Here is a 144,179-nt window from a genome sequence, read left to right as displayed (position 1 = left end):
TTATCATGAACAGATTGGTGAAATCTCACCGATTTGTGCAATGCTGATCTCTAATTATTTCTTCATTAGAAAACTCTCTGTGACTTGGGTGAGAAAACTTGTCACCGATGGGTAAATATTCAGAGAGTTAGACTTTCATTGTAACCGAGCATTTAAAACTTACCCATAGAATAAATTGTAAAAAAAAAAAAAAAACCCAAACCCAAACTATTCTGGAAGTGAGTTGTTCTACTTCCTTTTATAGTCACATTTCTTGAAAATGAACTTCATGCACGAAACAAAAGTGGACCAATTTGATTCTGAAGTTTTTGAGGTTTTTTTCAACATTGTTTTTCTCAACTTTTTCACCATTTTTTATTAAATAATCTTTACTGTTGTGATAAACATCAGAGGTCTGACGTGAAGCATACTATAGTCAACATCAAGTATTTGAATTTACTTCAGTGTTCTCAGAATGATAATTATGAAAGATAAGGGTTTTTTTTGGACAAACTTCGCCTCATGGAGGTGTTAAAAAAACAGGTTTAATAATCCAGAGAGTGTATCCTGCCTGAAGAGTTTAATAAAAGCAAACTTGGCAAGTGTACTTCAACTAAACAGTGGCAAGGAAGCTGTGAGACAAATTTTCACAAGTGAGATAATCTTAGTAATATCTACTTCTTGATGTTTTGTTTTTACTTGAGATGCAAGGATGAAAAAATGTGTTTGCTGAAAGGGATGGCGTATTTGTTGATGGCACATTAAGAGACATTTCACATTCTATTTGTGTCATATTACATAGGTTTTCTATGATGGTCTACTTGAAAACAAAGGTCTTGTCAGGAATTGTCGTACAGGTAGCCCTCCATTTTAAAACATTGTGAGAACTCACTGTAAAGTATAGTCCTCCTGAACTCAGTGGCTCTGAGTAAAAGTTTTGAATATAAGTACTACAGTATCCTTCACATATGAACTAAATTTTTCAGATTAAAATTATATTCAAGCTATGTTTTGATCTTGTGCTAACTGTAGTTATTTGTACTATTTTTTATGTTAGTGAACAAGACATTTTGCTAAATGGAACATATACAATCTTGATAAATATACTTAGCATTCCGTAAAAACTAAATCTGAATTGACTTTTATACAACGGAGTATTGGGATGGTGAATTGTAAGTCTTATACAGAAAGAAATGTCTATTTTTATAGCATTCCACAGTTACTTTGTTTAGCTGTTTTGTCTGAAGATTTATTTTATGTCTTCTTCCATCAGGATTATACGTACCATTTTGTGAGCGCAATCTGTGAATGGACAGTGGCCTTCGGTTTTATCTTCTTCTTCTTAACATTCATTAGAGATTTTCAGGTTGGTACCTACATATTTTAGCAGTGACTAAGAAGTGCTATGAATTGTATAATGACGAATGCCATAGAAAATTACCATTCCTTATCTCAACTAGACATGTCAAAGCTATACAGAAACAAATTTTATCAGTCACAGAACTGATTTCTGTCTACCTAATGAATATTTTCCCCCTGTTTTAAAACATGAAAATCAGATTTATAAAACAGTTTAATAGTTCAATAGGTGTCTGTTCTTGAAAATTATTCAGTAAATTAATATATTTTACTTAGTTACCAAACTTTTTGTAGAACAAGGCCACCTAAATGTGACATAATACCAAGATAAATTATACAACTGTAAGTGCATTTCTTTCTACTTGAGGGTTTTTATATAACAATCCAATGCATTTCAACCATAGATGTTTCTTTTTTTAAAAGAAATTACACATTTCGATATACATTGCCTCACAATGCAAAGAGTATCAGATACTTTTTGGAAAGTATTGACATGAAAACCTTCTGGTTTGGGTAACTGGATCTGTTGATGCATCAAACCTGACTTTAAGGAAGAGATAATATTAGATTAGTTGAAAAGAAAACACTTTAATATGATTTGTGAAAGGCATGCCTTGAACTTACTTTTCCAAGCTTTACCTCCCCAACTCGTGTTGTTTGCACAGTATTTTCTAGCTGCAGTGTTTCATGGGGTTTTGTTTGGTACAGGGATAGAAAATGCTGAAAATACCAATGTGTGAGACTTAACTTTGGCAAAAGAACTTGTAAAAAAAAATTTAAAAAAAAATCCTATTGCTCATGGCAAGTGCCGTGTGGAGATTTCAGGACAAAACCTCTTGGATAAGACTGTAGGCATTAGGGGGATCATGGCCTCCTTATCCTTCTCAGACTTCTGGATGTTTGTTTTCCCCATAAAGTAGTTGGATCTTTGCAAGACTGGAGTAGAGACCTTAAGGTAGAAAAGACTGAGAACTTCTGCTTTGTACCATGGTCACAAAGATGAACAAACCCGGTTGTAATAACTGTACATAATATACCCTGTACATATTATACCCTGTACATAGATCTTTCATACATACCGTTGCCTCATACAAGTCCCAGAAAGTCTAAAATTTGATCCAATCACTTTTATAACTGTAGAACTAATAAACGAGATTACATATGTGAAACAATTGGTGCAGTGACAATCCAGAATTCGTGGAGATGGGGAGGAAGGAAAAATAATAAGAACCCTCTAAGTCCTCTGGTGTAAAACCTAAGTTTGACATCAGATCATGTAAACTTTGTAATTAATTTACTTACTTCTTCACTTAACATGCCTGCTCAGCATGGAAATGTTTAATACTTACATGTAGTCTGTATATAGCTTTCACAAGCATATATAGAAACCAATTTTCAGCTAAAGATTCGGAGTTAACATATGTTTTGCTAACCAATAGCAAACATTTCTACACTGTTTACTTTTGGCTGATAGTAATGAATAGACCATGACTGTAGGGCTTTCCCTTATTTAAAAAAAAAAAAAAGAGAGAAAAAAAGCTAGGTTCTGCAGAACAGAACACTCTTGTTAAAAAAGTAATTGTTCAAAATTACACAGTGCATTATCTTAAAGACATATGATTGCCTTCTAAAACTGACAAAAATATTGAAGTACCATTCAGAAATGCATGGATCATTAAAAACACCAGTTTTGGGAGGAGGTATTTATTACCAGTCTATCGCTCTCTGACGTTGACATATATGATGGTATCTCTGTTTTATCAAAAGTCATACTCTTCTCTTGGAGATACATGTTTGCAGACAATGCTGTAGTCCTCAGAGCAGTTAAATGAGTTGATAAGTCTGCTTCAGATCACAGATCCCAAAGTCTTCAACGATAAAAGTTTAACTACGTATAAATATTGTGAGCATAATAAATAAGAGAAAGTGATGGAATTAAACTAAATAGAAATGCAGACATTTGAATTTTCAGGTTATAAAAGAGCATGAAATCCAATGTTAGTGTCTGATAATGACAAAGATTTTTTCAGATTCTATCCTCCTTTTGTCCTAACCAGTGCTCACAGAAAGCCAAACTGTTAATTCAGAAAAAACAACCACCAAATGCTAAGAAAAATAAGCCTTCTTTTATATATATATATTTCTCACAGTATGTATTTCACAAAAATATGTTTTTTCTTTTATCTCCTTGTACTTTATATCGCAGAACTGTAAAATTAATTTATCTTAAGCTGATCTTGTTTTATTTTTCTTTTAGAGAGTTTCTTTAAGGATATCAACAGAAATACATGAAGATTCCTGATAGCAGAGAAAATTGTATTTTAAATATAGAAATACTCTAGATTTCTTTTTACTGATGGAAAATGTTACAGAGGGACAGGGATTTTCAAAGTTATATAAAGAGCCCATGCCATTAACACCACAACATTTGTAACAGCAACCACTAAAACATTTTAAAAACTCTCAGCAATGTTTCTGCTACCTTTTTGCAATATTTTGTAATTTTTATACTGTTTTATATAACAAAAATACTATAATAGCAGCAATCTGTAAAAGTGCTTGAATGTCATTCAAAGACACCTTTTGGGCATATCTATAATTCTTCATTGCTGTAATCTGATTACTAACATTAGTTTTAAACTTGAGAAAGTATATTTTGCAAATAGGAAAGTCTGAGGACAATGGAAAACACTAAGGCTGAATTGCTACTCAGTTAAGTTGCAAGGACTATGGAGGAAGGTGTGAGCAAAAGTGGGCAGTTTCAAGACCGGAAATTTGCAGTTCGTAGATTGCAACACTATGCTACATGTTTCTGATAGCGGACACTGTATACAAATACAAATCCTTGGAGAAGTCCAAACGTGTTGCTTTCTAATCATCACTGCAATGTATGTTGTAAAAGTCTCCCCCTTCTTCCCCTTTATGCACTGCTGGCCATAGGAGGCTTAAACTGAAGTGGGAATAGAAATTAAATTTACATTTATGCACAATCTACAAAGAGAATTCTTACTGTAATTTGGTTAATACAAAGCAGAAGTTTTCCAGGCTGTGTTTTAACCTCCAATGAAGGAATGAAGAGGGCCTCCAAAAGTCATTGAGAGTGAATGGAAAACAAGAAGAGGCACCAGTAGTTCTAAAGTGTTGAGTTATATGTCTATGGGTATTATATAAGTATAAAACTGAAGAAAAAAAATCTTGGAAAGCTTCTGTGGTGAAGATATGGCATGTTTGCTGCTACAAGCTTACTTCTGTAAAGAAAGACTTGGGAAGGAACAAATTGAGAAGTCAGATGTTACAAGTATCTGGAGGCAAACAGGTCTTTTGTGGACGGATTCACTACCTCCATTTAGTGCATTAACCACTTGGCCATCAAGCAAGTTCTCTGAATATTATATTTGCCATGGTCTGCCACAGTTTATGCAGAAATATTGATGATTTTCAGATGCTAGTTTTCCATGAGATAAAACAAATGTGTGTTTTGGAGAATGATGTCTTAAGACTAATCATCTGTTGATATTTCCTTTAATGTATATTTTACACTGTATTAAATTCAGCTGTTTAACAAGTTAAAGAGTCCACATTTTCTTTATAAGTTCTTCTCAATATTAGAAATGTTTTTCACTGCCAGATTTGCTTTCCACAGTACTCAGGTCATCTTGCAGAGGTTTTTAGTTACAATCATGTTAAAAATCGAATCTAGTACTGACTAAATGCAAGACTTCACATCTTGCTGATTAGATATCCTGCAAGGGGCACACATTCCTTCAAGTGAAGGTCAGAAATACTTACAAGAAAATGTATGCCAACCACAAAAAGTGACATCTTTTTATTTTGAAGGCCATGTTAGGCAAAGACTGTATACCTTACTGCATTGTGTGCTGTTCTTTCATTGCTTTTTATTCCTAGCTTTCTTAAGCTAAACTATAAGGAACTGGAAATTGTTATTTCAATCGATACCAGATTTCAGATCATCAATTTCATAAATCTTTTACATAGCTGAAAGAAATTACATTAACTTGAAGTTCAGCCTTAACAAATATTAGTGTGTTTTTACAGTGAATCCAAATACACTCAAAGAAGTTAATAATTCTTTGTATTGTTCTGATTTAGGCAGGAAATCACCACAATTAATTTCACAAGTTTCAAGGTGAGACAACACTAAGGAGACATTAAATCATCATCCCAGCACAAGGCTCCTGAAACAATTTCACACTTGTTTAATCTCTTCATACTCTGTCCTCCTCAAAAGAATCATATCCAGGAGCCTGTCAACCTTTATTGTGCTTATAATCACCTAAAGAGAAAAATAAATAAATAAATAAATAAAAAGAATATTGTTAAATATTGTTTCAAAGTGGCTGAATCAAGACAATCTTGTTTGCTGCAATCAATGTGTTAATTCAAGTACTGAAGAAATACGGAATTAAATCCTTCCCATTTTTCTGAGCTTTATCATGATACATTTTTATATAAGTTGCATTCATGACCAAAAGAATGTGTCACTAACACTTTGCTTTTTATTTCTTTTGTTATTTCATTTTATTTAATTTGTTAGGCCAAAAACATCAACATACATCTACACACAAATGAAGATAAGGGATTATTATCTTTTCATTTGTGCAGTGAACAACTATCGAAAACACTTTGATTATTCTCTGGCTCCAGGTGGCTGTTCCGTCAAGATCCTAATTATTTTTTCAGTTGAACATGTCAGTTGATTTGTTGCAAGCAATTGAAAAATATTTTCTTCTACCAAGTTGCACCATTTTAGCTGTGGATAACTCTTGTTAAATAATGTTATTTGACTTTTGACATTGAAATGTTCTCTACAGTTTAGTACAGATGATGTCGCAGTTCTTTTGCAACAGATCCTTTTTTTTTTTTTCTGTATTTTCACATTTCTTAGCAACAAGAAATAGCTGTTTTTTCTTTGGAACTATGCTAGAAATCTTTTTACCATCTCCTCTGTTTGCGTGATGTTTTCTATTTGTCAGCCCATTGTGAGTGATTGAGAAACTTCTTTCGCATAAGATACAGTAAACCACATGACAGTTATTGCTATTTTTAGTGACTATGCTAAATCATTTCTCTATCCCTTCCAAAAGTGCAAAGGCTCATTTCTCTAGGTTGTGCAGCTTGATCTAGTGATGAAATACTACCATTGCAGCCCCTATCACAGTTCCAAAACGTATAAGGATGAAACTCAATAGACTCAAAATACCTAAAACCCGCTTTGTCTTAGGACTCTCACTCTCTCTGCTCTTCTCTCCCACTTGAGCTCAGCCAGTGATCACCATGTATTGCACCTTTGTTTTTTCTCATAAGGTATACTGAATTTTTATTTCTGATCTGCTCTGCTTGCATACTGCCTTATCTCTGACAGCAGTATGTGTTTGATAGTAGTAAAATCATCTTGATGGCAAGGGCTTTGTTGTTTGATGGCAATACTGGTTGCAAAAGTTTCAAGAAGACTAGAGGGCTAATGGTAATAATATGAAGTTTGAAAAGATATTCAAAAGCTTGGTATTTTAAACTGCTCTGTAAGTGCAGAGTCTTAGCCTCAATATTGACACCACATTTTCACAAGCCTTCAGGTTTTGGAGGCTCTGCTTGAACACTTCAGAGCGTTCAAGGCTGGTGAGCTGATCCTAGTGGTTTACAATGTCCACTATAAATATTGTCTCCTCACGAGATTTTGCTGGAAGAGCTGTTCTTCTCCAAGAAATGGTGAAAGGCAGCATGGTGCTTGGATTTTAAGAAGGGGTAATGTTCATCCACTTAGAAGATGAGCTTATGTCCCTTGGGAGAAATTTGACATAACATAAGGAATTTGTAATAGGTTTTTATTTATAGGATTTTTGTAGCTTTGACTAAAACTATTGCAGCTGGTTCTGTCTTTCACTGCATTTCTGTGTTGTATGCCCATGTGCTCCGGACATACACGCACAAACAGTATTGGCATGATGAGGCCTGACTGGTTAGAATCCTACATGTTGATGTAATACACATAAATGATAATAACTGCTGTATTTTGTGAAAAACAGAAGTGATTTTACGAGGTTTGGCTATGTTTTCTAATTGGTATTGTAATGCAGAAAGAGCATTTCTCACATTTTAGAGAAAACAGGCAACTTCTACATTTGGTATCTGTATTTTTCCCTGTACACAATAGATGGCACTAGTAGACCACACGATCAGGGTTGATTTTCCACATTCAGGCTAGCAAGTACAATAGTTTTGTAGGTAGCTTTAACTGTTTTTAATAGTCATCTGGAGACCCAGTTAAATCATTTTTTTATTGTGCCTTTGTGGAAAACAAGTCGGATCTAAGTTTCCTTGCCACCTCTTCCTGCCTTAATCTAAGTAAATATGTTTTGCTACTGCAACATGTAGTTTCATAGCAACTTCAGTATTCAAATTAATTTGTCTCAATCAAAGGAGCCTGTTGCTGTAGCTAGCACTGGCGCAAGCTGCAATTCAGCTGTCATTATTAAGCCACTGCCCTTGAGAAGTTTTTCCTACCCTACTGCAAAAAAGGTACATTTTACTCAGTAGTTTCAATAGACTTCTGTCAGTTTGCAATGAAGCATCAGAAGACAATATACACCTCATTTTCACAAGGCAACAATACAAAAAGAATGAGATTTTATATTTCAAAGTTGTAGCCATTCTGCACCCAGAAACAGCGACATGTCCGATTGTAAAAAAAAAACTCCAAGGCAGCTGCTGTATCTATTTAAAATCCACTTTTATTTACATATAAGTCGTCTGCGTTCAGTTCTTCCCCTGCCTAAGTAAACACTTGGATAGCATTTTTTGCATGTCTTCTGCGTAGCAATAATCCAGGCATCTGAACATCTATTATTTTACCTGGAATTATACAATTTCAGCATTCTTGGTCTTAAATAAACTACACTGAGCATAGACATTCCTGTAAAAAATCTCATCAAATGTTGCATGGATTTTTAAAAAATCAATATGGAAAGTGTTTTATCAAAATACAAATACTTTGTTACTGATAGACATCTTTAACACAGCAGAACCTCTTAATCCACAACATGACTCCTCTCCCAACACACACTCATAAAATTCATTTAAGTAGAAGGAAGGCACCTTTCAAAGAAAGTGTCTCTGATGAACATCTATACTTCCATCATAAGATCTGCAGGAAGCCCTGCTTTTATTACAGATATTAACAGCTAAGTGATCTCCTTGCAAAAGGTGTCTTTCCTTCTTGCGCTGCGTCAAACAGTTAAAACACAGATGATTTTCATGGACTTTTTCTTTTGCTTTGAATTATCCAAGAATATTTTGCTGTGGCAATGGGAAGAAAGAGAGTGGCAGCAGCACCAACTAACATCAACTTGGTAAGGTGGTCACAGCAAGGCGTCACTCAAGCGTGCAATGTCACATAGAGAGGCACGTCGGCATCAGAAGATCATCTCTCTGCAACAGTGGTTTTGTTTTGTGTTCTTCTGCTTAGCAAAGGCAGAAGCCATGCAAGGAGCCAACAGCTTGAAGTAAATTTTAAAGGTCTTGTGAATGATTAGGGAGATACTTACCAGGAAAAAAGGAAATAACACTGGTAATGAGATATAATATGCATCTTAGCTTTTATCTTTGTGCATAAAGGTTCTTTTTTATCTTTGTTCATTTGAGCTAAAATCTGTAACTATTTATTTTCTGTCTGTCTATGGGTGATTGGGTGATGCAATTCTTAAGCAATACTACAATTCAAAGGAATTTTTTTTGTTCAAATCAACCAGCTTCCCCTTAAACACCCTATGTGTAGATAGTTCAAAAACCTTGACTACGCCCCAGTCAAATGATCTGAAAAAAGGGCTTACGCAGCTAGGCTTTGTCATATGCCAGCATTTCTAAGATGACTCTGTTTTTTTAGTAATCTGTACCAGATTTAACTCATATAGGTGACCTGGGAAAGTCAAAACCTGTTATTCTGAGGTTTACCATAAATATTGTTTTATACAATTGCTAGTCTCTTCCCCAGGATAGTTTTTTATACTAATTTGTGGTCTTTTTTCTTTCAAAAAGTTATAAATAGAATTTTGTACAGATTTGAACTTTCACTAGGATTACACGTAAAATCTTTGTCTTTACTGCTTAGAACTGATTTTGAACCAGAGCTTAAGGCAAAAATGTAATGTTTAAAAATTCCTCCCGATGAAGTGTCACTCTGTTCTTATAGACAGCTATTTAATCTTTGAAGATCCAAATTCAATAGGAGATAAGAACCTTCACCTGAAGGAAAAGTGATCTTACCTTTAATCAACTAAAATGAGACTATAGGCCTTTTACTGGCTTTAATTGTTAGTATTTCTTGCTCTGCTCAGCAAGTGCTTATGTTGTTCTGGGTATGTTTCCTGGATAGTTTCTGGAGTCAGTAGAATAACCTCAGGGATGAATCTGGAAAATAAGTTATTTCTCTGTAAGCAGTTTGAAGGAGACATCAAGCTCAAGCCCAAAGATTGTTTGCTTGTTCTGGTTTAGCCCAACTTGTTTTCCATTGAGAGAATGGAAATGGAGCGTTCAAAGCTAAGTTTTTAGAGCTGAGGTATCAGAATTGATACCACAGATTACAAAAGGTTGTTGTTTTCATTAAGCCTCTGATAACATTTAATTCAAAATTCAGTGCAAAAGCTCATCACTTTGGCATTATCTGCAAAGTCCCCAAGTAGCTGTGTCAGTCTTAGAAGAAAGCGGGCAACCAGGAGCCAGGCTTCAGCAAGCACGCATTTTCTCAAGAGCGTGGAAGGTTTCCATTGCCATAGCTTCCTCTCAGCTTTGGGGGCATGGAGATGGCGCCGTTTCTTATTTCTCGCTTTGTCTTCTGTCCTTCTGTGTTACCTAATACTCAGTTCACACTAATTGTGTTGGCAAACACCCCTCCTAGCATGTTAGTATTAGGATGTGGTTCCTATGATTCTGTTCCAGAAATCATCTTTCTTCATGACAGTCAACAAATTAGCCTTACTTTCCTCCATCTCGTGGTCTCAATCTGATGTCTGGGGAATTTAAACGTATTCAGGTAGTAAGTCATGGGTGCTCTCTGATCTGACTGCTGACCAAAATCAACTCTCAACTGGGATCCTGCCTTCTTCATCTGGCATGGCTGGTTAGCTCAAAAGCGTTTAAACCAAATATTTGGAGTAATTATAGTATTATAGCAGATTTTAAAGAGTGATTGCCAGTGCTGTCAAAGGGTGAAGCTGACATTTTTTCAGTACCTCGCCTTGCCAAACAGCTCTAAAATTTGAGCATTATTATTGCATGAGCGTAGCTTTTTAGTCTTGAACTGAATTTGAAACATACTTACTGTTTAGGGTAGGCAATACAAAATCCTTGTTGCTACTTTCCTGGAATTTCAACCAAAAGGAATGGTACAATATTATATAATCAGATTTTTTTAAAATCAACTTGCAGTTTTACATGGCATCTTGCGTCTGCTCATGGCAGCCAGAACAGAGCGTTGCCATTGAAAACAGAGAGTCATGGCAGTATATTCACTCCAAAAATACCTTCTGGTTGCAAAAATATTTAACAATGTTAGGACTAAAGAGGAGTGAGAGGAAACGAAAGAAAGACAGGGTTGGAAACTGTTCATTGCACTGTCAGAGAAAAATGCAGTATGGAAAAATGCACAAACAGACAAATAAAAAACAATTTCTGAAGTGAAAATGCAGTCCTGCAGACTGCTGAGTCTTCTTGAGTAGGGGTTGAAACATGAAAGGTGGTTGACTTTCAAGACATCCAGGTAAATTCAGCAAGCAGAAAGCGCTGTGTACCAAGCATTCAACTCGGGACAGGGGACAGATAAGTCTCTCCCAGATTTCTAGAAAGAATAGAAACACTGTCTCTGTGCATACCTCTGGGTTTTGGAAAAACAGAAATCTTGGAAACCAAGATCCTAGCAATATCATGGATGGGTTATTGAAAGCATTCCATAAATTATGGTAGCAGTTAAATGGCATGGCAAACAGGAACTGGTGGTCTCTCAATTTTCTTCAAGTGAAGCTGGGGATGGATCATCATCTGGAATACTAAATTATGTAACTTTATGACAGAATCAGCAGTTCCCCTGCATTTTCATCAGTTACTTTGAAGACAGGCAGACTCAGAAACAGATCTAAAGTTTAGAAGCTGAGAGAACAGCTAAGAAAGAGGAGAGCCCCCATATAAGAAAAGAAGGGAAGGAAAAGGTAAGACTACAAGAGTTTGCCTCAAAGCCTGTGGAAATGATCATGCCACTTGTCACTGGCCCCAGTAGAAATAAATAAAAACATAAAGTAGTCTTCATTATCCTGTGATGAATATACAATCAACTACATCAAATGACAGTATATTATATAGAGGGAGCAGGAAGCACTTTTTCTCCAGTTTCCAGATACTAAGGAATGATACCTTGGGAGGTTACTTAGAAGCAAAGTCATATTGTAACTGCAGTCACAGGACCTGGAGAAGAGGTACCTGCTCACAAATTGCAGCGGATCAGTCAGAGCCTGGAGGATTTCTCAGTGTAGAATTTGGGATAAGAGAAGATCGTGCTTGCTTATAAAAGTGCCCATGTAACTTCTGGTGAGAAGACACCAGCTTGTTTGACATTCTCACAAGGAACACAGGTGAGTTTTTTTGCCAGCAAAATGACAAAACTAGAAGAGGAACAGAGCCTCTGAAGTGAAACACTGAGAAATGAGCTACACGGGAAAGATGTTTGTGGTGATCTGCTCCTGTCTCTGGTGCCATGTGGAAAGCTCTGAAAAGGTTGTCACCTCGGGTGCAAGAAGGGTTTGCTCGAGTGTGATGGGTCCTCCACTCCTGGCATCTAAGTGATGGCTGAGATACATCTCAATGAGTCAATGCACAAGAACCCTTCATGTCGCAAGTGGGGAAAACAGAAACCCGAGTCAGGAGCCCCACAGTCATCACTGAAAATTTTGAAAATAAAATAGTCTAAAAAAACAACAGGAAAGAAAAGTGGTGAAATTGGAAATATAAAACAGATACAGAACTAGAAACCTGTGGTGAGTCTAAGGGACCAGTACTGATCTGGAGAGGAGGAACTATGCTGATGCAACTGGAAGAGCCACAAGGTAAATGACCACCTATCAAATAATAGGCAATGAAGTCTTAAGACATCTGTTGACAATCAGAAGGAGGATAAAGACTTCAGCAGAAAAGGGTGGAGATGGCTTTTCTTATCTCTGTTTATACTGGGCTGTATTAAGATCAATCAAATGTGCTGCCATACTTCATCCAACCAAACCTATGGAATTAATTCTCATCTCCTAGATACCCTGCACAGGGACTAGTTATAGACTAGTTAGTCTACTGCTAAACCACTGTTTAGCACTAAACCACATAAAATACTGCCAATCTGCGCTCACTCCTCAACACACGTTTGTTGCTGCCCGATCATTTATTTTTCAGATATTGCGAATTGTCAGTATCGTTTTCTTTAAACAAGGGAACACATTATTCAGAAAGTGCCAAACAACATCTTTATAATTATGATGAAGTCTCCTATAGAGCGTTTCCTGTTAACTTTCCTAGTGTTTTGAAGAAAATTCTTTTGAAGGTTTTTGTAGGCTCTTGTCCAACATATCTGGGGAGTCTGTTTTTCAACATCTAGTTTTACTCTTTTACATTTATTTATGGCCACTTTAGTGCCTTTAACTTCCTAGGATTTTAAAATATTTTTTCAACCAACTTACTCATCTCAGATTTGCACAAATTTGAACAGAGACCAGCTGATTCACTAGTAATTAAGGTATAATCACAAAATCTTTTCTTAAAACAACCGCATTTACAGCTTGTGTTCTCCTTTCCAATGCTGTGCGTGAAGAGGCACACAGAACTTGCTTTGTTTTGGCTGTGTACAGCTACACCAGAACTGTGCAGGATACAAACAAGAAGCTATAGAAGTTGAAGTTTACAGCAGATGTTGTAAACAGGACATGAATTCCATTGCAAGTTCCTTTCAGGCAACCTAGCCATTTTTGTCACTTTTTTCCCCTGGTATTCTTTTACTTTGTTTTTAAACCTGCCTCTTTTTATAGGATACCAATTGCTGTCATCTTTCCCCGACCTATTTTGCTACTACACCTTATCAGAACTGCAATTTAAGATCCTAGAACAAACTGGAAAGATTTAGGCTTATGTTATTTCCTGGCTGCTTATAAAGGTCAGAGTAGCTGGCTACTTCTCACATATACATTTACAGTGATGAGAGCAAACATTTTTGTAATCCTCTTAAACTTGAAATACAAATCCAATCACATTCTGAAACACCCATTCCCTTGAGATCATGTCATGCTTGCTGCGGCTTTTCGTTCTCCATATTGTTCATGGTAATTTCTGCTGGTGCAGTGTAAACTACAGTTTTCCTCTGCCACTCAACTCCACACATAACGCTCGGCTTTGTACTCAGCTCTTTATGTCCTAACATCTACTTCTGAAGAGGGACAGTGATGCTTCAGATAAGGCAGAAACCACTAAGCCCATCACATTACTGCCCAGGTAGCCATAAAGACAGCGTGTCTTTCTGCAGATCATATTGCACCTGACATCTGGCATGCCACACAGAAAGGATTCTTTGCCTGATGGTTGAAATGTTATTAATCAGTAAATACTTAAACCTAGCTGGAAATTGGCAGAGTATGAGGGGTCTTCTGTTAAGTAGGACATCTGCCTGTAGAATATTCCAAAAGAAGGCCCTAGGAAGAAACATTACAAAGTGAGAAATTGTTTGTGTTAAGGCTAAAGTGTTTAAAAGACAAGTATTGTTATTAGATCTGAATTAGCTCCTCTGATATTACATCAAACCTTATTAGCCGCCTTTTAGCAAAAAGCTGAGGTTGTTGCTTAACTTTCTGGAGCGAGTCACGAATTCCATTGTTTTTCAGAGGTTGTGGTTTCATTCCCAGAATCAAAATGAATCTGATTCTTGAGCTGGCATATACCCTTAAAGCATTCCTAGATCAGGGCTCTGAAGAGAGAGGCTTTGGTTTCAAAACCTCTTCCACATTAATGGGTTCCTTATGGATGATAATGGTGCAATTAAAGAGATGAAGAACCAGGCTGAGCAGTGGGCTATGCAGCAATCACCCTTTTCAGACTCACTGGAGAGAAGAAGTAGAGACCAGGAGTACTTAAATTTGGCCTCAGGAGGAAAACGAGATCTCCCAACCATGCTACATGGTAGCTGCTGTGTTAAGCAGGCTGTTTATGAGGGGACTCATTCAACACCGTCAAAATCCCATGGAATCTTTTTACTTCGCTTGGATTTAAATCACATTCTGTTCCTGTCACGCCTATCTGCTCAGTGTTAACTACCTTGAAAAGGTCTTTGAGAGACATTTGCAGAAAAAAAAAGAGTCCTGCTTACTATTTTTGGTTGACAGCAACTTACAAGGCAGGTAAACAGCAGTGATTATTGATACCACCTTTTTCTACTGACTATTTAACTACTGAGTGTTTACATGCTACTGACGGGACTGGTCTGTACAATTGTTGTTTCCTGTTTGTCATCACCTATCCAGTGGTTGAATGCATTAACTAAATTTTGTTCTCAGTTGGACAAATACCTATGTATTTATAGTTGAGTCTAGTATGTCTGTATGACCAGCCATGAGTTCTATGCATTACTGTGAAACAACAAATAAAGACGAGCTTCTCCTGAAAGAATAAACTCTCTGTACTGTACAATGGCATAATGTTTAGGGTATCACAGAGATCAGGTTGAACGGCATCATGTGCCCTGGGCTATCAACCTTGACACACTGGGCCTAATGAGCTGATCACAAACAGCACGCCGTTCATCATCATTTTCAGTCTCTTACCCAGAAATCACACTTTTTGTAAAGTAAGACTGATAAAAATGTATTTATTTGCAAGAGAGCTCAGAGCTAAAGCTAACATAAGTTTTGCGCTCATTTACACCCTGCCGAAAACTACAGGATTCACAAAAGAGCTTGCTGATACTTTCATAGCAACAGTGTTGAAATGCCCAGCAGACTTGACAGGCCAAGTTTTTAACATCCATAAGGCTGCAGATGCAGAAGTCTTGGACAGCTGTCTTCATCACTCCAGTCTGCATATGTGACCTCATCTTTGATCTGGCCGTTTGTAATAGTGTCAAAAAATATATCTTACCTCGTTAGTTAGCAATCAGAGCTATCTAAATGTGACCTGGATCCTGTATCCAGATTCAACTGCTGGATGGAAAGCCTTTGCATAACATCCTTCCGAATAACTCTGATATTCCTCTATCTGATGTAATCTAATCAGTAGAAGTTTATCTTGGTTTTCATGAAGTGGTCTCCAAATAGTTGTTTTCTCTCCTTTTTTTTTTTTCAGTCCTGTATTTTAAATTATTCTGTGCTACATGGGGGCAGAAAACTAGAAAATAGATAACCAAAAATCCATCATTCATCAGATATGATGGCAAAAACAAACTCCCCAGACTTTTGCTGTGATTATATTAGGATGAGAAAAATTCTTTTATATGCCTGGACCAAAGCTGCTAGATCCTGTCTTTTGGAGCTGTTTGGGGTGGCAAGGTTTCAATACTCATGTGGATGAAGCCCTTGAAGGCTGTTAAGCACATGGTTTCAAAACACTTGCCTTTGTTTAGGAGGGCATCCCAAAGAGTACAGCTGCGTTTCTCTCTTACCCAGCACATAAGCTTTCTTGCAGTCTCAGAACAGAGTACATTTGCCGTGCAGGTTCATGAGGCACAGGTCGTCACCTGTGAAAGGAGTAACTAACACCTTCATTCAGAAAACAGATCTTCCAGTCTTACTGCACAAGGGTGAAAGTGGCAATGAAGAAATTCTCCCTGGTTATGTTACATGTAATCTAATACCATTTGGATCAACCTTTTGTTCTTGTAGCAATTCACAAAGAAGCAAGCAAAGATAGGTGACAAACTTTTCTTATGAAAATTTACACTTTTGTTCACCAGAATTCAATTAGACTAGAATAGAAAAGTACTATATTAGTATTATTATTAATTATTCAAGCCATAGAAAGTCTTCTGTGCGAATGAGGGAGTTTGGGGCGATACTACTATCCTTAACAATCCATATTCCAGGCTACACCTCATGGGATGACAGAGGAAAGCTGTCTTGACAGTAATTGCTCCAGACTTTTTGAGGAACAAATGGCAACAGTCTGGGCAGGAAAGTCCGCTCATTCTGAAAGAATACACCTAAAACCAAGAACTTTAAGAAAAGTATTTATTTTCTGGAGGCAGGCCAATCAAACGAAGAAAATAAAACTGTAAACTCCATGAACTTTGTATGATGCTGAGATTTGTTTATTTATAACAAAATGGAGAAAAAAAGAAGCACCTATCTTGTAACATGAACTTTGAAGTGTAAAACAAATACAAAGCTAAGAAGCAGTTAGGCCCAGGAATCCAAAACAAAGTTTGTTCAAAACGTGAGCAGAGGCACAGCTGTCACAATGCTGACTTAGCATTCTTCAGGTTTCAAAGGAAAGTCAAGTCCATCAGTATTTCCATATCCAAGTAAATCGATACCTAGCCTTAGCTGCAGACAACGCTCTCATTTACAGTCCTTCATCAGGGAAACAACCATAATGTCACTTGTCCTTGTACACAAAAAAAAACCCACATCCAAACAACATGTGAATAATTGTACAGTGATATCGTATTTCTGCCACTCATATAGAAGACAAATTACAGTTATAGGTTGCCATATTTTCAGTTATGGTCATGATTCCCAAGCAGAGTTTGTGGACCACTAGTCATCCACAGCCACCCTCAGAACCACCGATGCTCTGGACTCCTGGCAGGCAAGGACAAAATCTGAAGGTTGACAACAGTTCATTGCTTTAACTTTTTAAGTTATTACTGACTTGGAATAATTCTTCTCTCAATTCTTTTTCAGAAAACCAAATTTTTCTGCAGTCATTTAGGTATTACACTGAGTTTGGTCTACAGCATTTAGTTCAGAAAGCATATTTTTTTTGTCCTTATTACGTAATTGGCTATTGCAAATTGCCTGCAGGACATTTAGAAATAAGACAAGTTTGTCAAGGGTGACTAATGCTGTGCTGTACCTGAAAAAAACAGACTTTGTTTTGCACAGTCTACACAATTCCTTTTAAAAAATGGGTGAAACTTTACATAGTGTATTTCCAAAATGTTAATATGCTGACAGATCGGTAAATATAAAAGCTGAAATCAAATAAGAATTTGAGTCATTCACTCCATTTGACCGGAAAGAGAATTTACACTCTGAATACTTGCCTTCTTCAAGTTAGAGGGTGGTGGGCTTATTTTCCGAAGGTTTGCCAGCCCATGAAGGGGGACAGGTGTTTTCATGTCCGGCCAGCCTAACAGTGGCAGGAAGGATGGAACCACGCTACATTTACTTTATCTTAGCTCACCAAAACAAAGTTTCATCTGCGGTTTTAAAGAAGCAGAAAACACGAACGGCTGGCAGCGGCAGCTGATGAGAACCAGAGCGGAGGGCAGCCCGCTGTGAGACAGACAGAGGGCTACGGGGGTTTGTCTCCAACGATCTCCTATAAAACAGTGGCCGGGTGAAACACCTGCAGGCTCCCGGCTGGCAGAAAGGTTCATGACATATGCAAAAGCCGAGCGCGAGTGGAAGAACGTCCCAAATAGGGGCCATTGTGGTGCACCACGAAGAAAAAGCCAGTCGTTGCTGCTGCTGTCCTCACCCTGACTTCAGTTTGTCACTACGATAATCTTGGCATGCAAGAGAATATTTCTCCTGTGACTTCCCAGTGTTCCTGCTTGCTCAGTTCTCGGTGTCTTGCTGACAAGGCTTAGCATGGTTAAGTAGCACGACTCCGCTCTAAATCTCGGGTACGGCTCTGTTCTCAGCAAGTTAGACCAAATGGCAGCTAACACTCTGGCAACTCCCTGCAGCCTGCCTGCAGGAGGACTCTGACTTTTCCTGCCTTTGGTGGATCAAAATCAGTGGGAGGCAATTATTGTTATTTTTAGCAGAAAGCAGAGTGCAGGAACCGTAAATTGGCTGGAAAGGTCTGAAATGTGGAAAATCTGAAATTATACAAAGGCTTGTTTTCAGTCCTCTTTTATTATCACAAAGCATCAAATTCCGATTCTCTTCCTATCAGAAAAGCTTTCTTACTGACTAGTCTGCCACATTTCTGTTGGCACCTCTTGCCACACGTGTCCTGGATCCAAAGTTCGTATCTGTGATTCAAATAGCAAGAAAGGAAAGTAAATATTTTAAATATTGAATCAGTTTGGACTGAATGTGATTTTTGAGCACTTTTGGACTGTTCGCCTTTAAAAGAACCAAGAAAGAAGCTAAAAAAGAAGAAACACCCATCTTTTTAAATATAACTTTCTGCACCAAGGTGATTAACTCTCTTCCATCGCACTTTCCCCAGTCACCCTGTGTTTTTACTCTAGTATTTGTATTACCACTTTGAGAATAAGTTCCTTATTATTTTGCTTTGTGGAAAACTATACGCCAGCTTTAAAGCTCCTACAGTAAGTTTTTATTTATGAGTCATTTGTACCAAAACCAGACACTTTTGGAACAGAATGCTGCCAAGTCAGGACATCTAAGGAAAACAAAACTGAAAATTTAACATTAAAACTTTTTAAAGTTCCTTGCAATGATCTCTTGCGATATTCAGAATTTCATATTTTGTCATATATTCGGCTAACTGTATTGAAGCAGTCAGACATGATAATTTCTATTTGGGTAGCATGTCTGCACTTTTGCAACAGTTTAAGCATTATTTTACTTGCTATTTTAAAACAGATGGTGCCAAGCAAATTTTTGGATCAGACACCCTTTGGCCACAGGTACATATGTGCTGATGTGGGACAAAGGTTTTCTCAATGGGAGCTCATACTTTCTGCTCTATCCATACCTATTGAGGACCTTAAAGAACATTTATCATGCTGGTTTGAGTTTCTTTCTCTCTTTCTGTCTTGCCATGAAGAGTATACGATTACAGCAAGCGATGTCAAACCCCCAAACATTCATACCTGCAACACACAGTTACGTAGTCCTGCTTTTTCCTTGCGTCTTTCTCTCCCATATCTACAAATCGTCTTCTATGTAGACACGAAAAGGAACGAACATAATGATTGGTAGATCTTTATCAATCAGAACTGACTTCCAGCCCCCAATTCAACCCATCCTTTTGCAAGTACAAGTCTTTTTACTGCAAGGATGCTAGGAAAGTTAATAAGTTACAGACCTCATACTGATGATGTTAATAAAGACTAGGAAGTCTAACAGCTTTTCAGATAGGCAAAATCACGTAATATGATATTTCCTATTTGGATGTTTTAAATTTAAGACAAAGTGTGAACTCTCTTGACCATTCAGTTCCTCTTTGGTAGTAAAGTGCTTCTGGATTAAGTATGAACTCATCTAAAAAGCTACATATGTAGAGCAAATAGGAATCTCTCCACTCCTACTTTTTCATTTAAGACAGGATTGGAATGAAAAAGTAAGCCAAAACATCTCACAGTATAACATAAAAAGAGCAAACCACATCATTTCTTTATTAAGGCAATCTTAGCAGCTTTATGCAAGTATTTCTGACCAACCGTAAAGATTTGTAATATTCTAACGGGAATGCGACAAAAATCACTGTTTTAAAATACATATAAATTATCCCTCCTTCCAAGTAGTTTGAAGTCTTTCAAAATCAGAAAACTGGTTAAAAAACTTTCTTTCCAGATTGTTCCATTCAAACATTTCCTTTGTCAGATAAATTGAACTCACTTGCTGAATACAAAATATCTACACAAACACAGGAGAACAGTTTTGCTTTTATGGAATTTAATCTACTGACTCTCTTGAGCTCAAATGAATGACACAGAGTCACACTGGCAGTTGTTTTACTAGATTGCTTGTTTGTTTGTTTGTGTGTCTGTTTTTTAGGGAAAACTCAACTTTTAGTATCTCTGTAGTTCCACCTAATTAATTAGAGAAAAACCTGCTACTGTATGAGATGTATGTCACCACTTCTGTGTTTTCTTATTTGCTGCTAACTTTTTTTCTCATTAGAAATCCAAGTCACTAGCCATGTTAGATGGAAAAATACAAGTTTACTGAAGGCTGCAACTGAGTTTTGACTCTGAGGAAATGCAGTTCTAACTCATTTCCTCAAGTGCTTGCCTATATATTTGGGGATGGCCAAGATACACAGTTTATAACATTCAGGCATTCTCCAGACATTCAAAGTGGGATGCAATTTTCTTTAATCCTAGATTCGTCCATTTTTCCACTTCACCAGCCAAAAAAATGTGTTTAGAGGATGCGTTATAGGTGCCTGTGGCAACTGGGTATGTTTATCAGGGTATCTGCTGTTGCACCTTTTTACTGCTCTGTCAGAAAACTATTTCCTTTTATTCCAATTGGAGTTTTCAGTTTTCTTTCAAGAAACCCCTCGAATATTCAGAGAGCCATTCGGTGTGTGCTATTAGTGCCAAGAAATAAAGTTTTACCAGACCTCTTCCCAACATCTAATTTATATGCATCACTGCCTATTTTTTATGAGGTGTTATTTGGTATCTTTTCCACACTATCCCTCCCCACACAAGAAGAATGAGTCAACCCTTTTCTCGTAGTCTCTGCTGCTTATACATTTTAAAATTTCAAGCCAAAACTGGGCTTTTGCAACCATCATGCGTTTTTTCCCATAAACATACAAGCTGTAAATTGGCAGTTTTAAAGCTACCTGTGTGACAGTACAATCTGATCCTCCTCTGCAAGTGTACTGCCACTTGTCTTTTAATTTTGCAGTTATGCTCCGTATTTCCATAGGGAGCCTCCCGGTTCATTATCTTTCCTGGACAGTGGTGCAGGGCAGCCATAACTTTCATGGTTTTCGCATATGGTGCTCTGATGCTTTTAAGATGAGGGGAACTCAACAGAAAATGTTGTAGTAGATAATAGCCAGGGAAATCCCTGCTGGGGGCTGCCGCGCAGGTCCTGCGTCCTTCCCGCTCTGGCGTGTTGCGATACCGGGCTGGGTGCTACAACGGGCACCATCCCCACTTGGCACAAGGGGGAAATGGGTCTTTCAAAGATTTTACTGAAGATTGTAAAGTTCTGGTGGGGCTGGGCCTCACTGGGAGGAGAGAGATGATCAAGGAGGCCAATCACCAGTCTTGGAGCTCTTTGAGAAAACCCTCAGATCAGATTTTCTAGCTTGACTTCAGCCATTCCTCCACACTACGAACATGCTTGGTGATCACTGGGCTGTGTAACGACCAGGGTGTTTGTCTCCGGACCTGATCCTGAATTGCAAACTCAAGTTGACCTCAAACCTGTCTCATCACTACGGACTTTCCTGGTGATCTGGACTCTCAGTCAAACTTGGCTCCCGTCATCGGACCCTCTCAGCTCACCTTGCCCAAGGGCTGTGGGATTGCATCTGTGCGGGCCAGCTCTGTGCCCTACTCCTGCCGTGCCACCAGCCTCAGCTCCCAGCTCGCCCTCCCTCGAGGGAAGGGAACCTGCCCTTGCTGCTCCCTGACAAAGGCTTCCTCTCTGATCTAAACGCAAGGATACTGAGGCTTCACAAAAATACTCTTTTTTAAAAAAGTACAGAAAAAAAACCCTGACTTTTTCCCTCTAATTTTCTCAAGAACACATTTTCAATGAAACTTTCCAGAAACAAATCATCCCAAGAAGGAGGACACTTGGTCTGTAACATTTCACCTCAACGGTTGAAACATGGCAGTTCTAAAAATCTGCTCTAAGTGGCTCCGAAATTTTTAAAAATACTTCTATGGCATTTCACAAGAAACAGATGCAGGAAATGAGAAGAAGCATGGAAAGAGGGGACTGGGCAAGTCAGCGAGGCATCGTGAAGGAGCTAGAGGAAGCAAAAGGAGCAGAAGGTCAGTCTTTCCTCTCTGGGAGCCCAAATCATTCCAATGAAAGAAACATGAGCTGAAAATTTACTCGAGCTGCTGCAACCGGCGCAGATTTGGCATCACGGTGTAAGAGAGCAGGCAGGAATTTGAAGTGGCATCTCGGCCAGTCGCACTCAGAGATTACATACTTTTGGGAAATATGGATGAGTGTTATCTATATCTATATGATATAGATATTATTCCTGCTATTGCCATGGGATTGTTTTTGCAAATTAATGTCATGCAGAAAGGGTTTAGAAGGAATGAAGAATATGACAGCCTGTAAGACAAGACACTAAACTGGGTAGCAGAAGTGAAAGGGACTCTTAAGTGAGACTCTTTAACTTTAGCCTTTGTTTAAGCTCAGTGACTGATTTAACTATGGGGGAAAGAAAGCTTTTGTTAATTATTTAATCCTTTGCCTTTCACTGAAAAAGCTAGTGCATGTAACACACAAAAATCATAGAGTCACACTGAGAAATACTAGCACTGATGTTTCTTATATTGCAATTCACATTTAAGTATGCCATCCTGGCAGTAAAATGAAGCTGATAGTGCTTAGAGCAGCTGTAACTTTCCCCTCACCACATAGCAGAGGATCAAAAACTGGAGACCTCCCTCCTGGAAAATCAAACATTTTCAAAAATACTTACTTTTCTGTGTTCTGTTCAGGAAATTTAGTTTTTTGGGTTTCATTCCCCTTCCTTCCTTCCTTCTTTCACATGCAGCACAGACCATTTACAAAGAGAATTACAGGTGGCTTCCTGAGAGTAATGATCCAGAAAAAGAGGAAAGGGACAGCAACCTTAGGATGTTTTCTATTTACAAATCCTAACCAAGAGGTTTCTGTTCTCTCTCATGCAGCTTTACTAAACTGTCTTGAAAACAACAACCAAGCCACAAAATTGTTCAGCTACTACTTTTCCAACATTACTATGAAATAATTCAGATATTGCATGCCCTAGTGTTTTGAGTTTTGTTTTGTTTTGGTTCATTTGTGTTTTGTTAAAGAATGATTTTTGTAACTCTGAGCTAATGTACTTGTGATTTCCCTCTGGGACTCTTGAATGGAAGTGCTAGGGAGGAGAAAAACTTTTATGTGGCTTTCCCTTCCCCATTTCTTCTTTGCTAATCTGGAACTATCTGATCTTGGCTTGTGCCTAAAGGCAAATAGACCAGAGCTGTAACTGTCATGTAATGGTTTCAGTGATTTTACGGAAGGCGGTTTCATCACAGTGTTCTCCCTTCTTCCCAAATCTGGAGTAACAAGAAACCATAAACCAAAGGAAAAAATACTTCAGAGCAAGGTGAGGAGAAGCCAGGAGATGGTTTGTGACAGCAGGAGTCAGGGGAACTTAGTTGAAATTAGGCATGGTAATGTGAATTGCTATCACTCCATGACTTAATGAACTTCAACAACGTGCCTGAATATTTTTAAAGGCTCTTGGGACAGCAGAAGAGAGAATTTCTGATCTCTGAAAACACCAAAGAAGTTTTACGGGTTTTTTTCCATCAAATTATCAGCTGCTATGGTTAAAAACAAATCCTGCCATCATCTATTTTGTTACTTTGGTTTTTCAGAAGAAGGGTGTAACATGTAGACCAAAACCTTATGTAGGTCACTGAGGTTGCATAAAATACTGTGCAAATGGTGTCATAAAACCAAACAAAGCAAAATTATTCTGCTGTAAATAACATGTGGTTACCATTTGTTTACAACTTAGTCCAGCTATGAAAACAAGATAAACATTTTGATAAATGGTTCACAGTCATTTTGTAAAGAACACAGATGAGGGGAGGCATATCCAACAGCTGCTCTTCCAGTGTCAGCAGTACTGCTGAACCTCAGCTCCCTCTGCCTGGGCAATATCGAAGCTACTAGAGCGCCCTGGGGTTGGTCAAGCTATATAGGCTAATCGTGTATGCTGCTCACTGCACTTTCCACTGATGAGCTGATTCCACTGAAGCCATTCTAAAATTTTAAAAGAAAAGAAAAAAAAATGCGGTGAATTCCCTCTTCATTTCCTTTAATTCTTTATGAAAGAAAGGGTTTATAAAGAAGTATGGGATTTGGGGTTGACAACACATCATTTTCTTAGTACACAAATGACTTAAGATCAGAAATTATAATTTGTCTGGAGGATAAACACGGAAATATTTTGCACTAAAGAGCTGTTGGAAGTGATATGCAGAGGGGGAATGTCTGGTTGCCTGTGGAGGCTGAAGGGAGGCTTGCTTCAAAGCCAAGTTTCAAACATCATCTGTTTTCACTATAACACTATGTAACAAAACAAGCCTCAGTAAAATTTTCATTTACGTGGGAGAGAATTTAATTGTTTTGCTTTTTTCACTGTCATCCCTCCTCTAATTCAGAAAGATGTTTGAAGGAATTTTGTTTGCTGGAGTCTTGGATGTAAATAAAGAATGCGCAATGCCCACGAACAAATGAAATGTTGCAAATCAGAACTAAAAATGTAAACATGTTGGGAAGGTAAGAGTGTGTATGTGAGAATGTGTACGTGTGGATGCACATTTGTGAAGTGAAAGAGTTGATATAACAAAAACTTTCAAAATCTAAGGATAAAGACTCTGTCCGCCATCAAGCTAACCACCAATGAATGCTTTTTTTTTCTCCCCAGTTCACTGTGTTTTCATACATAGGTCAAAGAAAATAGATGAAGCAAAACTATTGAGTAAAGACTGGTACTAAAGTGAAACTGCTACACAAACCCAAAATCAGAAATGCTGTCAGTCTGCTAGCTAAGTATGAAGTGGACAAGTTATTGGAGAAAGGACATAAAATGCATCGGTGGGCAACCACTTGTAACTGACAGATACGAAACCTGGAAGGGGTGAGGAAAATGACTGCTGATCCTAAGTTTCCCTCTTATGTCAGGGTGACACTCTAGGCAGGTGACTCCTGTGTGATAAGGAGTCTCACACAATAAGGATGCATACTGAAAAACAGCCAAAGTATGGCATTCAGAGTTGCATGGCTAATACTTGAACAGATCATATGACATTAATAGTTGCTGCAGCTTGGTTGTGTGCTCAGTGTGTGAGTAAAATGGTAGTTAAGACATCCAACAGAGACATATTAAAAGATAGCAGCCAAAAAAAATATCATAAGTTCTTTCAAAAAAGCAAAAAGGAAGCCCTCTCAGGGGAAGATGGGGCTCCTGGTGTCAGGTTATCGGGTCAGCAGAGCCCCATTGTATAGAGTCTGGCAAACCCCACTACTGACAGCGCGTCCGCCGCTCATCACACTGCCCTAGCGAAGGCATCCGATGACAGAATCCAGCGTCAAATACTTGGGCAAGATTGAGCAATTGAGTCCCCGGGAGAGGTGAGCTTAGCAACGCACCGCGCAGCAGCCAGCTGGGGCCTGACGATGGGTAGCTGCACTTCGTGCTGCTGGTGGCTGAGGCTCATTGTAACGCCTGGAAACCCTGCGGAGGGCAACAGCATGTAACGCAGCAAAGGGACGGACGCCCAGGAGAAGCACGTCCTGGAAAAAGCAGCTAGTGCAGTGTGTGCTGATATGTATGACGATACAGACACAACATTTGAAATGGAAAAAAATCATCCAGAACAGGAGAAAGACCTGCTCTGTTTATATGGCAAAAGGAAAGTTTGTACTCCCACCTGGTTTTCTGAGGACTGCCTTGCACAACGCTAGCACAGTGCGGTCCACTTCTGAGCACAATACAAATAATCCCCAAAGAGAACTGTCCTATTGTTCCTGTCCTCCCTGCCAACGCTTCAGTCACCACAAAAGCATGGCATCTCTCTTCATCCAAACCGGTCACATTTTGAAATGTTTTCTCGTAACTGTATATTTACACCAAGAAGTTCAGGGAAATGAACAGAATTTGATTTCCAAGGGAGCTCGAGCATGTGCCTGACTGGCTTTGATTTCTAAGATGCAAGCTCTGCGTGTGCATTTCCTATAGTAGGGCTACAGACCATGGCCTTACACTCAGAAAAATCTCTTGGAGACAAGGGAAACCCTGCTTAGTGAACCTCAGACTCCAGCTGCTGGGCAGACCAGTTGCCACCGGTTATAATCTCACTGGCAGTGTATCAGTGTTGTGCTGTTCTGCTGATTGACCCACAGCCTGAGTAAAGAAAATCCAGGAGACAACCCTAGTATTGAGTTGGGGCAGTAACTAGAGAGGTCCAAAGGCTTCTGGCTGATGAGAGGGCCCTTTTCGGGGAAAAGCATAAACAGGTACTTTATAACACCCCTTTCTGACATTGATCACTTGGGGCCCAAGAAGGCTTCAGCCAGGGATGCAGCCTTTCTTCAGTTCAAATGCCATTACATTATCTCTCCCTTTTACCCGGTTACTTATTTTCAACAAACCCACAGGGACTCTGATCTTTGAGATGTCTTCCTCTCTCCCCTACCAAAACACAAATGAAATGAGTCAATAGGTTCTGAAAGTTGAGGAAAACTAAGGACAGACCATGTAGAAAGTGATGGTGTTTTCATAGCAAATCAGGCTGAAACACTTTCCATCATTAAAATATTACGCAGGAGCTATCATAGAGTCACCCTATAAAATGGAAGAGCTCAAAAGAGAGACTTGTGTGGTTTTGTACTATGGTAATAGGTCAACTCAACAATGTTCGAAGACCAAGGATGCCAGGAGGCTGGCAGGTCAATAACAAAGCCTAACGTTTACAATAGAAGAGGAGGCAGACACGAAAGCCAAGCCAGAGGCAAAGAGAAGTTACAGGAAGAAAAATACTAGTAAACACCCCCCCGCCCATGATATTTTAACTGTAGTCAGCTGCTTTGAAATCATTTTCTTGATATATGCTTCTGTGCAGGTGGGCAAGCTTTTGACACCAGTTCCCTAAACCACATCAAACACATGATAAAGCATTATGAGCCATTTTTTACCTAATCCATTATTACAAAAATAGCGGCTGCCGCCTATTTCACCCTTTGCTTTTGATGATGCCAGGCACCATGCTGGGCAAGCAAGACACTGTTGTTCAAGGTTTCTTGGAAAAAAATCTCCATTGTTATTATTTGGCAGTTCTCTAAAAACACTGCACTGAGGACAAAGCAAATGATGAAACAACTGAGAAAAAGACACTGCTCATTTCCTCTGTTCATCTCCCTCCCAACTTGCACTCTAAAAGTAGGTGAACTGGATCCAGAAGATCAAAGGACCATCTTCATATGCAGAAGTATTCCTTTTCAAAGGGCTGTTGGGAAGTGGTATAGAGAAATCAATGGTCTAAGACGTTCATTGTGAACAGTTTAGCTCTCACTGGGGAAGGATTCCCCATGCCCCTGAAAAACAGTGTAAACTGTGCTACAAGAAATCACACAAGGATTACGGCATCTGTTGGGAGCATGGACTCAGCTGAATGCTAGAAATAATTCGTTTCGAAGCAAAAAGAGTAATCACAATTCTTAGGGGACTTATTTAAAATGGCCCTTACAAGTTTTTTCCACTGTCCAATTCTTTACAGAAGGGGAATTCAAGTGCTCTTGAGTTCTCACTACTACAAGGGACATAAAGGGTAAGGTTTATTAAACAGTTTATGTTAGTCACCTATAAAAACTGCTCATATAAATATAACAGATTGGTCCCAAGACTAGCATCCACTTTACTACAACTTCTGATTTCAAAGATCAGGACGGAAGGTGATAGTGAAGCACAAAATGGGATTTCTAGTGTACGGGGAACAGCATGTCCTCAGATGGAGTAGACAGCTTTCACGTACCAGCTCATATACTAGAACATACAAGACTTTTATAAGCAAAATGTATATTTTGTGAATCAGAGAATACCACTATTTACCATTTCATTCCTTCAGGCAGAGGGTACAAGTTCTGAAGTCTGATGCAAAAAAAAAAAAAAATCAACTGTCTGCAAAGTGAATGTTTGTTCAGAATTTTCCTTTCCACCCACTTACCTGAAAATGGAAAATACACTGAATGAGAAAATAATCAACTTGTTTGAGGTCAAGAAACTGACTTAAACAACTTTTTTAAAACAAAAACCAAAACAACAACTGAGTGTTTTATGCTACATCTGTCTGCACCCAACAACATGCATTTTCATTGATAGCCATTTAAACTTGTTTCCTCAAAGTGAGTAGAAGTATGTGGAGACACATCTTATGCTAAGCTTGTTTCTGTCACTCATTTTCTGTATGGCACGGGGTATGTTATTTTCATTTCCTGCTTAGTTTCCCTCATAATGAACTAGCGCATGAAACTCCCTTAAAGCAGTATAGTATTAGCAAAGTTAGACAGCCAAACACAAGGCAGGACTATCCAGAGCTTCCCTGATTAATTCAAAAGTTGTTGGAAGCACCAGCAAACTCGTAATTCAGCACTGAGCATCAATCTCTGCTCACAGCTGGAGTAAAATCTTGGTGGCAGGAGAAGGGACTGCCGGAGCACTGCGGTACTCCTCGCGCCTTCCGTTAAAGCCTGGATTTTTACCAAAGACAGAACTGCAAGACTAAGTGAGCCACAGGCCTGGGCTAACGTGGGCAGCTCCGGCCTTGCCTGTAAAAAGTGGTCTGAATGGAGACACCATCACATGAAGTGTCAGGATAATAAAGCGCTGGGCACCAGTGCAGGCATTTGACCTGCAGTCGTCTCAGACAAGTTGCCAAATTTTCTGACGAGTAAGAAAATGTTTCGTTTTGCAGACAAATCCCTTGTAACGCCATAATCTTGTATCAGCTTTTCAGAGATAAAACCAGATTCCCAGAAAGCTTAAGACCGGGATGAATTTCAGTTTCTTGCTACTTAACATCATGGAAAGCCAAATTGACCCGATCGTACGCAACTCCAAGTGCTGGTCTTAGTGATATTCTCTTTTTCCAAATACAGGCTATAGCTTCTTAGGACTTTTTTTTTCATGGAATGTCAAACTATACACTTAATCACTGGTGTAAATAACACATGCTGGAGAGAGAAAGAAGAGTGAGGAAAAGACCCAGCTTGGAAAAAGAACCATCCATTTTCTTTTCAAGTGTAGCTGAACAGGAGAGTTGAGAGGGAACAGATTAATGATCAAGAGTGCTAAACTAGGACTTCAGTATAAAGTTATTATCATGTCCAGATGTTGTTTTCGCCTTTGACAGCTGCCTGAGGTTTCACTTACATAAATACAGATACGCGTCTAGTCTTAAGGCACCTACATGCATTTAAAATGCCTGCAATATCTTTAAGAAACTGCCCTTTATACATTTTGAATTCCACCTGCAGAATGAGGAAGATGGTGATGGGGGGGGGGGCGGGAGGGGGGGGAAGTTTGTTTAAACACTGAGTACATAATTTACTAGTAGTACATAATTAGTATTAACAGATGCATTCAACAGTTATTCCAGCAACAAGCTGAAGTAGTTCTCATACCTGTAACATTGCCCCAGAAAATGATTTTAAATTCATGTAAAATTTGGGTATATTAGATGTGTATGACTGACACCTTTTTATGTATGCTGCATCTTTTAAAAGTTCATTGCTGTTGGAAGGCTTTTAAAAGTCACTTAAAAATGGACTTCTTCACTTGAAAGTACTATGCATATCTGAGTACTATGCAGCCAAGTTGAAATACTCCCTCCATCTTCTATTCCAAAACAGATGGCAAATAATGAGCAAATTGGAATATTCTCTGCTTATAGTATTTAGCTTGCGGTTAAGGGCTGTCCAACTCTCTGGGTTAGCACCATCTCACTAGAAAACTGCTGTAGATCAAGGAGGACTAGCACAGCTGACATAATTCAGTCTCAAACCAACCCTCCCCTACTTAATAGCTTCTTGTGTCAGCATGTGTCCTAAACTGAAACATCTCGGACTGAACTTGGCTACAACCTACGAGTACAGGGATGTGTTTAGCAGATGAGACTGGCAGGAACAGAGGAGCTTAATGCGGTCAGAGGTTCCGAAGGCAGTGGAAGCACTATGGCTGCTGATGCACTGAAGGTAAACAGGGAACGTTTTATCTTTTTTTTTCCCTGGTTCCTCAGAGTTCAGATACCTGGATTTTTACTGTGCAGTGTGCCACCACTTAAGTGGGAGAGAAGACAAAGCGGCAAGATTTTTCTTAACGTTTCTGCAAACCTACCAAGATTGCACTATTCCAAAGTAAACAGCTACCCTGAAAAAAACACAAGTCTTAAGTGATTAAATTCAGCATGCTTACTAATGAAATTGTTGCTCTGTGACATATGTATATGTAATTATCATTTAATTATCCCTCATTATAATGAGTGACAGTAGGTTATAGGCTTCTTTCTCATTTCACATAAAAATACGTGGTGTAAAAAACCATTGATTTTAGTTTCTTCACCTAAAATCACTTTACAGAAAAGCTTCTTCAAAATGATAAACAATGGAAGTCACATCTCCTTAAATGTGTTTGGGTAACCTTGTTTATTTCTTCAAAAAAATTATTATCTACTATGTCTCAAGTCAACTCTTTAGGTCATGCTACTTCCTTACATAGGTTAATATCAGTTCAAGAGTATCAAACATACAGTTCTCATTAATTTCAGTTGTCCTTAAATTTTCTTGTTAGAATAACACCTATGGGTCTATTCTAGTCAGAATGCTAACACGGCTTAGGTTAAACTCCAGTCCCCTATTTTCAAAACTCTTCTCTTCAGCTAGCAGATTGATGCAACTTCACCACGACCAGTTTTGGTGAAACATGTACTACAGAGACTCCAGAAGAATTTTCATCATGTTTAAAACAACATATGGGAATAAAATAGAACCACAACTTTACTTTACAAAACATAGCTTTAATTATACAGATTGCTTCAATGAGTTTGCAAATATAGATTTCAAAAAGTCACCAGTGTTTTAACATATGCTTTCGGAAATAATTTTATAACATTTACTTTTGAAATACTTTTGGCTAATATGTTAATATTAGTCAAGTTTTATCAAGTGTTAACTTTTGAATATTTTTGCTTAAGTGTTCAACAAGCGTTAACTCATCATTGAAAAGCCATCTCTAGACATTTGCTAGTGCATATACACTCTGACAGGGATTCAGGTGTTACTCTGATTTACAGGTTATGAAAGAGCTTAAATATGTCTGCTAGACTCAAATGGGAGCCATGCTTAAGTTACAGAAAAAAAGGCAGCTAACCTACTGAAGTGGCATAAATAACTAAGAGAGAAGATAACAACTCGGCCATACACGCTTCAGTTTTAGTCTTTTCTTGGTCTCGGGAAGAATGTGAAATACTAGAAAGTGAATGATTGCCTGGCCCACAGCATTCTCGTATAATCACAATAATCTGGAGAATTCAAACAGATTGTGAAGAATTTCATGTGGAACAAATTATATTAAAGAAGACTCCTTAATGAAATGTCATTTTTGACTCATGACGTAGATTAAGTACTTTGGAGGGAAGTCTTCAGGGCCAGCCAGGCTCAAGTTGATTTGTTCGTATTGTTCCCCAAAGCACACCTCAAGAGGCAGCAAGGTAGTTTTATCAATATACAAACTGAGTTTTGGCTTCTTGCTGAAATTTTCAGAAAGGGGACAAATTTGGAAGTGTTTTCTTATCCTATGCAAGCTGCTCAGCCACAGCTCCTTTGGAATAAGCCCAACAGAAAGAGAAACCGTCAGAAAGTGGTTTCTCCTGACCCATGTGACAGTGAACAATAAGTGAGAATCTGGTATTCAATTAATAATCTCCCAGTCACTTGCTTTCTTCACAGCATCATTTTCAAACCAATCTTACAACATTTGTAGCTTTCTACACCACTGTAACCTGAATTTGATAAATCAACTCTTCTATAGAGCAAGAACTTCATTAACAACTTTGTACAGACTCTAATGTGAAACTGAATAGCAGTATATAATTTGAAAACAGATTGACATTAGGTTTTGATGTATTTTTCATTTGTATTTTAGTATCTCTCAAAAGAGAGTATCACTAATTTGCAATCACCATAAGACAGCAGACTTGAGGGTAATTCTTGTTGTGTCACTTGAACACATAGTAAATTAGAAAAAAATGCAGACCATCAGATTACATTTTGAAAAGTTACTTTACCTGTATGCTATGGGACAGAAAGAAGGCAACTTAGGTTAAAAGCGTTACAAAGAATATCCAATAACGACCAGAAAGCAGTCTTAGACACCTGGAGGTTTGGGGGTGTGGAATTTTTAGAGTTTTACAAAGTAGTTTCAAAAGAATCCGAAAGAAATCTGAAATGATGCAGCATAAAAATTGCGAGAATCTCACGACTGATTTTCATGGTGGAAAGGTTCAGGTTGAAATATGCTGCTTGTTCAAACTTTCTGGGAGAGAACACGGAGGATCTTACTTCTTAAAAATGCTGTCAGACAAATCGCGTCACCCATGTGACTCACACAAAACCATTGTCTGCTAAAGCTCCAAACACATTGGCACTTAACAGAGGTTTCCAAAGGCTGAAACCAAGTCTCTTCAGTCACTAAATGAGGATTCACTATCAGAACTGTCTTCTGCTTTCCCGTCATCTCCCCAGGCAGGCACAGGGGCATCTGGGGTCCTGCAGGCAACAAAAATGTTCTGTGTTGTAAATCCTGGAAGGCAGCTGAGAACATAAGCAGCTTAGCATGTAACGCTCATGTCCCTTCACTACAACTACACCCCCTATGTATCCACAACATTTTATCCACAACATCCAAACTGTTTGTGGTTTACAAACTCACACCTTATTGGTATTGCTTCACTTACAACTGAAAGATCAACACTAGAAACTGTAACTCACTGGACATCAAAATATACATCAATTTGAACGTACACCTTTGAGGTTATTGGAAGTAATGACAGATCACTAAGACGTGGTAAACACTTGTAGAAAGAGTTGAAAGCAGGCGATACTGATTAATTCAATATTTTTTTCGATCTTCAGAGGTACTAGGGCTGAAAGGAACATGCTGTACACCATTAAGCAGTGTAAATAGCACATGAAAAAAATAAGACAGGAAATGAACAATACTGTATCCAACTCAAACTGCAGGGATAATTTAGAGAAGCAAAAAAGAATTACTCAGAGTGGAATTTGGCTAGAACACTGGGTTAAATTTGACATGCAAGAGCAGCCATGGGATTTTTATTGACTGTAAATGATCAGATCTCTTGTATTTAGTTTTTAAGAGAATATTTAAGATGGATCTTAACATCGTGTCAAAACATTTGCTCAGGGAATCTACTGGGAAAGAAGAGGAGAGAAGCAAGTAATCTAAAGACAAACTAACACTACAAACTGACGATGCTGGCTCTCCCTGGAGTTTCCCTCTTAAGTATGTAATGAGTTTAGCAATACAAGCAAGACTAAGCCTGGTAAATTCTGAAACCAAGGTAGAAAACACACATGCAATTATACTCGGAGAAGGGGACGAATGATCTTCCTATATGATAGTTAACTGCTCTCTTTCATAAAAGATTACATTGTAAACTAAGCTGACAATTGTATTACTCGTCCTGTTGTTATTTATCTTGGGGCTATACATGTGTGTCATGCCAAAGAATTTCTTTTCCAAATTTACTTCTGTTTATTATAATTTCTCTGTTGGAAATCCCCACCTTTAAAGTGTTTCTAAACATTTTGGGTGCAAAAATGAGAAGTGCATTAAAGAACTGTAAGAGAGCCTTCTCCCTCCCCGCTGCACACCTCCAAAATAAATTAAGAAAGCATTTGCTTTCTCATGCAAATACCACTTCACAATATTATTCCTTGTTGCCGTGGTAATGACAAAACAGAAAAGCCGTGCAAAGACATGTGATCTGGAGAGACCAGTGCAAAAACTCTCCTCTAGTAAGGAGAGGAAGATGGCAATGAATTCCTTTAGTTCACGAGGGCAGAACAAACTCTCCTGGAGCTGCAGACAGGCAAGAGAGGAAGGACAAAAACCAAAAGTTAAAACCAGATAAATTGGGAGCTTGATAGAATAGGCAGTTTTCAAACTCAGTAAACAAGTTGAGAAAAGAGTGATAACAGAAGTAGAATAGCTGAAGGAAGAGAGTATAAACAACTTCATATTATTAGAACTAGCATCTCTGCAGCCATAGAAAAACCATGCTCAGTCACTGGCAAGTAGCTGGGAGAGTCTGCAGCAAGCGACTGCGCATACAGCAATATGTACGTTTCCCTAATTTTCACTGGGACTGAATGAACAGCCCTAAGGAACCTGAAGGCCCAAGACATGCAGTGTGAATGGCAAGATACATATTAAAAAAAAAAGGTCCATGATATTGAGACGAGAAAGCAAAACAAATTAAGAGAAAGGTCAGCCCTGCCTCCTTAAAATATTATGCATCGCGCACCTTGCCACATAATTAGCTTTCTTTAACCAGGTGGATTTGCTACACAGTTTTGAAATCAATAACATTGTAAAGAAAATCTGCCTAAGCATTACTGTTGCACAGAATCTTTGAAGATGGACTTTGAGACCAAACCCCAGACATATTCTGTGAGCCCAAATCCACAGTAATAACGTTGAGGCTTTGGGCAACCTGGCGTAGTGGAGGATTTCTCTGCCCATGGCAGGGGGATTGGAACTAAATGATCTTTAAGGTCCCTTCCAACCCTAACCATTCTATAATTCTATGATTCTATGATTCTGTCTTAACTCAAAATAGACAATCCAAAAGCAGGTACTTTTTTTTAATAAGCTTTTGAAATTTTAACCTATTACCTCATTTTTATCTACTACAAAAATCCATCCAAATATGGAGAAATAGCAACCAGGAATGCAGAGTAAGAAATACAACACATTTAACATATATATACATATATAGTAAAACCACGTTTAATAACCCTGTCTCAGACTTGCACAGGTTCTTACTTGTGTTCTGTTTCTTATTTCTCATTTGATCACTAAAAACACCAAATGAGGAATAACTACTTTAGGCTTATTTAGACACCAGGAAGTAGCTGGGAGATAAAGTGACTCAACATATGACGGTATTTCAGTTTTCCTGTATTTTTATTTATTTTACTAAACAAGTTGCTAGCTTCACAATAAGGCTGTCCAAAATGTAAAAAGACTTCAGTGGAAAGGAGGAGTGGACTTTCTAACACACTGACAGTTTCTGAAGAGGATGCAAAAGTGTTTTAAGCAGTTTAGTGGCTATAATGGAAGAAAGTAACTTAGTGTTTTCATCAGTTTAACAAATTCTGTGAAATAGTACAGTAAAATTAAATTATGCATCAAATATAGAATAAGCTTAAAATTCATGCTTATGGCCAGACAAGTAGCTTTGAAAATGAGTATCTATTCTTAGTAGTCTTCACATCAGGTTCGCTCACATCAACAGTAACAATTTCAAATTTCTGACTTCAATTTACACTGTCAATGTTCAAGTCAAGTTGTACACTTTATCTACTGAGGGAATCTGGAAACATCTGTGTTGTCTCTCACACATCCGGCAAAATAAAATAAAGTTCGTTCCTATTACTCTACCATGATGGCATTTTGTTATTGAAGAGTTGGAAGAAAATATCTGGGAAAAAAACTCATACTCTAAACCAGTACGAGTTTCACTAAACAGTGAAAATGGCTACTGACATATTACTTGATTCCTCATCCCTAAAAGCACATTGTCAAATGTTACCTTGACATGGCTATATCCTTTTCCTTGAACTGAACCACCTTTGCTTGGCTTGGAAGAAGTCCTTCCATTTCCTCTCAAGTCTGAATGGTAAAGTCCTGAAACTTGCTGTTTGGGAGAGTGCAGTACCTACTCATTTATATTCCAGTCTCTGTATTTCCTGGGCCTTGCCTTGGACTAGACAATACTAGACAGCTCATACTTGAGATTGCATCCTTCCTCTTTTGGTACTTATGGTCCTCTTCAGACTTATAGAATGCTAAAAACACCTTTCATGGAAGACTTCAAAACTTGTTTTAATGCTGATAATTTAGATTCACAATACCATAAAGAAGCTTTCCTTAGCACACTTTTTTCCAAGTATTTTAAACACATGGTTGAATTCCAGCCTTACTAAAAGATACAGCTTACTTACTCAAGAAGATCTGGATTTAGCCCTTCAGAAATCATTTTGTTTCGTATTGCCATTACAGGAACACCCTGTGTAGGAGAAGGAAGAATAATATGAAACTACTGGACACAAACAGGTGAACTAAATTCCACAGGTTCTTTTAGGCTACACTTTCCTACAAGTTTATGCATGTCACTTGTTGAACAAGAGCATGGAATGATCATCTCAGTTGCCATCAGTATGAATATAAAAGAAAGAAATGACTGAGATCAAAGGCCTTTTTAATCCTTCTTATATTTATGGCAAAACATCTAGAGAAAGCTGCAGGGAGAGAATCAGAAACGGACAGATATATTTTCAGTTCACGTAGACAAAACTAGGAACCTGAAGTTATGCGTACGGATGAGAACGTGAAGAAAGCAAAGTAGCAAAAAGTAGAGAACAGTTGTGCTAGAAAGATGAAGACGACTCAGACGTGCTAAAGGCATGGCCAAAGAGGGAGGAAAAATCAGGAAAGTGCGCCTGCTACAGCTCTGGAAGGATACCTTAAGGCAGCGCTAAAAACTGAAAAAGTCTTTAAAAAGCATGCAGAGAAAGGCAAACAGGACATGAGAACAGAAGCGCAATTTAAAAGTGACTCCTCTGAATTTAAGTGCTTGTACAGTCAGGCTTGAATCTTCTACGACTTGCAGACAGATTTTAGTCAACTATGTATGTGTTAAAAAAAATTCCTTCCTTTCACTGCAAGTCCTTCCACAGCTTCTGCACTTTATTTTATACGGTAACACCTAAACATCCCCTCATCTTGGATCGCATACCCAAGAACACTTTGACCCACGTCGTCTTACGAGATATGTTCCAACAAACTGCTCCTATGTTTCCACTAGAGTTGCTCAAAGACAACTTGTTGCTTTGCCATTCCCTGTTGCAAAACATCAGAAACACCACCTGGACCGGTGCGTGCCAAGATGGGGGGGGAGAGGAAAGGGTGGAAAAGAGGATGCAATTTCTGATTTCCAAGGAACAAAGCTACTGGTCGTCTAGGAAAGTCAGGAGAGGTCTCACAACTTAAATGAAAAGTAGCGTAGGATTCTTTTGGCACAGGACAAATACCTGTTGTTCAAAGTAAGTACAATAGTGATAAAATAAAGGGCAGCTGTGACTAGTGCTCCAGAGAGGCAAGTGGTACTAGTGACAGTTGCAGTAACTAAGCTGGCAAAGTGAGAACTAGGTTAGCTATCTCACTGTGTTTTCCTTCTGCAGTTTCACAGTAAGAACCACAATCAAGACTTTTGCCTGAAGATTCTGGAATAGCACACAGGCAGGTACACAGTTTTAGCAATCTATTAGGCATATTGCCAAAAATGTGACTCAAATAGTTGTGAGGTATTAGCCTGAAATAAAGAATTTCTCGGTAATTCACAACCAATATAAATTACAAAGGAGAAAGCATTTGAGCATTTCATGACAGTTTAAAATATTCACTTATTCTACTATAGATTTGTCTACTACTACGTCTCTTACTACCTAATGTTCTTTCTATTGCTTGACTGCTTTTAGGGTTCCTTTCCCCAGCTCAGAAGTCATTGATGAAATGTTTGTGCATCAATTCAAACCACGTGAAAATCAGATTGAGTCAGATTAGGCAAGGCAGAATTCGTATTTGCTCTCGATGAAAGGCAGCTTGGTATAGGAACTTCTAAGAACGGACTGGAAACTGTTACGGTTTTATGCTCACTCTTGCAGAAGTGTTTTATTCCAAAACTGTATGCATCAAAATATGTACAAAAAAGCAACTCTCAGTACGCTTAGATATCATAAATTTACAAAACTAATCTTAAATTTAATCAAAATGTCCCTTAACAGTACACTTTCTTCCTGAAGGAGAATAAATAAGATTGTACCTATATCTGTTTATAATACAATTAGAGCATTACAATTACTTTTTTTTAGTGCTTTCGTGAGTTTTAATCTGGAAAAATCAGAGCCTAACACTCCTATGGCCCTAAATCTTACTAAAATAAAACAGACAACTATTTTCAATCTAAACAGTAACTACACCGAGCACACAGGTCCACTGAAAAAGCACAGGTGTACTCTTCTGACATAGAAACCAATACTAAATTTCCATCGCATTTGCCTCTGCCCAGTTAAGATTTGAAATAATCCAAATCACGACACATTCAATGTCGTGTACCCCAGCCTGACTCCTAGCCTGGTCCTGCAGCTCAGGAACTGTGCAGATCCTGGGGAAGCCACAGTGCAAGTGGAAATCTTGTTGCAAAATAGGTTCTGGTTCTCCACAGTGCAGAAAGAGGTCACATACCACCACTGCTGGCAATTCCTGAAGATCAGAGCACTCTCCATGTCTGGTTTTTATTTCAGTCCTTTAAAGCAAGGATCAATCCATACGAGGCCAGCCAGCATCTTGGCATCTATGTAGTCATGTTTGGTGTTTGGAATCAAGTAAGAGTATCTGTACTTTAAACATGAAGTTTATCTGAAATTGTAGACTGCTCCTCTCACACTGTCAATAGCAGTGTTCTGGACATTTATTGTAGCAAATATGATATTGCTTTTGAAAGGTTTCTTTAAATATTATTGTTGTATATTAAAAAAATATTAATTTAGTATGCTCAACTGCACTCCATTGAAATGAGTTTGTTACTATTTCACAGAATAGCTATCTTTAGTGAAAAAGAAATATTTCTTCACAGTGCTAACTTTTAAATACTACAAATATTGTGAGCAATAAATAAATGATTAGTTCAAACAAATCTTCAGCTCGAAACTTAATCTGGGCAAATAAATGACACTAACTGAAATACTTGACTGGATGAGAAGACAAGTTTGGCAAATACAAAAACACACGTTAATTTGTAGTATGTTAGTTTGACTTTCCTACCACACTGTTTATAACTGGCAGAGGAGTCATCAGGAACTGCCAGTACAAAGGATAAATGTGGAAAGTGAGATCTCACTCCTCTAGCAGTCACCAAAAAAAAGGCAAAGTAATTAGACCATCCAGCACTTTCACATCCACTTTGAAGTCTGGCATTATATCAATACACTAACATAGTGTTCTACTCTCTGGTACTACCCCACTGCTAGGTATTCCAAATGATTTGTAATAAGCTACCCATGAAGTGCCAATTTTTGATTCAAATGAAAAATAAGGTCTGGAACATCATCCAAGCACACCAATTGTAATAACTGCTCTGAAGAGGGAGCGAAACCATGAAGTCAGTTTTAACAGAAGCAACATTCTACTAATACTATGACATAGTCATTTTTTCCAGATTTGTAACATATATTTCAGAGGAAAATTTCCACTGACAGCTTGAAAAAAAAGACAAATTTATTTTTCTTTGTTTCCAATCTCATTTTGAATTTTGTGGATGTGGAAAAAAGAGCTCTCAAAAAATGTCATCAAGAGTCTCTCATTCACCTTTTCACCCCTTCATTAGTTTTCACTCATGTAAATATTGAGATTACATTCATTTATTTCCTATTTATCTGTGGAACAGCCCACAGATAAAGAGGTAAACAAAACCTGCATCATGAATAACAGGAAATTGAAGTGGAAACAAGTAGTGAAGCAATCTGTGTATCTCTATTTTGAACTCTACAGAAACATCAAATACTCCTGCTCTGGACTATACTAGAAAAGTTGCATTTTGTACCCTACAGCAAAGCCAAACTGTAATCACGTCTGTGTGTAGGGAATGACACCAATTCTGTCAAAATAACTACACTTTCAGTGGCATCTTCTGTGGCTCCAGTTAATATCACTCTGCATTTACACATCTTCACACCTTCAGTTCACAAGTATATTGGCAGAATTTTGTAGAAAGATCTTGCCTGAAGCTGTCTTAGGGAATTTATTACATCAACTCATTTATTAGAGAAGACATGCTAGAAATATTGTGATGTTATCCTAGCTTAAAGATTAAGCAATATATGCCTTCAGACATTTGATGTTCACTTAGAGCTGTGTGTGACATTTCACCTAAAAATAATGGAGAACCTAAAGTACGATAAGAGAACTGACTTACCACTTGTACCATTTTGAGATATCTGGCGTATCTTGGATCCTTGGCCACAGTTCTGACGTTTTCTGTTACTACCTCCGTTTTCTGTAACCCTTCCTCATGTATATCGTTCTGCTGTACACAAAGAAGATAATACTTTAATGGTTAGCCATGCAGCCCAGAAGCATGGGGAGATTTCAGTCCATAAAATTTGTAATTTAAGGGTAAAGTGTGACTCTTCTTACATCAAGATTATTCTGATCTACATTCATAGATTTCCAAGACATATGAATACACAAAACCCAGCTCTTTCGTTACTGACTGTTACAAGTGTGATCTTCTACTTTTAGTCACGATTTTAAATTATTGCACAATACAAGGTAAAAAAAAGCCTATAATAGCCCTGCTAAGTTTGCTGCATTTAATGAATAAATCAGAACTAAATTTAAATGCTCACTTTATAAAAAATAATTTTTTAAGGATTATATCTATGTATCTCCCTTAGTGGCCCAACGCCTTTTTTCCTCAGAATATTTACTTGATTCCCTGAGAAATGTTTCATACAGATCATATAGCTTTTAAACTATACTCTTTCGTATACACCATTAACCTAAAGGATAACACAATGAAATCAAACAACTCTTGAGAGTAATTCATTTAAAAAAATGAAAAAATACAAGAAGCTATAGTACGATTTAAAGCACAACAGAAAACTGTGCATTTGCTATTAAAACAACCACTTGAACGTAGCACTGGAAACATCTGTCCCTACTATAATATCGGAGAGGAGGAATATTTTAAAGAAAACAAAATAACGGGAGTCATTGCCTAACACTACTGAAACACACCATGCTAACTGTTCATTCTGTCTCCAATGTTGCTGGCTGCAAATTAGTTACAACCCTTAATAGGCAGGTAAAGGCAGCAGAGTACTCCAGCAATTGCTGCTCCAGAGCAACTTCCATCAAGTAAGAGAAGGAGCAGAGACCGAAATTGGAGATTCCAAGAAAAGAAAGTATAATAGGAAACTGAGGAAAGAACTCCATCTACAAGTGAGCCAAAAAGCCTAAAAGTGGCAATCACAGAATTTTGAGTCTGTAAAAAAACAACCAAACACACACACACACAAAAAACAACAAAAAATTAATTGCAGAGATAGAATCTTAATGTTGATCACTTATAACAGGCTGGCATTTTCTGTACATAGATGATAACATATAGAACACAGTCAATATAATACCCTCTTTAAAATAAAGTATGCTAGAAACTCCAATTTGAGCTGAAAGCTCACATTCTAAAGGAAGGAGAAAACAATTGGAATTATGTGACTTGAACAGTTATTTTCATTCATGGCCTTCGCAGTTCCCCGATGTAGTTCACGTTCATATTTTATTGTGACTGAGGAAGAGGAAGGAGGCATTTACCATTAGATTTGAGTTAGTTCTAATTAAAGCCACATATCAAGAAAGGGTATACTCGCCTTTTGCGTAGGTCATTCAATAAAACAGTTTCATTAGTGAAAATCCTAGATTTAGATCTTTACAGTTGAATACTGTCTTCCAATAGTCATGCTTCTTCCATTTGTTTCAAATGACACTAGAAACTTGACATAGAGAGGTTTACTACTTCAATGTATTAGTTACGCTCCATTACTTACTCCAGATTGAGGTGATACAGCTGTCTGTTGATCTGTAGTAGCTTGTGCCACAGGACCATTTGTAACATTATTCATATTTGCACTGGACACTTCAAATTTGACATCTTCTAGGCCAGGAATAGAGGATAACTGAGTGTAAAAAATATCATCGAATAAGCAATGAGCATATGATAAGTACACACGTACAATAAAATCTGCAGTATGCTGCTTACCACATATTCCCCAGAGAGTTTTCACATTAGTAACATCGTAACTTTTTATCACTAGTTTTGGTCTTTTGATTGGAAGAAAAAAAAAAGTCTTTTCATATCAGGTGGCTTCTACAACAAAACCCTGAAAACAATCCATTGGAGCTTTCACTGTTAACACAGGGTTGCAGTGCAAGAAAAGCTTCAACACCTTCCCAGCTTTTGGCTACTGCGCTTATCAACCGCACAAGAGCCATGCTGAAAGAAATCATGACATGAACAGCTGTATTACCTAACAGATGGGCAGCTGGTTAAAGATTTTGCAATTTTCTACGTCTTTCACTCTTTTAAGGAAATGCTGAGAGTTGATACTAAATACGCTGCACAGGAAATTCTACTTAATATGATTATGAAGAACTCTGCAAAAATTATCTATACTGATAATTTCTAAATATTTTGAAATAAATAGGAGTTAGTAAGCACAGTTTGTACTACTACAGCAGTTTTTTTCACACAGATCTTAAGGAACAGTTTCAAAATGTCCTACTCCTGCTTCCCAAAAAGCCAACCAAAATTGCTTTCACCATTACTGAAAAAAGGATTGGTTAAAACTGTACAGTGGGTGGTTTTTCGGTTTTAGGGTTTGTTTTGTTTTTTTTTTTTTCTTTTAGCAAATCAAATGATAATACCTGCCTATAAATTATATCCTTTTGTCATTTTAGCTAAAGAAGATAAGTCAGACACATTTGTGTTAGCTTAGATCCAATTCAGGTCACACTTTGATATCAAAAGGTTTACAAGACATCTATGTAGTTAATTATACCAGCTCAAATCCTTACAGCCTGGCAACACTCATTAAGATAGTTTTTCTTTACAAAGGGGGCAAAAATTTCTTATTAAGAGTTTCCCTGGCAAATGCAATTTTGCACTGCAACCCTGAAACAGAAGTTGCATATTTTAATATTGGAAAACTTCCCTCCATTTTCTTAAAACCAAACATTGCAACAAAATCAAGACAAGTAAGCTGCCATGTAGTTCAGTTGCCCAAAATCCAAGTGCTCCTTTCCTGTTCAACAGGCTTAACAGAGACAAAACCAACATTTCCACTACGTGCACTTCGTTCCTTTCTTCCGTATCAACTACATGTTCAAATGTTACATCATGTAAGGGGCAAGGCATGGAAAGTGAGAACTTGTCATGCGAGCATTTCGCGTGACCTCCTTCAAATCACTATGAACACCTATTTGCTCAATTCAGACTATGAAAAGGAAGCTAGTTCATGTAATCTAAGAAGCTGTCACTGTTAGAAGACAAAGTCTGTACACATACAAACCTTTGCATCCAAAATATTGAGTGTTGTTTCAATTTGTTGGATACGGAGAGAGAGCGCTGACAATTTCTGGAACAGAAAACAATTAGGACATGAAAACACTCTCCAAGGCCACTTGTACCTATACGCTAGTTCACATCAAGCTAAAGAAAATCACTTTGGTCTTCTACCTGCTGAAAGTAGAGTAGAGCGTAAATGAGATGATAACATTAGGAAATAAATGAAGCAATGACATCTCTTCAGTACAGTAGCTACAGGGTTCAAATTCTAAATAATTTTACTAGGTGGTTAGTTTTCCCAAACAATGACTCACAGAAATGAAGACAGACTATGTACAAAAGAAAGCCAAAGTAAATAGGGTAGAACTTTGGGCAACTGGAGAATCAAGGTAGACATACTGTACTCTTGCAGTTACCAAAACACCTTTTTTCAAAGCTTTTCCCAAACGTGGAAGATGAAAAGATGCGATGTGTGCGTATGTAGCAGAGCAAACAAACTAGAAAAATCTGATAAAGAATACAGCAGGTGATTGAAAGTCCTGTACAGTCAAAATGCACAGTGAACCAGAACTAACCAGAAGCTTTCTATGCTCCAGGTGCACCTCGATCAAATTTTGGCACCTTTTTTTTTAAAAAAAAAACCCAACAACTTAAGTTTTTCTAAATTACTCTACAAGAACTGTCACTCTTTAACTAATCACTACCATACTCCAGAAGAACTGTCCAAGTGAAGTTGGCTAGCACACTGGCTGGCAGATATGTACCACTCTGACAGCCTTCTGGCACGTTGGCAAGATTTTGCCTGGCTCTCAAGCAGAACTTCAAAACCCTGAAAAATGGCAGTTCTGCCAATATGCTAGAAAAAGTAAAAAGAGACTGACAGGAGCTAGTCTTTTTGGATAGTGCACTGACTTGTTTACAGATGGTTCTTTGTTCATGAAGAGGAGTTAGTTCCTATTGAAAGGAACTATATTCCCTACGTGTAGCTGGGGAAAGGGAGGAAAGACACACAAAAGGCAGTTACATAACTTTACAGGTCAGTTTGACTAGACAGGAGCTGAGAAATTTAGAGTTAAGGATGGTGTCAGCCCTAATTTTGAATTTCTTGGCTTCTGTTGATTTACACTGAGACCTTTCCCATTAAAAATACTTCTGTACTTTGTAAATACAAAAAACTTTTCAAAGAGTTTACAAAGCAACTATTTAGTCTCTTGGGTAACAACATGTTTAGGTTAATTAATAACTGTTTTATTAACTAGACTTCATAACGTTGCTGCGTGCTCAAGATGGCTTTAAATATATGTGTTCTGATTTCCACAGTGCCTATGTAAGAGGTAATATTGAGATCATGTGACAACTGTGTTTTGGACAACTGACAACAGCATCACCAGGCAGTTATACTTCCCCATGTATCAAGTTACAATAAACATAAAAATCTAGAAAAAAAATTACTTTTTTTCCTCTGAAGCTCCATATGTTGATGTGGTAGTCAAATTTTATATTTGTCACGGGTCTGGCTCTAAACTTTACTAACAAATAACAGAATTTCTCAGATTACATGGCTTAGTCTAATTGGATTTGACTGCTGCCCCAGCCCTGCTGGCTAGGGCTGTATAGCAGTCTTTGTTGAATAAACCAGAGAACAGTTACAAAAAAACCCACTAATGACAAAAAGGTCAAGCTCAGAGCCACATTAGAAAACACCCTTTCTACAAGGGAGGAAGTGCTCTTGTCCTGCTTAGTGGACAATTCTAGTCTTGTCAGTCTGGTATGTTTCCATTGACACTAAAGTTGCCATAAAAACTTATGAACACTAAATATTTTTTCTTTTCTCTTTTTTACAGGATACTAAAATTAACTGCTTTACGTGCCATACTAATCACTTGCTAAAAAATGTCTTATTTTCCATATCAAAATTATTTACATTCAGAGATTAGGATATCACCCTTTTAATTTAAAGGTGCTAAAATCTGAAAGCACGTTTTGATGTAGCATCCTAGGACTCAGATGAGAGGGATACTGACTGTCAAAATGGATTCAGCACCATAGGAATACGGCATCCTTCTTCCAAAACAAGATGACATCCACAGATGGAGCTGCTCAGAACAAATTCCATGTATCGAAAAGTTCAAAGACTGTGCTAAATGCAAAAGTTTAAGGAAACAGCATTAAGTGTGGTATAATCAGCAGTTCATGTGAATATCTTGGGGAAAACATCTGTCTTAAGCACTTACTCAGGAGAAAACTTGAACAGAAACCAGTTTAAGCTACCAGTATTATTGCACAAAAAATACTGAAGTGAATGGTTCTCATTTCTAGGATGTTTTTCATTGTACAAATTGACAGCTGGGAAAATAATAAACATACCTCTTCACAAACAGTAGAAAAGTGGTTGAGAAACTGCACTGTGTGAACCACAAACTGGTTTAGAAACGCTACAGTTCTTTTCTGTTGAATAGCAGGAACCTGCATTAAATAATGTAAGAAAATTAGGTTATACATAGATGTCAATTCTCACATTTGGATTGAAAGACCTGTTAAAAAATGCAAATGTTTTAGAAGAAATTATTTCAGAAATCTGCCTTAAGTGTGCATATATATACAAAAAAAAATTTAAAGATATACGTATACATATATATAAATCCTTTTTCACTAAAAATCTACTAACGTGACAGCTGAAAAGTTGCAGGATACACAGAAAAGGCAACAAGATCCACATAAATGAAGGACTGTTATCTTAAATAAGACGGCACTTTAAGATGAAATTGTGAACATTCCTGAAAATTGGTGTTAAAATTTTCAAAAAGCAGAGAGGAAATTCGAATCTTTCTTCTGAAGCTTAAGAAGGAAGAGAAAACTTGGTCATCCACACAAATACTCAGTTACAGCCAATATCACAATCAAAAAATGGACAGTAGTGAAATTGCTGTCTCTGTCTTTAGTGGCTACCTATACTTACTCTTATTTGCAAGCTCAGACTATCCTAAAATTACAATTCAGTGTCACTCCTCCAAGTCAGACCTGATGCACACACACTTTTCAGTCTAAAAGGTAGAATGTTAAGTTTGCCAAAAAAAAAATCTGTGCTCATGACGTAACAGACAGTTGGCATTTTTATTTACACTGTATACAAGACTGGAATCAGAAACAGTCACACGAATGTTTTATGTATAAAATTATAGTGCCTCATGGCTGATTACCTTGGACAACTGTTTAAGTCTTAAACTTCACACAGGAAATCACTCTATGGAATCTTAACTCGTTAAAGCGAAGGATTTACAAGGAAAAATATTTGTAGCCAAGCTTCCGCTGCACTCAACAACAGGTTGTGAATATGGCGACTCTCCGGTTTTCACCTCCAATTTGGCCTCCGTGTGCCGATGCAGCTACTCACTACACTTTGCTAACGTTAAAATCGCCTGATTTTTTGTGACGCTTTTGTTACTACTATCTCAAGCTTTCAGGCTGTGCACCTGCACGGCAGGGTTTGCTAAAATTAAATTCTGTAGTTCCAAAAGTGTCAAACTGTGCTCAGAACCTTACCAAAAATTTATGGAGTAGCACAGAAGATGGAAAGATGATTGGCCAATCAGCACTGCCCTATCTTTAAGCTCTCTATGTGAGAAACAGATCTAAACAAATGTTGTTGCATCATTAAAAGACATGAATAAGGAGCTTCGCACGGGATTTGCCTCACAGTTCTAAGACTGAAATGCTTTAGACCTTAAACACGCTATCACGGAACTTCTAATACCGCACTCCTGGAAACACAGCTTCAGACAAGACGAGCCGCGCTGTCCGCCTGCGCACCGGCCGCGCGGACTCGGCCGCCGGAACGAAGGCGGCAGGCGCGGGCGGCACCGCCCCGGCGGCCCCCGGCACGTCGCCCCAGAAGCCGATCTCCTCGCCGGCGGCGGCGGAGGGCCCCGGCTGGCCGAGGGCGCCCGGGGTCGCGCCCGGGGTCTCTGGGCCGGGCCGCGGAGGCGGGGGGAGGGAGACGGGGCTCGCCCAGCACCAGGGCCAGCGCAGCCGCCGCCGGGGAGGGAGGCGGGGCAGCTCCGGACCCCCGGGCCACCGCAGCCCGTACCTTGGTGAGGTCAATGCCGGAACCCACAATGGGCAGCCCGTCCTCGTCCATCCCCGCGGCGGCGGGACGGCGGGAAGGCCCGCTCCCGCCGCACCCCGGAAGCGCCCCGCGCTCCGCCGCTTCACCCCGGCCCGGAAACAAACCCGCCGCTGCGCGGGGCGCGATGTCGCGCCCGCCGGCCTGCGCGTGCGCAGTCTCCTCTCCCGACGCCGTGCGTCGTGTGACGTCAAGTCGAGGGAGGGAAGGAGGGAGGGAAGGAGGGAGGGCGGTGGGCACCCTGCGGAGCCCTCCCGTGCTCGCTGGGCCAGATGCTCGTGCAGTATAAACGCACGGCTTTTCCCGACACTTGCGTGGTTTCGTTACCGGAAACCGCAGCAGCGACCCCCCCTAGACGGAGTGCTGCTTCAGAAAGGCGGCGCTGGTTTATTGCCGCGCGGGGGGGGGAAGTTCTCCTCCTGAGGTGCCCGCGGCGCCCCGGGATAGAAACTTAGTTACACGTGGTAAATACAGATATGCGTAACGGTGCCCCGAAATCGTACATGTTCAGTGTTACTCTCTTAATTGGTTAATTTTGTCTCGCCTGGCATGTAAATTAGCCGGCGTGCTCAGCCCATTCCCGCCGCCGGGGGCATTGTTAGGGGAGGTGGTCTGTGAGTCGGTGGTCGCCGTCACCCCCTGCCGGAATCACCTCTCCCCCCGTTACTGCTGCACGCCCAGGCGATCCAAAACACGGTAGCAAGGTTCATACGTTGTATCTGGGATGTTCCCCCTTCAAGGACAGGCCGCTCTTGGTAGGGAGTTTCTCAGCTAATATCCCACTTGATAGCTTCAAGGATGGTCATCCTGTTCCCAGACCTTGTGTGCACATCTGTCTTCTTTAGATATATGCAAACAGCCTGCTAAACCTTTCGTGCCATTCGTTCACAAAATTTAACTCCTTCGTTGTTGGGTAACAGTTTCTTCTGTAAACTGCCCCTGACGTGACGCAGAGGGACACGGCGAGACGGGCCCCAGCACGGGGAGGGGAAGCCCCAAGCGTGGTCCTGCTTCAGACCCCATTGATTCACACCGGTGTGGACATCACTCCACAGCCTCAGGGCAAGGCTCTGGTTAATGCAGGTTGTGAAGATAAAGCGTCATCCCCAGTGGTCAGACACCAAAGTAATAATGAGAAAAGCCAGTGATTAAACTCACTCTGTGCTCTTATGCATCATTTGGGTGGTGAAACGCCGCACTTTGAATATGGAGAATAAAAATAACGGGAACTGAATGACCTTGGGACCTTCTGAAAAAGATAAAAGCACGGCTGTAATGACGTTAGGAAAGATTCCTGTACTTGAGCGCTTACACAAAAGGTAGAAAAGGGGTACGGTAAACCTAGCAGTGGCACGTTTAATGTTTTGGGGTTTTTGTGTTCAGCAATACCTATCACTGCTTTCACTCGATTCTCAAGCTTAGGGTATAAGTAGGTCTATTCCCTTTCAGCCAAGGAGCCTCAGAGGTACCAGGCTCCAAGAAAAGAGGCAATAATCTGTAGGTTTGCAAATGTTCCTCTGGAAGAAGTCCTTAACTGGAAAATAAAACACCTGTGTTTTTTATCTCTGAGTGGTTGCTTGAATTATTTTTCTCTATGACAGATTCAAAGGACTAATCAGACCATTTACAAGTAGGGTCACAATATGAAGATAGGTTGAACCACTCTAATGGGTTGCATCATCAGAAAGGGTTTCCCATCTTTCTCTCGCTCCCCACTGATGGCTACATGTGCTCATTTTACCATTTGTCAGTCATAGCACACAGTGATCCCTTCCTTAAGGCAGTCAAAATTGCCATCTTGGTGGAGAATCAGCATTAGAGGAGGGTCTGTTTTCTGCTTGATCCGTGCATTGAATCCAATCAGCCACAGTGTGTATTAAACACCAGGGTGAGGCAAGCAGTGTAAGACCTTGCTGGTTTTGGTAGCAAAAGTACAGATAACTCTGCTACCTCATGCAATTTCACCCATGGCATTTCAGGAGAACAGCAGCAGAAATACTTCATTGTTGGGCACACATCTAATCTTTTATGTTGTGTTTGATTGAGCTCTACTGGCTGAAACCAATAGGCACAGTGAAAGCTGAGGAGAGAGACCTGATCTCCTGGTACTGGTGATTTGTTTACCATCTGTGCTAATAAAATTTTGAATGTGATATTGATAGTTATACACAGGTAAGTACAAGAGATTGCGAGCTGAACAGAAAGTATGTTTGACCCCATCTTGTATAATATTAAATAATTTGGTTTCTGCATTTTCAACAGGTCTTCTATGAACTACGATGGCCAGACAACTGATTGGGATCAAAGCCATTCAAGAACAAGTCATTAAACATTTCAGGACTTGTTGCTGCTATGGAGAGTCAGGAATGGCAACTGCATGTAGATCATGCACTAACCCCCAGGCTGATTCACTGTGAATGAAAGATGAGAAATGACATTTAAATCTCCAAAGACATAGCTCCAGACAGAGCATTACGCACACTTGCATTTTTTAGGAAACCCCACCTTGAACAGTATATGGAAATTGCATCTATTGGGTTATTCCATGAAAACTATCATTGGCTCTCAGAATTTATTCTCATGTTAGCCAGGAATAATCAATTCAGAAAAGAATCTATCCTTTGGAAAAGGGATAGGATGTCAAAGTGAACACTGAATTCCCAGTCCTGATGTCTGGGCTTAGTTTTGGAGAATCTAGGCTAAGCAACAAAAATCCTAGAATGATGATGTGTGCTGTGTTTGTTATAACATTGGAACAAAAGATTATCAACAGTTCAATCTGTTAAGTAAAACTTTACTTCATTTAAATTCTAAGGTTGTGTAATACTGGAAGGCAAGACAAATCAGGGTGATTTGGGGCCCTTGTTTACAGCAGTGAATTCAAATAGAGTGTAATGGAGAAAGTATTTGGTGAAAATTCTTCATGGCTACATCTAAATATTTCTACGCTTCATAAAAAAAACATCTTAAATTTAGAGTGGTGAAGAATCTATCATAGTCTGAGGCTATCAGTAGGAAGCTTCTCATGTCATGAGATGAATAAAACTACATTAATTGCTTTAATACTTTGAAGATTACAACCCAAATGTGCTATGCCAATTTTGTTTTAAAATTTAACAAAATTCTCAATTTACTCCAAATTATTTCAGTTTGCTAAGCATTTTACAAATCCATATCAGAATCCATGGTAGCTGTACACAGAGCACTTAGTCTTGTTACTCAAGTGTACATAAAATTCTTATTTATGTACTGAAGCAGTTTTTTTAAAATTGTATATTTATTGCTAACCTGCTGTCATACGACATCATTATTATTCTCTTAGTAAAATACTATAGCAAAGTCTTTTTGCCCATACTGTTTGAATTATTGAAGAATCTGTATTTCATACTATGTTTTGGAGCCATGACGTGTAGTTGGCAATTTCTCACATCTCCCATAGGAAGGACAGGGGGTTAACCTACAAAGTTCAATAGGTTTTATCTAGCTTATAGGAATTGTGCAAATTTTTGTTGGGCAAAGGAGCTGTTTGTTTACATTATCTAACTGAATTATCTTGCCACCTTAATTACCTCAAAAAACTTCCTGAAGTTATATTCAAAAAGAATTAATCTCATTTACCATAAAATGACCATAAGATAAGTTTTCCAGGCAATGCCACAAAAATTTAATAATGTAAACGATTAGTCAAATCTTGTCTGAATCTCTTGGTCTGTAAAGCTGGACAAGAAATCTCACAAGAATATGCTTTTCTGTGAACTTTCTGGTACTTCCTGCTTTTAATTTGGCCAAAAATACTGCACAGAAAAGTGCAACACAGCACTTTTTCTCCCAGCTGGAATTAGGAAATGCAGAATACAAACAGTGAAAAACAGAGTAGAGGAAAATGATCTAAATTTCTCCAAAATCTCTTAAAATTGTTTTAATTGAACTGGTTTGTTAAACTGGAACTATGAATGACAGAACCCCCCAATGGGAGGATTTATATAAAATAATTGAGTGATAATATCTAGGTTTACAGTGCGTACGATTTGAAAATGTATTTGGTAGCAGCACGCTTACTGGATGATAAACGCCAAATTAAGGAATAAAGACTGTACAGTATGTAACTGCTGGCAGTTTATACCCTATGTATGTGTACATATATATATACAGGCCTTTAGAGACACAGTCATGTGGCTCCACCTTCCAGTGAAGGAAAGATTAAAGGCTGTTAACAGTTACTGAAACGCAGTTCAGTTGGGCATTAGTATTTTGAAGATGGTAACCGTAGAGATGCTGAGGCTAACTTGGAGTGCAAAAGCTGTGTGTACAGAAACCCGACCAAAGCTTTGTCCTCATCATTAGTATGAAATATCTTGTCTTGTGATTAGCACACACTAAAAAGTAAAGGCAACAGCATGGGCTTCAAAGCGCTGAAACCGATCAGCTACATGTATTTTTATATTGCACAAAATCAGAGCCTCTTGTCAATTGCAAAACAAAACTGCACAAGCTGAAAAAACTGGCAAGTGCTACTGTAACCTACAACGTTCCTATGCATTTTATATACGTGTATACTATTACAGGTCCCAAGACACAATAATCTGTCAGAATCAGCACAGAACTCAAATAGCTATAGAATTGAGAGGCAAGTTAACTAGAAACAAAAAGCTGATCCAAAAAAATTTCCAGACGTGGTGTCACCTGATCCTCCACAGGGGCAGTAGTTGTTTTTACTAAGGTGGTCCAATGAACAGCTGAAAAGGTCAGAGTGTGGATTAACGTGTTGGTTTTTTTTTTTAATTTCCCAGGGAGTCTTCTAAATCCATGCTTGCAAAGGGTATTCTGGCAAAGCTTTCTATATGAAACTGATATTGCCTCAATGATTTTTTCCTCAATTGAATTAAAAAAAGTCTATCTCAATAATTTAGGTATGTGAGAACATATACATGTTTAGCAAACAGAAGGTTCAGAGAATTGTCAACCCTTGACAGTTAAATAGTCTGAGAAATACAAATGTCAGGTGTTCTGTAGGTTCATTTAAAAAAAATAATATGGAAATTAAATGATAAATAGTTTGCAGTTCTCTGAAAATGGCTCTTCTTGAGTTTCAATTTTCCAAGTACTGCACTAAGGCAACATCAGAGGATTAACTAATTATTTTGTTCTGTATGGAAGAACATGGGGAACATGCTAAAAACATTAGCTGCTCATTTTTTATTTTTTCTAAATACCCATTTTATAGTGGAAAGAAGTAACACAAAGAGCCTTGAACTTGGCAAGATCATTCCAATCCTTGGTAAATAGTTTTAAGTATTTTAAGTAGTCTTAAAAGCAGAGTATTAAAATCAACCATCCTGGCTTCTAAATTAACTACAGAACAAAAGATTTTCTTCCCTCTGTCCCCTCGGGTTTTAAACAGTTCTAAGTAAAAAAAGTCTTAGAATGCACCTGCACATACCTAATGCAAATTGCCTCTGTCAACAAGGGTACTGAGTATAGCGTATGATATTCTGCATAGCTAGGTGCTGTGTAAAGCTTTGCTCTGAGGGGACAGAAAAAAAGAAATGTTTCAGTTTCATTACACAGCAGTGTCCCAGTGCGATCCTTTCTCTCAGACCCACAAAGGTTTTTAGCTGTGTCTATGAGTTGAGCCAATTAAACCTCCCATTAAGCCTGTATTCTCCGGTCAAACTATGGATATGGGATGAACAAAGTGCTGTATCTTGGAACATCCTCCAGTCTGCTTATTTTGCAGCTTAAGCACACACCAGTTGAGACTAGAGTGTTTTCCAAACTCCTCTTAAAGTTAACAAGTTGCATAAGTTCTTGCCCAGCGTTTTCTAGTTTTCTACACACTGTGATTTCCTTTTGGTTGCATATATTGACCCAGTTGCTTTTAACTCTACTGCCCAAGCCAAAAAAGGGGAAGCTTATTTTATGGCTCTTAAGTCAGCCAAATCCACATGGCAAACACTTAGTGTGTATCTGGCAAACAGAACATACAAGAGTTCTACATTATATGGACTGCAAGGACCCGAGTCTTACACTAACACCAGTTACTTGCACCTCCCTGGAAAAGATCATCTGGATGATGGCAGGGAGGGGATGAGTAGGGCTGCTGCTCAGCGCAGGAAAGGTATTAGATATAGTAAGTCCACTTGCTGCATTACAAGGGAAGAGTGGTGAAGGTCCCTACACCATGGCTGCTTATCCACACTGTGAAAATTTCACCTGTATGCTAGTACATCGTTTATGTGGGTTCTGCATCAAATAGCCAGCCTTCTAGAGGGAGATAATAATTTAAAGCACAAATAACACATTTCACCTGGATATAATCTATCTGTATTCATTACACTCACCTGTAATGAACATGGAGATTTCCACAGAACACAGGGCAAGTTCAAACAGCAAGGAGCAGTTGGAGGCCTCCAATGAAAGGTATCTTCTGTCGCACAAGCTACTGCACAGCAGGTAGAGGAAGGTGGGACCTGGTTAATTCGTATCTATTAACTGAAAGCTGAATGTAGTGGAAATTCCATCAGTACCACAGGAAGAAGCAGTCTGCAATTTTCATCAGATATCAGACCAAGGCATCTGTCTTAAAGTAATTTAAAAATACTGAAATAAGAGTTTTACTGGGATTACCACCACTTCCACTTTATAATGTAGTATTTTGAGATGGTTTTAAGATCAATCTTTGCATCAGTTTTGGCCAGGAAAGTGATCAGAAACTTCTGACAGGAGACCCATAACCAAAGACTGAATTAAAACATTTTTAAAGTACTCAGATGCAGCGTTGTCATGAAAATCAAAGGAGGCCTATTTTTATGTCTTATTCCATGATAAAAAAAAACAAACATGTTGTTTCTTTTACTTCAGAAGTCCTTCCAGTTCTGAGGGAGGAAGACATGTCCCCAGGAGTCTCAGGCAAAAGGCATGCACAGGTAAGGGGAAAGCTCATATGAACTGCAGTGTGGTATTTTGGCTCAAAATTAATGAATAACTGGACAGAGATAGAAGAATATGTTGGAACGTGATCAAAGGTGAACCAAGAAGATGATACCAAAGGCGTGATGATGCTATTTGGCAAGATGCAGCTCCTAGCTCTTGCTCCAGGACCACTGCTTGTAAGTACAGCCCCCCACAAACTATCACGGCATGAAGCCAATAAGCACTGGACAATTCCAACATGAAGACAAGCAATGAGATTCTCAGCGAAGTGGCAGAGACAAAAGCAAACCATTCAGTCCGATCCCGTACGACCAAAGACTGTCCACAGGAAACACTACAGCAAAGACAGCGAGAACACTGCTATACGATTCTTGGTTGCATGCTAAATAGTTACTAACTTTTGAGATTCATTTACACTTTTACCAACTTTTCTGTGCTACTTTGCTTGTTCTGCACTTTCAATGTTTTCTTATAGCCAGCTGTGATACCCAAAAGGGTTTTATTAGGTTATCTTCTTTTTATTATTAAATCTGTTTTGGTTACACTGCATGTGGGTGGGTGAATGATCTAGGAAAAATAGAAGGGGGTCAAAAGGTTGCATGCAGTCAATTTGACTGGACACTACTGTAATACCAAAATATTTATCCTCATTTAAGCCTGTTGGATACCCTTACACCAACTCTACTTACCCTGTCTTTGCGGCATTCAGCTGTTGGATTTAATAATTTCCTTGCTTTCTGTACAAGGATCTCAAATATCACTTTAATAATTACCTCTTTCATTGAAAGCCTAGAAAACTGAGAGGCAGAGAACTCACATTTCAGTGTTTTGGACTCCTCCAATTTCTATCTATAGAAATTGTTTTAATTTGGGATTTGGAATTACTTTCCTCCAAAATTAGCAGAAATAAATTCTGTGATAATTTCAAGTTTTGTTTCCTTCATAAGGAGAACTGGAGAGCAAGCTGCAGTGGACGGTAACCCCGCTGGAGAAAGTAAAAAAGGCCTTCCAATTAGCCCAGAATTGTCCAATTATATCACAGTTTATGGAGACAGGCATATTAGCAGGTACACAAATGAAAACTCATGATCTATGCTAATTATTGCTTTTTTGTTTGCTTGTTTGTTTTGTGGCAATATTACAGAAGAATAGTGAGAATGTTAACATGGAAGAAAATGGTGATAACAGACAAAAAGTCTTTCTTTTTTTTTAAAAGAAGGCAAACAAATGCAATTTAAAGCACATATGACAATCCTAAGAGGTTAAGAAGACCTTCCAGGGTTATAACAGTATCAATTTAATTACTATAGAATTTTTCTAAAAGCATTTTACATTGATAAATACAATCCAATGATTATAGTATCTTGGAACAGGCGGTAAACAGCTTTTAGTTTGTTGCTAACTCGTGTAAAGCTACTGATGCACACAAGTAAGAGTTCATCTTCATTTGTTTACCTGCAGGTATTAAATTTTTTTTTTGCTTTAGAATGACTTTTTTTGTTTCTTTGTTTGTTTTTAATTAGTCCACAACCCAGAGTTGCTTAAAAACCTCAACAGGTAGCACAAATAGAGGAATATGCTTTAGAAGGAGAATAGTACTTAACAGAAAAAAGGAATGTAACTTTTCCAGAAAAAGAAGCCTTGAAGGACTGCTTTATACAAGTAGGCAGTCAGTAGAACACCTTTGTAAATAAAATAAATAGAACTTTAAAACTTTTAGGAAACGAAGTCCTTTCTCCTACCAAGAATGAGATTTAATAGGCAATACTGAAAATAGATTAATCTATGAGGAACTTTATATTCATCTTTTAGGTAAATTTTGGTGGCAGTTGGAAAGGAAAATTTCTTTATGATAAGAAATGGTGACACATAAAAAAGTGACTGTAATATCACTTTTTGCTGTCCTAATTCTGAATGGGTTGTATGTGTCCAGCATAAATAGGGACAAACAAAAGAATATTTTAAAATCTAACTATTGCTAATAAGGATGGCTATGACCCTGCGAGGAGCTGTTACACTAGCTGAACATCTTGATATCATTTCACTTGCAAAAGCTGCAAAAAGGATACTGAAGACATCTCTGTCTTCTTTTACTTCATTTCTGCGTCTTGCATAGGAGGGGCAAGAAACACATGCTTCTAGAAAGCAGAATGTTTTTGATTTTCCTGTAAAAGGCTGGAAGTAAAAGGCTGTAAACACAAAAAAACCACATGCTGTTTGGCATACTTGAAGTAAATCCCTCTGTCATCCTAAGAGAAATAATACTTCTTAAAATTATCGTTCTGATTATACCATTAGCTTCTCCACTGTCAACTAGTTTATTCAGCAAATACATTCACAGACAACATTTTGTGACAGCACATTATTGCATTTCTTTCTTATAAGATAGTGACAGTGGGAAAGGTAATAGAGAGATAGGTGTTCTGTACCAGTAGGTACGCTGGACAATTTCAAAGTACTTGAGCTGTGTTACACTGAGCAAGATTGCCAGACTGAGATTGCTGGATAAAAAAATCTCTTTAAAAAAACACTTTGAAAAATCAATTTCACACCAAATACAATGTTAAAAAAAGTGTACATTTTATTTCAAGAGAAGTAACCAAGTATCGGATGTACGGTAACTGATTTTACAAAAGCTCTTATATTTGTAAGCTAAAAAGCAAACACAAATGTTTAGTATTTTATTTGTTCCTTTATTATGTTCTCCAAGTGAATAAATACCAGTACAAAGAGTAAAGTCATTTGTTTTACTAGAAAAGAGACATTATGCTGTAAAGTTTCATATTGAAGGCAAATTTTATTTTACATTTCAGTTACCCAGAAGAAAATTTTATGATCTCCTCCAACTGCACATAATGGAAGAGTTCTGTGCCATGTCAAACCAGATCCTACAGCTGCAGTGCCAGTAAGAATGGGCTTAAAAAAAAAAAAAAAAAAAAAAGAGAAATATCAATACAACTTACCATATGATTTCTACACCACATATACCAAGTTGCATAGATAAACATCATAGTTTTAGTACTCCTTAACAAATACAGTTAAAATACAACAGAAATCCAACTAAAAAATCTGATTATCTGCTACTTAGTTCCAGTAACTACTTTTACTACGTTTAAGTAAGATACAGCAAAATATTCCATGATAACATTGTTTCGACTATTTTCATTATTATTAACGTTATTATTATTTTAAAGACATATGTTCAAACTTAGAAACCTTTTTTAATGAAATTACTTCCTGTTCTTTAAGTGTACTCAAAACTAGTATGTTTGGAGGTAATATTTTTACTGTAAGTATTACAAATGTATACTAACTCCAGCAAAACAAAAATATTTCCTATGCTTTGCATTCATTGTCTCTGGATATATTTTCATTAATGATTTAAAATACAATTAGTTCAAACCTGCAAGATACACAACCAGCTGGTTTTAGCCTCTTTAGAGTTAGAAATATTGAAAAATTTATCAAATCACAGGTTAAATGTGGTTTCCTTCCCCTTAGCAGTGATAAGGCAAAGTAAAATAAAAGATATAGATCAATTGGCTTTTAAAACAGCAGGTTCAGTGTGGTGTGATTTTTTTTTTTTTCCTTAGCATGGATGATACAAACAAAATAGGTAGATCTGGATAGTTTGGGCTAGTTTTTAATTGTAGCTGTTAACTATTTATGAGCCTGATTTGAAGAGAATACATGCAATTCCAGTCAAAAGCTGAACTCAAAAATTTACCTGAGGATGTCCTAAATGATGAACAAGCAGCTGAGTGGTTGTCTTTCCTGGATATCCAGTAGTTGCAAACAGATTTTCATTCACTCGGGACCACCTATGAAAATATTTTCAAATATTTTCAAACACCTATTTTCAAATATCCCTATCAGACTATCAGAAGTGCACACACAGTGGAGTTCTCTCTCTTGTGTTAACTGTGTGAGGCTGTCAGATACTCCACTAACACCAGAAAAATAAAGTTAGAGAAATGGCTTGTAAACGATTCACGACCTGCACAAACAAAAAAATCAACAAAAAAATCATGGGAATGTTACATATATATACTAAATGTAGGATATTCATAAATTTCTCAGATTTTATAGACCAGGTCCCCCTAAAAATTATTTGTGAGACACAACCCTGTCCCTAAACTCGCAACTGGTTGCATATACATAGATCTATATAGACAAAACCCCCAGAATAGAGACAACACTTCTACCTGAATAATCTGGCTCGATCAACATGGACGGGTCTCTTATCCTGTGGATAACTAAAACAGACATTCAGGTTAAAAAACTGTTCTGCAAACAACTACAGCTCACACTTGTACGGAAAGTATGTATCATTTAAACAGTGAAGGGGACACATTGTCTACTCTCTGTGAAGAACCTGCAGGAAAATCAAAGTGTTCCTGCAGCTCACATCTCAATTTGGAGTCAGAAAACTGAAGTAGTTATCCAGCTTATTGTGGTTCAATAATTATGTATTTATGACATAGAATGCAATTTTAATAAGCAAATAGAACTTCCAGTGAGAGGCAGACAGTAGTGAGGTGCTGTCTCAAATGGGACAAAAAGACAATGTTATTTTTAACAGATAAATGTTAATAGACAAAGATGAAACAAAGAATGCCAGGGAATGATCTCTATTGATTGTGTAATTCCTGATGAATTTTCATTTATTTACTGAATAGGTGATATAATACATAGTGCATTTAAGTGCTATAGTAGCAAAGTAGCCACATCTCTTCATGTACTGCTTAAGAATAGAATAAAGAAACCTATTTCATATACAAAAATACCTGGAGGATGTGATATCCCAGATTAGCCAATCACTTCCAGCAACTGCTCCAATTTTAAGAGTATTTTTTAAACACCAGTCTGCTGACATCAGTGGCGTTTGTTCACACTCTAGAGAGAGAATGGCCTGCTGTGTAATTAGATCGTAGAACCGTATTGTTCCATTCTTCTCTGCCACCATCAGCTGTTAAGAGAAATTAATAGAACGTTGTAAACTTAGCATGTAATGAATCTTGATACTTTTATCTGTACTGTTTAGTATCTTCAGACAGTGGGACTGAGTGCACCCTCAGCAAATTCACAGATGACACCAAGATCAGTGGTGCAGTTGACATGCCTGAGCAACAGAATGCCATCTGGGGGGACCTGGAGAAGCTTGAGAAGTGGGCCCATGTGAACCTCAGGAGGTTCAACACAGCCAAGTACAAGGTCCCATACCTGGGTCGGGGCAACCCCCAGTATCAATACAGGCTGGTGGATGAAAAGATTGAGAGCAGCTCTGTGGAGAAGGACTTAGGGGTACTGGTGGATGAAAAGCTGGATGTAGGCTGGCAACATGTGCTCACAGCCCAGAAAACCAACCATGTCCTGGGCTGCATCAAAAGAAGTGTGGCCAGCAGGTTAAGCGAGGTGATTCTGCCCATCTACTCTGCTCTGGTGAGACTCCCCCTGCAGTACTGCGTTCAGCTCTGGAGTGCTCGGCACAGGAAAGACATGGACCTGCTGGAGCGGGTCCAGAGGAGGGCCACAAAAAATGATCAAAAGGATGAAACATCTCTCCTATGAGGAAAGACTGAAGAGAGTTGGGGTTGTTCAGCCTGGAGAAGAGAAGGCTCTGGAGAGACTTTATTGCAGCCTTTCAGTACTTAAAGTGGGCTCATTGCAGGGGGGTTGGACTAGATGACCTTTAAAGGTCCCTTCCAACCCAAACCATTCTATGATTCTAGATTCTACTCTATAGCAAACCTAGCATACTTTCAAGAAAATATTAATAATATTAAAATAGGTACAATTTTTTACTTTGTACCAGAAAACATTCTTGTGAACACTCTTCCACCAACAGATACAAAGAACTTAATCTATATTACTGTCACATTGTTATACATGATGATTACATTATTTTATTTCTATATATCTTTAGATATCTATGTATATAATTTTGGCACCAGTTTTTAACCACAGATGCACTGTGCTTTTAGAATTGTAAACCAAAAAGTTATTCTTTTAAAATTAAAAAGTTCTGACTACAAAGGACTGACTGACAGGCATAGTGCTGTACGAGGAAACAACAGTATCGATCACTGTAACTGTAGAATCTGGGTTCACACTTCATCCTACAACAGTTTGCAATAGATTTTTATCTAAACTTTTTATATTAAAGTAATATATTCAAGCAGTTTTTTATTAAGTATTGTAGAAAGATCTTTCTGATTAAATGATCAAAGGGCTTTTCTCTGTGAGGAGATGATAGTTCTCAGATAGTCACGAACAATAATTAAGGAAGGCAAAGAAGCATTAGAAACAATGCTCTAATAACATCTATGTTTGGAAAAAGACAACTGTCACCAAAAGATGCTCTTCTGCAAACTAAAGGACATGGTGCAGTAAGCATTTTGACCTACAATAAGCTTTTTAACAACCACCAGCTTTTTGAAGCATTTTTTCTTTAAAACAAAAATATCATGTGCATACTCTTTAATAAGGGTCAAAGAAAAGACTAGCTAATATGTAAGACTGGTGTAATATTGCAATATTTTTGGGCTAGTCTAGTAATTTTGTTGTGCTAAAAAAGTTACGCAGTAGCAAAGAGTAGCAAACACATTCAATTGTGATACCACCTGAACCAACAGTTTCCCTAGTTTTCTTAGTAAGGACTGGCTATTGGTATTGGTGGAAAGTGTGGTGAGAATAGAGATCCTTCTTCCGTATTGCTATGTAAATGTTTTGATACCTTATTTGACTGCTTTTCTCTGTTCTAAGTGTGTGTTTTTGTGGTAATCTGAACAACTGCTTAAGGCAGTTACTGATTGGCACAATAGGGATAATAAATCCAAGATTGCAAGGACTAGACCATTAATGAAGCTGAATATTTTGGTATTTATCAGCTGATTAATCTTCCCCAGTACAATAAACAGATAAGTATAAAATCACAGTTTATTGATTTGTTTTGATTTTTCAGCACATATTTAATATATTCCAAGTAAGAACAACAACAAAAAAAATCCCTTGCTAACTTCAAACAGATCCTTTTCAAAACTTGGCATGCTTTATAGGTGTCTATGTTATTGGTGAACCATGTTACCACAACTGAGAAAAATTTGAACTTTCCTCTGGTAACTCTAAGTTAATATACAATCAGCAGAATAGTTATCAACAACAATTGATGTATGTAATCAAGAAGGAATAGTTCTGATGGTAGGAGTGAAAGACTGAGGGTCAAAAAATGAGAATGAGAATTCATTTACAGTGACTTCATGTTAGCAGATCTAACGGATATCCAGTTACAATGTACACTAGCTCCCCAAACTTCAATCTTACTACAGCATCAAAGATTCATAGTTTAGATAAGCTATTTTAAAGGTGATGAGCTGGAAAACACAACCTTAAAAGCCTCCTCAGGATGCCAGCAAACACTCATTCCAGGAGACCGTAAAACAAAATGGGCCTTCTCATTTCCTTCCAAATCCCAGACTCTAAAAGTAAAAAAAAAAAAAAAAAAATCAGCAAAGCAAAGTATTAAACTATTTATTGCCATTTGACTTCAAATACATTAAATTCAGTGCCTCAATACATTCACAAAGGAAGTGACAAAAGAAAAAGTGTTTTTGCTTTATCACTTCGAGAAGTCAGTAAAAGTGGTCAGTGCTGAAGATAGTGTATTTTAACATGGATGAACTAGGCTGAGCCTCTGTTTAAAAGGGCAATATTCAAATAATTTGACAAGTTTAGTTGTCTAGACATGAAATCTAGATTATACATTCCCACTTTATTCGTAAGTCAACACCACAGCGTTTGTACTATACCATATATAACTGCAAGACAACCCAAAGCAGGAAGGTCAGTGTTGGTCTAGCTGATACAAGCAACCTAGAGTGAAGTACCAAGCAACTTAAATCATCCACATTACCATGTAAAGGATAAGACCATCCACTAAAGTATTTTGCTTGTCTAATATGTGATTTTCCATTTTTTCCTGGTAAGACAAGACTGAGTAATGGAAATACAAGAAACTAAAAATGAAGCTAAGGCAAACAAAAGGATCTATGGCAGAGTCAACACTTGCCCACAAAGGGTCTTGGCAAGCTTTCAACAAATAAATCATGTGTGCCAGTTTAATCTTCTCCTTTAGGAACCCCCACAGTACATATCAAGCTGTTAATTTTTTTTTTTTTAAATCAACAATATTTGGTCAATATGGATTGACAGGGACGCGTATGCTGAAACACCAAAACTAGGTTAGGTGATAAGTGACTTTTCTTTGGATGCATTCCATATGAGTGTTAATGAGCCATTAAGGTACTTCTTTTATAAAATGTAACAAAACCAAAACTATTTTACCTCACAGCCACTGCTCAGCTGCCTGTTTTCCTACAAAACCAGTAGCTCAGTTGTAGGACAAAGACATCATAGTTGTGAACATCAGTCTGCACCACAAGGCTGCATACTATTTATACGCATTTTCACACCAAAACATACACATGTATCCTTCCTCCCTGACACACAAAACCTTAGAAATAGCCAATTTTTAAAGTAGAGTTCTGCCCAGTCTTTTGAGTTAGATGAGTGGCCATGTACTATTATTGTTTATTCTAGAGGATTTTTGCTGACTTCCTCCAGACTTTTCCAGTTTATAACTCACCAGGGTGCCCAGAGCCTTACATTTAAGAGATTTCAAAAAACTCTTAAATAATACATCATAAGTCTAGACAAAATATATGGGAATAAAGTAAATATATTTAATGAACAATGTTGTTTTCTTATGCCAAACCACAACAGATCAAATATTTGTTTTCCCTGTAGAAAACACGGAGTCTCTAATCTTGAAGGATCAGTGTCCTTATTAAAAAAAGTCAAAACAAAAACCTGACAACCGTTTAAAAAATGAAATATCTACTTGATTAGGTAATTTAGAAACATACAATACTTTCTTCTACTGCCAAAAATTTTGCCTTGTAGATTTGTCCAAGTCAAATCAACACTTTCCATGTGTATTTACTGTGCAGGGAGAAAATTATGATATAACAGAAGACAGTGAATCATTTTGGCCAAAGGAGCATGCCATCGTGTTTCCTTCCCTGAAGTGAGCGAGGTTATTAGGTGTTGAGACAGAAATTTATGTTTTCTACCTCCCTAACTTTGTTATTTATAAAATGCCAAACTTGTATCTCTTTCTTCATAAAAATGGTAGGATTGTTAGTAACAAACAGTATAGGAGGAGGAAAAAAAGGATAAATGCTCCTCTGATGTTTTCTTCTTTCTTTATTGATAACAAAGATTGTATCACTTAGTTTAAAAAAAAAACAAAAACAAAAACAACAAACCAGGCAATATATATCAAAATAGATCCTTGACTGAGTGCATCAAGTCCATGCTGGTATGGCCGTTTACAATTAACACATGTGTTCAATTAACTCTTTTCAATATTTCTTTGTGACTAATCCAAGTCAAAAATGTGCAAAGACCAAAAATTTAGCCAAACTGAATTTCAGTTACTCAATTACTCAGTAATCATAACCAAATCAGCTACAGATGCTAAAAAACCCTCAAGTTTTGTCCACATTCCTATCATGTAAATCAATCCAAAATGACTGAGCATTTTGTCTCCCATTCAAAGCCCGAAACTTTACTAATATCACCATGATCTTATATTAAAGCAAACTAATGTCTACTTTTCTCCAAGTATCCTTATTTTTGTAACCCTGCAATGTGTCATCCTCTTAGTTCTCCTCCTCTACCCACCAACCATTGTTGCATAGACTTATTATTGGGCTTGTGTATTGTATTTTTTTTATATTTAAAAAAGCTTCCACAATAAATTTAAAGGTGAGAAGTTTGAATAACCACTGCTGAAATAAGGGCCAAAGTTTGAATAATGGAAAACCTCAAAAATAATATGTAATCTGCTCAGTAAATTAATTATTTTTTTAAGTAACTAAGGAAATTATACGCTGCAGCGCTCACAAAATTTAAACTAACACAAAATAGAGTTGCAAATGCCATTAAAGAAAATTCTTGAGATATTAGTACAATTCTCTTGTCACTCACATCCTATGATTAAACAAACAAATGCCAACTGCAGTTATCTCAGAGCGCACAGATATTCAAACTACATTGAAACAACTATATTGTATGTCGTATGCATGAATATGGTTGATATGCTGCGTATATGCAGTAATTTTATCACACAATGGACTTCAATAATAGTTGGCAAAGTTTTCATTAGACCATCTGAAAACCTGTCTTGTGGCAATGAAGATGATCCTTATTTTATATTTTAACTTTCTGAATAATTCTAACTAGAGAGCAAAACCAAATCCTAACTGAATAAAACCTATCATTTGCAATAGTAAAAGAACAAAACCATATTGGAAACTTCAGGCATTTCTCAAATCCCCAGAAGATGGAAGTAAAAAAGGAAATTCTTTCAACATAAGATTTCTAACTATTTTAGCGAGTGGGGTGGGGGCTAGAACAAACCTTGACATCTGATACCATTTCCAACCTCAAAGTATGATCAACTATACTTGAACCATTGCTCACAGATTACTGCCTGACCTACTCCTAACAATGACCGACATGTGTGGGGTTTTTTTAATAATATCTAACTTAAATATCCTTTGCTGATGTTTCTTTATATCTTCATCATGCATACTCCACATGTGAGGAAAATCCTATTACCCCTGAAAAGCCTAGAGGACTATGAAGAAGGAAGAGATTCCTGTTACAGAGATCACACAACAAGGGTAAAGTTGTTCCTCACTGAGCACAAGGAGTGAGGAGAGGAAGACCACAGAAAAGGAAAATGAAAGTGCAGAGATTAGTTAAAGCTGTGGAGAATACAACCAGCAATGGTCTTGTCTCAGGTCTTCTGCCAACTCCATATGGAGGCGGTTATCAAAGATCCAAACAAGATACTAGGTAGGACATGAAAGAACAGAAGGCTGAAGTGGAACTGTAGAAATTCCCTCCAGCTGTTTGGAAGAGAAAGGAGTAATATTAAAGATAATTTCTAGTCATTTACTTTACTGACAAAATAAAGAATTTAAGTTTTTATAAATCCGGTAATGGTCTGCCCAACTAACAGTTCACCGCTGCAGAATCTGTCGTGGAATTAGGTAGCAGAACTCCCTATTCAGCACACTGTGCAAAACAAGCCACAAAAATGGTTGCATGGGGAGAAAGGGGAAATTAATCTGTGCTGCCTAGTGCTAGTCCACCAGGCACATCCATCTTCAACCATCCCTGACTCAGCAAACAGGTTCCTAAATTGCTGCCTGCAGAGCATTTCCTTCACTTATTTTTGATCCATGAAATAAAAGCCTTCTCATAGAGTCAATGTGTAAATACTCTTTTAGAAAGTTGACTCATGCTCACCATTTTCTTTTGGTGGTCGAAGGAAATGTCAACATTATAAAAGAATTAGTAATTAGAATCTTTCAGATTTTGGCATTAAAATCCACGTTACCTCTAGTTGCTTGTAATATCTACTTGGATATGCAAGCATTGATCTATTTTTCACTGGCAACTGTGGGATGTAATTCTGATGATCTCCTGCAATGTTGGTAGGAGAGGCAGGGGAGCTGCACATGTGCAATCTCAGGTGTCTCAACTGACTGTTCTTTGCTAATACACGTTTCGGAATATGCACGCTCAGAAATAAGTCTGAGAAATACACACTACTACTACTACTACTGAAATAACTTCACGTTAGTTAACTTTAAGGGTATCTTACGTATCTAACGTAAATACCCTTTATCTAATGTAAAGGCAGAGACTAAGCAGTATTTCTGCAAAAATCTGAAGCTTCAGTTGTATCCTTTCAACCACAGAAAAATTAGCTGTTAGAGTTACCAGCTTATTGTTTCCAGCGTAGGCATAAAAGTAAATGCTTCTGTGGGATGACTGTTACTGAGAAACTCAACTACAATTCTGCCAGTGACTTTCTAAAATACAAGGTAACTGCTACACAAATCTAACACAATGATTTCTATTTAGAACAATTTATAGGCTAGGCTATGTTCTAGGACTGTGTGACCCTTAACGTAAGTCATAATGCATCACACAGGAAATAACTACTGTTTCGTCTGTGTATTTTGAAGACTTCCTAACTAAAGACTTATTCATCCACAATTAAGACCAGATTGAAATAATGTTCCAAACATTTGATTCGGAAAGTGATTTTTTAATTATTTTTTTTTTAAACTGACTGCATACTGCAACAGGAGACCAGTTAATACTCGTATTGTGATTGTGAAGTACAGCAGAAGTTGTTGGTTAATACTTGCATTGTGGCTGTAAAGTATAACACAAATTGTGTAAGACTACATTTGGGTGGCATACAGGAATCCATACAAAAAGTGTGCAAAATGAATGAATAGACTCTTAAAAATAATCCAAGACTTCCCTTTATTTTCATCAATTATAATGCATAACTAGCTTGATAATTGTAATCAGCATACCTCAGGAAGGATAAATATTTTGGTATGACATTTCTGATATGAAGAGACACCAGGGAATTCTATCACAACAAACAGATGAAGACAGAATAACAAGAAATAAGATACCTTTTTTTTTTTTTTTTTAATTTTGGTAAAAATCCATAATTGAGTGCACTAAGAATGGGAAGATACAAACAAAATATAATTTTGGAAGCAGGAATAAGTGAGAATGGCAACTTTTCAATATAGCCGAAGACTGAAATATTTACTGAATTAACAAAGTAAGACTGAAGCACAACAAGCACTGGCAACACATTAAAGAACACAAGACAAAAAAACAAAGAAACAAGAGTTTTTCATTGGCTTTCCTTCATACTGTCTAGAGAAAGACCTACACAAAATAACTAAGACATTAGAGTACCATGTAAAAATACACTTCAGATTAAAAATCTCTGAAACCAGAAGAAACACTACACTAAATTTTGAGACTCTAGTTACTTTAGTTTCCAGTGATAGCAAACCTTTCCCCCAAAACTCTGTGCAGGGAGCAAAACTAACCTTCTGATGGACTAGCATTTGTGGTATGTGCAACAGAGGAGGCTGAACTTGACAGTGATTGATAAATAAATTCACCAAGTCCTTCTCTATGAAGCAACATGAGCCACGGTATAAGCAACTGAACCAACCTTAGAAAGTGCATTCACAGATAAAGTGGAAGATAAGTCAACTCTATGTTCTTTTCCATTACACACACAAAAAGAGAGGAGGATGATGTAGTTTAAGGAATAACAAAAAAAGAGAGGTAGGGAGAGAGAGGGACAGATGAGTCCTTTTTGGCTTTTTAAAATACAACCCAATCCAGCACTTGACCATAAGAAATTGCCATGCTGCCATTATTAGGGGCCTGACAACGTCAGCAATCTTGCAGTTCAATATGAGGACAGAGTATGAGGTGGTTATCAATCAGATTGAATTAACTTTTAATAGTCACATTAATAGTCACACAGTGCTCATTAGGAAAGTGGGATGCACGTGTTCCTACACATAATGCAAACGTTCAAAGAAGTGTATAATGCTTTATGATTTTAAGGAATTAAATGAAATATTCCTTAAAGCTATCATAAAAGATTTTTTTCTTATTCATTAAAAAATGCTCTTACAATACCAAGAAATGGATGAGCAAATTACTTTATTTACACATAAATATTATATAGAATTTTGAAACTGGCATATTAAAAGTAGATTATGAAGAAAAAACAACTAGATTTGAAAGAAAACAATTAGATGAAATCCAAGACGTAATTTACTTTTCTTTTCTGCCATTAACAAGTTTGGCTTTCAGCAGAAATTTATAAATAAACTTTTTTTTTAATAAATTTTATTTTTTTAATATATACACAAGATATTTACTTTTATTTTTACTTCAATTGTGCTAAATATTTTAACACTTATGACCTATAAAGAAAACTGATTCAAATTTTTGTTTAATATAACAGTAGTTATTTTAGCTATTTCCTGCACCACTCTTTTACCATTTTCTTTAACTTTTGCAATCAAACTTTAATTTTATTTTCTATTTTTTAGAAAGAGTAAAGCAATATTGAAATGTGTAAAAATTTGACATGCAGGTAACGATCCTGTGAGTTTCTCAATGTTAGTGTGCTATACATTATAGTCTAAAATACGCAGAAATTGAAAATTACAATATTCTGCCAAAGATACAAATTAACTATACGCTTGTAAACAGCTTTATCCATCTTGTAACATAGCTGTACTTGGCAAAAAATGAAGGAAGTAATATACAATATTTAGGACCCAGGATTTGAATTTTTCAATCAACTTTGCAGTGGTAATTTTAGCTATAGGAATTTTGATCTTTAATATAAATACAGTTGTAACTGCAACATGGTGGGGTTTAAGAGTCTTCCAAAGGTGTCTTCTTTCAGAGAAGCAATATATTTAAGGTTATATTACTTTTGATATTCTCAATACGGAGAAACACGAGATTATTAAAGCATATAGCATATTTACATACTTGTCTTGCGAAGATACGTCTTCACTTGTCTATGAATACAGACAACACTTATTCACAACTACATTAACATAGGTGGCTACTGCAATTACTTTTACGCAGGAGTATTTTTAATTCAGTTCTACTTCACAGCTGGGAAAAAGTCTTCTGTTGCGAGACCAACAAGGCCAACAAAGACTATGTGCAAAAACCACAAGAATTCCTGAGTGACACAGCAGCAATTTAAAGGTAAAAACATTGAATGTATCACCACAGCCTCTTCAACCAGTGTGCGACTTATACTGTCTGTCTTCCAACCGAAATGACTGAACCCAGCTCTGAGATATCACTGTTGCAGCAGCTTGTGGCAAGATTGTTTAGTCCATGAAAACTGAAAATTTGGGTTCCCTTAGAGACCTCTGCTAAATTTACCACTAAGTGAAAACCAGGGAAGATCTAAACACAGTTGTATATATTCTGTACATACTGAGACACTGTATTAAGACATCATTAACATTTAAAAGTGGAACTCTAACAGAATAATACCCAAATACTCAAAACTTCATGTTTTTAACTTTATTCCAAAGGTATTAACAGATGATGTATCCTGAGAACAATTTCAGGATAGAAACTCAGTACAGACAGAAGAATTATTCCTCTTCTTACATTACTGCTGAAGCGAATTACACAGTAACTAAGGAATGATTTTGGTAAGTCCCAGGGAATGTATTTTCCATTAGTTTTGAAAGTGTAACCTTTAAATTCAATAAAAAAAGTCTTCATGCTCCACATGCATGAATGGAAAAAATAAGAACTCAAGTAGCCAAAAAAAATCCTACTTATTTCCCATGGCTTTTAACCAAAGACTTTATGGTTTACTGCATAAAATGTCTTTCAGAATTACTAAGTTGAAATCTTGATAGTATACATTAATTATATCATTTTTGTTTATTTTTAATTTAATATCAATTAGACTACTGGTTTTAAAATAGTTCTTTTTCATCCTAGGAACACTGAGCATTTCATAAAATAAACAAAAAAAGGTCACACATTCAAACAGCATCTTTGCTGAATAAGCTCAATATTAGTCTAGATTTAATGAAGAAATCAAGGTTAGGAAATAAATCAGAATAAGCTATGAATAAGTCATACATTTCTACTATTCATTCCTAATAATTTTTTTGGGAGCATGGACAGGACGTCTATGGAAAATCTGCCTACTGGTCAAAGTAGCATTTCTGAGTTCCCTAGGGATGTTAAAATCACAGGCCCTTTAGATTCTCAATTTATGTAGGATAGAATACCTCAACTAAAGCTGCTAAACTGTGATTTATACCAGTCGATGATCTATGCTTTACAAAATCAGAGAGTAATCATTCTAAGAGCTATTCCCTTCTCTCTTAGCTGGGAGAAGACAGCTTAAGTCAAAATGACTTTTTTTCTCCTGAGTACTACCAGGTTATTTATATAGGAATTGATATGGTGGTAACTTCAAAGAGCAAATATATAATTCATATAATCAGAGAAAAAACTAAAACAGTTCCTTAACGGAGACAAATTTTGAATTATCACAGCTATTACAAAGAAAAGTCAAAGATGATGCTTTTTCAAGTCTCTTGCTACTACTGCAATGACTTCAAAGCCTGCATAGCTGCCCTCCTGATCTCTCCAACTGTAAGCTGCACTGGAGGAATAAAAATAGCAGCTTTATAGATTCATGTGTAGTACTAGCAGAGGGGCATGGGGGACCTTTGGACAAGGAAAAACTCCTGTACTACAAAACCTTAAACCAATGTTTTTCTAAGTATTCAACCATGTTTCCCTTTTACTTCCAGTTACAAATAACCAAATACATGGGTTTGAAGCAGCTATAATCATGGTATTACGAGCTGCCAGTACCACTGTATTAGTATGATACTGTCCTTAGGCTATGTTATCCCACCTCCTAGTAAGGCTAATAAATTTGGGTAAGCATACACATACATAAACTGGTTTTAAACTTGACTCATCTGATGACAGAATGGATAGAGAGAGTCTATACAGTTCAGTGCTGAGCTATGCATGTCTTCTGTCTCCTATTCTCATTCCTTTATTCCTGTCCTAGCAGGGGAAATCATAGTGTATGTAATTCCAAGACAGAATAGTTTTCTACGCATTGTTTCTAGTTCAAACTGTTGCTTTGAAAAAAAAACACCCCCGAGTCACAACAAAAGCCAGCCCACAACCTAGTTAACAACACTAGTCCACTTGTTGTCTTGTTAGTGGACTAGTCTTGTTAGTGGGCTATGAAGGCCCACTAAAAATAAATAGAAAAATGTTTATTTATTTAAGCAAGCATATAAAGTGTACAGGCACAGAAAAGGCCAAACACTACTATTTCAATAATGTTTTGAACAAAATGCATACCTGCAGGTGTGATCATCACTTACACTTGCAACTTCTTGACCTTCTTTGGGAGCAAACACCAGGTCATTAATGTAATCTGAGTGGCCATCAAATGTCTGTCAATCAGAAAAAAGAAATACCTTTACCTTAGAGCTGACTGTTCCATCAGACCACAATGTATTGAATAGACCCACTAAAGGAAAGTTGTATGAGTGTTAAGACAAAGCTATCATTTTACATGGGAGGTAAAAAAAGAGTATTTATCAGTAACTGGAGTTCTTTAAAATAACTAATTCATGTGTAGATTCATACTGTAGGAGAAAAGACCTCCCACTATTCCTTGTAGTTACTACAGAGGTCAGCTTGATGCTCATGCTTGGCAGAGATCACTGAATTGCACTAGAACTTTTTATCCTCCTTACAACCACTGAATTTTGAAGGTAGAAGATAATAAATCTTAGAAAGAAAGAGGAGAATGAGCAGGAAGTGAATGTATGCAGGATCTACATATCTTAAAGAACTCAGATTACTGGTAAGTAACTCTTTATCTCTGAATAGTAGTTTTTACTAGAGGTTTCTGCAAGCAGCAAGAGTTTCTTCCTGAAGGAGCAATAAATCAGTCACTTATATGCCCTTTTCCAAGCAGTCAGCACACAAATTGCCTGAGAGAATGTGTCCACTAAAGGTGGCAGATCAAAAGGCTACCTTTAGAAAAAATAGTGAAAAAACTCTCAGTGAAAGAAGATGAAACACAAGACAATGCATGCTGAAAACTTTAAGAAAATTAAAAATGAGGAACAACAGTACAAGGAAAATCAAGCAAGCCATACAACACCTTAGCAGTTAAGCACAATTTCTATTAAGCTTTTGAGAAGAACAAACACAGTGCTTTGTGCTCTCTGCTTTATATGCTGTTGTGCTGAAGAGGAAAGAAAATGGAGTATAGTGCATGTTCTTCTTTTACTGTTAATTAATAGATCACCCATTCTCAAATAACAGGATAAGAGCAATCATGGTGCGAACGTACATGTGAACCGTCACTCAAAAGCAAACATTTACAGCTGTATCAGAAAGCATGAAGTAATTTCAAAGGGAATCTTGTTATTGTGTAATTGTTCTCACCTGAAGCTTCTTAATCATGACTTTTTTTTTCCAAAGTACTGAGAATAATTTATTTATAACAAAAACCAACTTAGCAGCATAGCTTTTCTGAATAAAGCAAAATCCTAGTTTTAGTAAAAATTAAAAGTTAGATAATACAGTCGAAGGCTTTTCAGCTATCTTGGCCATAATACCAAGACACTTTTCTTTTCCTCAATTCTATTAAGTGTTTTGTACTACAGACATCAGTAATCTTTTGAGGATTACAGTATCCTCAAAAACCTAAATTAGAGAACTTATATGCATTTAGCATTATGCAAGCATGCAAAACTCATCTCATTTAGGGTCCAGTCAAAGTTTAAAGTACATTCAAATTCATTTGCATGGGGCCTAGGTATGAATAAATATCTCTAGTCTCATAAGAAAACCTGTAGCTAATTATCAGTTTGCTCCATCTGAGAATTTAAACATATTTTCTCTCATTAACTAAGTCTATGGTCTTTCTGACAGAAATCTCACTTAAAATTTTAAGTCAGGCAAATGTCCATGTGTAGATGTTGTATCTGTTACTGTTTCATTCTCTTCTGTCTCACCGATTAAATTTTGAGGCATAGCTGCTCTTGTTTTGCCCAGCAAGGTATCATAAAAGGAGACAAAAACATCCTCTGGATAACAGCATGACATGGAGAGATTGCAGAGGAAAACAAGGTCGAATGAAAACAACCAGTTCCACAGTCTTCTGAAAGGAAAACACACTATCTGTTCTCCAAATGTAGCTATTCTGAGGAACAAATGCAGAACTGATAAAAAAAAAAATCAACTCTCAAGCATGCACAATAACTAAATCCCCCTCTCTAAAAATTTTATGAATGCCTCATCAATTCAATATAAAACATTTTCAGCAGCCAGCTTATTTTTTTCCAATAGCTCATAATTTTATTAAAACCTAGTGAATTATACTAGAATTAATACATCCTAAGATGATGCTAAACTATTGGGACAGAAATGCCAAGTCTTTTGAAAATTTTCGGCATTCTGAATTCAAATATCCTGCCTCATTTTACTTCCACAGTTCTGATGAAATATGCTTTTTATTAAACAAAATTTGAAGCAGGAGAAAGAAGCCACAATTCATTTCCAAATGAAAACCTCAAAAAAGAAAAAGATTTCACGAAGATCCATCAGTCGTATTTTACCTTTAGTTTGTTGTTCTGGGCTCGATCCAACCCATAAATTTTGGATTAGTTGTGTCGACAAAGTAATGGAAAACTCAGTATGCTTCAAGTTCCTTGTTGATAATTACATCAAGACAGTTTTTCCACTGGGGAAACAGAGTAAGATTACTCCGTCTATCCCTCCAGAAGCAAGACATACTAATTGTTTACTATAGAAGACAAAATGTTCAGAGATTACATTTTGACTGTAATCACACACTTCCATCAGCTTTGTTTGCACATTTTGTACCTCTCCTGAAAAATCCCATGTGTAAAGTGTGCACCGCACAATGGATCGAAGTCTTCCATGTGTTCTTTGTGAGTTCAACCTCAGGTTTATGAAACAGGTTTTCTAAGGTGTCAATTGACTGTTACTAAGAAACCACTGTATCAAACTTTATTGGCAGCCAGCTCAGCAGAGCTCACTGAGTATTTGTGAACATCCGAGATTTTGCAAGTACTTTAAATCAGAGTTAAGTGTTACATTTTCTTGACAAGAAGTATATAGTACCATGATCATTCAGGTATAAGAAATTAAGATGATTACCCAGAGAAAGTACGTTCCATACTTTTTGTCAAAAAAACCCAGAAGACAGTCTCAAAGTCAACATTTTTAGCAATATAAACTCACTCGTCCACATTCTTCCTTTTCACTAATGAGTTCCTCACTATTAGGTACAAATATGTATTTTTAGCTGTTTTCTGATTATTTTTAATGTTAAACCAAGTTCTGACCCAGTAACAATATGGATTTTTACTTCCTGCTCAGTCTCAGTACATCCTTGATGAAGTTCTTAGACTGTTAATTCCAGTGACAGAGCTGGCATAAACAAAGCTAATAGCTTTACTGTTAAATTCAAGGCAACACTTCTCATTTGTACTGCACAAGCATCAAACGATCTTTAGTCTTCTGTAGTGTCAAAAATGAAGAAGTGTCCATGATATCTTCAGCTGACAAAAATCAAATTCTATGATCCTTCTGTCTACATTAGACACTGGAGAAGCTTATTCATATAAACTGGAATTGAGTAATTAAGATACTGTAATTGCTTTTTCCATCTGGGGCAAAATAACTTCTGTTCTTTTAGTACTTACTGTTGTGGCTAATCAGCCTAAATACTGCACTCTGATGTCCCACACCTGTTGCTCTGCGGTCTCTATACTCACTATCTACCATAAAATTATTCTGATGAGTTATGCAATGAACATATTTTTGCAGTAGAAGTTTATAACTGCAAGTCAGAGCATTTTATGTAGAAAGAAGTCCTAAGGGACTTCTAAGAATCAGTTCTCCAATGAGCTTTTTTGTATGAAAAATAATTGCTATCTTAATGGAAATGTAAATGTGGCATTTCAGATTTATTTCTAGGCATCCAGTCAAAGCTACTGTGTACTAAATTCCCCTAAATTAGAAGTGCATGTTTTAAAGCGTCATTTGCGTTGGTCAGATACCAGAAAAAAAATCTTGTCGGAACTGGGAAAACAATAACCCATCCCAGGAATTCTATTCTGAAAAAACAGCACAGAGCACGCTGTGCTGCTAAGTTGCCCACTTTGCTTCTCTGGTTGTCATATAAATCATGCATTGATAATAAGCTAGAAAAGAATCACCTCAATGGGTTTATTCAAAATTATTGTCATTTTAAAAGTGTGTGGTTTGTAATCTCTTTCTAATTCAGTAATAAACAGCTTACTAGAATTCTTCATTAGAATAAACTTGCTTATTTGAACGTGCACGTTAAAAGTTTAAACTCATGAATTATCAAAAGCCGTGTTTGTGTGAAGTTATAATACTGATTATTTCACAGAATCATAGAATGGCATAGGCTGGAAGGGACCTTAGAGATCATCTAATCCAACCTCCCTGTCATGGGCAGGGACGCCTCTCAACTAGATCAGGCTACTCAAGGCTCTGTCCAACTTGGCCTTGAACACCTCCAGGGAGGGGGCATCCACAACTTATCTGGGCAATTTATTCCAAAGTCTTACCACCCTTGTACTGAAGAATTTCTTCCTAAAATCTAATCTAAATCTGTTCTCCTTCAACTTAAACCCATTTCCCCTTGTCCTGTCAGTGGACACTCTCGTAAAAAGTCCCTCCCCAGCCTTCCTGTAGGTTCCCTTCAGGTATTGGAAGGCAGCTATTAGGTCCCCCCAAAGTCTTCTCTTTTCAAGGCTGAACAATCCCAGCTCCCACAACCTGTCCTCATAGCAGAGGTGCTCCAGCCCCTGGATCATCTTTGTGGCCCTCCTCTGAACACGCTCCAACAGATCTATGTCCCTCTTATGGTGGGGACACCAGAACTGGACACAGTATTCGAGGTGGGGTCTCACAAGAGCAGAGTAAAGGGGGAGAATCACCTCTCTTGACCTGCTGACCATGCTTCTCTTGATACATCTCAGGATGTGGTTGGCCTTCTGGGCCGCATGAGCGCACTGCCGGCTCATGTTGAGCTTCTCATCTATAAACATCCCCAAATCCTTCTCTTCAGGGCTACTCTCAACCCACTTTGTGCCCAGTTTGTATTTGTGCCTAGGATTGGCCCGACCCAGGTGAAGAACCTTGCATTTTGACTCGTTGAAGCTCCTGCAGTTTGCACTGGCCCATTTCTCAAGCCTATCAAGGTTCCTCTGAATGGCATCTCTTCCCTCAAGTGAGTCCACGGCACCACACAACTTGGTGTCATTGGCAAACTTACTGAGGCAAACTTACTTATTTCTCTGGAAGCAATTAGTTCCTGATGAGCAAAATGGCTGATCCCATTGGTAATTCCTAGTGCTAAGTCTGGGCTGTATCCCATATCAATGTGGAAAGTCTGAAGACTGGTGCAGACATGAAGACTGCACTGGAAGGTATAGAAGAGTACCTTTAGCTAAGGACTAGATGATGTAGGAACAGGAGCAGGTATGAAAGTTATGAATTGTCACAGCTGTCACATTCAATTTTTGGCAATAACACATAAAATTGTTGATCACTAATTAACCCCAAACCAAATCATTAACAACTTTCATATTTATTAAACACGTGGGAAAAAACACTCATCCATGGCTTGAATCAGTGTTGTCCACTGAAGACAAGAGACCTCTCATTGATTTTAGCAGACAGATCATCAGGTCCCTTGTTAATCCAAAATAAATAAAAAAATTAGACTTTAGATGCTGCATTTAGCTGAACAGAGCCTGTAGCACCAAGTTCGTCCATGTGTTAGATTATTTCTACTTATTAACCATCTATCATCTACACTGTTATTAACGATTTCATCCATGCTCTTTCTTCTGCATGCTTACAAACAGTCCTATAAATTTATCAAATTGCAATACATACATAATTAATAACTTTACATTCTGCAAAAAAAGTTTGAAGATTTAATTCACAACTTAATGATAAAGCCTGTTGTCCGCGACATCATAAAATTGGCAGATATTATATAAATAAGTAATTTTAATAAGGAATTACAGACATCAACTCACAAGCAAACAGCATTAAGAACTTCTAGAAATATTTTGTCAGAAGTGCCACCCAAGTTGACTGTAACTATATCAGTTATCCCAATGCCTGGGTAACAAAGCCATATCAGATGACGAAACATGAAAGAAGGAAATTCATGGTATAAGCATGTATAAAGTAACATAAAAAGTATTTTCTTTAAAGAAAAGACGTTCTGTTTTTCTTTAGTAACATCCATCTTTACCTCTTATGCCATGCATTTATTCATTTCATTATCAGTATGGCCACATAAGTGACATCAGCAATTCACTTAGTTTCTGTATGACAAACATCATTGTCTTACTAGTACAAATTTCCAAACCACAAATGAAAGTCTATTATTTTCTCCTTTATATTCAATACACAACTCCTACCAAAAGAGGTATTATCATATTCCAAAGCACTATAAAAAAGGAAATCTCTCCCCGATTTTTTAGTATAATTAGCCTTGCTTATTCTTGGCTGAGACCTCAACAAAACAAATTCAAACTGGTTAGCACAAACATCTAATTAATACTAGTACTTGGAATGGGACATTGTTTCAAAGGCAGGATTTTGAAGAATATGCACACATTCAAGTGACGTAGGAGTTGAAATGTTTTGCAAACAAAAGGAATCTCCAGAAAACCAATCTTCAGCTTATAAAGTGAAAACAGTACTTAGACCTGGCTTCTTTTATATCACTGGTTTAAGAACACTACCATCTACACTGAAAGAAGGGGAAGTGAAATTCTATTTGAAGAAGACATTTCCTTTGTTTCTATCTCAGAAATAAACAAGTGACAGCCTATGGGCATATTTAGCGTACCTGTCTGCAGTTATGCACTAAATTCAGTATTCTTTCTTTAAATTTTATGCTGTGTGAAAGAGTTGAATTGCAACTTCCAGTTCCCCATGGAAGAGAAATTACTAAATTTGCTTTTCTTATAGAGGAGCCCAATAACCAATGCCACATAAAATTTTACAGGTCTTTATATAAAGGAACCATATCCAACATGGTACTTCAAATTCACCTATAGAACTTTGTTTATATTTTAGATGATCCATAAGCCTCCACTTGCTTTTCTTCAATTTGGTTAAATTATTACATAAATACTATTAAAGTATTTATCAAAAGATCATGTAGCTGATAATGATAGTTATTCCCATTTCAAGGACAGAAGGGTATATAAAATACAATGATTTTCCCTAGAGATGGATATGGGATCTGTCATAGTTCAGTGTTCTACCTCATACAGTACATTAAGCAAAACGTGGCAGAAGGGCAGTTAAAGATTATATTTCACTAAAGACTAAATAATTTTTGAAAAATCAGCTTAGCTGCCCTTACCTTAAATTCATTCTTGTCCTGCAGGTCTGAAGTAAAGAGCCTTAACTTCCTATCAGAAGCCGCAGTACAAAACCTACGCTCAACAGACACAGAAAAGCCCATCAGTCAATTAACACTGCAATAGCTGATTTTAGTATCAGTCTCCCTTCAGTTTAAACCTGCGGAGTGACATGCAAAGGAAAATTCAGATTTTGAAAAAAACCCAAAAGCTTCTATCATAACTTTTCTGCTTTGGCAACAAGCAGAGTTATAATTGGAACTTATCTATAAAACGGTGTGTATCAAGTGCCAAGAATTCTTTTTGATGGAAAGAAATGCAAAACATTTAACAAAGCTAAATCTGAATCAACTATCAATTACCTGAAATATCTCTCACAATTGCCATTGAAACTTTCCTTGGAAGAAGTGACAGAGTACAAAAAAGAACTCTCATTACCCATGTTTTAAAATATCAAAAAACAAATTCATAAACCAATTTCTAACATATTTTAAACAAAAGACTGTACAAAAATGCAACAGTAGGCAACCATCGGAATTTTTGAAGAGGTTTGCAATCTATCGAGAACATTTTACTTCTTTAGTGCATATTTAAGAGTTAACTGTCTTTCTAGATTTACATCTAAATGGGTCTTACAAATAGCATCTGACCTACTCCTAAACACAGCCCATACTGTGCAGATCATTACAAATAGCTTTACAAAGCAGGCCACTACAATAGTCTCATCCTTAGTAGAAGTTCTTAAAAGAATTTCTTCTTTACAGCCATACAAAGAAAGAAGTAACTACATTTTAAGTCCATTAAAATAACGAATAAGGAAAACAAATAATTATTTACTGGTAGTTCACTGGGAGGATGGACAAGAGGTACAACAAGTAGAACAAAAAACAAACAAACAAACAAAAAGAATGACTCCAAGAACGAAAACGTTGTTCTACTGAAGTGTTCTGAGACTTTGTCAGTGATTTCTAAAGAGTCAGATTTCACCCATAAGCTTTAAACTTAGTCCAATATTAAGAAATTAGGGAAAACAGATAAGAGACAAAGATTCATAGTACTCATTTATTATAAATACCTTATCTGGGGAGGTAAAGCGTCAAGTCTGGTTTCTGGACTCCATGCTATGGCATCAACTCGGATTCCATGATGAAACGTTCTTAGTGTCTTATATTGCATGCCTTCCACTTCCGCATCCTCCTCCTACAGAAATATTGTAGTTAGCTAATTCAGAACACCTCAATGACTTCTAACAATTCAGATTGATATGAAAGTGAAAGGCTTTCGAAATTACATGTATCTGGGATCTTTCTAGATTGTAAGACCCTCAAAGTGAAAACCTGGAACATAAAGAAAGTATTAACTTGAAATATGTAAGTACTGAAAACTAAATTAAATGATTGCAGTCTCAAGCCAGAGGCCAATGCAGAGCACAGAAATCAGAACTGAGCTACAAAGATGCTGAGCTCATTCTTTGTACAAGTAGTATCTTCACAGATCTAGCTAAAGCCACTTAAAACAGCATAGTACGTAGGTACAGGCTGCAACGAGAAGAAACAATGGGAACAAAAGCAAGCTTGTCATTCTAAGGAAAAATGCTAGCACTTCCAGAACAAAATTCTTCAAACAGCAGGGGCTGAAAAGGTACCCTTTGTCATCTGACATGACCAAAATTACTAACTTAGCTAATCTTCCCACTCCATGGTAGGAAAGATGAAACAAGAGTTGAGGCTGTGGACTCAATCAGCTGACCTGTAAAAAACTTTTAAAGTTTTCAAAATATCTAATGGAGCACCTCAAAGGATATTTCTACAAAATTTTCCCTGTCATGATTCTGCTTTAAGGTAAAGAACCTCTCTGTATGCCCACTGCATAATGTAGAGGCAACAAAGAACCCAGTTAAGGAAGCACAAAATCATCCAGAGTTTTTCAATGCTGCTTAGAAGCAAGGAGCAAGAATAGCATTTTCTTCCCCTACTTTGAAATACTCAATGACTCCACATGTGGAAGGGAAGAAAGGATATGAAAATTACAGAAAAACTAGTGGTTGTCAAAATTTTAATTAGTTCCTCTTCAAGGTCTATTCCAGAAACAAGATAGATGGCAATATAGATGACAATAGGTTTTTGTGGTTAGCACCAGATGCTCTTCAGAAAATTCCTAACAGTAAGATTTTGGGGAATTATAATAATAAAAAGACTAGTTATGCTGTTATTCATATTAGATGAAGTACAAAAACAATACCGTATAATAGAGAAGTTGAAAAAAAACCCACTTAAAAATAGATTCCAAAGACAACAGTTGTCTCCTACTGATTTTCAAGTATCTAGGCAAAAAAAACCCTAATTAAAAAAATCTTATATAGTATGAAAGTATACAGCACACAGTATTTTATATTTTAAAATCTTTCCTAATATGATGACTTTAAATAATTTCAAGGTAAGAAAACATATTTTACTGTTTCTAACAGTCTGTGAAAGCGATCCAATAAAAACAATTGAGAAAGAAAAAAAAATAAATTAGGTAATTATTTCTACAGTCCCTCCTTAAAAGAAATATCTATAAAATTAATACAGACACTTTAGTTGTAAAGCTGAAAGTAGATGTAAATTTTGTTGTTTTGCAGGCTAGCTGAAAGCTTTAGAAGGTAATTTAATGTAAACAGCAAATGTATATAGAACAAAATATAACTGCAAAAAAGGAGCCAAGTGCCCTGTGATGATAAAGAACAATGTATAGAAAATATTAAGTCACGTATTTCCAAAGTTGTGTGCTAAAGTTCTCAGATACCAGTTACCAACATTAGCAAGAGATACTAAAATGGGACTACTCTTCCAGTAGAGCACTCCTGTTTTCTTTGCAGTCTATTCAGGGAGTGTAGTGATAGGATGACAGGTAACAGTTCTAAAACTGAAAGAGGGTAGGTTTAGATTAGAGATAAGGGAAAAATTCTTCACTGTGAGGGTGGTGAGGCACTGGAACAGGTTGCCCAGAGAAATTGTGGATGCCCCATCCCTGGAGGTGTTCAAGGCCAGGATGGATGGGGCTTTGAGGAACCCCATCAAGTGGAAGGTGTCCCTGCCCTTAGCAAGAGGGGTTGGACTAGATGATCTTTAAGATCCCTTCCAACCCAAACCATTCTACGATTCTATTCAAAAGGAACTTCATACCAGTAGGATGGTAATTTATACCAATGTGTACTATATATATATATTCTCTGGAAGAACAAATATCCCAGACTTGTTAATGTAATAAACAAGTAAAACCCTCCCCTGATTCCATAGGGAGGGGAGGAAACAGGATAGCGACCAGGGTCTTGGTATAGGAGAGGTGCTGGCAAAATAAGTTTCAGGAAGCAACCAATAAAACCAACCATAAAACGAACTAACCTGAAATCTGCACGTCCCAACAACTACGTAATTATTGCCACCATACGCAATGAGGCAACATGCATCTCCACTATCAAATGGATTGAATTTTACCACGTGCACATAATCTTCGCAATCCACAGTGTAAGCAGCATTTCTAGTAGAATCTTGCTTCATTTTCAGTGGACTAAGTCAAGGTGTCAAGGCAGCGATGTCTTCTCCAGGCAGAAAATCTACTTTCCTACACAGAAAGTTTTAAAAAGCATGCATTACTTGTTTGCATGAAGAAAAAAATGTGAAAAGTATTTGTGACACAACGCATCAAAATTTCCTGCAACTTCATATTTAAGAACACGAAAGCTGCACTTAAGCTCATTATTTTTAGACGTAGCATCAAAAGATTACCTAACCTAACATACATTCAAAACCATCTCTACAGACTTCAGCAATAACTGCAGATTTTGTGCTACTGTTGGCAACCCAACATCAAGATAAGAAATTAAGTAACTGTACACACCAGAAAAGTCACATACGGAATTTTAAAATTTTCAACCAAATGACAAGAAATGATACATTACCACCTTCAAATTCTCTTTACTGGTATACCTCTTTAAAGACTGTATGTGTCTAACGAAAAGCAGAGTTAATCAAGGCTGTGAAACCATAAAGGAGATTACTGTCATGCATAATACTTAAACATGGTTTAATGTTTCCCCAACTGCAGACGGAGCACCTATACCTCTGTGTACCAAAGAACTTGCACTTTTACTATTCAGCCAATTTTCAGGAAAACCAGGTTCTTGTGCCAGAACGCAAGAGACCACGCCACACAGCTGTTTTCAGAATCACTCCTTTTAGTCCCCGTACGGATTTGACAGTAGTTTAAGCCTTTTTGGGAAATAACACCTTTAATTACACACCAGGTGGAAAAACAGCACCCAAGACTGGATATTTTGCTTGGGAGACACCCAGGTTTGACACGGGCATCACCCAGACACAAAGAGGCTCTCCATAGTCACAATGTTTATTTACTAATTAACACGACAAACCACCGCGCTGACACAAATCCTCTAGCCATATAACTTGTATAGCTATGCTTCTAAGGCCAAACACAAATTTTTAACCCTATCCATAGTTTTCTTCCTTGTGTTCCTACGAACACAGGCCACCAGACCAGCTTTAAGTGAAAACACCAAGAACGTTATTAACTTCATCGCTTTAGGAAACACAATTCGGGCAGCCGAGCCGTCTGGGTGCCCGTTCCTTTTCCCCTTCAGGGCCCAGGTGCCGCTCCCGAAGGAGACTGGCAGAGACTGTGCCAGTCCCACAGCGCGACGGACACTCAGGCGAGAGCCCGGGCCCGGGATCGCCCGCACAGCGGCTAGGCCAGCCCGGCTCCCGCGTGTAACCGGGCGAAGCTCCGAGTTCCCCCTCTCCGGGACGCGACGGGACTCCCTCACCCCCGCCCGCCCCACACGCACCTCCGCGGCCCGAACCGCCCCGCGGCACCGCGTCTCGCGGCACCGCGTCTCCCGCCACCGCTTCTCCCGCCACCGCTTCTCCCGCCACCAGCTCCCGGCACCGCCCACCCCGGCAGCAGCCGCCCTGTGCTTCCGGGTCAGAGGCTCCCGCCCTCCGATTGGGCAGCGGCGGAGGATTTAAATTTAAACCGCCGAGCAGGGCAGTTATGCGTTGGAACCGCCCCTGTCCTCCCGGTGGCTCAGGTAGCTCGGCTGGAAAAGCGGGAGCGCTTCAGCCGGTCTGCGGTGTAAGGGCTGCGCTCCTCCTGCTCGGGGAGAGGCGGGGGTGCCGCGGATTCGCCTGGTACCGGGCCGGGGGGGGGGGCGGGCCTGAGGTGGGCACCGCCGGGAATTCTCGTGGGGAGCGGGACGGGGGCGGCGGTGGTGATAACGGCGATGTCGGCTCCTAGGGGCTGGTTTCGCCGGCTTTTTGACGTGTTCGGGCTGTTTGGCTGAGCGTTCGCTTTGAGTGACAAGTCTTTTCCCTTGGAAAGCTTTTAAAGTGGGAGAGGGAAGAGAGAAATGCCTCCAGAGAGATTTTTGTCTGCCCCACACTGCCTTGAACCTGTCCCCCTTTCTTCATCCTCTATGGCCCGTGCGTGTCGTTCACGTCCATGTAAAATAAATCAGGATGTCTCCTGCAAGCACTTCCAAGAGTAATTGTAGTTGCTGTTACAGTCTTGCTTGTTACCTGATGTTTCCTGTTTTCCCTGCCCCTCTCCCATGCCTCACCGTTTTTCCTGATCTTACCATTCCCCAAAGAAATCTGCAGTGGGCTGTGCCCTAGCTGGGTGAAATAAGGGGAAAGGGGCTCGTGTTCTCAAAGTAAACGGTATGGGTATTGCTCCTATACTGTGTGCTGTGTTAGGGAAAGTGTTTCAGGAAAAACAGATGTAAAGAAGGCAAATTTTTTAGTCTCATGTACTTATGTCTTGACAAAAGCAAGCAGATGAAAAAGACCAAAGCATGAAGTAGTCAAATTCAAAACTGATACTGAAGCTCATTGCCAAAGGAAATAGCGGAGATAATGACTTACGGAATGACAAAAAAAAAAATCCAAAACAAACAAACAAAAAAACCCAACCAACCACAAACAAAAACACAAAACCCAACTATATAGGTAACAAAAGCATTTAGAAGTGTCATTGTTAGTAAATCTTGGAAATATTAAACCTCATGTTTCCAGGCTTAAAACATTTGGATACACACCGATTTGAACACGTAGTGAGTGTGGACAGTACCAAAGACATTCTCTGAGAGGTTCAGACTGCTTTCGGAGACAAGACTGTCATATTTGTGATAATGCTTGTTCTTCTGTGTTGGCATATGTACAAGGAAAGTAAGGGATCTTCATGAAGGCATGTCATACATGAGCACTTTTAACCCCTTCTCTTTGTAGTTGCTCTGTCATAGTGAGGTGAGTTACTTTTGGTTTATTGGCAAGAGTTTATTGTAGGAACTTGATCTGCAAGAAGATACAACAGAATTTGCACAGCTTATTGGAAGGTGAAGATGCACATAGGCCTCTTGCTTAGTTACGTTATTTTTTAATTTTCTTGGGTTTTTTTTTTTTCTGTGTTCTACTTTAGACAATGATTGCTTTCCAGCAAAAAGTTTTAAACTTGATCAAGTGTTTCAGAAGACAATGGCCTTTATTTTCAAGCTCTGACAGGACTACTGTATGTGGAGCAGACTGCATGCTGATGGCATTACAACTGTCAATGGCTGAAGTCAATAAACAGGTTAGCATCCTTTCAGTACCTTTTTAATACTTAATACATCTCAGACTTGGCTTGCTTACTGGGCTTTTTGCCTAGGCACCTACCTGAAATGGCTGGTTTGGTTGCTTCATTGTTGCTTTAACTGAGTGCCAGAGGCAGCAAAGCACTAAAATTGATACGATTAAGCACACTGTTGAATCAGGGCTTAGAAAAAGAACTGTAAGACAGATGGGAGAATAGAAGTGTTTTAAGTGTGTATCTGAGTTCTAAACTTGAATATTAAATACTAGTTTATTTTTTCTGATTGTGTAATTTCTGTCAATTTCCATGAAATATTTCTTCTGTGCTGTAGATCAGGGTGGGACAACTATGGTGTTTGAGATGCATCTTTAGTGAGTGCTCCGAAAATGCTTTGGAATGATGTGAGAAGAATATGAGTACAAAATTGATTTGGTATAGGCTGCATGAGTTGTTCTTGCATTAGTCTGTTCTTGGCTGCTGTTTTTCCTGAGGCTGCTCAGATGAAGACCTGTATATGTAAGTTGTGAGTGTGCACTCAGTACCACTAGGAAATGTATGGCTTCTTTGCATGTGTACAAGATGTCTGTCAACTGATGAATAGAAGATGTAACCCTTGAAAGCCTCTTTAAGAAGTGCTGTGGCTTGTCATAGCTGGAATGCTGGGCTTTAGCAATCACCTGAAACATACCAAAAGCCGTTGCAACATACAGACAGGCCTTTGCATCTGTCTCCTCTAACGAGAACAATTGCAATAGTCACTTTGATAACCTAAAGATTTCTTTTTAGGTCAATATGCTTAATTATTAATGAAAACAAATTGCCATTTTTGGAAGTCTTGCCTGAATGTTGCATAGTAAATTAAACATGTAGTACAAATCTTTAGTTAAAAAAAAAAAATCCAAACAAATCGAAAACCTGCTTCAGTTTGTGCACTCCAAGTTGCAACGTATTATTTAAAAAAAAAAATCACTTACATTGGAAGACATTTGTATCTTGGAAGATATATTTCCAGAATCACTCTTTAATCTAACTGAATTCATCACCAGAAAAAGCTTTGTAGTGCAGAATGGGGTTATCTGTTGTCTAAACATTAAATATAAAACTAGTCAATTCATCCTCACTATAATAAGTATTGCAACAGAAATACTAGAATCCTGAGATTCTACATTGGTACTTCGTGGAATGTATTAGATTCCAGCCAGGATCCCAAGGTCCTCACAACACCTGTGTAGTTAAGGTTAACAAATGATTGTGCATCAAAATGAACTCTTGGAGAATTGATAAAGGACATTAATGCAAAACTACCTGTGGAGGCAATCACTGCTTGTCTTGTTTGTTGCAATTCTCAAGGGAGATCTACAAGTTTTCTGAAGCTGACCCTGGGAAGTAAAATGTGTTATTCCAATTACAATTGGATGCCAAAAATTACAGACATGATAAAGATGATATTTTTAGGGTTCATTTCTAGTTCTTTCCTAACAGCTTACAATAAGCTCTTTCCTTCCCATAGAGGTAACTGGTTGTTGTGGTTTAACCCAGCCTGCAAAGAAACATCACAGCCACTTGCTCACTCTCCCCCACCCCCTTGGGAATGAGGAAGAGAATGAAAGGGGAAGGAGACTCATGGGTGGAGATAAGAACAATTTAATAATAATAATATTTTATCATTATTACTTTTAATTTTATATTATATAACTGTATATATAATTATATATACAAACAAGTGGTGCACAGTGTAATTGCTAACCACCTGGGGACAAATGCCTGTATTGTCCTGGCAAACAATCCCAAAATAGATAAGATCTGAAACCACAATCTTGGATGAGTGAGAGGCCTGAGAAGAGAGCGAGAGAGTCCCCCCAGAAGATTGATTTCAACTTCCCTGCCAACCCTCATCTATATACTGGGCATGATGTTGCATGATGTGCAATATTTCATTGGCCAATGTGGCCCTCAATCCTAAATCTAAGTTCAAATCACAAGTTAGAAATTGTGGATTCTTTGTCCCAGCTATGCTCCCCTTCTCAGCCTGTTGTGCTCCTGCACACTGGCAAAACATGGGAAGCTGAAAAGTCCTTGAGGTCTTAGCACCAACTACAAACATCAGTGTGCTATCAATATTCTTCTTGTATAAATCTTATATTAGATCCAAAACACAGAGCTAGACTAGCTACTAAAAAGAAAAACTAACTCTGTCCCGGCTGAAACCAGGACACTAGTTTGTTCCACTTCATTTTTTTTCTCCTCCAGCAAAGATTCCTCTCCTCTAGAAGTATCTTTTTCTTTCAGAGATGATCTAACAAAAATTGAAGCAGTTGTTTTCAACTTAATTAATTTTGAAATATACTACTTATACTTCCAATCTGAAGAAAGACCTAGAGCTCAAAACTTACTTTATTTTTTTTGTGATTACACTAGTTGGTCTAATAAGACAAATCACCAGTGTGTATAAATCTTATCTTGCGTGTATGGATTAAAAGTATTTTAGCATTTGCATGTGCTGCCTCTGAAGCTCAATTTCTTCAGTTGGATGCCCGTTTTGATATTTGTAGTGTTAGAGTAAAATATGGCTGCTTTATTCTGTTCAGCACTGAAACTTCCAACTAAGATGCAGAGTATTACAGTTTTAGTCATGTCCCTTGTTAGGGCTTTGATTTGAGTACAATAACTTTATATTGTTAATATGACATCTGTAGAATAGAAGTCTATTGTGATAAAGCCAATTACTGCCTGAACTAACAGGCTATTGACTGGCTGGATTGAAAAAAACAAACAACAAGCCTACCACAAAAAACAAAAACCTAGTTTCTTTCTCTAGGATCCTGGATAATTTTAATAGATCTGGTGTTTTAGCTGTTATCTCTATATGCAGTAGAAATGAAAAATAACAAACCTTTTTGCAGAATTCCAGAAAAGTTTTCAAGTCTCATAATGTATTAATGTTAAATTTCACTAAGAGCAAGGATAGCAAACAGTGTGATAAACATTGATCAAATAGCAGGGATGAAAGGGGGGGGAAAAAAACCATCTGTGCTTTGAATTCCTCTGAAAATACTTTGTGTTGTAGCATAGTTTAAGTCATATGGCATAAAGACAAGTGGCATATGGTCTGTGGTGAAAATTAATACTTTTACCTAGACTGATTAGTATAGATCTCAGAAGTTTCCCTAGATTTTAGAAGAACCACCTTTCTTAAGGTTTGAAATAGAAATAACAATTTTCAAGTTGAAATTCAGTTGAGGGTAACTGCTTTAGGCTGACTGTTTGCACCTGTGAATCAGGAGGAATAGAAGATAGGTTATTAGGCCAAGTAATCCCTTGTCATTTTCAGGTGGTGACTCTCTTAGCTACTAGTGGGGGAAGCTGAGACATCATATAAAACAAATATTTTTCCTGAGTCTGTGAATTTAAATTCTCAGACTTGTCTTAAATGTTCTGTAAATCTGTCTTCTAGCATTAGGACTATTGAGACTGGAGGAAAAATTGCTTCCTTATTGGTTTTAGAAATGTTTTCCCTTTAGGAATTTGTGTTTGTTTCTCTCTGATTCTGGATGAAATCAGTTTTGGTGTGTGGTTTAGTTCTACCATGTGCTTGACTGTGTGCATTTTGTACACTGTCTGAAGAATATTGTGTTCTGTTCAGCATCCTGTATTCTTGAAATGTTTTCTTAAATTGTCTTATTTCCTTGTTGGTGAATAAAGAAAAATGCAAGGTTATTTTACAGGGTTACTCCCTTAAACTTATTACCTTTTGGTAATAAGAGGCTCCAACCAACTTTGTAGCAATTTTATATGATATGCTGCTTGTAAAATATTGTAATAATGCCACCAAGAGACACTGTCTTGGCTGTTCTTCAGTATGATTAATTTTCCACAGAATCATAGAATGGTTGAGGTTGGAATGTACCTCTGAAGGTCATCTTGTACAACTTCCCTCCTCAAGCAGGACCACCTAGTGCCAGTTGCTCAGGACCATTCTGGATGGCTTTTAAATATCTCCAAGGATGGAGACTCCACAACCTCCCTGAGCAACCTGTGCCAGTGCTCAATCACCCTCACAGTAAAAAATGCGTTTTCTGATGTTCAGAGGGAACCTTCTGTGTTTCTTTCAGTTTGTGTCTATTGCCTCTGATCCTGCCACTGAGAGCCTTAAAAAAAGAGCCTGGCTCCATCCTTTTTACAGCCTCCCTTCAGATATTTATATACATTGCTAAGATCTCCCTGAACGTTCTCTTCTCCAGCCTAAAGAGCCCCAGCTCTCTCAGCCTTTCCTCATGTGCGAGATGCTCCTGTCCCTTAATCATCTTTGTGGAGGATTCACTGGACTTTGGACTGGCTGCTGTATGTCCAGGAAAGCTTGCAATACCTAAAAAATATTAAAAAAATGTTGTCCTTAGGCATGAAATGTTGATACTGGATTTCAGGCATTCTAAAATAAGAGTCCAAGGAAACTTAACATATGGCACTATCAAGAAGTGAAGATGCTTTATAATACTTTATTGTTTCTATGTCTATGAAACACAATACCTGCAATGTCTATCATGGAATAAAAGTATGGAACTTTTTTAACTTCCTTACACTACTAGCCAGTTGGCATATGCTTACTGCAAAACACCACATTATTTTTTTTAATTAATTTTAAAACTAGAGACTTGATAAATAGACTGTATAAGTAATAGAATACACTGTGACAGTGAGCACCCGATCATGAAGGCTAATATCTGGAGTGCAATTTTATTTAGATTTAAAATATTTTTGCAGTAGTAATATAAACTTTGCTAGTCTCTGCAGGTCCTTGGTCTGGTGAGGGAAGGTTTTGTTTTGATTTGTTAGTTACCATATTGAAGTTGTACTTCAACTTGGTACTCCTAGAGGTTTTTTTTCAAGACAAAGTGAGAAAACAACATTTTTTTCCTTCAACCTAATGTTTTTTTTGTCTGTTTAAATTGGGTTTTAATATGATTGTACATTTAATTTTTTGAGGGGCTGAAATGGAAAACAAGTGCTTTTCAGAAAACATATATGCCATTTTAATATTCTGGTAATCTGTGGAAATAGCATGCAAATTCATAATGTTGAGTTATTGGAACTCATGCACAAATTAGAAGGCAAAAAAGTGCTCTGAAAGTTATATGCATGAGTACTCTTCCATTTTCCTCCTAGTTCTTTGTCTAGGCAATATTAAAATAGTTGACTTTCAGAACTTTGGAATCATATATTTAACCAGCTCTATTGGGAAAGTCATGCTAAGTATGTCAGAACCCTAAGGAGAGATCTTTTGAGCTGGAACAACTTAAATTATTAGGATTGCTCCTGGCCTGTGTTTGCATTTAGTGTGTTCAGTTGCTAATGGTGTTTGTAGGTAATTAGTTCATTCAGATTAAAGTTGCTTAATGTGAAAATGTCATGAAGTAAAATAAAACCTTTGCACTAGACAGGAATTATCTGCCATTATTGACATAGCAAAGCAAGCCTTGTCACTCAGTCCCAGGGCATTTATATCATGTTGCATAATGAATTACTTGACCATACAATATTGCTTTTTTTAGGAAAAAAAAAAAATCCTTGTATACTGGGGAATAGTCTAGATAACAACAGTATGAACTCTAGAAACTGGAAAATTTGCTACAGTTGCAAAATTACTTGTTGCATATATTCTGAGGTCTAACTCAGAAGGACCTCAGCTGAAAAAGTTTAACAGCATGAAGTGGGGACTGGTATGTAGAGCAGGGTGTGGATAAAAATGAGAAGTCTAGTTGTGAAAGAAAAGGGGGATGAGAGCAAGTAGTAAGGAAGTCACAGATTTCAGGAGCAAGAGGAAGTGGTGGTGGGGAAGTATGTAGAATATAGTAGTAGTATAGAAAGGTCTGCTATAAACATGGCTATGAGAAAATAGACATTGGATAAGACACCAAGATTTGGGAGCAAGGTGAAAACAGGCACGGAATATGAGAAGGTATGGATGTGTAGGGAGATTAGCAACTCCTAGCTAGAATTTTTGAAAGGCAGAGAACAGTGCGGGAGTGGAAGTCCAGCGTCAGTGGTCAAGAGATGAAAAACAAGTTAATTCATGAATAAAGGACCACTTTCTGAATTACAGAGGCCAGAACTACGTATGCAGTCCTACATCCCAAACCCTTTGTTTTGTCTCTGTTACCTTTAGCTCAGTGTAATTAGTAGCAGAATTCTCTGCTACTATGTATTTTCACTTTTATAAATAGCATCTTAGTGCAATTCTTTCTTCCCGTGCATAACTTGGTTTACAGGGATTGAAACTAATTTTCTGACTTCCTCGATGTTGCGGTCTTTAACCACTGACAACACAAGAGACAGGCTCAGATTTTTCTGCAGTTCCTTGTACCTCCATGCTGAACTAATGTCTGATGCGCAGTGAGCTAATTCCCTCCCCTCTGCCCCAAGTGAATCACTTGGTTGAAAAAACAGGACTTTACAAAAAGTGGAAAAGACAATAACAGGAATGAAACAATATAAATAATCAAGTACAGTATGTAATCATTTCTCAGAGTGCAGCAATAACTGTTCCCTCCTCTAGTTTCCTAGTGGTACAACTGTATGGTAGCTGGCGTGCATCCTACTTCCTTCAGTAATACGTCACTCAGTTTGTGACTCATTTACTCAACTTGTTTTTAAGTTTCTGTGAATTCCAGCTCCATTATCTGTTCCTATCTGCTGTGACACTTTCAACTTTTTGTTTGCCATTGGTGCCGTGCTGCCATACTTGTAACTTCCAACTGAGCCAGGTTTGCCAACAACTTCAGTTCTTTAGTTACTTCTGCCTCATAAATGAGATTACCTGTGATGTTATAGACTACATACAGCCTCTCTTATTTTTAGTGTCTTCTGTTCTCCCATGTAGACATAACTTTTTAAGAAAAGGTTATTCTCATTTTTCCTTTTAGTTTAGAACTGCACAACAAAACTGCAAGCTTATTGCTTTACAATTAAGTGTTCACTCACCTAAGAAATGCTTAAGGATGATTACTTAATACACCCCTACATATAAATGTAGTAATAGCAGATGTCCCCACTTTGATGTAAATCCTTTAAAAAAAATACAATAAACTAATATGTAAATTAAACATGGTTTTAGTCATTCCTGTTGATACATTTTCTGCTTCTGTCCACCAAAGGTCAACAGAGCGCTCTGCTCAAGAGTTGGAAAGAAGAAAGGGACTGCTTGCTGTGATTAAAACCTCTTAAGTCACTTAGTGAAAAATTTGAATTTTCCTTTTTACCTAGAATAGGAAGAAGTTCTTCAGTTGCTAATAAAATGCTGTTAGTTATTTTGCTACCCATGTATTTGTTGTCATTCACCCACTTTATCTGCTCTTTTAAATTAACTCTCTGTTGATGCGTATTAATTCTGCTAATTTTCTGGCAAACTGTAATTCTTTTTTTTTTTGGAGGTTGAGGAGAAGGCAGAGGGGCATGTGGAATGTAATTTAATAATTTGACAAGGAGAGTGTGCCATAAGCTGGATATAAGATTGTGGAGTATACTGTATAGTTAATGTTAATTGTGGTACTAGTAATGGACAGGTGTGCATTGCTTTAATGTACTTGTTAGATCTCTGCAGCAGCACTATCAATGTTATGCTAAAGTGTAACTGTACTCACACAGGGGCCTTCAAGAAAGCTGGAGAGGGACTTTTTCCAAGGGTATATAGTGATAAGACAAGGGACAATGGCTTTAAACCGAAAGAGGACAAATTTCGATTAGATATAAGGAAGAAATCTTTTACTTTGAGGGTGGTGAGGCACTGAAACAGGTTTCCCCATCCCTGGAAGCGTTCAAGGCCAGGTTAGATGAGGCTTTGAGCAACCTGATCTAGTGAAGGGTGTCCCTGCCTATGGCAGGGAGGGGTTGGAACTAGATGATCTTTGAGGTCTCTTTCAACCCAAACTATCCTATGATTCTATGATTTTCCCAGATTACTTGCTTGAAGCAAGGTAATAGAACTAGATTTTCTGCCTTTGGGATGTAAACGCCTGCCATGCTGAAAACTGTTTGTGCAAATAAGTAACTTTATGTAAGCAGTGGTCCTGTGAAAGTCAGTATGTCCTTTCTTATGAGTAAAGTTCAATATACATACCTGGTGTTTTAAAGATCAGGACAAATACTGTATATAACAAAACTCAACTGTAAAGGCAAAGCACTGGAAGAACTTCAACTATAAGTAAGACTGTCATTATTATAAACTTAAATGTTTAGTTTATAGTAGTTTTTAAAATATATATACATGCAGCTTGTTTTAAAGTTATTTTTAAAGATTTGCTGAATACAAACCATAATATTTTTGCTTTTTTCTGTTTTATTAGCACCATGGAGATTTCACAGTGTCACTTAGTGATGTGTTGGAAACTTGGAAATATTTGTTACATGACAAACTGGGATTATCATATGAAAACATGAAAGAACCTGAAAATTATGCTGATCTAAAAAAAGTCTATGATGCCTTCTTAGCAAGAAGCAATATGTTAGATCTAATAGACATATATCAGAAGTGCTATGGTCTTGGACTTGTACCTGAAGATGAAGGCATAGCCCCTGTAAGTATTTTGTTTGTTTGATCTCTGATATTGGCTTTTCATATTTTTTTATTCCAGTTATGGATTTATGACACTTCTAAATATACACCAGGGTTCTGAATAATTCACAAGTTACTTTACTGTTCTATTGGGGAAGAAGATGAGTTTAAGTTACAAAATGTTTTAAAGAGATCTTAAATTAACTCCAAAATTATTTCTTTTTGTTCTGCTGCATGGGTGGGTGCCACAGCTCTTCTATAAGTATATAACTTTTTGCCAGAAAAGGAACTCAAAAATGAACTGGAGAGATTTGATAAGACTAGAACAAAGCTTAGTGATAAACATGTGTCATGGAGTTTTGGTTGTATGTTGATACACAGTCAAAACATTAATGGTTATCATGTCACGCTTTTAAAAGCAAAAAACTTCTCTATACTGCATGTAGTTCTATGTTAGTTTATTGCAGCTCTGATGTTCTTACGACACTGCATGTGAGACTATGCTCTAGGCTAGAGAAGTTTTAGTGTGTGTTCTGCTCTTAGTATATGAAAAACTAATTTGATTAATCTCTGTGTTGTTGGATAAAAATATATGTAAGTAGCATTTAAAATAAGTTTGAAACACAAGCATTCCACATGATTTTATTTGATACTGTGCTCTATAGAGCTTGGAAAGGTCAAAAGACAGAGGAAATAGGTAATGAAAAAATTTAAGAATGTTGGATTTAGATGCACATAGTTCTAGCTCGTAATGAAAATTAGAGAGGAGTTGTCTGCTTTTGCTGCTTACTGTCTCAGCATTGTAGACTTAAAGTTACTGTTTTTATCATCTTCTGAATGTGATGTATGTTTAATTAGATGGCCGTTTTAATATATGGGAAGCTATATCAGTAACTGAACACTAATTGAGCTGAGGTTTATTATGAACATACCACGAATTACTGGTTAAAGCACAATTAAACCTCTTTACCTTGCAGCCTTAGTAAGAATGAAAAGCTTACTCCATGAAAAAGTGGTTAAATATTGGAACAGGTTTCCCAGAGAGGATCCAGAATCTCATCTTTGGAGTTATTAAAAACTTGGCTTAGCGTGTCACTGAGCAACCTGGTCAAACTGGTCCTGCTTCAAGCATGGGTTTGTACTAGATGATCTCTATAGGTCCCTTTTAACCTAAATTATTGTATGACTCTGACAAGCATGCTTGTAACCAGGTTGCCTACTTCCTTAAGAGTTTAGAGAACCTACACTCACTCATGTGATTATATGCACAAAAGAGATTATAAGAAGAACTGAAGTTCAGGAAGGGCATGGAGACTGTGGTAATGTGTTTTTTTTCTGGTAACATTTTTTTTTCACATTTTAATGGGGAAGATAGAGAACTTGAGTGGGTTAATGAACTCTTCCTAAACATAGTATAGCATATTAAGTGTTCTCCAAAACATAAGCAGCTGCTTTTAGTGCAAGTGTGTTACGTAACTGTTTGAGGTAACTTTTCTAAATTAATTTGGATCTTACATCTCATTTCTCTACTAAAACTGTTGTGATTTTAAAGACTAAAACCAAAAGTAGGATGTAAGGGCTGCTCTAACATCAAAATGCTAGCAAACTGGTGGAGACATAGTTTCACCAGGTTTTAATACTAATTTTGCTTTTTAATTATCTTCATATTTAAGTTTATTCTAATCTTTTATTAAAGGTTCAACTGTTGGAATTTATTTCTGGCATAATGAATGTACAAGAAAATAATGGTTCTATTCTTTCTAATTCTACACCAGCCAATGGACAGGGCCAAGAGAATGCAAAGGTAAAAATTATTTTTGTATCTCTTTTAATATTCTGGATATATTGAAAACTTAAGAAGAAATATAATGTAGTTTTGTTTTCCAATTATTGGCATTAAAATGTTGCTGGTTTAAAAAACAGAACACTTGTATTCAAACTCTGTATCACTTGAGTATGTTGTAGGTGTGTGTATGGGGCTAAGTGCAGAAACTTGTATTCTGGAAGACAGTTCTTCTATGGCACACACTTGATGTAGACTTCATCTGCCTTGAAACACCAGGGAATGCATTTTTCTACAAGTACACCATCACTTAAACATTGTCTTCATTAAGAGTTAAATGATTTGCCCAATGCTGCGAAGTGAAGTAGCCTTTTATGAGGACATCACCCAGTGAGTGGATGATGGTAGAGCAGTGGATGTGGTCTATCTTGACTTCAGTAAAGCAGTTGACACAGTCTCCCACAGCATCCTCACAGCTAAACTGAGGAAGTGTGGTCTGGATGATCGGGTAGCGAGGTGGATTGTGAACTGGCTGATGGATAGAAGTCAGAGAGTAGTGGTCAATGGGACAGAGTCCAGTTGGAGGCCTGTATCCAGTGGAGTCCCTCAAGGGTCGTTACTGGGACCAGTATTGTTCAACGTGTCATCGATGACTTGGATGAGGGAATAGAGTGCACGGTCAGCAAGTTTGCTGATGACACTAAACTGGGAGGAGTGGCTGACACATCTGAAGGCTGTGCTGTCATTCAGAGAGACCTGGAGAGTTGGGCAGGGAGAAATCTAATGAAATACAACAAGGGCAAGTGTAGAGTCTTGCATCTCGGTAAGAACAACCCCATGTACCAGTACAAGTTGGGGACTGAACTGTTGGGGAACAGCACAGGGGAAAGGGACTTGGGGGTCCTGGTGGACAACAGGATGACCATAAGCCAGCAATGTGCCCTTGTGGCCAAGAAGGCCAATGGTATCTTGGGGTGTATTAGAAAGGGTGTGGTTAGTAGGTCGAGAGAGGTTCTCCTCCCCCTCTACTCTACCCTGGTGAGGCTGCATCTGGAATATTGTGTCCAGTTCTGGCCCCCTCAGTTCAAGAAGGACAGGGAACTGCTTGAGAGAGTCCAGCGCAGGGCCACAAAGATGATTAAGGGAGTGGAGCATCTCCCTTATGAGGAAAGGCTGAGGGAGCTGGATCTCTTTAGCTTGGAGAAGAGGAGACTGAGGGGGGACCTTATTAATGTTTATAAATATGTAAAGGGTGACTGCCATGAGGATGGAGCCAGGCTCTTCTCACTGGCATCCAATGATAGGACAAGGGGAAATGGATATAAGCTGGAACATAGGAGGTTCCGCTTAAACATGAGGAAGAACTTCTTCCCAGTAAGGGTAACAGAACACTAGAACAGGCTGCCCAGAGAGGTTGTGGAGTCTTCCTCTCTGGAGATGTTCAAAACCTGCCTGGACGCGTTCTTGTGTGATCTGATCTAGGTGGTCCTGCTCCAGCAGGACTGGATGATCCTTTGAGGTCCCTTCTAATCCCTAACATTCTGTGATTCTGTGTAAACTTGTTTGTTTTCATTTTGTTAGCTCATACTCTGTTACATATAGAAGAAATCTAAATAGCCACCATAGTGGTAGCTGTAGCAAAGCAAACAAAGTTTGTCTGTCACAGTAGAGGACTTGCGGACTTTCTGGGAATACTGGATTTTTTTCTTTGTACTCTTTTAACCCCCAACACAAGGATCTCGGAATACTATATAACAATGCGTGAAATGCTGGAGCTTTAGTTGTTTCTAGACTTACTTTTCTCATAATAAGTGGCAATTTCAATTCAATATTTGGGTACAAGTCAAAATATTTCCAAACAAGAGAATATTTTCTGACCTAACGTTCTCCCCTAGATAGCACTTCTACCACTAAATGACTTTCTTGCTGCTCTGACTTGTATTAAAAAATCTTCCTTCTTTTTTCCTTCTCTTAAGTCTGTGTTTCGGACTGTCATACATATGTGTGTGATTATTTTTTTTTACTGCCTACACTTTTGTTGTATACTTCCCATTGAAAAAGAAGAAATTGTATTTTCTCCTTATCTTTCCTTTTGTTAATGACCTTTTTTTTGTGTTTGTTTTCTTTGCTTTTGACAAAACTAAATTCTTCAGTTCAGGGACTGTTGCTTTTACAGAGTCCAGATCAGTGCTGCAATATAAGCACTTACAATGTTATGTTTTGGTTATGTGTGTGGAGCTGGGTCCCAGCTTATGTCCAAACTCAATCAGTGGAGTTCTGTGATTGAGATCCTCTGGGAGCCAAGGTATTACTGAATCTGACACAGAGCTGGCAAGTTGTTTAAAATCTTAACATATTTGAAGTTAATGACAAATCCTTATGTGGTTTAATAGTGCTAGTATTTTGCCTTGGGGTAGAAAAAGAATATCTCTAAAGAGGTTTCTAAATAGAAATTGATAACGAATTTTAATAGCTGTACATCCAACCCTCAGATGTTTTGTAAATTTGAAGTGCATTATATGTAATTTTAACACATTAATCATGCTCGCTTTTGTCAATACTTCCAGAATTACCATACATAAAGTAGCATTTTGAAATTATGCAAGGTGAAATTCTTAATTTTCTAAAACTCGTATCAGTACATATCTAATTAGCTTTTTTAAAAAAATAACATAATTTAACAGTAGGATGACCAGTTTGTGTGATGCTTTCTTATACAGGTGACAATCCTGGCCAAGAAGTATGTTTGTTCATATTTAAGCCTGTTGGTGAATTCTAAGGATGATCTCGCATTGGCTTATATTCTAAATGTCCCTGACAGAGGACTTGGTAGAGAAGCCTTCACTAACCTAAAACATGCCTCACAGAATAGAAAAATGTCCATTTTCCTGGTATGTATGTCAAATGAAACTTGCTGTAGATCAGAGGCAATGAAATGGATCTATAAACATGAAATGTTGCTTTGATCTCATATGCAAGACTGACATTTTTGCAAGCTAAGTCAAAAACCACTATAAACATGGTTTCTAGGTTAAAAAGATGCAACAGATGTTTTATGTGAAGAAATGGATGCTTGCTTGGTTATGAGAAGTAAAGATGCACAGAAAAATAATTGTGTGCATGTGTACCTCTAGAGTTCTAAAATGTGGTATTGTAAACACAGGCATTTAGATTTAAACACAATTTAGATTGTTCATCCAAAATGTGACTGAAATCTTGAAAAAGTTTACTATCTTAAACATGATTACAAGATATGCCTCTTGTTATTGCTTTTAAGATTTTGAAGTCTGTAAATCCTGTGAAGTGTGATCATGAGTATCCATATCAAAGAAAAAAGACAAAGGAATAAAAAATGGCATTAGAGTACATGTTGCTGCTTACCAAATACCTCTAAAAGTAATGAGATTGGGTTAAATAAATATCACAAAGCAGCAGTAACATTCACAAAACCAGGCCACTAACAATGCATTACAATGCTTTTCAGTTTTGAAGTGCTGTGAGTATTTTGGTTAAATAGTAAAACAGCATTTTTCTGTGTGTTTGTTAAACTTGAGACATCTGAAACCCAAAGTATTTCTGTGTACAAATTGCTTTTCTTCAAGCAATCTGGTGACAAAACCCTACCTTTGACATGTATGCTAGAACAGAGGCCAAAATTCGAAAGGGCAACATTGCAGTTGTTTCAGCTTTGACTCAGAATTTGGGGAGGGTAATGCTTTCCAGCCCTTTGCAGCGTGATCAGTCTTGAAATACTCTTCAAGATATGATTGGTATGGAACACTCCTGTTCATTTTATTCTCAAAGGCACAGAGCTGGGAAAAAACCCTCGGAACAGCGGTATACTCTTTCCTCAATGACTTTGTATAGAAATATAAAAAGCTACAGCATCAATGTTCTGTGCTCACAGGGGCTTAGTTGCTAAAGAATCTAGTTTGATATGTGAGGTGTGTTTATACTTACAGTAGGTGTAGTCAGCACAGAGTCATCTCAAAAACAGTTGGAATAAGATGAGTAAGAATTCTTTCTCCAAAGAACCACTGTAGGCCCTCATATTAGGAATAATCAAATTCTGCATGCAGTGGCCTCAGCACAGACAACAGCAGAACAAGGGAAAACAGTATGAGTATGTAACAGTCACTGAAGCAGCTGCATTCTGATTTTTGTGCTTGAATAAATAGGGAAAATTTATGGAATCTCAGCTCCAGGATTAATTATTGTAGCTCCTAATGCTCTGTTAACATTGTATGAAAAAGTATGTGTGTTTGGACTGGATTATAAATCCTCTTCCTCACAGTTGCCAGAGGGGAAACTTCTCTACCGTGTAAAGAAGTTGTCTTTTCTGGCATCTGTGACTTGTAGAAATACTGCAAAGCCAGAATATTTTCCATTGGGAAGGAAAGATCCTGTGAACTGTACTTGATCCACAGGAAATCTTTAGCACAAAGGCAGGAATACTGGCAGATTTGTTTTCTTTGCTAGAGTAATTCCAATTGTACTCTTTCCAGTTCTAAGAGCTTTATAATTTATAGTCTGTATAGTCAGAAATTAAAATTTATATGTAGAATTAATGTTACTGCCTCTGTCAAGGATACTGGATTGTTATCTTTACTTTCCCTTTCTGGAGAACTGCTAATCTTTTTATTCTGACTGTTGCCTTAAAATTTGAGGAGTTGTCCTCTAAGGCATACTGCTTTTGGGACATCTCTTGTTTTCAGTGTCTTTGCAGTTTATAAAAATATATGGAAACATTCAGATTTGGGTACCTGTGATGACAGAAACCTTAACTGTCATGTTTTTCAGAAGCTTTGAGTGTGCGTTATTTTTGTTTGCACCTCTGAAAATGAATATATTACAAGGCCAGGTTGGATGAGGCTTTGAGCAACCTCATCTAGTGGAAAGTGTCCCTGTCTGTGGCAGAGGGGTTGAAACTAGGTGATCTTTAAGGTGTCTTCCAACCCAAACCATTCTATGAAGTCAACTTTTACATGCTTATGCTAAAATTGTTCTTGGGTCACAGGCAGCCCTCTGAATATAAGAGTGGTTCTTGTGAGGTCTGCATGAGCACTTAAACAGCAGCAGCAACAAAAAAAAAATTCTATGCCCTGTATTAATAAAGTTCTTTCTAAGCTGTCAAAAAGCCAAAGTAAATATCAAAATAGCTGGGTCACTGTTGATTTGGCTTGTGATTTTTTTTGTTTGTTTGTTTTTTAATACTGCTGCACTATTTAAGTACTGATCTTGTAAACATTTATGGTGAGATGTACAAAGCTTGCCATTAAGAAGTATTCTATTGATTTCAGTTAGATTATTTCTGCTATCAACTGCTGTTATACACTGCAAATCTGTAGGAGATGCTCACTTCAACATGCGAATGTTTTGCATATGTCTACAGTTTTGTATTTCTGAATATTTCCTAATAGATGGCAACATCTTTTATCCGAACCGTGGAACTCGGAGGAAGAGGCTGTGCATCTTCATTATTTGATCCTTTAAGAGCTCACGTAAAGGGGCTTTCAAACTTTGTTAATTTTATTGACAAGCTGCAAGAAATTGTTGGCGAAATCTTAAATCCAAGGTAATAGAATTTCTGTTATATGTTTGTCTTCAAGCACCTTTTCATTTTTTCTTGTGCATGTGTCTCAAGGAGAGGAAACGAAAGGAAGTCTAATTGTTTACTTATTTAATATTTCAGAGTGAATATTTACAATTTAAACCTTATTAGAAAATGTAAATGTTTGGAAAAACAATTGAGATGAGCTTGCAGATTTTTGAGGTTATTCTTTGTATTAAATTTTTACCTGATCAATGTATATATGGCTACTTGGTTAGTTCCCTACTTGTAAATAAACTTCCAAAAATTTTAATCTTGTGAGTCTGGTAAGTACATAAACTGATATGTGCTTTACTACTTGCTTTTTAAGGACTTCCTTTTTGTCATTTCGTTGTGTATACCCTTATATAAAGGAGTCTTTTTATTGCTGCTGCTGAATGATGACATTGATTATTTAGCCTTTCTTTTCTCCTCTTTATAACTACATAAGAGAAGCCTAAGAACTATTTCTTGGTAAGGCTCTGGTGAAGTCACTGACTTTGGATGTTTCTGAAGACCTGAAGTTAGCCTTTTGGGCAGACTTATAAAAGTGAGATTAATTAGAGAGAAGTGTAAGTGTAACACAGGAATTTGAATTGGTGAGTGCTGCCATTAGTACAAAGAATAGTGATTTTTTAAGTGTTACAGAAGTTAGTAATTTTTTCATTTATAATCAGTAATATTTGTATACAAAAATTCAGCAAACCACCTGTAATAGTTCTGTCATTGATACTAAAGAGTCTTTTTTTGTTCAAATTGAGTCTAATCCACACCCTTGAAAACAAATGTTATAAGCAAACCATAAACATTATTTAAATTACTGTTCAGATTGCACTGAAGCTGGAGATGGGAAGTATTTCTGAATTTATTTTGCAGTTTTTGTTCTACTTTAATTCTGCTTCTTTTTTCTTTCATTTCAACATCCTGGATGCCAGAGATGTGCTATCTGTGCTTGTGATGAAGTAAACTTTTGACTCAACATCTAATGTATTCTTTTTTCTTTATTTATTGTATCTTATCTGGCACTTGATAAAAATAAGAAATGGAAAATCATTTATGTGCATGAACTTTTTAGGGTGGAAAGACCACTTTTTCAGGTATGTACAGTTCAGCAAAATGTAGCATAAAATGCTGCATCTTGTTTATTACCTCTGTTTAAGATGTGAGGAAAAATCAAAGTGGGATAGTTGCTGGGAATTATAATTTTCTAATCGGGAGAATTCTCTAGAGCTTAGAAATTCTTTTTAGCATTCAGCTATTTATTCTGTTGCTTTCTCTTTTATCCTTGTTAATGTACCTGCTGTCCTTTTCCTCAGCATTCCATTCCTATTGTTGTCATTCTGTATAGATAGTATGACAATCTATTTCATTTTGCTGTGTAACTCTTGTCAACATCAGATTCTGGCACAATCATTAGGTTGCATGTATACATGTAGGTGATGTTGGTTGTATCACTGACGAAGAACAGAAGCTAGCAGTACTGTGGTGTTTCTAGTATTTCTTGTACTCTATATGGACTTTATAATCTCACGATGTAAAAAACTGCTTTTGTTTTTGTATATGTATCTATATAGTGCTCAGTGCTTACAGAAGTAAGCAGAGGGATCCGGACAGGCTGGATCAATGGGCCGAGGCCAATTGTATGAGACTTGACAAGGCCAAGTGCTGTGTCCTGCACTTGGGTCACAACAACCCATGCAATGCCTACAGGCTTGGGGAAGAGTGGTTGCAATGCTGCCCAGTGGAAAAGGACCTGGGGATGTTGGTCAACAGCCGGCTGAATATGAGCCAGCAGTGTGCCCAGGTGTCTCATCCATTCCCAGGTGCAGCTCCATGCACTCCAGCTGATCTTTGACATAGAGGGCAACACCTCCTCCTCTTCTCCCCTGCCTATCCTTCCCAAAGAGCCTGTATCCTTCCATTCCAACACTCCAGTCGTAGGATTCATCCCACCACGTCTCTGTGATGCCAATAAGATCATAATCCTGCAGGTGCGCACACACTTCTAACTCCTCTTGCTTGTTCCTCATGCTGCGTGCATTTGTGTAGAGGCATTTAAGTTGGACCCCAGATGAATCTGACTTCCTGGCTGGAGTGACTGGAATTCCTTTCTGCTGCTCTTCAGGTGCTTCCAGTGTATCTTTATCAAGCTTGATATTACCCCCCTCCCCCTTTGAATCTAGTTTAAAACCCTGTCAATAAGCCCTGCCAGCTGTTGTGCTAGGACCCTTTTTCCCCTCTGAGAAAGGCAAGTCCTATCCGGTGCCAGTAAGCCTGGTGCCATGTGGCCCATCCCATTGTCAAAAAAAGACGAAATTGTGGTGATGACACCAGCCATGGAGCCACGTGTTAATGGATTGGATGCATCTGCTTCTTCCAGTGTCACTGCTCGCAACTGGAAGGAGAGAAGAAAAGGTAACCTGTGCCCCAGATCCCCTTACCAGCTTTCCCAGGGCCCTGAAATGTCTCTTGATTGACCTTGGACTTCATGTTTCGGCTTCATCACCACCCACATAGAAGAGCAATAATAGGTGGTAGTCCGTGGATTGTACCAGGCTAGGAAGTTTCCTAGTGATGTCTTTAACCTGGGCTCCAGGGAGGCAGAAACTGATGCACTCCATTGCAAAAATGTTTAGAGAGCTAGTAGAAAATATTCTATTTCCTTAATTTGCTTGAAAAGCCTAACTTTAGTAAAGATATGAATTAATTTCAAAACAAAAGCTTTGTTGTCATAAATTTGTGCTCTGTAATGTGCTTGAAAATGAATGCATTGTTGAGGATGTTATTTCATTGACCGTACCTGCCTACTTTGTAGAAAGTGAAAAATTCTGAATGTGTTTAGCTGTATGAGACATTAGCATGTTTCTATTTAACAAAACATTATTTGGTAAAACCATCAATATGGTTTCAAAAGACGTTTTTGACATTTCATGGCAATCCCCCCAAATTAATGATGTGAAATATCTCCTGGTGTTTGAATATCAAGAATATGTTGTTAACGCTGTCCGACTTTTTGATATTGTTACTTTTTTCTCAGTATAGTGTGGAATTTGTAATGCTTGTGAAATGCCCCAAGAGTGCAACTGGATAAACATTATCTTGTGACTAAATGAAAGTTTTATAGAAACATTGAACTTCCCAAGGTAAATTAAGAATTATCTTCTAAATCAGCCTGGTGATCTGGCTGATAGTATTGCAGAATGCCTAATGAAAACAATGTTTTCCTAACTACTCTGGTAAACTAGAGACTCAAGAGTTACCAGTCTGTGTCTTGAGGCTAAAATGAAAAACTTGCTGTAAAATATGAAAAAAAACCAAAGTGACTTAAAATTCTAACTCCAAGTCACGTTGGTTCTAATTGTTTATAAATGTAGCTAAATACGTCATGGAGTTGTTCACCTGAGGAATATAGAACCTTTTGCCTTTATCCAGTTCTCTATAGCTTGTAGATATTTCCTGTAGAAATAGTTACCATCAGTATTGGGGTGGTGCTGCTTTGTGGCAGCTAATATCGGCATTCATCTACCTATTTCCCAATCCCTTTGCTTGAAAAGGAGAAAGAAATGTGCTTGCTGTTGACCCTGGGGTCTTAGAGTCTGGGTCCAGATGTGTTCAAGTCTGGTTTTCATCTAGGGTGGTGTTGGTGCAGTTGTTCCCAAGATCAGGGATGAATTGTGGAGTTGGTGATTTGATAGCAAGAGGGTTCTAGATCAATCTGGGGTTCTAGATCAGGTTCTAGATCACTTTTTGGTTCTAGATTGGAGTTCAGATTGTTATGTAACTAGTTCAGGATTCACTTTGCTTACTGGTCCCTGATTGTTATGTACTCAATTTCATGTTCAGGAAGATGGTCTTGAACTTGTAGAACACTTGTTGGGTCCAAACAGTTGTTTTGTTTTGAATCACAGCCTAGCTTACTAGTTGGTCCTAGAGCATGTTCTAGATCACCTTATGGTTCTAGAGCAAGTACTAGATTGGGTCCTAGATCACTCTATGGTTCTAGACCAGGTTCTGGATCAGGTTCTAGATCACTGTATGGTTCTAGAGCAAGTACTAGATAGGGTTTCCCATTGCTTCTTGGTTCTAGATTGGGGTTCCAGGACAGCAGTTCATTCTAGAGGAGAGGGTGGGTTTTTCTTTTGAGAGGAAGGCTCATAGAATGGTGATACTGTCATCCTCCCATAACTCTTCTAAGTTTGTGGCCATTCTTTTCTCTTTGTAGAGCCAGCCATGTCTGACAACTGGTGCATTAGGATTGCTCTTTATTGAGTTTGATCTCAACATATCTAATCAATTTCTTTTCCTAAGGAAGAAGGTTTTCTACAAATGGCATTTATGAGATATATAGCCTCTCAGCCTCCTCTCAAAGACCTTCAATACACTCTGGTTTAGAGCATCTCCTATGATCAGTACATTTTTCATCATTTTTACTAAATCCATCTTGCTATAGTATAGGCCATATTTTAAATGCTGTCTGTCAAGGAAGTGAAGTGTAGATCACTTCCTTTCTCCTTGTACCAGTTTTATCTATATTCTAAAAACCTTATAGTCATTCTCAAGCTTCCTTCTCTAGATAGAAGAGGTTTCTCACAGCTCATATTGTCTGGCTTGCTCATCGTTTTCATTGCTCTCCATTAGACTTTTTCTTAGTCTCTTCATTTTTCTCTTCAAACTTGTTGCCCAAAACTGGACACACTGCTGCCACTGAGGCTTTATCAGGTTACTCTGTGTCTTGAAAGTTACATTCCTGTTTGTACATTCCAATATGGAATTTGCTTTCTTGCAATAGTGACACATTGCTGACTAACGCTCGGCTTGTCTGCTGAAATAACATCTGTAGCCTTTTCTATAAGGCTGCTCCTGCTCCACATCCTTTACTTGTGCGCTTTATTATTCTTCCATTTGAGCCGAAGTGTACTGCTGTCGACTGGTTCCTAACAATTTTCACCTTTTTTGGTCAGTATTTGCTCCCATTTTACAAGATAATTTGATCTTGACTTATAGCCTGCCCTACCCACAGCAACCTACTCTCACACTATGATTTCCCAATCAGTTTTGTAGATCTACACAACAGTGTCCTCCTGTGAATCACACTTCTTGAGCTTATCTATGTCACGAGAGACAACGTCATGTGAAACTATGGCTAAGATCAGGAGAAGGTTGCATTTTTCTCCTGTCAAAAGCAAACCACTGGATCTTTTTCTGAAGAGGTGTATTTGTCAGTGAAGTCGGTGATTGTTGTACCGTGACGATCTGGAAGCCCTTTTCTATTTGTATAAATGAGAAAGTGCAGTACGGATCCATCCTTCTGGAAATCCTTCTCTTTTAGGCCAGACAAAAATGCTTCTTGCATCTGGAAATCACTAACTTATTGTATTTCTGGAATGACTCTTTTCAAGTTCATAAAAGGTGTGCGTGACTTAAAACTGAATGATGGAAAAGCATTTGTCTTATTGGTTACTGCATTTGTTCGTTCATATAGATATGTGTGTGCATGTTTAAATATATATATATACACACACACGCAAAGTCCCCCCTGACTTTGTAGAGTAGCAAAGTGGTAGGTGGACAGTAAATTTTTTTCTTAAATTGGGCCCGGACTTGGCTGCAAGCGCTGACCACTAGGTGACACTATTGTACAGCTCACGGTCGTAGCTGTTTAAAGTTGGCCGTATTGCTTCCTTCAACGCGTATCAGCGTTTGTGATGCTTCAGAGTGGGTCTTCATTTCAGATCTGTGAGCCGTCTTCTACAATCAATTGTAGAAGCTGTACAGCTTGACTTGATCACGCATGTGGATTAGTGCATTGAGCTTTCAAAATGCTACTTCTTATGTGTAGATTTTGTTAAGCTGTGATTGCATCTGGAGATGTAGTAGTATTTTAGGAGAGAAAGCGTACGAGGGGTTATCTGGTCTTGTGCTGAATGTTTGAGATAATTGGATAGTGTTCACGCAGCCCTGGAGTTTTGTGTTCTAAAGTTGCTTTGCTAGAAAGTTGTGCAAGCATGTGCAAAACATTGCCTGTAGAACTCCTTAATCTTAGGATCTTAATATAATTAAGGTTGGAGTGAACATCAGGAAGTTTTGGCTCAATACCCTACTCAAAGCAGGGTCAATTATGGAGTCGGCCTAGGTTATTCAGGCCTTTATCTAGTCAGGCTTTGAAAACCTCCAAGGATGGAGACTGCACAATCACCTTCTTGGCAATGTGTTCCACTGCTTGAGTGTCCTCGTGGTGAAAAGTTTTTTTTTCTATGTTGAGTTGGGACCTCTCTTGTTTCAATTTACGCCTGTTGTCTCTTTTCCTTTCACTAACTGCCAATGTGAGAAGCCTGGCTTCATTTTCTTGGTTACCTTCTTGTACGTATTGGAAAGCTGTTAGTAAATCGCCCTGAAGCCTTCTTTTCTCCAGACTGAACAAGCTGTTCCCTTATCTGCTTCTCACAGGGCATGTCTCCCTGACCACCTTGGCAGCCCTCTGCTGAACTTGCTCCAGTTTATCAGTGTCTTTCCTGGACTGGGGGGCCCAAAACTGGATGCAGTATTCTAAGTCTGGTCCAATGAGTGCTGATTAGAAAGGGATAATCACATTCCTCAGACTACTGGCTACACTACTGTTGATGCAGCCAAGGATATTGTTGGCCTTCTTTGCTGCCAAGGCACACTCCTGGCTCGCGTTTAGCTTGCTGAACGTACACCAAGACTCCCAGGTTCTTTTGCACAGAGCTGCTCCTCAGCCTGTACCATTGCAAGGGGTTATCCTTTTCCAAGACTTTGCATGTCCTGTTGAGTTTCTTATGGTTCCTGTCAGCCCATTCCTCCCATCAGTTTAGGTGTCTTTGCATGGCAGCTCTGCCCTGAAGCATATTGACCGTTCCATCCAATTTGATGTCATCCACAAACTTGATGAGCATGTATTTTTATCACCGAATCACTGCCAAAGACATTGAAAAGGGGAAAAAAAAAAAAAACCCAAACAGAACCAAACAGGTTCCAGGATAGGCCCCTATAGCAATCCATTTGTTACTGTCCTCCAGATATAGTACATGTTTATTACCTTCTGAACCTGATCATCCAACCAGTTTTCAACTCTAGTTGTGCATCCATCCAGACTCTAACACCCAAACTTGTATGTTCAGAATGTTTTATGACAGTGTTGAAAGCCTTGCTACAGTCAAGCTAAATGGCATCCACCATTGTCCCCTGGTCTGCAAAGCTAGTTGTTTTGTTATAGGAGGCAAACAGATTGATCAGGCATAATTTACACTTGATAAATCCACACTTACAGTTGCCAGCCACCACCTAATCCTTCACATGCCCAGAAATGTTTTCCCAGAGGACTTTTTACATTATTTTCTCGGGGAACAAAGTGAGGCTGATGATCCTGTGGTTCCTCAAACTGTCCTGTTGGTCTCTTTTGCAAACATTTGCTTTTCTCCATTTATCAGGGACCTCCTCTGATCACCATGACCTTTCAAAAATGGTATAGAATGGCCTTACAAGGACATCAGCCAGTTCTAGTAGAGCTCTTGGATGCAGCCCATTTGTTCTAAGGATTTATATGGGCTTAGTTCTGTCAAGTAAACCCTGACGTTATCCTTGATAGTGCTGGTAGTTCTCCTCTGAAAACTTTCTCTAATCAGAGACCTGGGAGACCATGCTGGTGAAGACTGAGGCAAAAAAGGTGTTGGGTACCTCAGTTTCACCTGTGTCCACTGTTGCAAAATCTCCTGCCTTTCAGCAACAGTGCCTTGTTTGCTTTGTTCAGCCTTTTAATACAAAAGCGTCAGGTGAAGCTGCTTTAACATTCCTTGCAAGTCTCAACTGCAGCTGAGCTTTGGCTTTCCTGACAACATCCGTAAATGCCTGGGCAATGTTTCTAGATTATTTCTTTGTAACCTGTTGTCGTGGTTTTAGGCTGATCCAGCAACTAAAACTGACACAGTCTCTCCTTCTCCAGTAAAGTAGAGAGGAGAGAAAAAAAAACAAAGGGACTGAGGGTTGAGACAAGAACAGAGGGAGCACCCACCAACCATGGTCCTGGGCAAAACAGGCAGAGCTTTTCTCAAAGCAAAACAGTTTATTAATGATTACTTAGAAGGACAAAGGGAAACAAAAACTGATTACTTGAGAGGACAGAAAGAAACAAAACCAGATCTTAAAACTGACACCTTCCCCCCCCCCTTTCCTTTTCCTCCCGGCTCTACCTCCTCCCCCCAGCAGCACAGGGGGCAGGGACTGGGGGAGTGCAGGTCAGTTCATTCTGTGCTGTTACTGCTGCCTCTTTCTTAAAGGAGAAGGAGTCCTTACACCCTTTTCCCCTGCTCCAATGGATCCCCTATCCACGAGGAAAAATCCACAAACTTCTCCAACGTGAGTCCAGCCCACTGGAAACAATCCTTCCCCACAGATTGCTCCGGTGTGGGCTTTACCACAGTCTCGGGTACTTAGGGAGCTGTAGCCACTCGCTCCGGCGTGGGTCGTCACTCAGACTCCAGATGCCTCTCTGCCTTGCCGTGCACCCCAACACGACCATCCTCGGGCTCAGGCATCTTCTCCCCACGGGCTGCGAGTGGGTTGCTGCTCCACCGAGGCCGTCCTGGTTGCAGGGGGGCCGCCTGCTATCTCACCATCAGCCGCAGGGGAAACTCGGCTCCGGCACACCTCCTCCTGCTCCATCCTCACTGACCTGCTGTCGATGCAGCTGTTTCTCTCAGATCTCAGTCCTCTCCAGGTGAACTCAGCCCAGTGGGCACCCCGGGAGTGGGGTGCCCCCGAGTTCCCCAGCTGGCTCCGCCGCCGCCATCCTCCGTGGGCAGTGCCAGCCCGACGCAGGCAGCTGCCCTGCCGGGAGCCAGGGAGCGCGGGCAGTGCCCTCCTCCCTTCTCTGCTCGATCCTGGGCGAAGCACCTTTTCCGGTTCCCTTGTCCTGACTTAAATAGGGCAATTCGCAGAGGCGCCCTATTGGCTCAACCCCGAGGGGGATGGCAGTCTGATCTGGTGGCCAGAACTAAGCCTAACCTGGTTCCAAAACCGGGGAGGTCGCAGGGAGCAAAACCCCTCTCCTGCCACCAGAACCACCCCCCCTCCACATCAAACCATGACACCTGTCCCTTCTTTCCCATCCTGTGTAAAACCTTTTTGCATTGAAGCTGTCATTAGTTCACTGTTTAGCCAAGCTAGTCTACTGTTTCTACGCATTTCCTGAGTATTGTGATGGACTGTTCTTGTGCTTGTAATATGCTGTTATTAATAACATGTCAGCTTTCCCGAGCTCCTTTTCCTTTCAGAACTTTCTCACATGGAACTCCATATACCAGTCCACTGAATAAGCTGAAATCTTCTCTCCTGAAGTCACAGTCTATGTTCTTCTACTTCCTTTCCTCACTCCTCTAGCATCTTGAACTCTAGTAGTTCATGATTGGTACAACTGAGGCTGTCTTTGATTTTTATTTTTTTTCCTCCATATCCCCAACCAATACTTCCTTGTTAGTGAATGGCAGAACTAGCTGTCTGTAACCCTGTGTCACTCATCCAGCATGCCTGACACCTTCTGGAAATCTTGGCTCGTATTGTGATGCTCTTCCAGTAGATGTTGGAGGGCTGGGCGAGAACCCAGGGTCTGTGATACAGATAACACTCAGTAAGTTGCAGGAAAGTGATTATGTCTAGAAGGAGCTATTAACTTGGATATGTTATGATGGAATGATGGAACTGTAGCATGGAACACTCATCATGGCTATTCATCAAGATTCTTATTCTGAGAAGAATACTTTAGTTTTATAGTAGCTTCGTCACAGTGCTTGAGGAGCATTGCTTGGTATGGAGAATATCCAAAATTAACCTTAGTGAGAGCAGACACTGACAGAACACCAACTTTGGTTTTTTTTCAGTAAGTTCTTGGGAAGGTACCAGATTTTTTTTTGATGGTGGTACTTCCTGAGGAAGAGTCACTCTTAGCTTGGTGGAAGAAGCCAAAGATAGAAATTTTTGGCAATACAGCAAAAGCAGCAGCAGCAACATGGAAAAGTACTTAGCAACAGGATTCTTTTTTGCTGCGCTTTCATTGTGGATCTAATAAACCACAAAACTCTGAAGAGTCTAAGGTAGGGTCTTCACCTAATACTTAGTTCCATATGGTTTAAAAAATTAGAGTAATAGTGGATGCATCTGTTGTTAGAGGAGAAATTTTTGAATACTATGAATGTTTTGACATATTTACTTTTTTCTTTTGCAGATATGTTTAAAATCTGGATAAGTTGACTGACACAATTTTATTGTTGAAATTTTGAAATTAAATTAACATGAACTACTAATTTTTTTAAACTTACGCCTATAACATAATTATAAAAAACATTGAATTTGATTTTAAAAGCACAGTTAATGCTCTATTAAGAGCATTTATATTTTGTATCATTACTTAGATAAGTTTTGTCTTGCTGTTCTATCCAGGTAGATGAAGCTCTAGTTGACATCGTGCTTCTTTGTGTTTGAGAAGACATTTGGATTTCTACTCCCTTCATATAGTTCTAAATTTAAAAATTAGATAACTTTTCAATTGTTACCAAGTTCTAAGACAGCTTCCTAAATCCATAACAAAGAAAAAGGCTGTGATCCTCTCCCACTCCATGACCACTAGATGTGTTTAATCTGTTTTAAGACATTTGCTCCTACTACATAAGTTAGATGGCTATCTGTTTGTCATCTATTTTTTCCTCTTGGAGAAGTTGAAATGAATGAAGAAAAATGTTGACCTTAGTATAATAGAATTTTGATATATTCTTTTCTGTTCTTGGAATAGGCTTCAGGAGTCTGTTCTGCTTTTTATCAGGTTTTGAATATTGCACATAGCCTTAACTTTTTTTTCTTCTTCTGTATACTACTTTGTTTTTTTTTGACAAAAGATGTATTTCCAGAAAATAAATAAAAGTACTTCTGCTTCATATTAACGTTGTACACTAAGACCTCAGTTCTGTAAGAGCTCTTGCTGATGTCATTTAGATTTTAGGTAAGCAGAGGAGCTTGTTTATGTGATAATCTCAGTAGAAACAAAATAGACAAGACATGCAATTAGTTTCTTACAAATTAGTTACCTCAACGTAAGAAAAAATGGTTTGATAAGAAAAATGAGATAGAAATAGATAAAACTAGGACACAGATAAGATAAAGCAAAAAGGTTAAAGCGGGCACAAAATCTGAGAATATTTTCAGTAGAAGCCGTCAATGACAGAAGATATGATTAATATGGTGCTTAGTTAACAAGCAGAGTTTTACATTGTACTTTTTTTAAAGCTCCCTGTAGAAGCACTGATGCAAATAAGGCACTTTTAGCATGTGATTCATTTCGTCTTCATGTAAACATCTGGTTTTCTCTGGCTACAAGACAGGTGAGATAAATCCCACCTGAACTGTCTACACCTCTTTTAGAGCTGGTTCGTGCTGAAGATAAGTAATTCCTTCTGTCAGTTGATCTAAAATGTTTGGGAACTAGTTATTTTGAAAAAAGTTAACTGAACATTGTAAAATGAAACACTTAAAGGCTCTCAGTGAAGTCTTAATTCAGTCTCCTGAGATGCATGCAGTAACAGTCTTTAATTGTGCAATCACATTATTCCCTCACTCGCCCACCCAGCAGTCCTGGTGTTTGTGGATGAGGAATTAAGGGAGTAAATTGAAACTGTATAATGCAAGATGGTAGTGTGTGTTGGACCCTTTCCAGCTGCTGAAGTAAATGAATAATAGTGCAGGCCATCGAAGAAGGGAAAGGGTGCTTGGTTCTAGGTCTCTTCTGCTATGCACTTAGCATGGAATACTGAACAGACGTGCTGACGGTTACATTTGTAATTTGCTGAGTCCACTCAGTGGAAGATCACAACTGTACTGTTGGATCCCAGGCTTTTGGGTCTGAATGTTCCCTGCCAGACTGTGGAAGTTGATTATTTCTAAAGAGTTGGGTTTTTTAGTGTTTATAATTACTCTGGTGTATTTTCTTTGGTTATTTTTATCATAGATAAAAATAGCAGTGGGTTTTCTAGTTGAGGTTTCTTTCAGTTCATACCCTTTGAATAAAGAAATACTGTTGTACATGACTCTGAATAGAAGATCATACTATTAGCATTTTTAAAAACATTGCTATTTTACAACATCTGTCGTAGTGGTAACTGACATATGTTTAATACTGACTGGATGTGATAGGAGTCCTCCTTTAATGTGATTAAAAGACCATGGATGCTAAACCAAAGCACTTGATCCTACAATATTTCATGTTAGCAGCTTATGTTCTGAATGAAACATCAGAGCAAACTTGTTAGCAGGCACCTTGACCGGAAAGGAACAAGGTCTCTCCAGTTCTCTGTTGCCTTAGATCATAGAATCATAGAATGGTTTAGGTTGGAAGGGACCTCAAAGATCATCTAGTTCCAACCCCCCCTGCCATGGGCAGGGACACCTTCTGCTACCAGGTTCCTCAAAGCCTTGAACACAGGTTTATTCTTGAATTCAATTAAGTTTTTCTGCTCTTTCAGAATTAAGAAAGATAAAAATTCTTAACTTTCACTGCTGTAAAATATGTTTTTAACTCATTTTCCTTCTGTGTACATGTTTTTTTTGAATCTTTTTAAACCTCACTAACAATGAAGTCCTACTAATGAATTGAAGTTGCTCAGTTAACGTAGTTCTATTTAAAGCAATCAAATATTACTTTTCTTGTTGAATTAATGTGTAGTTTCATGTTCAAGATTACTATTTCTTAAGTTGGTTTTTGTTATTCTTTTTACCACAGAAAGGGCTCTATAAACATGGACAGAGCCCCAGCTATTTCCATTTGTGCTCTACGTGTCATATATAAAGAGATTAAAAGAATGCCTCTCCTACTGTGATTGGCTTGACCATAATTTCTGAAACTGCTAGACATGGTTTCTTAGGGCTTTCTGTAGTAAGCTTTGAAGTACTCATGAAATAGCACAAACGAGGTGGATTCAACATTTTATAAATATATTCAAAACCAATAAAATAAACCTCACAACATAACTTATTTTGTTATATCATATCATGATGTAAAATGGGATAAGTTATGGCACTGTTTCAGTACTAATTCACAAACAGTAGATCAGCATTTTATGTCTTGGCCTGTTAATGTAAATTCTAGTTGAAGTATGAATAAACTTTTCCTTTTCTTTGCTCCAGTTAGTACTGTGTATATCTGATGGTGGACTGGAACTCTTTCCTGGAAAAGGAGGAATATGGGGAGAAAAAGAGATTAAATGAACTTTACTTCTAATAGCAAATATCCTTAGTTGGCCTTAGGTAGTAGAGGCAAAAAAATAAACATAGAAAATGTTTTATATCACAGCTTTTTTTTCTCAGTGAAAAGCTACAAAGTAATACAGTCACAGAGCATAGTGTTTAAATTTAAGGGCATGATTATCTTAATAAACTAATAACCAGTGCTATATGTATGATAATACTTTTTCTTCCAGCATATATACATGCATATGCATGTACAATGTGTGGAAATTATAATGATGTACATAAGCTCAAGATACCTGTAGGCAGAAAGGACTGAACTTAGCTTTCAAAGATAACTTCAGTCAATCCTTTCACCTGCTTCTCTGTCTTGGAGTTTTCGGTTCAGCGCAATATTTATGGAACAGATATAACCCATTTAATACAATGCTTTTCTTTTTGGAAGGTATTATTTTGGAAGGTATCAGTTTAGGGCTGAGGGGGGAAAAAAAGCAGTTTGGCAAGAAGCATCAGGAGACTTGGCTACAGTTCCTATATGCATCTCAGACAGAATTTTTCTTCAGCAGTGCTCTCTTCTTATCTCTTGACAACTACAACTTGCACTGGATAATTTTTTTTCCCCTTGAACTTTTCATTCTCTTGTGGTTAGATCAAATTGTGGTTTTTAGAGCAGAGGTACATCCGCATCTTTTTTTTTTTCTTTCTTTTCTTTTTTTTTTTCTTTTTAATGACTATCCTTTCTAAGATCTGGATGGTTCTTGACCTATGTGCAGAGAAACTTTAAATGGTGAGTTTTCTTTTGGCTAAGTGCATACATTGTGCTTAAATTTCTGCAAAGCACGAGTTTTTTTGTTTTAACCAAGCCTGCAAATCTAATGTGAATTGAATAATCTTTAATCTGTAAAAGAATTGTGTGGAAATATTTGGTTTTGACCTGGAAAAGAGCCAAAAAAAAAGTTTTAAGTTAACTTGAGATTTTCTAAGTTATTTACAGGAGTCTTGTTCAGCCAGAATAAGCCAAAACAGCAAGATCTCTGGCGCGGTTCCCTCCATGTCTTTTAACAGGAAACAATATAAATGAACTACTTTTCCTCTGATTCAATTCCTATTCTTACCTAGCCTGGCTTACTTATTTTATATTTTATGTGAGTTTAGACACGCAGTTTCATTTCATGAAGATTCTCCCAACTAGAATTCTAAAATTCATCTTCAGAAATTAATGTGTACAAAATAATGTGTGTTTCTTTTAATTTGCAAGGTATCCTTTTAGGTAAAGTAGGTGAAAACATGGAGGAAATTGAAAAATTAGTCTTCTCACTCTTGGTTATGTCACCTGGAGTAATAAAGCCTTTGCCATTGCTTTGTTTTGTTGGTGTTTTTTTGGTTGGTTTTTTTTTTTCAGAGCTGTGATTTGTAGCATCATAGATATATCTAAAAATTCTACTGTAGGTGCCAATAGCAGCTCAAAAGTTCAGGATGTGTGAATAATGTGGAGTTGTTTTGTACAGTTCCTAATATAGTTAAATCAAAACTATTGGTGTCTGAGCTAGATAGACTGATGCTAGGTTACACTCAACGTGCTGTGTTTCTGCTTTGATTTGGACTATAAACTTAAGTCTTGGGGGGGGGGGAAAGTAAAATTTCAGTAATTCTGCTGTTAAATGCAAGGCTACCCTTTAGGGTTGGCCATTCTATCCAATTAGGTTTTGCAGGAAAATGGCTAGTGTTTCTCCAAGTCTGGAAAAAGAAACTGTAGGTTAATTGGAGAGGGAAGATGGATTATTGCACTAGATTGTGAAGCAGACTGACTAAAGGAAAAATTCTTAGATCAGGAGTTCAAAATGAACAGAATTGCTTTTGCTGCTTTTATTATACTTAGGCTTTATGAAACATTTTTGGAAAAAAAAATCTGACAGGATATCAGTCTCGTAACTGAACTTATAATTGCAAGCATATCTAGCTTCATTGGAATTTTTTTTTGTCAAAAATGTGGTGATTGAAAGTTTTTTTTGCTTGTAAGAAGAGAAAAAATGTTTATCATACTTCTTCTGAGTGCTGTCCCAGTCTCTAATTTCAGTTCATGATATTTTCTGAACATAGAGTTCTACGTATTTTTCCTGGGAAGCTTTTTCTTTTTATTTTAAAGAATGGGTCCTTTGTGCCTCTTGTTATGGTTTTATTTCTTCCTTTATTCTTACATGTGTTATCAGTTGGTATTCAAAGGTGAAAATAACTGTACATGAAAACATAAAAGGGAAAGAAATCAATTAAACCCTATAAATTAGAGCTAAAAATGAAATGTAGACTACCACACCGAGAAGGTTGAGGAAAATAAGCAGAAAGAGAATGAAATTGAAGACAAACGTCACAGGGAAATAAACGAAGTCCTTATATATATGTGATGCTAAACAGAAGATAAATGATTGCTTGGTGAGGTGAGTGGAATCTTGATTATAATCAACTTTGTTGGTCCAGATGTTGGGTTCATGTTTTGAGAAGAGTGGAGAATTGATAAAGTTTCTGAACAGCATGTAACTTCAAAGTGTTTTTGGGAAGAGATGCATTATGATATAGGAGAGCTGAGTTGTTCTTGTAACGCTTTTTTTTAATTTGCCCAAGCTCAAGCAGTGGTAAAACATAGTCTTTCACTTAACGTTTTGTGTAGGTACTGGACAAAATTATTTATCTCTGTGTCTTTTATCTCTGAGATAAGGTCTGTGATCTCTCAGTTAATTTACTTAACCTGGTTCATAGTCGTAGTTCATAGTAGTGCCTTATGACTAGCAATTCCTACCTTTGTACCTTCGTGTGGCTTTTGCACCTACTCACCACACATTACATTTGCAAAATGAGCAATTTGCTCCTAGCACTTGGTTTTTCCATTCTTGTGATGGGACTATGCTCCCTCTCGTTATAAGATTTAAGTTATTTTATTTTATTACTTTTGAGCAGCATTTTTCAGGGCAGCACTTTCAACCTCTGAGTGGAAAGATGCACTTATAAATGGCCAGTGGAATTCTTGAAATTGTAACTGCTACTTCTCATTCACCAGGTCTGGGGTAAATCAAGGTGCACCGTCACAAGAGTGTCAGTCCCTGTAACCATTTTTTGAACACAAGAAAACATAAAGATCTTGTGATTCTTCAAGAATTGTGGTTTTTTTTTTTTTCCATGCCCAGGATAAATGCAGTCTACCTGGCAGCCGTTTATATTTCCATTTTTATAGAATAAGTGGATCTTGCCAGTCTGAGGGGAAAAAGACAGGGTGTAGTTCTCTCAATACTGGCAATTATTGGAGCATCATCTGTACAACTAACTGCTAATCACTCCAGAGTTTTATTGGGGAGAGACCTGGTAGTTCTAATCCAGAAGTGATCCCAAAAGTAGTCTATCATACATACAGCGTTGGATGGTTCAAGGTACAGGACCATGAAATGAAACTAACAGTCTGAACATAGTTTAAGTGCACTCACAAATGCCTTCTTATCTTTCTATGAGAAGAGTTGAAATAAAGCCTCTATATCAATCATATTCAATTATTTGTATTTTTTATGTCAAACTACATGGACATTTCATAATTAAACTACTAAGTTCTTTTCTGTAGGCATTTTTTCTAATTGATGAAAAAAGATTAATAGTGTGTGTTTTTATGGCAGTGGTATTCATCTAGTCTAATTACTGTCTATTTAAATAAAATAGAAAGCAGATTGATATTTTGAAGCACTTTCATGAAGCACAAAAGACTCAAAGTCTAATAGGCTGTTAAATTGAAATGCGTGTTCCAGTGAAACATTTTGTTTACACCTAACAGCTTATGAGCAAAACAGTAACTGTGGGTTTAAAGAAAGTACTTTTCTTTGAACTTATATGGAGAAGTTAGTTTTGTATTGCAGCTCAGAGTATTACTGAATGTGAATTCATTACCTTTCCTTCTAATCTTTTTTTTTATTTTAGCAAACTATTGTGTTAGACAATACTTCCACACCGCTGTCTGATTTAAAAGATCAAAGCTGTTCTCTGAAGAGTTTTGATTAACTGTGAAGACTGGTTATGTTCAACATTAATAGGTATACTAAAGTGCTGCCAAGATTAATGTGGAGATGACCCTGTGCCTATTTTCAGAATCGCAGGGGGGCGAATTCTGTCAACAGTGAAGATGCATTTGATAAAAGGCCGAAGCAATGGGGATCCTTTCTGTCAGGCAGTAGAGGAAGTTGTACGAGATTTGGATTTGAAGATTAAAAATATTATCGATTCACAACATGAAGTCTTGACTGCCAGCACTACTGGAGTCAGTCCAGCACGGGTAATGAGGCTTCTTTTGTTCTTGTTACTATTTAGCTTTACAAGAAAGCTTTTGCCTGTTAGTTTTTTAAAATTATTTTATTATTATTTTTTAAAGGATTTATATACCGTATTATCTTTTCCTAGCAGTACAGAGCAGTGTAATTTCCTCTACACTGTGATTTTAAACCTGTTGAAAGACTTACACATGAGGAAGATGCAGATGCTTATAACTGTCAGGTTTGCTGTGGATTTCAAGGCAGTAGTGCTATAAAAAATTAAAAAAAGAAACAAAAACCCATGAAAGTGGAATTAAGATTTGAGAACATATATCGGTAATTTTGATTAAAATACATAGGTTTTAATTAGCTTGACATCAAGTATTTCTAAGGGTCAGACATTCAAAATAAGGTTAAACATGAAAGATGTCCAAAACATGGTGAAATGGACAGTGAGAGGGGAATAAAAATAAAACCCCAAACAATCCAAGTGTAAGGTTTTTCTTTTAGTGTTTCAAGATACTAATGAAACTATTAATGATGTTAGTTTAATGGAAGGAATCAGGATATTTAAAGTTCTTGAAGTCAGATGTGGACAGCAGAATACAGGTTTTCTATTTGTGGTTTCTCTACTTTGAATCTACTCAGGTTTATATTGTGATCCTTTCTGTGATGAAGACATTAACCAACTTCAATTATTTTGTTTTACATTGTTGATAAATAAAATGTCTAATGTAATGTCTAGGAAACTTTTTAAACTTACAGACAACTTGAATGTGTGTACATTATTAGAATGCTTTGTTTTGTGAAATCACTGAAATTTCTCCATAGTAACATAAGATTTTTAACAAATTTTAATCAGACTTTTAATGTGCTTTTCCTTTTCTATGGCAGCTAAAACCAGCCAGACCCTAGTGGTAGTTAAACTGGTTTAAATGTGTCTTCCCACTGAGCAGTTGGAGTATATATTTCATCCTCATTTTTCCTGTTTCCCCTGAATCTTTCATCACTCTATTTCCCTGTTTCCCTTTCATATCCTTCTATTTCTTTCTTTTCCACATCTGAAAAATTCATCACCGTTAGCAGTTCTGTCTTTATTTAGCTACTTGTATTACTGATAAAAGTTTTAAAAATTTAGATCCCTGTAAGCCAGGTGTCGTGGTTTTAGGCTGATCTAGCAACTAAAACTCACACAGTCTCTCCTTCTCCAGTAAAGTAGAGAGGAGAGGGAAAAAAAAACCAAAGGGACTGAGGGTTGAGACAGGAACAGAGGGAGCACCCACCAACCATGGTCCCGGGCAAACCAGACAGGGCTTTCTCAAAGCAAATGGGTTTATTAATGATTACTTAGAAGGACAAAGGGAAACAGAAAAACCGATTACTTGAGAGGACAGAAAGAAACAAAACCAGATCTTAAAACCGACACCTTCCCCTCCCTTTCCTTTTCCTCCCGGCTCTACCTCCTCCCCCCAGCAGCACAGGGGGCAGGGACTGGGGGAGTGCAGGTCAGTTCATTCCGTGCTGTTACTGCTGCTTCTTTCTTAAAGGAGAAGGAGTCCTTACACCCTTTTCCCCTGCTCCAATGGATCCCCTACCCACGAGGAAAAATCCACAAACTTCTCCAGCGTGAGTCCAGCCCACTGGAAACAATCCTTCCCCACAGATTGCTCCGGTGTGGGCTTTACCACAGTCTCGGGTACTTAGGGAGCTGTAGCCACTCGCTCTGGCGTGGGTCGTCACGCAGACTCCAGATGCCTTTCTGCCTTGTCGTGCACCCCAACACGACCATCGTCAGGCTCAGGCATCTTCTCCCCACGGGCTGCGAGTGTGTCTCTGCTCCACCGAGGCCGTCCTGGTTGCAGGGGGGCCGCCTGCTATCTCACCATCAGCCGCAGGGGAAACTCGGCTCCGGCACACCTCCTCCTGCTCCATCCTCACTGACCTGCTGTCGATGCAGCTGTTTCTCTCAGATCTCAGTCCTCTCCAGGTGAACTCAGCCCAGTGGGCACCCCGGGAGTGAGGTGCCCCGGAGTTCCCCAGCTGGCTCCGCTGCCGCCATTCTCCGTGGGTGGCGCCGGCCCGACGCAGGCAGCTGCCCTGCCGGCAGCCAGGGAGCGGGGGCAGTGCCCTCCTCCCTTCTCTCCTCAATCCTGGGCGAAGCACCTTTTCCGGTTCCCTTGTCCTGACTTAAATAGGGCGATTCGCAGAGGCGCCCTATTGGCTCAATCCCGAGAGGGATGGCAGTCTGATCTGGTGGCCAGAACTAAGCCTAACCCGGTTCCAAAACCGGGGAGGTCACAGGGAGCAAAATCCCTCTCCTGCCACCAGAACCACCCCCCCCTCCACATCAAACCATGACACCAGACAAAACTGTTTAAACTGTTTTAATATAACTTCATTCTTAGAGAAATTCACCAAAAAAAAAAGAGAAAATGCTTTTCCAAAATAGTTCATGTTTCTTATTTTTCTCCATAGGTCAAGTTCATAGTCTAATTACTCTGTAGAAATGTTTACCAGTATCCTTGTTGAGGAAGAAAATAGCAAAGATGGTTGTATCCTGATGTTGTTGGAAACGTTAGGAACTGACTACAACCATCACTCCTCATCCACCTGTGCTGCTTGGGGGGAAGGAGGTGGAAGAGTTGGGAGTCAAGTTGAGTCTGGGAAGAAGGGAGGGGTCCTATTCTGATTAATTGGCAATGAATTACATTAATTTCCTTAGATCAAGTCTGTTTTGCCCATGATGGTAAGTGGTAAGTGAACTCGCTGTCTTCATCTCAACCCCATGAGCTTTTCATCATGTTTTCTCTCCTTGTCCTGTTGAGGAGGAGGAGTGATAGAGCAGCTTGGTAGACACTTGGCAGGTAGCCAAGGTCAACTCACCACAGTCTTTTCCGGTGCCCAATGTGGGCCCTGAGGAATTAGAGATAAAGACAGTAATTAGCAGAAGTAATGGGCAAAATATGGACTGAACATTGCTCAGAATGGAGTAAGTGTGGGGAATTTTTGGTTTTGTAATTGTAGTGAAGAGATGAGGAGTGGAGTGTGTGCAAATCGTCTACCTTTGTCGGTGTTGTGATAATGCTATTTTGATTTTGATGTGGGGAGTTCTTTTTGTTTATGTAAATGAAGTTTGTGAAGATTGTGTGATTAACGTGTATTTTAATGATAATTCTTAAATATGTGATTCACAGTCGGGTGGAAAAGGGACCTTAGAAAATGTTAAAAGACTGATATCAAATTGCATAGTTTAGTGGAGCTTGGTGTGGAAGAACAGGGAAGAACCCTTGTGTTCTTCCTGTAGAAAAACAGGGAAGAACCCTCCCATTACTAATTAAAAACCAAAACAAACAAGAAAAACTCCCATAAGTTTTCCAAATGAATGAGCTGTATAAAAAAAAATTGGAGCATCTGTATTGTTTCATTAAGATCTAAGGACAGCGAAGATTAATGCTCTGTGCTGAGTTTCACATATAGCTTGTGGTTTTTAAATTGCGTTTTCTTTTTTACCTTATAAAGAAACCCCCAAACTCTGATGCTGTAGTTTTTCAGAAAATTTGAATTCAGAATAAGTTCTGGTTTTGATAGAATGTTATGTTTTTTCATATGTAAGATGTCAAATAATTTCTTTGAGCGCAAATGTAAAATATGATCTTAACTATAGTGCTGAATATGATGCCTCCACTAGCTCTGCGAAAGGCTGCTTCCTTACAAAATGTACCTGAAAAGAGTTACTTTGTTAGAAAAACATTTGCTTTTCTCCTGGCAGTGGCAGTTTTCTTCCATCATTGCTCAGTTTTCCTGCAAATACCTGTTTTATAAGAATCTAGAGCTCCAGGAAAAGTTATTAGTTTATGCAGCAGGAGCACTACTATGTGTTGAAGCCTGTATGAGTGACTAATAGGAATTATGATTAATTTCTTCCTGAGAAAATTACTACTGTAGATGGAATCTGGCTAGTGTTTCTGGAACTAACCAGAATAGTCTGGAGTAGCTAATGGTCACTGCTCTTGAAAGACTGATCAACAATTTTTTTTAAAAAAATAATGTAAGTCATTATTTTAAGCTTAATAATAAATAAGATTTTTATGTCAGAGATTGTCATCTTGCCTTAAGTTCTTGTTGTGCCTTGCTTTGGACTATAAGATTTTAGTCCATGATTAGTAGACCAAGTCACAGTTGTTGTAGTACATGAGATTTCTGAAGGTCATCTTTTGGCAATTAGGAGGTTATGTTATATTCCAAAGATTTTTTTTTTCCTTTGTGTATTCAGTCAAGATGATGCCAAATTTGTACTTTTCTCATTAAGACAAATTTATTGTGACACACATGACATTTTATAAAAATCTATGATGGGGTGATGTAATGACTGAAGAGGTTCAGAATAAATTTTGAGGAAATTAAATGGTACTGAAATAGGCCAATTCTGTAAAGCCAAGTAACAACCATTTCTGTAATTGCTATTTCTAGCTATTGATTATAACTTATAGTAACTGACTGACATGTGTTGCTATGGTTTCTTGAAAGCTACATACACTAATTGATATAATCAAATAGAGAGAGAAATAGAATTTGATCTTTTCAAGACTCTGTTTAAAAGCAGTTAACTGGTTAGATAAATGCAGTTCATTGCTTGTCCTGTCCTTCTGAACAAAGTCAGGCTATGTAATGTTTCTGTGTATTGGTAAATAAGAAAGCCTATAGTTTTTAAAATCTACTACTGTGTATTAAGCACTAAATTTCTCTATGGAACTCCTAGCACTTTTAAAGAAAAACATAGCAAACTTGCAATTCTTGCAGTCCCATAGTGGCTATGGAGTTCTGCATCTGTACTGCTGACTGTAGCATTGAGCACTTCCAGATGTGGATTATTTTCTTTAAGGAATTCTTTATTCTTGTGGAAAATTGTAAGGAATTCATCCTGTTGCAAACAACAGAAGGTAGTGCCAAGTACCCCTGTTGTCAAATCTTGACAGAAATCTCACTTTTGACCAACTGCTGTAGCAGATTCAGGTAGTCAGAAGAGTTGGACTTGACCAGAATGTGTTTGTGTACGCAATGGCACTCAAGTTGGTTGTGAGAAAATAATATGTTAATCTCTGCTATGTGGTTTCATCACAGCTTTGTATATGTATCTGTACCTGTGTGACTTCCTCATCAGTGTACACCTCCAGCTGGCAGTGATCTAATCTCTACTAATTGCTTGGGATGAGAAAGAAACTTTCCTATGGGTAGGTTCCCCATAAATGCTTACTGGGAAATGGAAGGAAGGGACTCTCACACCTGGTGCTGATATGGGTTGCTTGTGGAGGTGAGCTATAGGTCTGGTTTGCTGACATTTCCTGTTGTGTGTTCCTTTTAATTTTGTTGACTTTCAGCCAAAATTGCATTCCATAAATCATGGCACTGTGTATTGTGGCAGAGATACTATAAAGATCTTACTAGTTCTTCTGGATGAAGAAGCTGTCAATCCTCCTACCCAGAACAAAGCAGAACTATTATATGATGATGAAAGCTTAAATTTGTTTGGAACCACCTCTGTTTTAACACTTTTCAGGTGAGTACTAGAAGATTTTTTTGTGTTTGTGTTGAGTTTATTAGGTTGTATTTTTTTAAGGACCTTATACCAAGGCATTGATATTACTGACACAAAGCAAATGACCAAAGTGCAGTCTGTTGTGAGGTTAGGTGAACAGGGAAAACTTTCTTAGAACAGTCTCAAGTTTTCAAAAGTATTCTACCTCCTCATTCGCGTCTTCTGCAACTTCGAGATACTTCTGTAATATGGACTTTTTGAGCTAGTATGTTTCTGGGCTGCACAAAACCATGAAGGAATATCCTTTGCAATAAACCTGACAAATACTGACCTCTTAAGTTGAGCTTGAACTCCCAAGTTCAAATACTGTCTGTTCAGTCGCTAATTAGATTACTATCCAATTGGAAGATGCCTCCTTTGTCTAACTGTGACACAAGAGATTTTTTTATAATATCCTGTTTTCTTCCTACATAGCAATTATTTTGTGGTGATAGTTTTAAATAGCTTTTCATATTGTGAACCACCAGTCAGGATAGTATTGCACAAAAGATGTTGAAACAAATTCACGTGCATGAAGGTTTATTAGTAAGGTCTGCAGCTGATGGCATACATTGACTCTAATGGTGAAAGTTGCTTTTGGGGAAGAATAAAATCAAAGGGAAGGGAGAGGAGAAGAAAGAGAGAACCCTCCCTGTTGGCCAGGTGGAAAGTAAAGCAACCAGAGTTCCCAGACAAGCATCCTCTTTAGTGTAGTGGCTGGTTCCTCAATAATCCTTTTCCCAGGTTAGCCTTATTGTCTTCTTAAGGACCTGCTCAAACCCCTTATTAGTTGTCCCTGCTTTTGGTGCTTTTAGCAGTGATTGGAGCATCTGTTCATCAGGGCAGGGGCTGTATGGCCTGATGTTTATTAAGCTCTGTGCATGCACATTTTTGGGTTCCCTAACATAAAAGCTAAAATGAAAAGTGTAGGAAAAGTAGGGAAGAAGGGAGTGTTTCTTATGCTGGAAGCAGTTGTTTCCCATAAGAGCCCACCATAACAACACTGTCAGAGTGTGCAGGTGCAAGGCTTTGAAAATAACAGCAAGGAAAGAGAAAACCAGTGATAGGTCTTAAATTAGAAGATGGAGAATCTTAAACGTGGAAGAAGTTAAGAGTTCCTTTAGAGTTATCTTTTGATCTCTTTTGTGAAACCAAACAAACAAGCATATTCTAACAAAACTTAAAAAAAATATTTTCACTAATTAGAATTCTAAATAAACTTGTAATAATTTTTAATACAAAAAGCAGTTTTTAACAACTTACTGTGGAATATTTCTTTCATCTCAAGTATCTGTGGATAGCTGTAGCTATCCATTTCTATTCCATCATGTAACAAGCTTAAAATAACTCTGATTTCAGTCTCTTATTTTTCCATTACTTCAGATTCAGGAAAATTGATCCATATTACTTTTTAAATCGTTTCATAATTTAATAAACGTCACTGTGGTTGTATTTCTATCAGAATGAAAGGAAGTTTAATCAGTTTTAGGTTAATGCTCTATGTGAATGGATTCCAGGCCCACCTGAATTCTCCTTCTGAATTAAACACTGCTATTATTCAGAGCTAGAGATCTTGATTTTGTTTTTTTTTTTAAACTAACTCTTTAATTTAAAATGTGTTTTAAACCACTATTTCTGAATAAGAGTGCCCACTGAGTGCTTTGGTTTCACTTACCTCATTTGATTTTTCAGCTGAATTAATTTTCTTGAATTTTCCCCAAAAGGATAAAACATTTGTTTGACTTAAAATCTTTGACTTAAATTTTGCGTGACTATGGATTAAATATTTTCCCAACTTTTTGCAATACAGTATCTCTTTTTCTGGTTTTACCGGTTCAACAGGTATTCAGGGTTTGGGGCAACTTTTTGTTTGCTGCTGTTTTTTATATCATTCCTATCATCTTCTCATCCTATTAATGTTAAAGCCAGTCATTACAGCTTGCTCATTTCTTTTCTCGCTTTTTAAAATTTCCTTCTATTTGAGGAAATTAAATCCATCACCCATGGTGATCTGGCGTACAAAATAAAGAATCCTTGAAAACCCATATCTATGGGCACTGAAAAGTAAACTAACCTATCCATGCACTGAAGAAGCAGTGATGATTTAATCAGTTGCTTATCTTGAGCAATCATCAGTTGTTAGAAGAGTGGGATGCTGAGAATTTTGTCATTGCAGTTTACAAAGACGACTCACGCATGAACCAGAACAGCATAGATGGAAGCATGTTGAAGCTACATATTTTGGCAATTTAAATAGTAAAAAACATTTCAAGGTCCTGTAGAAATTTTGCATCACAGACAAACAGAAATTAAAAAAATAAAGAATGAGCTAAATAAAATAAATTTTATTTATGGAATAATTTAATGGAATTAATTAAATAAAATAAAGAATGAGTTATTTTTGAAACGATTGTCCATGTATGCACACTGGCCTGCCACGAGCATAAAGAAGAAGTAATTATTTACAGATGCACAGATTAGTTCTTTTTATTTCAAGACCAAAAAATCCCTTCTTATATGCATCAATAATTTTTTGTGTTGTAAGCATCAAAATTTTTTATTCATGTACATAACTTTTCACATTGCGTAATGTAGGAGGGCGGAGGCATTTTTCAATAGAGTACTTCTATTGAAAAGTCTGTAAATATGATGAAAATTATTCTGGATGTCAACCAGATACTATTCAAGGGGCTGTAAGTAGAATGGTGACTTGGTAACTCATCACCACCATTACAAATAATAATACTGTGGCTGCAGAACTAATATTGCAAAATGATTTCAGAAATTGGACATGTAGGTTTGGTTTCATTATATGGTCTTCAGTTGTCGCAGTACATGTGGTTACTTAGGAAGGGAGAAACAAAATAAGGCTTGGAGAGTGAAGACATTTGCCTTCCTGTTTCTGAGGAACTTGGTATGGTAATTATTTTCTTAACTGATTACTTTTATATGTTCTAAATACTTATCTCTTTTTAATGTAGATCTCCAGCACAATCCAGTGAATCTTCTCCAAAACCTCTTAGACAACGTATTCAGAAATCTATGGATGAAAAAAAAAAGGTACTGTGTAAAAATTACAATGCAACTAGAGATGCACTGAAATAATGATGCTAAAATGAAACTAATAGTAATAAAATCTTAAATGTTTGGCTGAAATATATCCCATAGATAAAAAAACGTAATTGTGATTGACTGTTGGCAATTGACCCAACTCAAACAGTGTTGTGATATGAATGGAAATATGTAAAACTCCAGAAGAGAAAGGCTTTAAACTTAAAAGTACTTCCTAATTAAGATATCTTAATGGAGATATACTGAGTTAATCCACATCTTTTCATTTAATCTGTGTATTTCAGGACTATAGAAATAAAACTGAAGATATGTGAAAACAGCGAGAAAAATTAACAGAGGCATCAGATTTCAGTTTTGACAATATAGGCATTCTAAAAGTGTAATAATGACTTTTTCATTGCATTTTTTTGGGGTTGCTTTTTATTTGTACCATTCTGAGGACACTTCCATGACATGCTTTGTGAACAATAAAATAAAGATGCTAATATTTGCTGTTTCATAGATGAAGTGGAACATTACAAGAATATGTTGGTATTGTGAGTGGTGTCATTCAGAAGGACTTCAATGTCTCTGAAATTTAAAGTCTTCCAGTGTACTGCATTTTACGTAGTCTTTTTTCCTCAAAATTGTCAAACTCGGGACTATGGAAAGGGACAGAAGTTGTATCTTCCATAGCGTTTCAACAGAGAGCTGAATAAAAATAGACTTTGTATTTTTTACAAACTTAGTCCTGACAATAGTCAAAAACACAAATGTAATTAGTATATAAGGAAGAAAACAGGTGTTTTAAGCCATCAGGTTTAGTTCTAAAACAGCACAATGGAAAGCATCTTTGGATATGAAGGGAATTTTAATGTATTACGGTTTTCAGCAGTAGAGGGACATTAAAAGGAAGTAAAATGAAAAGCACTGTCAATATTTCCAGCATGTGTTTGAAATATACTCCAACTTCATTCTGAGTGCTTTTTTTCAGAATGGAGGTGGGGTAGATGATAGGCATTTTGGATACATACACTAATTATAGTGAAACTTAGCTTAAAACTTATAGGCAAATTATGAAAGATTAAAGCTGATCAAGGACCTTCATTATATTAATTTTATGATAAACAGTGTATTTAAATTGCAGCTTTACTCATCAAATAGCAAAAATATGATATGCTGTTTGCATAATACATTGAAATAGATAGTTTTCTTATCTAAATGGAAGTTTTGTAATTAGATTCCACAACAGCTGTGTTCAGTATCAAAGTACAAAAATTATTATCTAAAAGTAATTACCTGTCACATTTGAGACCTTTACTGGAAACTTACAAGGTTTTTGACACAAACTATCAAAAAAGAGTCTTGAGGCTGATTGACATTATGAAACTATTTTTACTTTTTTTAGAAATATCTTTTTGCTAATCAAAAATTCCAGATTAGCTACTATAATTTCTGTGCAAAGAGTGGTTCTTTCAGAGGTCTCTGAATAACTGAATGAGTTCTACTTCAGGAGCAGGAATTGCATGCAAAGGTTCATGATGACGCTATTGTGAGCTGCTGTTGCAGTGCATGACTCTAATAAGGGTTCTGTGACTCCTATGATCCTTGTTAAAACAATACAAGAATCTGACTTTTTTTCTAAGACTCTTGTCCTAGTCTTGTTTCACCGATTGAGGAAATAGACTACCTGTAGCAAAATAGAACAAAACGTCCAATGTTTTTAGCCAATAATTTTTGAGATCTTTCAGTCAACTTCTAGAACTGATTTTGATGCTTACCAGGTGCCTAATATTTGAGGATGACTACGTTGAAATATAAATGATCTTTTGTTTTATGAAAAACAAAATTCAGAGAAAACAAGCAATGAATCTCAAGTCCGTGGTTCAGACTTCTAAACTTTATTTGGCATCTTAGAAGACTGTAAAGCTTGCTTTTAGTGCTGTCTTTTGTAGATTAAATCTGATGATGGACTCTCCCTACTTTAGCAATGTGGATAGTAATGCGATTAACATGTTAAACTGAATGGTTGCTTGGAGTTATGCAACTCATGTCTTACAGCAATATTGAGGCTGCTAAACTGCCTCTAGTAATCATAATCAGTCGTCTTTATGGCTTTCTTCCAGTATATCCTATTGTACCAGAGAGACAAAGTACAGCATGGAACTGAGGCCAAATATCTCAAGATGTTTTTCCATTTAAAAAAGTGGAAATAAAAATAATGTAGTTCTGAGTGTAAATGTTCCTTAATTATGTATCTGCATAGGGTCCTCTTACTCAGGATAAGTTATCTGAGTGTTTAATGTTGTTTGCAATTCTCTTTTCTGTGTATCAGCCAAACATTGCCATCTCTAAACTACACTATAGTCCTGTGAAGTCTAGAATTATTCTTCTGGTATTCCTATGTTCACTTTAGTCTTGCTTCTCCTTCCAGTCAACTAAAATTGCTGTTGACAAACAACTAATGAATTTTCTAACTAAAACTCATAGTTCTCTGCTTTTCACCTTTGGTCTCCTTCCTTTCATGTAAAATCCTGCTTTCTTTCTTGAAACGTTCATGTTTTTCTGGTTTACTTTCTGCCTTTCTAAGAATTTCTATAGAGTTTCTTTTGCATGTTTCTACTCCTTCCTGTTCTTCCTTTCTCTGTGAAGACTTTATAGGGCCCTGTCTTTCTCTTCTTTTCTCTTTCTGTACCTTCTTTGTGGATGAATACATCTACAAACAGAAGTTCAGCTTTCATTTTTATATGAACAATTTACAGATCTACATCTGACCTAAGTGTCCCTGCTGTCAAAACTGACATAGAATCATAGAATAGTTTGGGTTGGAAGGGACCTTAAAGATCACTTAATTCCAATCCCCCTGCTATTGGCAGGCATACCTTCCACTCGACCAAGTTGCTCAAAGCCCCATCCAACCTGGCCTTGAACATCTTTTGTTACTTCTGTACCATGCTGTGAATATCCAGCTGTTGATCTTTGAGGTGGTATGTCTATCTTTCTGGGTATATTTAACATGGAGTATGGTGTCCTACCTGTTACTTTTTCACTCCGTAACACCTGTGGAATATATTCTTCTCTTCCCTGAAGGGAACCTACAGGAAGGCTGGAGAGGGACTTTTTACAAGAGTGTCCACTGATAGGACAAGGGGAAATGGGTTTAAGTGGAAGGAGAACAGATTTAGATTAGATTTTAGGAAGAAATTCTTCAGTACGAGGGTGGTAAGACTTTGGAATAAATTACCCAGAGAAGTTGTGGATGCCCCCTCCCTGGAGGTGTTCAATGCCAAGTTGGACAGAGCCTTGAGTAGCCTGATCTAGTTGAGAGGCGTCCCTGCCCATGACAGGGAGGTTGGATTAGGTGATCTCTAAGGTCCCTTCCAGCTTATGCCATTCTATGATTCTATCTGTGTGTCCACTCAACTATAACTTATTAATGGTTCATTTTGCTTTTTGATGTGATGCCATGTATTTTTCTTGGACTTGATAGTTGCAGCTTTGGCCTATCTTTCTTCACTGAGATTGCTGTAGAAAAAGTTGTTATCAAAGCGAGTAGACACTAGATGCTATTCTTCTTTTTGCATCTCAATCTGTTTCTTTAAGTTGTAGTAGATAAGTTACTTGTTTTAACCTATTCCAACCCATTAATTATTTCTGATTTGCTGTCCTTACTTACATTCATCCTGCAATATCAGTCTTCATTGTTTGTTTGCTAATTTTCAGACTAGCTTTTCCAGCTGTCTGTTTTATATTCTTTCTTATGGCTGAAGAGATTTCCTATAGGTATCTGCAGAACTCATTATCCTCCTTCAAAATCTTTTTCAGTACCTTTAAATCAAGCTCCCCCCAAAACTTAGCAGTGCTTTGTATTGAGATGGATGCACGTTACAATGACTAATTTCAGTTACTTTCTCTATGAATCCATATATTTCTTGTCTCAGATTCTAATGTCTCTTGGTAGAAATAAATTTGGTTTCATCTTTACTGTGCAGCACATAGCACAATGAATTCCTTGTCCATGACCATAGATCTCAAGTGCTGTAGTAATATTTATCACCTTCTTAAACTGAATATCAGTCTTCATTATTATTTCATACAACCATCTTGAAATGTGTACAGTTTGCTTGTAGAATTCACAGTTGTAAATTTTGTTATGCGTAATGCACTCATTTTAACAATCGACTCAGAGGAGTTACCATACATATGTTTTTTGAATAAGACAATAGCAACATGATTTTTCTTAATGTCAGTGATTTACTTGAGAAGTTTCTTATGCAGTATATGTGATGGGAGCATTAGTTCCATAAAATTGTCATAAGGACCTTTTTACCATGCTGCCTCTGATAGGTGGTTAGATGGTTAGTCTACAGTACAAATTCATGATCTCTCATTAGAACTCGTCCCATAAAAGTCTCCCTTTCCATGAAATTTGAGAGGGGAAGAAAAACACAGTAGTGATGATTAGTTTGGTTGTATGCTGAGTCTCATCAAGATGTATATGTTGAATAAAGAAATCTAGGACAATCTGGAAAGTGAAAGGACAAATACTTCTCTAAATTTAGGGGGGGGTGGGGGGGGAAGGACAGAGGGGAAAAAAAAAAAAAAATCCGTATGCCCTGTTCTTCTTTAGGAGGAACTGATCTCTCAACTTCTGCAGAATTATGTAGAGTGCAGATAGATAATATTTTAACACAGGGCACAACACCATGCATGTGTTTTGTATCTAAAAATATGGACAGTGGATAAAGTAAATGGACAGCAGTGAACTGGAATTCGTGTTTAAAAATAAAATAAATATGTGGGTAATTCCATTGTGCCAAAATAAATTCCTGGCAACAGTGAAAGACAAAGAAATATTTTTGTCTTTCAATCCTCATTAAATACTGGAAGAGATGCAGAAAGATCACCTAACTATAACTGCGTTTGTTAGGAGGCAAAGCTGTTGCTCTTCTCTCTTGTGGAGAAAGAAGTCTGGGGAAACTAGCGTGTTGCACTTGTTCATTCCCTCCAGCAGAAGCAGGTAAGAGTAATAATAAGAAACTCAATCTTCCTTTGAGAGACAATTTAGAGTTTCAAGTTTGCTATCTTTTAAGTGTCTTCTAGTGAACGGTATTTTGTAGAAGGAGCCTTTAATTCAAAAAGGTCTATAGAACATCGGTTGAGTTATGTCTCTTGCTGTCGATTCTCCTTGTCACTCTTTTCTGCTTTATGAAAATATGTAGAAAGCTTAATTGGACAGGAGAGAGGTATTTTTATCTAAAAATGGTTCATCCAACCTTATGTCTGATTCTTTGAATCATACTTCCATTTACCTGAAATGAGTAGATACCCTGTTGTTTGACTACTTATTTTGTTGGTTTCAATGGGGTTATGTAAGCCCTGCTTATTGGTGAGAGAGGAATGAAAGTACTGTTACAATCGCCTGCTTTGTTTAGGTTAAAGAGCAACTTAAGACAACAAAAATAGTGCATAGTAAGACTTTCATCTTTCTTCTACACCAGAAAAGATTAATTAGACTTTCAAGTTGTAGGTAAAATACCATTCCTCAACTAATGGGATTGGGTGAAACGGAGAACATGAGGACTTAAGAAGAAAGGAACAAAAACTGTTAGGCTGTGAGCATGCAATATATGAGAGAGTAACAGATCTTTTTTTGTAAATTTAGGATTGTATTGGCCTTTTGATACATTGTTTTAGAAATCCTGGTGCATTGTTAACACATTTACCCTGAAACAGCTGCAAGGACTTTCAGTAGTTTGGCATGTTTTTTTCTTAATGTAACTGGAGACAACCTTTCCTATATGAGGCACTATTTCCCTCCAGTTGGGAACATAACTGTAGTTTTAGTTTTAAAAAGAATTTGTGGCTTAAGAACTCTAACAAATCTTGGCATGCTTGAAGTTCATCGTAATTTTACTGTGTATAGAAATCCTTCCAAGGAAAAAGCTTCACAAAGCAAAAAACCCTGGTCTGCCTTTCTCATGTGACTTGTTCATGCCTACATAAAATGACTTAATATCTAGCTTCATGCACTGCTGTTATTTTTCTTTGCTTAGTTCTCTAAATGCTGTTACTTGAGAGAATTGTTTTGCCTATTTGATTCCAGTACAAATAAACCGTGACTTGGAAAACTATCAACAGGAAGTTATCGAGAGTTTTCTGTATGACTGCTATAACTGTGAGCAGAAAATTCATAGTAATACAGAAAACAATCTTCTTTAGGTAACAGTCTCATCTACTGTAGCAAGAAATATTTATTTCTAAGTGGAAGATAATTATGGAGAACACTAAGCTGGCTAGTAGTTTCAGTGTGTATGGAGTATGCCAAAAATGAGTATCTGTAGGAGAGAGGGGGAGGGGAGAAAAAGGTTATGTTCACCACAAAATCTGAAGAAAGATTTTATTATTGGTATCAGTTGATAAACCACACTTGTGTTGAAAATACTGTTTTTGTTTCTAAAAGACCCCTAAACTACTTTCCTAGGATCTGTAGCTGTGAGTTTTGAGTACTTTCAAAACCCAGTTGTGAGGTGATTTGAGGCTAAATGTTCTCAAAACAGTAGTAGGTTAATTTACCAGCAAGAGGCTGGTACAACGTAATGCTAAAAAAATTTAATAGTTTCAGTACAATAAAAGCTTGCTATTACCTGAGCTATTCAGGACATTTTTCATGTTTAATATGATGCCTTGGTTTGGCAATGATAATTACCATTTATTGTTTTGTTACTCTTCCCTTTGCACTCTTTTCCCTTTTTCAACTCTTTCTTTTAACTTACCTCTAATTTTTTTTTTCTAAAAGGACAAGGATAAGGGTGAAGAAAAGACATTTTCTTTTTTTCATCTCTTTTCCTCTTCCAAATAGTGCTCTAATTGTTTGGCTAGAAAATAAAAACATGTGTTTGTTGTTACTGATGTAGGTTTTCAATTTCTATTATGCCATTCCAGTGTATAAAAAAAACGAATCTCAACATTCTTACTAACTAAATATTGGCAGTACTGTCTGTTTGCAGATGCTGGAAGGAGATCTGGAATAGATTATCAACTAGCTTTTAGAAATAAAATAGAGCATGCACCATTAATATTTCATGTAAAAGTGATTTTTTTTTTAATGTTAGTATCTTGAACAACTGAAAAACTTCTTTAGATGTAGAAGTCAAAATGGGAGAATGTCCTGCTTTATCTACTCATTAGAACTACTAATTGATCTACGTGTGCTGAAACAGTCTTAAACTTTATCATACTTTCTTCCAGCTGAACAGCAGTAACAGCAAACCCCTTTTTCTGAAATGCAGCAGAATTTCTTTGTTTGTATAGGGATAACAGTGACATCCTGCTTGCTTGTGAAGAGAAGAGGGGATAGTAAGTCTGAGTTCATTGCATGCCACTTGTGTGCAACTACTTGATTAGCAAATTGAGCTTCCAACATCTTTTTGCTCTCCTAGGAGAAGCGGGTCATTGAGATGGTGCCCTCAAAGCAGTGGATTTCTGAGAATTTAACGTAAAAGAACTCTAAGTTCTAAGAGCTATTTCAAACTGTTGACAGTCTTCATTATGTGTGCTTCAATCAAGTTTTAGGTTGCTCTTTTTTCTTTAAAAGCATTCCAGTGAAACTCTACTTTTTAATTCAGCACTAGACTTGTGCTCTTTTGTTCAGCCTTTGGGCTATTAAAATTTACTTATTGCTGCCTCAGTCAATGTAATACAGTTGTTTTTACTGGTGAATATACATTCATAGACTAGTTGGGCAGTTTACTTCAAAAAATTTAGCCTTACGCTCTTGATTTATATATACCCTCTAGATTATCACTAGCATCAACTGAAACAGTTGTATTTGCTGGAGCTTTGTATACTGTTTGCAAATGACTAAAGGGTATGTCAAGTAAAACAGACTGAAGTTTTGAGGCATATTTCAAGTTTCAGTGAAGTTGAAACAGGTGGGTTTGTGCTGTAAGTTTTTTGGTATTTGAGCTTGACTTCTGTCCTCTGACTCCACGTATTCTAATCTGTTCAGAGTGAATTAGTGAAGTGTCAGATGGCAGTGGTAAAAAGAAACCCTGATGTCCCAAGAAAATAACTGAAATTATTGTTGGTTAAAGAACGGTCACTATTAGGCTTTCTTGCTCAAGTTTGATGTTCTTCGTGCTGTTTGTTGTATCTTCATCAACTCAGCACAAATTGTAGTTTATTTGCCCCTTGCAATATGAATATGTGATAGAACTCTGTGCAAGTCATTGTTACATAATTTTTGATGTGTGTCATTTGCTGAACAATGATTAAGAATTGAGGGAATTTTAAGGGATTAAGATAAAGTGTTTAAGAAACATATCGAATACAGGAAAATACTTTTCATTAATATTACAGTAGCCTTAAGCTTAAAGAAAATGTAAGCCCCTTATATTCTGAATATTGTAATTGTACAATAGGATATTGATTAAGTTTAAACTAGATTAGAGTTATATTTTTAATTATTTCAAACTCTTAAGCTTGTTCTGGATATAGATTCTCTATCCTTAGAAACAATTTCTGAAAAGAGTATAAAGTTAATGCCATACATTCATGACTCTGAGCTAAGGCATAAACTCGAAGCCCACACAACCTTGTAAGTGTGTGTATATATATATATATATATATCTCGTCTTACCTTATGGTAAATATTTTAAGTACAGAGTAGATTAACACTTTAAAAAGATTAGAAGTGTTGAAAGTCAGGCTGGCTAGTTCTCCTTGTTAAATCTGCCTGTCTTTCTCAGGCTGTTACCTGGCAGAGAGAAATTGCAGTTTGGGAGCAATGGACAACTGGGAAAATTGGGTCTTTAACTCTTGAAGGGAATACTGAGTTTGAAGAACAACTATATACATACAGACATAATAATTCAGAAAAAACAACTACGTTTCTGTAAATTAATGGAGGTTTTTTTCTAAAAAAACCTGTAGGCATGTTCACCTGGCCAACTACGGTATCATGAAGAGACACTTAGGTTACAACTGAATGATAAAAAGCTAGAGTCCATTAGCCTTTATGGATGAAAACAACATCTGATGAAAGTGGCAAAAATTGTGACTGAATTTTGTGGATGAAGGCCCCTGTGAAAAGAGGTTTCTTGTCTAAATGTGAGATTTTGAGTTGGAAGAAAAATATATCTATAACGGTCAAACCTGACCTGGAAGATTTAAATATCCTTGTGCTAAGAAGAAAAGGAGACTTGCATAATACAAACTTTTTAATCAGAGAAATGGATGTAAACATCTTATTTGACAAATCATTCCTGTTATCTATATGTACAGCATCATTTCTTTTCTGTCAGTGTTTCTTGCTTTTCCTTTTCCTGATATTTGTTCTGTAGCACTTGTTCAGCTCAAATTTATTTGAATTCACCTGTGCTGTTGTAATAGAATTATTAGCTAAAAGTCCTATTATATCGTAATTATCTGCTCTGTATTATACCTTTCAACACATTTTGTATAGTCCAGTAGTCTTTCAAATGGAAGTGAGGGCAGAATTTTTCTTGCAGATTCTACAGCATTTGTGATAAATTGGCCAGAAAGTACAAAGCTTGACCTTGAAATTCTAAGCTGATGTGAAACTCTAACTTAAGTATAAACTGAAGAATTTTGACCTATAACTATTGATTCCATTTAATATGGATATATTGAATATATAGAAAAATTAAATAAAATTTTTGTAGTTGAACCAAATATTTTGATTTACCTGTGCTATGAGACTAGGTTTCCTACATCCAAAACTAGAAGGTGGAGATGAGCATGCAGAAACAGATACTGCAATTGCGTTCTTCAGTACTGTAGATTTCTGACAGCTTATGCAGTATAGGTATGTTTTGACAAATGGGGAGTTAGACGTTGGCATTCAATGAGGAAATAGCTTTATTTTGTGAGTAAATGGGAAATTTGAAATTTGCCAAAGATGTGAAATAATACTTTATATTCCAGTTTTAGGTATAAGTATATTGAAGCTTAGTTTATATTATCTATCATTCCTTTTTAATGTTGCTATTATGCTCTCCTTTATATATAAGTTGGTTAAGTGGTGAGACTCATCCTACACTTGGCATTTATGAACTGACATCTCAAAGATGAGGACCTATATAAGTATGATAATTGACTGTAGTAGCTATCACAGCTAGTCAAAACAGTAGAGTTTACAGTCTAGCAAAAGAGAGGTCAGAAAATCTTAAGTTGAAGCTTTAAAAGTTAATATATAACTTTGTGAATGAGATGAAAAAAAGATTTTAAAATTATTTTAGGACTTTAATAGAATAACTTATTAGTATCCTAGAAAACCTTTACACATGGTAAATTAACAGTTCATAAATACTTTATATGTAAGCATACTCATTTTTCTGGTGTTTTACATGATGTAAAAGCTTTCAAGACGGAAGAATGGAGAAACTTGTTATTTTACTTCTCTTGCCTGTATTGTCTTTTACTTTTGTAAGTAATTAAATCTAATACAAGATTGCTGTTTGCAGATGAAGCAATCTTCAATCAAATCTCAGTTTGCATGTACATATAAAAATGAGTTGAGTGAAATAAAGGGTCAGCATTTCTTCAGCAGTAGCCAAATTCCAACCTGCATACATCCTGCACCAAAGCAACATCTAAAGGCTGGATATCTCACAGGTAAGCTGTAGTAGGATTGAATAAGTAAATTTGATAGTTAATATTTTAAATGTTAAATCAAACAAAGTTTTAGTAAAAATCAAGTATAAATATGTTTTAATTTCTCAGTGCCCTGTGTATGCTAGGATCAGTTAAATGTCTTTGCATCAAAATTGTAGTGCTAATGCTTTGAAAATATAAATCTGTTTGAGAAATATGCATTGATGGTATCTTGAGGTAAAAAAAATATGCATTTTACATACATTACATAATGTCTCTTCTAATTTTACCAAAGTAAGCTAAGTGAAATTCGTATTTTTGCCATTTAAAAAAGGAAAAAATGTGTTTTACTCCACTATAAACCATATCATATATATAATTTCTAGGCCCCTTAAACATCTTTTCCAATATCTTAAAGTTACAAATCCACTTCCGTAAGTTAGTTGCTATTACCTGTTTTTCAGCAATGCCATTTTAAATTGGCAGTACACTTACGAATGCATAGCAAATGTAACTGCAATGACCAGCATAGTTTTGTTTTACTTAATAAAGCACTAGTTTTGATAAAAAAAAAAATCACATGACAGTCCTCTGATAAAAAAAGGTTGAATAATCTCAGGTAACTTTTTATTTCTTCACATATGTTTTTGATATTCTTACATGACAGAAGGTATGAATTCATGTCTTGATGTACCAGTGCTTGGACCTATTTCTGAAAATGTTCACCAGACTAGAAGTTATACAGAAATGGGAAAGCTGAGTTGTCAGCCAAGAAACAAGAACTCCAAGAATGAACAGATGGATTCGAATAATGACAAAGTAATCTGTGATAAGGAAAGTGAACCATCTTTGCAAAAAAATGCTAAAAGACCTAGGACTTCAAACAACCCTCAGAAGGAATTGGACAGCAAAATTGGTGGAAAAAGAAACTACAACAAAACTGCAAGCAAGAATAAGTTGATTGCTGGTCAGGCAAAATTAACTCACTTTTTTCGACTGTAGGTTTTTGTTTTGACATACATGGTATTGGTTGAGAAGTTGTAAAATTTTGCAAGAAAAGGGTGAAATTAATTAGTTTATTCTTTTCATACTCAAATAAATTGAAGTAGCTTGTGTGTAATATTAGACAAATACAAGTCTAGATTATGCAGAAGTCTTTTATTTTTTGATAACAGTACATCGTTAGTAATTACATCCGTGTTCTGTTTTGGTAATGAATTATGTTTCCCTCTACAATGTGATGGGAAAGTATTTTTGGATGCATATGTATAGCCACACTAAAACACAGTAACTTCAAATTACGTTAAATTCATAATAAAATGTTTAATCTTCAAAGGAGGTCACGTAGATCAGTAGTTTTCAGACTTGCCAACAAGGTCGATAGACTCTTCCCAGCATACACCTGAGTGCTACAAGAAAAAAAAATCTGAAAGTTTAAATCATCAAAGAACTAGAATTCTTTGTGCCCTCTGGAAATTAATTTAAGAAATGCTTCCTCCCCTGTGCACCTAATCACAACACATGTGAACTGGAATTACATGATTTTATGAGCCCTAGGAAATCCCAAACATGACATGGAGTTTCTAAATGAACCTTTATTGAATTGGTATATAGACATTGCATTATACTTTACCAGAATGAAATAATTTTTGTGTAAAAATGAAATGTACTTACTGTCAAAATCTCGTCTTCCTATAGGGAATTTAGCTGAATTTTCTTCATCTGCAGTCTCTCTTTCTTGTATTGATTCAATATTTTGAATTTCAGTGTCAGCTGGAAAAGCCATGGCTCCCTTCAGTGCAAGAAAAGGTAGTTGCTTGCTACCTAAGCTGATTGGCATAACATGATTTAAGAAATCACGTCTGGAACCTATGTCCTATTTTAAGAGAAAACAAGAGTAGCAGTTTATCCTTATTTAAAGTCAGTTCTGTTCACTATTTACACTTGACTTTTTATACTTTACACTTAGAATAAGTATTTTATCTTTCATGATTGTATTTTAAAAGAAATGATCTGCATTACATCTTTGTTTGAAATGGTTTTATGGTAAAGAACATGATAAAATAATGAGTCATATATTTGGTGGAATTAAAAATCTGTTAGTGTGTATAGGGACACGCTGAATCAAATATTACTATAGCCTTTTTTACCCACAAGTTTTAGCTACACATAGTTCTGTAAAAATCATAATTCTTTTATTCAACTGACCAAGTTACACATTTAAAATCTTGGAATTAGATATCTGCAGTTGAAAATTTATTCTCGACTATAGAATGCTGAACTGATATTTTTGTATATTCACCAGATTATTGCTTTAAGTTGTACTTGTTTTCTAAAGGATTATAAAGAGAATTTCCATTTTACAATTGAACCAAAATGTAAAACTGACAACTCACCAAAAACTTCATGTTTCTGTCTTCCTCTTCATCCAAAATACTGCTGTCTTCACTCTTATAATGCTTCAGCAAAGGTATAGCTCCTCTGTTTGCAGTTCTAGCTCCATTTCGAAGAGTTTTTCCTAGATTTAATGTGGTTAGCAACATATCTTCATCTTCTACCTTTTGCAGAGATTTTGAAAGTGAGAGTAGAAAACCTTGAGAAAAAAGAGAGAGAGAAAGAATCAACATGTATGATGAGATACACATTCTTAGTTACTTAATGTTTGCGTAGAAGTTAAGCAGTTTTCAGATTTTAAGAAAGCTTTTCCAGTTGTAAATTAATGTTCTCCATCTGTGCCTACTTTATATATTTTACAGATTGAATGGAAACTACTTCAATGGCTGATGAGTTCACTCTTAAAATGACTCGTATTAAGGACTAACCTTTCCTATAATCCTTCTAATCCTGTCTGTTGTTTAGAACTACTTAAACATTTCTTTAGCATGGATAATTTATTTCTTTTTATGTTTTTAGAACAGCACAGATTAGTTCCTTTTGATGTATCAGTATAAAAAAGTTCACAGATAAAGTGATGTCCATTTGTGTTGTTTATAAAGCCTTACCTTCAGGAAAGTCAATTTAAGAGAAGGAACTAATCTACATAAGTAAGCAGAACTGTTTTAAAGGTGTTACCTATCATAGCTTTTTGATCAAAACTGATTCATGAAAGAGATGAGAAGCTTGAAATTTAACAATAGCTTAGACTACCACTGTATTAGAGCTGAGATCATTAATTTGTATTTCGATATCCATTATTTCAGGTTACGTTATTTTAGAGCTTATGTATAAAAATATTAATACCTCCGTAGTTATATTTTTCTGCATTTTTTTCTGAAAATGGACCCTTCCTAGCTACAAACATAATGCAGTCAGATGTGCTTGCTAAGAATGTTGCAAGAAAAGTAAACTTCAGTTTTTCATTTAAAAAGTCTTTGAAGTCTACCTGTTACCCTGTGGAAGGAAAGATAGGAAATTCTGCATAACTTTTTTTTTTACCTTATCTGGAAAGCAAATAGGGCCAGCTCAAATTTAACTAATCTTTTAATGTCAGTGATCCAAACTCCCTATTCATTGGCTGTGTGCTGCTTAGCTGGTTCTTGTCTCTTATATTCATGTTTGTTTTAACCTTTAGGTTAGTGCAGGGAATGAAACATTCTGCTAGTCAAGGCAAACCCCTAGGAAATTGACCAAGAAACTGATTAAGCAGAAAGAGTACCCCCTTGTTTTCCTCCCTTGCTCTCCATTTCGCTTTTCCTGCTTTTTCTCTGTACTGTCATACACTAGGAAAAAAACCAAGGATGTTATGTGGAAGAACTGACCAGCGTTGTTGGAACTGTGATATTTTTGATCACTGTTCACTGCTAAACTTCCTGGAAAAGCAGACTGCCTTGCCAAAGTAACTTCTTGGTAAGAAGTTTCATGGGAAAATATGTCCTGCTGGACTGAGCAGATTTTGATCAAGAGACATTTTGAGTATACCCACTTTTCTCCAAATGAGGAAAGTGCATTTAATCCTTTTCGGGCAGAGCATCTCTGACAAATAGGATTATTGCTCCTCATTCTTTTAATTTCCTTACTGTAGAGCCTGTACGTGCCTCTGGGCAATTGAAGTGGTTTCTTTTCTTTTACTTTAATTGTCTGGCTACAGAGGAGACAAAATTGAAAGTCATTTGTATATGGTTTTATACTTCTCATCCAACTTTCCTTTGCTAATTTGTATTCTTCCCTCACATTCAATATTTGTACAGTTTTGTTTAATTACTAAAGCAAAAGCCATGTATGCTCTGTAATGGTACTTTTCATTTAGCTCAGCCTAGGCAGAACAGGAAGAGTATTTTGGAGCTGCCATTGGCAGCAAACCTTTCTCTTTCTGTGTTAGTGTATGAATTAAGAGTTGGGGAACAAGCTATTCACCCAGAATTTGTGTATATGGCAAAAGCTTCTGCTTATCGGAAACTATAGTACCCACAGGTATACAGCATATATCACACTTGGCTTGCTTTCAAATGCTTCTCTTTCATTTAATACAAAGCACAACTTTGTTAAAATAAGAACAACTGATCTGGATCAATTGGAAAGTCCAACTACAGGGTCTATTTAGTTGTCTACTGTGTCTATAAGCTGATGTCTATGGACACCAGGGCAAACTTATAATACTGCTGCCAGTATCGTCTAGTGCTTCTTGAACTGACTGTTAATTTTTAAGGATTGTTGAAGATCTAAGGTGGTTCTAGTGATAATTAGTAGAACCTCCTAACTAGACTGCTAAGAAATCAATAGCATATGTATAAATTCAGTGACTTTTCTGCCATTTTAGAGCAGTAGATAACACTCGTACACCTGCAGATTTGCAATGCACTGTGTACATATCTTCCTAATGCTTTTGGGAATCCTAACGCTCTGATGTCTGCATCTTTTCCTTTTCATCTTGAGACTTTAAATTTTAGTAAAAATGTAAAATGTGTTAAAATACCAGCTTCTATGTTTTGTCATTGTTTATCAAACTGGCTTTTTGCTTTTATAGTAAATAATAACCTAGTGCTGCTTACTCAGCAACAACAATTACTTTGAGAAACTCTTCTTACTTCTACATGGTGTCTTGTTATAATGAAATATGAACTCTTAACATCAGGAATCTTATCTGTTATATGTGAGTAAATAAAATCTAGGTGATAATGTGACAGGAATTTCTCATACTTATTATGAATTTGAAAACCTTTGCAATGCCAGAGAGAGTACTTAAGCAACCTTAACAAATCATTTTATCGAATCTTAAAATGGCACAAAAATCCTTGGTTGATCTTAATTTGCCCTGTAGTGTACTGCTGATTTTTAAAGATGATAGTTTATTTGTTTTTTTTTTTTTTTCAAGTTTGAATCTTGTAAATTTTGTACAAACAGCTGTATTTTGGTCCTTTTTGAGTGCGGTTAGAAGATACTTGTCATTTGAACCAAGAGCCATGCATACTGAAACTTTGGAAGACTGACTTAAAACCAAACCCAAACTCTTCATAGTGTGCTTGGTCACTTGTGTGATCCTTTGGCAGCAGAGGAGGAACTGCAGACTGTCTTTCTCATCCCTGTAGAATGTAAAAGCATGGAGTTATGTGCATGAGACATGTATTTCCAGGGCACTTAAAACATTGGGGTAGTTTTGAGTAATAACATAGCATTTTCTTACCTTGATAAATAGCTGAATGTATCAGATTTTTTGTATTAGGAAAAAAAAATTTGTGGCATTTATTTTATTAAGAGATCCATTTTGACAACAGAGTTAACAGTATACATTGTATATTATGTCAGAGTTAGATGAATCTGTTTTAATTTCTTAGGCATCTTAGGGGTGAAGAAAGACCAGGCCCCATTTCTTTGCAGGCAGATGAGGCGATTCAGCCAAGAAAAAACACAGGAAAGAGCAGGAGGTGCAACTGCAATTTTGAACTTTGAGTACATGGTATCTGGGAGAGGCTGTGAACCTGGCTATCTAGTGGAAGTCTGCTAGAATTCCTGTGATTTCTACTCTTTACCATTGCTGTTCATATGATATTGATAGTGCTGAGGTGAGTCATTTCTTTTTCTTAACTAACACTGAGGCAGGAGAATTTCTTTACAAGTATTGCCTCTTGAAAGTGCTGGACCAATGCTACTGGAACCATTCGTGGATCAAGCCCTCTAAAGGGCAGTGGATACTATTGCTGATACACAATAGTCGTAAGACTGACCATGGCTTGCGTTTGAGAAGAGCAGCAGTTCTTCTATTTGCAACTTTGTATGGAAGGAGTCTAGGTAAGGTAAAGGAATGTCACTCCCAATATTGTCACAGGTCTTATCCATAAATTGTACTGAAGGTGTCTTTGTTCCACGCATGTCAGTACAGATTCTTTTAGTGAGGCGAATTCTCTGAGCCTGTTTGCGTGATGAGAGTTAACCC

General features: G+C 37.4%; 5 protein-coding genes across 11 annotated transcripts in view; 2 read left to right on the top strand and 3 right to left on the bottom strand.

Annotated features, from left to right (window-relative positions):
* Positions 1-4,882, top strand: part of DRAM1 (DNA damage regulated autophagy modulator 1) — a 17,724-nt gene extending 12,842 nt beyond the window's left edge. The window contains exons 6-7 of the mRNA XM_086610326.1: positions 1,253-1,345; positions 3,596-4,882. Coding sequence (XP_086466452.1) covers positions 1,253-1,345; positions 3,596-3,640 — 138 coding nt within the window. The 3' untranslated portion in view covers positions 3,641-4,882. The remainder of the gene's footprint in view (positions 1-1,252; positions 1,346-3,595) is intronic.
* A 25,860-nt stretch (positions 4,883-30,742) lies between these two features.
* Positions 30,743-47,630, bottom strand: WASHC3 (WASH complex subunit 3). 6 transcript variants are annotated; one of them, XM_086610320.1, is made up of 7 exons: positions 47,553-47,630; positions 45,833-45,931; positions 43,470-43,535; positions 41,949-42,077; positions 40,316-40,426; positions 36,285-36,349; positions 30,743-32,801 (listed from the first exon to the last, which is right to left on the bottom strand). In XM_086610320.1, the coding sequence occupies exons 1-7, from the start codon at positions 47,601-47,603 to the stop codon at positions 32,717-32,719; spliced, it is 606 nt and encodes a 201-aa protein (XP_086466446.1). In that variant the 5' UTR covers positions 47,604-47,630; the 3' UTR covers positions 30,743-32,716. The 6 variants fall into 6 exon arrangements, with proteins under 6 accessions (XP_086466446.1, XP_086466447.1, XP_086466448.1 ...); XM_086610321.1 differs by having other exon boundaries at positions 40,316-40,423; XM_086610322.1 differs by having other exon boundaries at positions 41,970-42,077.
* A 9,659-nt stretch (positions 47,631-57,289) lies between these two features.
* Positions 57,290-83,372, bottom strand: NUP37 (nucleoporin 37). The gene is made up of 10 exons (XM_086610315.1): positions 83,337-83,372; positions 81,877-82,096; positions 79,566-79,690; positions 78,493-78,565; positions 71,382-71,476; positions 61,909-61,999; positions 59,309-59,490; positions 58,727-58,777; positions 58,249-58,342; positions 57,290-57,437 (listed from the first exon to the last, which is right to left on the bottom strand). Exons 2-10 carry the CDS (start codon positions 82,030-82,032, stop codon positions 57,324-57,326), a joined length of 981 nt encoding a protein of 326 aa, XP_086466441.1. The 5' UTR covers positions 82,033-82,096; positions 83,337-83,372; the 3' UTR covers positions 57,290-57,323.
* Positions 83,373-84,967: 1,595 nt separating this feature from the next.
* Positions 84,968-138,811, top strand: PARPBP (PARP1 binding protein). Of its 2 annotated transcripts, XM_086610305.1 has the most exons (11): positions 84,968-85,117; positions 93,457-93,687; positions 95,362-95,469; positions 98,169-98,339; positions 100,869-101,023; positions 118,406-118,589; positions 123,945-124,123; positions 127,123-127,201; positions 128,105-128,107; positions 137,680-137,830; positions 138,477-138,811. In XM_086610305.1, exons 1-11 carry the CDS (start codon positions 84,968-84,970, stop codon positions 138,809-138,811), a joined length of 1,746 nt encoding a protein of 581 aa, XP_086466431.1. The 2 variants fall into 2 exon arrangements, with proteins under 2 accessions (XP_086466431.1, XP_086466432.1); XM_086610306.1 differs by lacking the exon at positions 128,105-128,107.
* A 357-nt stretch (positions 138,812-139,168) lies between these two features.
* Positions 139,169-140,454, bottom strand: PMCH (pro-melanin concentrating hormone). Its single transcript, XM_009979945.1, has 3 exons — positions 140,206-140,454; positions 139,484-139,685; positions 139,169-139,218 (listed from the first exon to the last, which is right to left on the bottom strand). The coding sequence occupies exons 1-3, from the start codon at positions 140,452-140,454 to the stop codon at positions 139,169-139,171; spliced, it is 501 nt and encodes a 166-aa protein (XP_009978247.1).
* Between the last annotated feature and the right edge of the window lie 3,725 nt (positions 140,455-144,179).

This window comes from Tauraco erythrolophus, chromosome 4 (genome assembly GCF_009769465.1).
Source record: "Tauraco erythrolophus isolate bTauEry1 chromosome 4, bTauEry1.pri, whole genome shotgun sequence".
In the NCBI taxonomy this organism is placed as follows: domain Eukaryota; kingdom Metazoa; phylum Chordata; class Aves; order Musophagiformes; family Musophagidae; genus Tauraco; species Tauraco erythrolophus.
The sequence above is the reverse complement of the archived record's forward strand: the minus strand, read 5'-3'. Positions and strand labels throughout refer to the sequence as shown.

Coding starts and splice junctions, on each gene's coding strand:
- WASHC3 (XM_086610320.1), bottom strand. CDS start 47,603: ATGGACGAGGACGGGCTGCCCATTGTGGGTTCCGGCATTGACCTCACC. Junction 40,427..41,948: donor CTGTATCACCTCAATCTGGA/GTAAGTAATGGA, acceptor CTTTGTGTACAG/CAGAACGATATACATGAGGA. Junction 32,802..36,284: donor CTAAATCCAGATCTTCTTGA/GTAAGTAAGCTG, acceptor TGTTGCCTGCAG/GACCCCAGATGCCCCTGTGC.
- NUP37 (XM_086610315.1), bottom strand. CDS start 82,032: ATGAAGCAAGATTCTACTAGAAATGCTGCTTACACTGTGGATTGCGAA. Junction 78,566..79,565: donor GCTTTACCTCCCCAGATAAG/GTATTTATAATA, acceptor TGTTGAGCGTAG/GTTTTGTACTGCGGCTTCTG. Junction 71,477..78,492: donor AGGACAAGAATGAATTTAAG/GTAAGGGCAGCT, acceptor TCTGATTGACAG/ACATTTGATGGCCACTCAGA.
- PMCH (XM_009979945.1), bottom strand. CDS start 140,454: ATGTGTATCTCATCATACATGTTGATTCTTTCTCTCTCTCTTTTTTCT. Junction 139,686..140,205: donor ACAGAAACATGAAGTTTTTG/GTGAGTTGTCAG, acceptor CTCTTAAAATAG/GACATAGGTTCCAGACGTGA. Junction 139,219..139,483: donor AGGAAGACGAGATTTTGACA/GTAAGTACATTT, acceptor TTTTTCTTGTAG/CACTCAGGTGTATGCTGGGA.
- PARPBP (XM_086610305.1), top strand. CDS start 84,968: ATGATTGCTTTCCAGCAAAAAGTTTTAAACTTGATCAAGTGTTTCAGA. Junction 98,340..100,868: donor GAAAAATGTCCATTTTCCTG/GTATGTATGTCA, acceptor ATTTCCTAATAG/ATGGCAACATCTTTTATCCG. Junction 118,590..123,944: donor CTGGAGTCAGTCCAGCACGG/GTAATGAGGCTT, acceptor GTTGACTTTCAG/CCAAAATTGCATTCCATAAA.